The sequence below is a fragment of the Mastigoproctus giganteus genome, unplaced genomic scaffold, assembly GCF_048544385.1.
Source record: "Mastigoproctus giganteus isolate SK-2022 unplaced genomic scaffold, ASM4854438v1 scaffold_15, whole genome shotgun sequence".
Taxonomy (NCBI): Eukaryota; Metazoa; Arthropoda; class Arachnida; order Uropygi; family Thelyphonidae; genus Mastigoproctus; species Mastigoproctus giganteus.
Window position 1 is genome coordinate 5,919,631 of NW_028328292.1, and position 144,179 is coordinate 6,063,809.

At 36.5% G+C, this 144,179-nt stretch overlaps 2 protein-coding genes across 2 annotated transcripts; both read right to left on the bottom strand.

The window, feature by feature from the left end:
* Positions 1-6,753: 6,753 nt before the first annotated feature.
* On the bottom strand, positions 6,754-73,332 carry Ppt2 (palmitoyl-protein thioesterase 2). The gene is made up of 9 exons (XM_090389383.1): positions 73,285-73,332; positions 58,857-59,010; positions 47,608-47,703; positions 39,205-39,259; positions 38,267-38,319; positions 33,416-33,499; positions 26,025-26,109; positions 8,869-8,923; positions 6,754-6,897 (listed from the first exon to the last, which is right to left on the bottom strand). Exons 1-9 carry the CDS (start codon positions 73,330-73,332, stop codon positions 6,754-6,756), a joined length of 774 nt encoding a protein of 257 aa, XP_090245509.1.
* Positions 73,333-84,435: 11,103 nt separating this feature from the next.
* Positions 84,436-113,263, bottom strand: LOC150074921 (uncharacterized). The gene is made up of 9 exons (XM_090389336.1): positions 112,816-113,263; positions 110,351-110,482; positions 103,082-103,179; positions 96,903-96,964; positions 94,730-95,174; positions 91,546-91,770; positions 90,211-90,287; positions 88,044-88,137; positions 84,436-85,087 (listed from the first exon to the last, which is right to left on the bottom strand). The coding sequence occupies exons 1-9, from the start codon at positions 112,950-112,952 to the stop codon at positions 84,675-84,677; spliced, it is 1,683 nt and encodes a 560-aa protein (XP_090245462.1). The 5' UTR covers positions 112,953-113,263; the 3' UTR covers positions 84,436-84,674.
* Positions 113,264-144,179: the final 30,916 nt, after the last annotated feature.

The following is a 144,179-nucleotide window of genomic DNA, read 5'->3' on the forward strand; positions in this document are numbered from 1 at the left end:
AAAATATTACCAAAAACACAGCATCCAAGAAGCCATGCTAAATACAAATTAACAAATATATTTTAACAAACACAAAATCTCTCAAAGATTTTATAAAAAGATCAGTATTTCAATAATGAATTTGTTAAAAAGTAAAAGTAACATCATATAAAAAAAAAATAATACATATTTACAATATAACAAAATGCAATAATATATTATACAGTAAAAACAGTTCCAGAAAGGTAATGTTCATCTTATCAACTTTATTCTTATTAATGAGCAACCAAACATACACTAATCTAATAACTTCATATAATTTGATCTTTGGTTTCACTTTCCTATGGTATTTATTCTACATGGTTTTCTGGATAATAAAGACAATCCTAATCTAAGAAATCCAGTATAAAAACTCACAGAATTTCACAATCCAAACAATATACAATGCAAATTAAATTATACATGGCACCCTAATTCTGTTTCTATTGGTGCGATTGTGTAAATCGTGGAAACCATTTTAGCATAGATCAGCTGCTAATATTATTTTAGTGGGTAATCAGCATTATTGAAGAAGCATGATGGAACAGAACCATAATCTGGATTTCATAGTAAAGGCAGGTATCAAAATTTAGAAATGGAAATATGAAACCAAAAATGCTCTTACACAACCTGTCCAGGGTGTCATAATGTGTGTGAGCCAAATAAGACATCCAAAACTGACCAACTAGTACTTGTGTTCTCCATACAAACGTGTCAGCTCAGAAAACATATGTTCTCAATTGATGTTGAAGATAATCCAATCCTCACAGGAATGCATCTCAGTATTTATCAGTTGCACAACTAGAGAGAGAGAGAGAGAGAGAGAGAGTGTGTGTGTGTGTGTGTGTGTGTGTGTGTGTGTGTGTGTGTGTGTGTGTGTGTGTGTGTGTGTGAGAGAGAGAGAAGGAAAAAAAAAAAAAAAAAAAAGCAAATATCAGAACCTGAACAAGACTTTCAAAGTAATTCCAACTCTATTCCAGTAATTATATTCAAAATAGGCTAAAGCTGGAACAGGTACTAATTGCAAACTTGTACCCCTAGTATATATGCTGATGACAAAAGTCAGAAAAGCCTATATTTGGCTAAAAGCTGAAAAAAAGAATTAATACAATTTTCAAATAAAAATTATCAAATGCTATGTCCTGAATTTTTCATGGTTTATTTCAAGTAATCTATAATTGAAAGGAACCTTGAAAAGTTCCCTGATGCCATTTAAAAGGCAACTGTCTTTATGAAAAGAAATGTGTTTATTTTTCCAATAGTAATTATCATTCTAGTGTACTCCATAATCATGCAACATGGAAAGCCTTACTGCTCAAGGTGAGGGGAAAGGGACAAAAACAAATTTAACCCACACTAGTATTAGTATCAAAATGATAAAATTATGCAAGAAAGCAAAGCATATACAGCATCCTTCATTAAAAAAAAAGTTTGTCTTATATTTTATCCACAAAATATTTACTAATCCCTATCTAAAATCTACATAGGCTCGCTGTTTTCACAAAGCTAGTTGAACTTGCTTCAACAGCTGATCATCCTTTGACTAAAGGCAATACTCATATATCCAGTTGATATTTATCTTTCCTTGATTGATTTGATTCTGTGTACAATTCTTTGTGTCATCCTAGAAAGGGAAAATACCCTCATTATTAAGTATATTGAATCCTTTATAAGTCCATAAAAACCTCACTTAGATGCTTTGCAGATTCCAGGCTTCTAGACTTCGCAAATTGGAATATTTCTAGAAATATTAGTTTGCATCCGCAATTAATCTTATGTCATCCTTTGAATCTTTTCAAATAAGCTAATATCTTTCCTGAAATAAGGCTTCCTGACCTGTGCCATTATTTGAGATGTGATCTGACTACTGATTTATAAAGTGGAACAGTTATCTGTTTATCTCTACTGAAAAAATTCCAGTCAATAATTTAACTTGGAATTACTGTGATCCAGATGTAGAATCTTTAATTAAAACTATTACTGGTTTTAATGTAATGCATTACTGTATTACATTAAAACTTAAATACTACTTTTATTTGCAAAATTTATCTAAGCCTTGTTGTAGTAAAATACCCTCATTGTTGTTGTTAACAATCCCTGCCTGCCTTAATATAATCAGCAAAGTTTGATGTAAAACTTGTAATACCATCATCAATATTGCCTTCTACCAGTTAACCATTTTTCCTTTATCCACTGCAGATAATTATCCTCTTGCCCAATGATTATGCATCTCCAAACTTATGCACAAAACATCCATGTGAGATTATATCAAAAACATTTATAAAATCTAAGTAAATTATATTAAAGTTATTCCTTGGATCTGGTTCCTTTGTGACAACTTATATTTTAGCAGTTGGTCAAACAAGACCTTACCTTAACAAAATAACATTGCAATTCTCTTATAATAATATTACTATCAAAACGACCCTGCACTGCACTCTTAATCATTTATTCCACAATTCTTCCTCCAACAGAAATCAGATTTGTAAGTCTACAGATGTCTGAATCACTCTTAAAATCTTCTTTGTGTACGGTGAACAAATTTACACATTTCCAATTGCCTTAAACTTCACCAAAAAAAATATAGGATGTCTCCACTACAGTTAAGGGTTTAGTAACCTTCTTAGCCACATTTTTTCAGCGTAACCAGAAAGATACCATCAGCAAACATCTTTTGTTTGCTTCACTTTTAAACCTGATAATTTCTCCTATAGAGTTTTCACTTATTCTTAATTAATTTAATAATAATTGTTAACTGAACTAAGGCTTATTTCATTTAAAAATTTGTTATTTTGTGAATACAGATGCAAAGAACCTGTTCAACTCATCAGCTGTCTTTGTGGGGTCATCAATACTGATTCTGCTGCTTCCCTGTACCAGGCTAATATGGTTCATTCTTTTCCATTTAGTGTCTACACATGCAAAGAATTCTTAAATCTCTTTGCCAAATCCCTTTCATAATCTGCCTTAGCCTGTTTCATCCCCTTAAGTAACTCAATTACAAACCAATTTGTAATTACGCATTGAACAGGGTCTCTTGATAATTTTATAGATATTCTGAGCAGCCTTTCCTGATACTAATTTTATCAAATATTTGGTCATCCATTTTGGCTTACAACTTGAACAGTACCTTCATAAGGTATAAAAGGGTGTGCAGCACCTAGAATTATTTGGAACACTTCCCATTTATTGTGTATATCCCTTAGGCATTTCAGTTGCTTCCACTGATTTTGTCATATGTTAGGCTGAGGCTAACATAGTCCTTATTTAGAAATGAAAATCCTTCCTTAGAAGATTACTTATTTCCCTAGTGACATTCTTAACAGGTTACTGTAAAAAGCAGTCATCCTGATAGTTCAAAAAACTAACTGCTACTAGATAAATGTCCTGTCTGCAAATTTCAGTGTAGATTTTTTTTTTTTTTTTTTTTTTTTGTTAGTTGTTGGCGCATCGGCTTCTGTGGCCATAATGGACCTCCCAATATTTTTGCAGTACTTTGATTCAAGCCCAAGGCGGGATTCGAACCCGCGACCTTTGGGTTGCCAGGCAGGCACTTTACCCACCCGGCTAGCCCGGTCGGCTTCAGTGTAGTGTAGGTCTTGATCATTGATACCTCCTCTATAATATGACAGTCTGTTTTGTTGTTCCACTCTTTACATCACATCTGACTAATTCAAATTTATTCCAATGTTCTCTCCCCCCTCATCCAATAGATATATATTCTTCTTGAATCCACATATTTTCTGATTAGAGGCATGCCTCCTTACTCTCCCTTTCTGTCATATATATCTTTCCTACATATTGTATTTACCTCTTTCACAGATTTTTTTTGGTGTTTTATAACTGATATTTTGACAAACTGCCTTTCACACAGTTATAATATAGCAGTACAATGTAATCCTGTTACAATGAACTTTTCAGGGGTGTATTTAATCCAAGGCACATTTAATTTTGTTTCATTCTTTTAATCATTATCTATTCATAGTCATAACAATTTTTTGGAGGTGTAAGTATCTGATTTTCAAATTTGCTATCAAAATGCATTAAAAATATTGATTTGATTAAAGAAATGGTTATCATTTCTACTAATCAAAAAACTTAATTATATATGTTTACCTTATTAAGGCTTCTGTGGCAGTGTACTGTTAAACTACTCATCTTCTGCTCGGAAAGATGTAGGTTTGAATCTTGTTGATAATGCAAACAACTGACTTCAAGCAGAATTCAGTTAACTAATCCCAAGGAAGGATGCAGACCCCATGCCTCCTCCTTGGATTTTCTTATCCTAAAAACCGGAAACCAGTCAGAGCAGACAAAAGATGCTAAAGACACATGGGGCTTTAGTGCATTTCAAACTGTTACCAAGGCAACAATTCAATAGTTTAAAATTTTACATTAAATGTATTCAAATACAATTTTTTTAGCCATGATAAAACTACTTCACTGTTTCAAATGGAATTTTTTTTTTTTTTTTTGCATTTCAACATCAAGGGCAATATAATAAAAAAATAGATTTCTGTAAAGTGGGTTTTGCATTTGTAAGCTTTATTGCTCCTATTTCTAATTAATCATCAAATTCATTCTTTCTTTCATTTTTTTAGTGATAGTCAGAGAAATAAAAGAGGGCTAGCCACATAAGTATAGCAATTCCTTTTTCAAGGACAGATGCAAGGAACTGCTATGCCTTGAAAAGTGCTACAAAGTGAAAATGTTAAATAAATATAAAATTTCCCTGTATGTGTGTGTGTGTGTGTGAGAGAGAGAGAGAGAGAGAGAGAGAGAGAGAGAGAGAGAGAGAGAGAGAGAGAGAGAGAGAGAGAGAGAGAGAAGTGAGAACATAGTATGAATAGATATGATCCACATATTTAGGAACAATCAAAAAAAGTGAGATAGGGATACACTGCATACCCATTGATCACCAAAATGGAGAAGAAAATGAAGGTGTTCTAAAATTTGTAAGAAGGGGATCCCATAATAGAAAAAACTGGGTAATGATAAAAATATATGATTCAGAAAAGCACAATAAGCAAGGAGTTACCATGACTGCACAAAGGAGAATATAGAAAAATAGCCTAAGTATGAATGAGTTCATAATTAACTATGGAATAAGAAATTATAAATACTAATGATATTTATGTGATATGTAAATTTTTTTTTCTTTAATTATTGACACGTAACTTTTAAAATAAAAGCTCAAGTGAGCTGAACCAAATACCACAGTTATTCTCTTAATGATAAATAGAAGATCAGCCTTTCAGATTTTCAACAATTCATTTCATGTACAGAATTTCAGAGTTTTTGTGTACACACAAAAAAAAAAAAAAGAAAGTATTAAGGATTTATATATATAATAATTTTTATCACAGGAAAAATGATAACTATTATGCTAAAATATAAAATGCAACCAATTAACAATAATAATAATAATAATAAGTACTGCTTTTAATATATAATACAGTGGATTCCGGTTATTTGGGGCCATCGGTTAATCAGGGCAGCCGTTCATTTGGGGAAAATATTAAAAAACAGAACTCAATCGAGAAAATAGCCAGGGTTTACTTCGCTTAATTGGGACAACATGCTGTTTAATCAGGGCAGGAGACTGCAGCACTGGAGATTACCCTACGATTGTCTCCAACCGTACCACGTGGTTTGGTCAGATTTCTGGGGGTCAACAACCATAAAACAATAAAAACAATTAGCAGTCACCTGTTTATTGGGCTTTTCTGTTAGTGCAATCTATCATAAATGGATAGGAAGCTCGATCTTATTGAATTTCTGATAATATCGACAGCTGAAATGAAATCTTCAATCATATAAAAAATAAATTTTCAGAATCTTCTCTTCATTCCTATTTTTAAAGCTTCGTAACTCGTCACTTGTCACTTGTGCGTATCGTGTTACTTGCAATTTATATGTGCCATGTTCTTTGTTATTGATTGCTTATCTTTTTACTGTTTTAAATTTTAACTCCCACCCACAAAAGTCAGTGAACAGAAATGTCAACTAGTTAGTATGTACATATTACAGTATTAATTATTATTCCGATTATCACGTATCATTTCATTTTTTAATTGGTAAGGTAATAAAGGGTAAATTTGTGCTTAATATATCTTTACTTTTATAGCCTGTGGATAATATTCCTCCTATTTTCACTAATTAGAATCGCCATTTAATAGAATTAAAATTCAATTCACAAACGTGATCACAATGACCGGTGCTTACTACACATCATATAGTGACCAGTACTTTGCTATGGTGACTCCATCACAACGTGATTTGATTGTAAAGTGAATCGATTGTAAAGCGGGGTCCATTGTATTTTTAGCTTTTTTTTTTTACGCGAAACTTCGGATAATTGGGGCAGCCGCTTAATCGGGCCAAAATGTACTAGTCCTGATGTGTCCCAAATAACCAGAATCGACTGTATATTATAATCCACACTATTTATATCATTAAATGATGGCACAATTATATTATACACAATCTGACATATAGATTGAGATAAAAGAGTAAGACTGATATAGAGAGACAAAAGAGTAAAATATCTACATAAAATAACTAATACCCATTTCTATTCCTTTCCCATAAATAAATATAACATTACAGTGCACTATAACAATCTCCATGGGCAGAGAATAGAATAATAAAATTTAACAACACAAGTATCACAACAGTCATGATTGCGATATGTTGATACTGTAACCACGTGAATAACCAGATACTACACAGTTATCAGTCTAAAAATGGTAAGATAAACCTATCAATAACAGTTATATTTCTATGCCACTGGGTATGATGAACTCCTGCCATGGTGAACATGTGCACTAATCCTTGTTGGAATAATGTCTTTAGTCCAAATGCATCAGTCTTGTACACCTAATTAAAAAAATATGTTAACCAGCTGTGTAGAGACTACATTGAAAAACAGTGTGAAACTCATTGAAATTACATTCAGTGAATAATAAAATAATGTAAGCATATAAAGTTCATAGGAGTCTGAAGGGGCTGAGGATATCTAACCAGGAAGAAAATTCCTGACATTTCCAAAGCTAGATTTGGAAGGTTGGGGTAGCAAACAGGGTGCTAACCACTCTTTGTCTAATATAATGTTTGAACAGCACGTTGCACCAAGTTATTCTGATCAAAATATTTGAAATGAAAGCACTTCACCTATGTAAAGTTTAGAATCTATTTATAACAGAGTCTAAAAAATCTACACTCCATGGATGTTTTCTCCACTTATTAGTGATTGTAACCTTGCTGTTACCCCATCACAAAAACACCAAAATAAGAAACTGACAACATTGTCAGTTTAGTGTTTTTGTGAGAGTGTAATAGCAAGATTACAATCACTGAAGAAGCACAGGAGAAACATCTGTGAAATGTTCAATTTTTAGACTCTGTTAGTAATAAATAGATTTTAAATTCACACAGATGAAGTATTTCCATTCCTCACTGTCTCAAGGTGTAACCTACCAATAGAGAGCAACTAAAGTGGCTAATGAAGGAACAACAATAGGTTCACAATATGTTATTAAGACAACCAAACTGTATAAATTATTGATTGAAATATTTTCTCTCACAAGAAGAAACAATCCAGACACATACCAGCTGGGATGCTGCCTGGGGTCAACAAAATTCTCACAGTACTTGTCAGATAAACAAGACAAGGCTAAACATGATGCTAGAACAGCTATCAAGACAGGTACCAATCTGACTATCTTTAACAATGGCAAAGAAGTAGAATTAGCAGAAGAATTAGGATAGCAGGTATCACAGAAACAAGGTGACAAACACTGGATAGCTGCAGCTGAACAATAATTATACATTAATTTATCCTGGAAGCAAGATACAGCTCAAGGAAGTTATGGCAATAATTTTTCGCGCTAGTCTGGAAGAAGCATTATCTAGATAAGTTACAAGGAATATGGCACCAATTTTACTTCCATATATGAAAGCTTTTGCTAGATAATTCCGTAGGAAACTGCTGCAGCATTTATTATTTGATTAAGTATTAGGCATTTTTAGTGGCCTCCGTAGCCAAGTGGTCAGGAGCGGGAGTGCAACGGCACACACTCTTTGAGTAGACCGGGGTTCAAGCCCCTGACTGCTAAATACGGTCGATCTGCCAACCCGCACTGGACCAGCGTGGCAGATTATGGTCCATTTCCCTCAGCATGAATTGTTGAGGAGGCTTCCATCCTGCAGTGGGTTGATAATGGCTGCAATTTACTTTTTTTACTTTTAGGCATTTTTAGTAAAAGAAATAAACTGTGTCCATCTACTGAATTGAATGCTTTACTATGAAGTTGTTAATTACCAGGTTTTTATCAAGTGCGCCAATGAGTAATTTCAAATGATTTGCTCATTTGCTACTCTCTAAAGCCATTTGAAGAAAAGTCAAATCCCTTTAAACAGTTCTCAAGTAGTGTAGAAAATATTTCATCTGAAGACTGTAAACCATAACATGGATGGTAGGTGTTTGTTATTTGGTTTTTAGGAGCATTAGCAACTAAGGCCATATTGCTCTGGGATATGCGATGGTCATTCCCTGACCTTTCCGCATCCTCCGTATTTGGTGGTGACGGGCTCGAACCCCGGTCTAATCAAGAAGCGTGTGCTATGCACTGCTGCTCCTTCCCACCTGGCTACAGAGGTGCTTTGGATGGTAGTATATGAACAGTGAATTGCATTATCTCTGTTGTTCATTTTAGCTTGTACTAAGGAAGTTTATAATTCTAAATTACCATCAATGTGCATTTATTTTTTTCATTTTATTTTGTTATAGACAGTAATAACAATATTCCTATATAGTACAATTTAAATTAACAAAAAATTGTCGCTCACCCACTGCTGCTTCATATTCACCACCTGTTCATGGGAATCGAAGAATCCAAACTGACTATAAAAATAACAATAACAAATAAATATAGAGATGCAAATGTTAGTTGGTTATTTTAGAATGCAACAATAAATATTACACTCTTTTCAGTATGTAAAAGCCATGATATTGCCATGTGATTTGGCATTATTATTCACAGGATTCACATTCTGCTCATACAAATTTATAAAAATTAAAAAGTGATATTGCTGCTGCATTTGTGGCCACATAAATTGCATTAACCTCTTAAAGTTTAATATTTCTTTAATAACTACTTCTATGGGTAATTATGTCATCTCAAAACACTATTACATCATCCTGTAAAACTAGTGTGATGTTGCATCATCATTCTGTAATATTATAGTGGTATTGTATCACATTGTATATAAAAGCATCCATCTGCTGCTATCTGTCTTCAGTTCCTGTTCAACAGTGGTATGGCAAACACTCAGTTAATTCCAAGAAAAAAAAGTGCAATTATTGCTCTTGACAGGGAGGACTTCCAACATACAGCTACATAAGTTGGCTGTAACCAATCTATGTAGGTTACTTAAAAAAAAAAAGTGAGACTGGAGAGATCAAAATAAAAAGGGCTGAAACAGGAAAGTAGTGCAGAACAGGACAGAGTTTTGAAGTGTGTGTGCCTCTGTGACTGTCATGCACATTCCACAGACTAAAATTCACGTGGAAGGAGTATACTGGGTAAATTCAAGTAACAGAACTGTCCAACAAAGGATTGCGATGAGTGGCTAGAAAGCATATCAACCTTGTAAGATGCCCTTATTGAAAAATTTATAATTAAAAAAAAAAAAAAAAAGACTAAATTGGGCTAAAGAACATGCTAATTAGACAATTGAGAAATGGGAATCTGTAATATTTTCTGATGAATATAAACTTCGGTGATACTTTATGTGGCCGCCGCCACCACACACAGTCAAACTTGGTTATAATGAGCACGGAAATAACGATATCACGGCTATAACGAGTAAAAAGCCATAATGATTTTAATTTATGTGTATTCCCATACACATAAATTAAAATAACAAGCATAAATAACATAAATAACAAGCATACTACACAGATATACCGTACAAATTTTGATAACTATGCAGACATTCTTAATTGCTTTGGTAGTCAAAAAAACCCACTTCTTGGAATAGACAAAAATGAAAAGGACGACATAGCTTTTATGACCACCCGATTAGTAGCCAGTTTATGACCTTGTCCTTTTGGGGACAGGGGCTATACAGTAGTGCATTAGCATTCCGCTTGTCACATTACCCTATTTACAGATTGTCTTGTATTCACTAGATAGTGAACGGCTCCTTATCTTGGTGATTTAGCTTTCAAGTTAGCTCTTGTATAATCGTTTTTATAAGTGTGATTTTGGCCACTCCCAGTCTAAGAAATATGTACAAAAAGAACATGAAGTTGTGATGAGTCAGAAGATGCTATTTTTATAGCTGATAGAATTGTATCACTTCCATTCTTGAAGTGATACAATTTTCTGTTATTCACTTGGTTGTTTTGTATATACTTTTACATAATGGCTGCCATTACAGGTAGTTCCTGACTTTATGAATTAATTCATTCCTCGCGTGCACCTGTAAAGCAAAAACTCGCAAAACGGGAATTTTTTCCCATAGATCTAATGTTAAAATCAGGGGTTATGTTCTCAACAATGAAATTAGTTAGATAATCAGTTTATGCTTAAACAATGATTGATTTATTCAAAGAAATAAAAACATAGCTTGTAAAATCAAGCAAATTATAATAATAAAGAAATTATTTCTGACTTGCAAATGTTAAAGAATGTTTATTCTTCATCATCATCGACGAAATGCACATTCGTTGATCACTAATTGTTGGTCTGTTGTCTTGGCACTTGTTGGTGGCACAAGAAGTCATCTTCAGAAATGCATCAAGAGGTATTTGTTTCCAAGACAATCTTCTCTTTTCTTTATAAATTTCGCGATAGCATACATAAGCATTTTTTAAATCAGTAGCAACTTTCCTAGTATGCTCCAAATTTGAATCTTGTGAATTGAAAATCTCAATTGCTTTTTTCTATGTGTTGAAAAGCTTCGTCTAGCTCCTTGAGAGTGAAGGAATGAACAAGAGTTTCAGCTGTTAAATCTTCTTTCTCAGCTTCTTCACATTTTGCTATTTCAAAGAGGTCTTCATTTGTGAGCTCTCCATTGTGCTTGAAACAGATTAGTGACATCAGTTGAAGAAATGCAAGCTGCAATTGGTTAGCAATCTGCTTCTGTTTCATTTGTACAATCTCTGCTGGTTCTTAAAATCCTTCAAAATTATCAATAAACTGAGGACAATTTATTCCAAACACCCTTCAAGTTCTCTGTAATTTTGTTCCAGGTTGGTTGTATTATTTTAATTGCATCTAAAATATGGAATTCTTTCCAAAATTCTTTAACAGTTGGACCTCCCTCCTTATCAGTTGCATTAATTAGCATGTCAAATGTCTTTTGAAGATAATGCGCTTTAAACGTTTAAATAACGCTCTGGTCCACTGGCTGTAAAAGTGGTGTCACATTTTGTGGCAAAAAATTTATTTTGATATTAGGGTGGTGATGTTGCAGAAATGGTGGGTGGCCAGGTGCATTATCTAAAATCAGAATCACCCGAAAAGGAATATTTTTATCTTCACAATATTGTTTTACTTCAGGCACAAAGTGATGCGAAAACCAATCTTGGAATAAAGGAATGAAGAGAAAATTTATTTATGTTTTTTATATGATTGAAGATTTCAGTGAAGGGGAAACACATTTCACCATATTAACATCAAAACCCACACAATTCTAGCTATCAGTATTTTCGCAAATGCAATAACATTGAGTTTACTACCCGGTCATAACTGATTGCACTAACAGAAAAGCCAAATAAATCAGAAAGTGCAAATTGTTTTTATTGTTTTATGGTAGTGACCTCCAGAAATGTGTTTTAGAAAAATATCACAAAAGCGTTCAAAACTGATTCTTATGCCAGAACATATGATAATGATGAGTGTCATGCATTTAATGATTTGAATTGGTAACTAATAAAATTTTCATTACAAAAAAAATCACTTTTTAGAGAGATAAATAGTTTAGTTATATAGCAAAAATTTCAACTTCCGAGGTCTCGGAACAAATAACCAAAAAACAATGTGTTATTGGGTTTACATTACGATATATTCACAATACGATGGTGCCTCTGGAACAGATTAATATCATATGCGGAGGTACATTGTAATGTATTGTATAGCTATGAGCGTGGTTTGAAATGCAGTATTTATGAATGTTTAACATTCGTTTTTTTGCAATTAATGTTCATATTTTTGATTTTGTTGATACTTGATACTTGAGAAATAAAAACTCGTAAACCCAGGAACTCGTAAAGCGGGAACTGCCTGTATATGTTTTACTTGAAACTGTGACTCTATATTATTGATTGTGTTAGCTATCTACCCCAAATTCTGTGGGCTAGATACAAAATAATTGTATTTTTGGACACATGGGTGGCTGCACATCATCGATGGACACATTTTGCACATATTAACGACCTTGTTGTGCTGGCCTGGGAATTTTTTCTATAACATTAGCTTAATGCAGAATACAATGGTCTTAATGGTTAAGAGAGCCATATTGCCTTCTTCATCAGTTTCAACTGTAATGGCATAAACACGCATACTTTTGGTGCAATATTACTTACAGAAGGTTGCCATATTGTCATATTTTAATTGACAACTTGTTTGGCCAATAGTATTTCACAATAAATGTGAAATACTATTGGCCAAACTTGTATATTGTCTTAGCATATTTTGAGTTCTGCTTTTGCAAATATGGATACATATATTGTCATGGTATCTCTGAGCATTAATTCTGGTGGGTCTTACATTTAGGAGGCTGCCATTTGTGTGGAGGCCACTTGTAGTGTTGAACTGATATTTAGGTGAAATATATAGCGATAGAGAAAATACTGGCTTTGCATTATAGAATGTTTATTATGGATAAAAATGTATGTTATATTATGGTTATATGGCCTAGGTTAAGGCCCCTGGTTCTCATTCCTATGTAAAAATATCAATTTTTATTGATTTTTTGCAATTTTTCAAAATTGCCTTTTTGGAATTCTTTTGGGCCACTTTGGTGAGCCCCCGGTACGACTTTCTGCAGTGCTACTAATAGTTTTGGATAACGCACACAATTACTTATTTTTGTGAGTTTTTCGAGCATCCCTTATTCAATGGTTGGTGGGATAGAAAATTGCAAACTTTCAGATACAGTAGAACATCAGTAATACGGAAGTCAGTTATCTGGAATGTCAGTTAGCCGGAATAACCTGAAAGGCCAATCTTTCTTCTTTTTTCTATTAACGCAGTACAGTAAGCTCCAGCTATAGAGATCACATTTGAAAATTGAATTTTGATTATAATAAGTGAAAGATTGAGTTTACTACCTGTTTATAACAGGTTGTACAAACAAAAACTGCAAATTGTTTTTATTGTTTTATGGTTGTGATCTCTAGAATTCTACAACCTTCAGAAATGTGCTTTATAAAAATATCACGGAGACTACTGGGTTTTCTCAGAAACCATGATTGAATTTCAGATTAGTTCAGCTCCAGATTTGGTAAGAATAATTTCAACCCCAAACTGTGCGATCTATTATTTTTCTCAAAATTTTTACAGTAAAATGTGGACGAAAAGAAAATGCATAGTTTTAACATTGCAACAAAAAATGGAAATTATTAATAGAATTAGAAAACGTGAAAATTTAGGAAACCTCTTCAAAGAGTTTAATGTGGGGACTTCAACAATTCATGACATCAAAAAAAAAAAAAATTCCAATGCTATAACAGAATTTGTGTCAAATGCGGATAGGGAAGGAGGATCTAGCAGGAACAAAACGTTGAAACCTGAAAATGCTGCTTTAGAGAGTGCACTCAATTTATTTATTTATTTATTATTTTTTTGTTTTCTTCAGAGTGAAGTTTAGGTGAACCAGTGTTTGGCCCAATGTTGTGTAAGAAAGGATTGGATTTTAATTGCAAATTAATAGGTAATGAAGATTTTAAGGCAAGCACAGGTTGGCTGAAAAACTTTAAACTGAAACACGGTATGCACGAACTAGATATTCAAGGCGAGAAACTTTTTGCAGAAGAATCAGCAGTGGTGTCCTTTGAAAAGTAAGTTTGCTTCAGTTATAGCAAATTATGAGAAAGAAAACATTTATAATGTTGATGAGATGGGCTTATTATGGAAAGCATTACTGAGAAAAACCCTAGCCACTAAAAGAGAAATGCCTGCACCAAGTTTTAAGATGAGAAAAGAACGAGTTACAATTCCTATGTGTGTAAATGACACTGGGACACACAGATTGTCTGTGCTCGTTATCGGTAAGTCAAAAAAACTGAGAGCATTTAAAAATCTTTCTAATTTTCCTGTTTTGTATAAAAATCATAAAAATGCCTGGATGGATGTTTATGTTTTCCGAGATTGGTTTATAATTTTTTTATTTAATTAATCTTATTTATTAAATATTAAATCTAATATTATATAAATTATATAAAATATTATAAAATTTAATTTAATGTTAAATATTAAATTTATTTAACCTTTATTTTTAATCTTAAAAATTATCTGGAAAATTTGGCTATCCAGAAGAGGTCTGACATCAATTATTCCAGATAACTGATGTTCTACTGTATTTTCTGTTTTGTGTGGCTTTTCATCCAGGTTTTATCAATGTTTTCCTTTGGGAAGTATAGCGACATGCAATTTTATGTTGGCAAAACTTAATGGATATCTTGTAGTAATTCTTTATATTAAATTTACTTGCTAAACAACTTAACTAAGGGGGTTTTGAGGGCCACCCTGTTGTATAGTTGACTGGACATTGGTGTTAACTATACAGATTTGTTCTAGAGGATTTCCTGCTACTCAGTGTTTTGGTTATAGCTTGTACACCTAATTCTGTTTTTACACGATAGATACGTTCCTGAAAAATACGTGTAAAAAAAAATCGTGTAAAAAAAGACATTGTATTTATGGAAGGAAAGACGATTGGTTCCGGATCTAAAAAATCAGTAAAAATAATTAAAAAAAACACATAAAAATATTCGTTTTAAGCTTATTATTTTATTTCAACAAAATACATATGTAATAATATGTAATGAAAATGTTTTAAAGTAAATTTGTATGCATATTAAATGAAAAAAATTCTTCATGAACAAAAAAAATCTGTTTTACACATAACAAGATTTTATTTATTCTCACTTTCTGATAATAAACGGCGCATACATTTGCGTACGACTGGAATATCACTAGAAATGTTCTGGACATGGTCTTCTTCCTCTATTATGAAATTCTTTCTGTGATCTCTTGAGCAAAATCAGCACGAGTCTCCTCTGGTGCTGATGTTTCACCGGTTTTTACGAACGAATTCAGTTATTAATCGTTGTGTTCGTGTTTTGGTTAGGCCGTTATATAATTCTCTGTAAGAGGCTGTCAACAACTTCAGTTCACGTTGAAACTTCCCAGCGCGTTCTTCATTAGGGTCATGTTTGACAAAATGATTACCTAATTTTCTGGCCAGTTCCAGACCTTCTTTTATTAAATCTGCATTTAGAACAGGTTCATTTTCTTCATTATCACTACGTTCTGTGGGATAAGGGGTCCCAAGGACAACCTCTAATATTTCATCTTCGCTTAGGGCTTTGTCGGCTAACAATTCATCAATATCTTCAAACGATAGATCATCGAATCCTTCTCCACCAATTTTGTGTGCCATTGTAATGATGTTGGGAAATTCGGTCGTATTAGGGATGATGGGATCTTTGCTTTTTACACATTATGGCCAAACTGCTTTCCAACACGCATTTAAAGTTGCTGGTTTTAATTCAGTTAACGCTAATCCAACTTGATTGATACAATCCATAATTGAGAATTTCTTCCACACATTAATGACTGTTAGTGTTTCATCATTCAGTTTGTCCAAAACGTGTTGGAATGTTTGTTTTACGTAGTATGTTTTAATTGTCGCAATTATACCTTGGTCTAGCGGTTGTATCAAAGATGTAGTATTAGGTGGCAGAAATAAAATTTGTACGTTTGGGTGTTCCAAGACAGGATGGCCGGGTGCATTGTCAAGAAATCAGAAGAACTTTAAATTCGAGACCTTTCAAATTCATATAACATCTGACTTCTGGGGCGAAACATTTGTTGAACCATTCTGTAAAGAGAGCAGTGGTCACCCAGGCTTTCTTGTTTGACATCCAGTGAACAGGCAGTTTATTGATATCTACACCTTTCATTGAACGTGGGTTTAGGGCTCGATTTACCAGCAGTGGTTTCAACATACGATCTCCTGAAGCATTGGAGGAAAATAACAAGGTCACACGATCCTTAGCTACCTTAAAACCACCAGCAGTTTTTTGCGATTTGGCTACATACGTTCTGTTCGGCATTCGTTTCCAGAAGAAACCAGTTTCATCTGCATTCCACACTTGGTCAGGAGTGTATCCTCCATCTTCAATAATTTTTGCAAGTTCCTGCGGGAATACTTTAGTGGCCGATTCATCTGCAGATGCAGTTTCACCTTTAATTTTTATATTAGGAAGAGCATTCCTTTTAAGAAACCCTATCATCCAACCTGTACTCGCAGAAAATTCATACTTTCTGTTTAACTGAGATGAAGTGCTTGGCTCCTTTTCTTTAATCTGTCTGTAAATTCTTAGTGTTGTTTGCTTGATGGCATTTCCATCTACTGGTACTCTTTTTTGTGACTGATCTTCTATCCATATTACCAGAGCCTTTTCCATTTTTTCCTTGACAATATCTCTTGTATATGATGATGAATTAACACTTACTTTTGTTCCAGAACATACCGACTTCCTAATTGCAGCTTCATTTTTCTTAATAGTTCTTACGGTAGCTTCATGTACACCAAAATGCTTTCTTACAGACGTAGGCCATGTCCAGTTGCAAGATGATCTAAAATTTGAATTTTAAGTTCCAAAGAAATCGCTTTCCTTTTCATTTTGGTAATAGGCGAATTATTCGACATTATATAAGGGCTACCGAAAAATATCTCAGTTATAATTAATAAAAAAAGTATGAAAAATTTGTAAAGTTACAATTTATTGACTATCGGCAAAATTAATAAATTTATATGTGCACAAATTTCACTAAAGATTCTTTCACTTTGAAATAGAACTTACTACTAAATGTCTTTCGAAGATACAATGCACGAATACCATAGATGTGCACCAAAATTCAATAAAAACGTTGATGATTCATAGATACCTAGACGTACACATTGGTAAACAAAAGCCCCCATTTCAAAACGCACACACTAGCTAATCTATCACACTAATAAATAGCTGATAATCACACTAATCTATTGGTGCGTGTAATATAGAAATGATACTAATATGCCACAAATAAAAAAAAAAATTCTTAGAATTTAGGCAAAAAAAATTCATAGAAATCGTGTTAAATCAAAATGACTCGCGTAAAAAGAGAATGAAATATTTATTTTGAATTCGTGTTAAATCAAATTCGTGTAAAAAAAGTTCGTGCAAAAACAGAATTAGGTGTATATTAAAGATAACTCACAACTTGTTTAAGCTGTATATTGTGCACACTCCTACTATGTCAGATTTAAATTCTTCGGATTCATCTGCTTCAATGCCAGATGACCTTACTGTGGCCCCAGAAGTTCTGGAGGCAGGGCTGCATGATCTCCAACAGCCTTTCATCCAGCTTGATGATACTTTTGGCAAACAATTTCCGAGACTGGAACCAGCTCAGGGGCAGCTGGATAATTCAAATTTTGCAGACCAAGAGGGTTCTGCAGGTATGCTTCATACTTCAACCATAGATTGTTTTTGCTCTTAGACACAGTCTATTAGATACTTTGAAGGGTGACGTGAAAATCACTCCCGATATGATTATTGACGTTACAAAGATATTTAATGTAAGCTTACAAATGTAAGCTAGAAAAACAAATTGTGCCTAGTGCTCCTTCTGCTGCTACCTATGCCACTGTGGCTGTGAAAGGTATGGGTGAACAAACTTCAGTTGTGACAGCGCCAAAAGGGTATTCAGCAAAGGCATGTAATTATAGCGAAGGCAGGTAAAGATTCAGAATGTAAAACAAGTGAGGAAGTCAAAAAAGAGATAACTAAGTAATTCAAGACTGAGTTAAAGCAAATTAAGATAAAAGCGTTGCAGGAATTTAGAGATCGTTGTATCTTGACTGAGACTGCCAGCAACAAAGATCTGGAGTCTCTTAAAAAGTGTACAAAATTTAAAGAACTTAATTTTAATGATGATTTGTCCAAAAACTCTGTCCAACGATGATTGTGTATGATGTAGGGAAAGACACAACAGATCAGCAATTTATAGAAAACTTGCTGGATAAAAATTTTTCCAACTCTGGCTGTACTGAGAAGGACCAGAAAGAACGGGTCAAAATTCGCTTTAAAATTAAATCCAAAAATAAAAATTGTTTGCACTGGGTGACTGAGGTTCCTGGCACTATTAGGAAGATATTTTTAGAGTTAAATAATCAAGTAAATTTAAATTGGTCCGTTCATGGTATAAAAGATTTTACAATTGCCTCACGTTGTTTTTCCATTGTCTGGGATATGGGTATTCATCAAAGAACTGCTGCCAGATGGAAAGTACTCGCGGGCACTGCGGTGCTCGGGGACATCAGTTTTATGATTGCCCTAACAAAAACTCTCCAGTTGTATGCCCAAATTGTCAAGTCAGAAAACGAAGTTCTGATCACTCGTACTGGGAACCTAAGTGCCCCAAGGACCTCAGAGCCCAAAGCAGGTGAAAACTAGAACAAATTATGAATAAATTCCCTTCTTCACAAGATGATATCAATGGTGGCGTTAGGGTCCTCCAGCTTAATTGCCAGAGAGCCCTATTCATCATGAATGACATTTCAAAAATTATTTCTGATCAGAATATCAAAATTTTAGGACTTCAAGAGATGTAATCTTATAAAGCAGTTATTAAGGGCTTACCGAATAATTGTAAAATAATCCAGTCTAATACCGAAATTACTGGTGTGGGAGGAAACGCTGTAGCCAGTGTGGGCAGTCCTGATCGTGGCTGATCCTGGTATCACCGTTACCAAAATCAACAATCTTTGCACAAATTATACGGTTTGTGCTAGTTTCGAGGGTGCCTTCAGGCAGATATTTTTCGTGTCTTTGTACATGAGATGTAGCTAGGACACGCAACCCATTGAACCATTCTTAAATTGGAAAACTTGTTGATTAGACTTGCTGGAAAAAGAACTGTCATATCGACTGATGCCAATGCCACTTCCACTGCCTCTTTGTTCAACAACTTTCCTAACAAAACTTTAGCCTCTTTTTTACAATAGGCTTCTTTTGGAATTGCTGATATTTCTGTGTTGTGTTCTGAATAATTTCCTTAGTTGTTGAAAATCTATGATCTTTCAAGCAGGCTTTAAGTTTAGGAAAAAAATTAATAATAGTAACAGGCAGCTAAATCCAGTCAGATGGAGGACCACAGTGATGGAGTGCTTCACCAGAAATTCTTGAATAGAAAGTACCACATGTACAGTAGCATTGTCATAATGCAAGCACCAATTCTCTGGATCTCACTTTTCCAGCATTTTCTCTGAAACCACCATACAACTGCCACAGAACTTTTTTATAGTATTTTTTATTCGCTGTTTGACTATGCAGCATAAATTCATAATGAACAATGCCCTGCAAGCTAAAAAATGCGATAAGCATAATCATCAGATTTTATCAAAACTGTCTTGCTTTTTTGAGTCTTGCAGAAGACTGTCTTCATGGAGAGGACCACGATTTTGCTTCTGAATAGTCATAGCCATACACTCATGATTTGTCACCAGAATGATAGAAGAAACGAGTTAATAGCAGCAAGCTGATAAAGACTGTGATGTGCGAGAACTCGCTGCTCTGTGATTATCAGTGAGGATGCAAGGCATAAAATTAGCTGAAATGCATTGCATTCCGATATCTTGTATCAACATATCCTATAACAAATACTGATTTTGCTAACAACTTTGCGGACAGTTAAACATCAATTGCTCCTGATCATGAACCAGATCACAAAAAACTGAATTATTGGTTTTTGAAGTTAGTTAGTTAGTTATTTGGTTTTTAGGAGCATTAGCAACTAAGGCCATATTGCTCCAGGATATGTGGTGGTCATTCCCTGACCTTTCCGCATCCTCCGTATTTGGTGGTGACAGGCTCGAACCCCGGTCTAATCAAGAAGCGTGTGCAACGCACTGCTGCTCCTTCCCACCTGGCTACGGAGGGACCTGTTTTTAAAGTCAAAGGGCTAATGTGAGAATCACCTTCAATGGACAAGCAGCCATCTTTAAAGTCTGCAAACAACTGAAAAGTCTTCAAACAGCATTTAATGTGAGAATCACCTTCGATGGACAAGCAGCCATCTTTAAAGTCTGCAAACAACTGAAAAGTCTTCAACCAGCATCCAGTATCTTCTCCAAACAATGTTTTTAACATTTCATGGGTTTCTGTTACTCTTTCTCTAATTTGAAACAAAATTTTATTTCAACTCACTGCTCAGTAAAATCACTTATCTTTGCCCCACTGGAGAATTGCCTGGAGATCAGCATTCAGGGAATTGGTAGAGAATATTCAAGAAGTTGAAGCTGTTTTTGCAGGGCAAGTTTCTCAAACTGAAAGATGGAATGCAATGTGTTATCATCAGAAAAACTATGGACAGGATTTCTGGTCAAAGGAAAGGGGTCATTAATATACAAGAGGAAAAGAGTGGGAGAAAAAACTGAACCTTGGAGAACACCAGCGCATTAGTAGAAAAATTAGAAGACATAGTCTTCTATCATAGCTTAAAAAGATACTTGCCACCTGTACGAACTCCAGTTACTATGGCTACCACCATTCGAATTGTCTATTAAAATGCAAGGAGTATTTGTAACAAGCTAGACACTGTCAAACAGCTTCTCCTCTCTAAAACCTTTGATATTCTCTGCATTGCCGAAACTTGGCTTGGGAATGGGTGGGACTCCCTTGCCTGTGCTCCTCAGGCTGGGTAACAGATGCTCAGTTCCTCCAGAGAGGATCGTAGGGGGGGGAGTCGCAATATTCTATAATACCACTATCTTCTCATTGGCACATTCTGTGGTAACCAAATCCCTTGCATTTGAAGCTGCTATGGTATCCCTCAAGCTCAATGCCAACCTGATAGACAAAGCAACAGTATACATTCCACCAGGCCCAAACAGTGACATCATTGAAGATGTGATCCACTGGCTGGTAAATCACCTCCATGCCTCTGCCAAGCACATTATTTGTGGAGACTTCAATCTTCCACCTACTCTCACACATCTTAGTAGGAAACTCATTAGAATTATGAATTCATTGGGTATCGGCCTACTTAACTGCCACCCCACGAGAGGATCTAATCTCTTGGATCTGATATTCTCTTCAGCACCATGCGACTTCGAAGACAGTCCTCAAAACCTATTTCAATCCAATCACGAACCCATTGCCATACTCCTGCACTTAGCTGCACCTAACTTTGATATCCAAGGCCCAAAAAAGAAAAAAAGGCATCACAGCACCCAAATTCATTGATCCACCACGATGTCTCGAAGCTGCATCCTCGATACCTTGGGAGGCTCTCAATAATTGTGATCTTGAGCTAGCTGTGGACCTCATGACCAAATGGATTCGAACCATTGCAAGTTATGGTGCTACAAAGACTGTCTGCATCACTCACTGTTCGAGAGCTTGGTGGACACCAACACTGAACAACAGCTTTCAACAAAAACAAAATCTGCATAAGAGATAGAAAGAATCAGGCGCTATACAAGATCGTATTGCCTTCTCCAGAGCCCGGGCAGTTTTCAACCGTCAGAAAATATTTGCAATTAAAAAGCATTTAAATTCAACCCTACGAAAAGGCAAATTGTTTTATGACTCTCAGCACACAGGAATTCCTAAAACACTGGACCTTTAACTGTGGATGGACCACATTGCACGGTTCTCAAACACTGTGGCCCCGATGCACCTAGGCAACTTACCCATCAACAATGTCCCTACTGATATGCTTGCCACTGTTCTCATCACCAGGAAGCAGCTTATAACTGCTATAAATGGATTGCCACCCACTGCAACTGCAGGCCCCAATCTTGTGCCACAATTCATGATTAAATGTCTTAGCTCGTTTATCATCGATCCTCTACTATCAATTTTTAACTATGTCTTAATGCAGCACTACTTTCCCCCTCTCTGGAACAGATATGCTGTGAGGCCACACCCTAAATGCCAATCTGCAACCCTCATTAAACAGTTCAGGCCAATCTCTCATTCTTCCGGCCTCTCGAAGCTCATGGAGAAGACATTACTTTCCACCATCACCAATCAAATCATGCCTCACAAATCCCCACAGATTCACTATGGCATTCCAGGTAGATCCACAGTCACCAATTTAACATCGATAACCAACACCATTCTCAGTGCACTAGAAGCTAAAGCAGAGCTTTCTGTCACCTACATCGACTTGGAAGCTGCTTTCGACTCCATCAGTATCCCCTCACTTGCTCATCTCCTAGAAAACTACTTCTACATAAAAGGTGACATGTTGTGGTTTATCACAGCCCTGCTCTCTGACAGAACCATTCTTCTTAAAGCGGATCAACACACAATCTGGAGAAAGATACTGTGGGAGTTCCCCAAGGCGGAGTTCTCTCCAGAACATTATTCACCGTTATTCTTCCGTTTGTGCAACAGAGAGAAGACATACTCTGCTATGCCAATGATATTAAGATATATACTCAGATTAACCCCGGCGAACATCTCTCAAACATCGATAAAAAGATCTGTGAAAAGTTACACGACTTAGGATCCTATCTCCATCAATTTGGCCTCCTCATTAACCCTGCCAAATCAGCCCAAATTGTCTTTTCTCTGAAGCACCAACCCACTGAAATCCAAGCTTCTCTAGACGGCATTCCCTTCCCAGTGGTCAAGATGCATACAGACTTGGGAGTTGTCTTTGACTATAAACTGAGCTTCAACCCCCACACTGACAAGCTCACAGCAAAATTCTGTCAAATGCTCTGGACCACAAAACAACAACTGCTCCATATATTAGGGATCTAGATGTGACTCGTCGATACGTATACGCCTCGGTATACTCCGTCGTACTGTATGCCTCGGAAATTTGGGGGTCCGCAGCCCCTACTAACATCAAGCACATGTACTCCGCCGAATACTGGCTCCTTCGTTGGATCATGCAAAAACATCGTCGTCCACCCCAGCAAAGAACAACTGCGATGGCGATGTCACTTCATTTTGCCTGACTTCCAGATCTTGTATTTGAAAAACACCTCATTCTCACTGTCAAGATGACAACTAGAATGGTCTCGGAGCCATCTAGGAATTGTGTGGCTGGAGGATCCCTCTACCTGGACTGAGGTCAGCTCCCATGCTCACAGCTCACTATAACAGACTAGCACTCAGTGACCGCTTTCTCGCCAGGGAGATGCTCCCCACAATCCTTTCAATTGACGGTGACCTCTGTAGGTTTGTGAAGGATCAGAGGTACTGAAGACAGATTTTTAAGAACCTGACTTTGGCCAGGCAAAGTGCACATTGATAAGGGCAGCATAATAATGCCCAATATATTGTAAATAATGTTCAAAGCACAATGTCTTTATGAATGTGTTGTAAATAAAGTGAAGAATATCTTTATAAATATAAATATTAATATAACATAATGTAAATAGGAATATCTTTATTATTTCATTGTAAATACTGTCAAAAAAAAGCATATAGCTTGTAAATAATCTGACACTGATTCTATTTTATTGTTGGCTCTGGGGGATGAGCCCAAACTTCGATGTGGGCCCCGTCTCCCCAAGGCTATTGTCCACCAGCCAATGTAAAACCTCTGGCATTGCTGCTGTGAAGGGTCTATTGTATATACCACGTTTGTATACAATAAAGATTATATATATATATATAACCTGCAGTGAGAGTCCGAGAAGATACCCAATTACAAAAACCAGTTTGCAAACCATAAGATGGAAGCTTATTCAGAAGACCTTTAGGCCAAGCACGATCAATAGCCATTGAAACGTCAAGAGCAACTGCTTGAGTTCCATCAAACTTTTCCATTGAATTTGTCCATAGATGGGTAACTTAGGCCAGTACATCACCAGTGGAACAAAGGTAACAGAATCCATACTGGCAATCATTCATCAGATAGAAGGTTTCTAGATAGTTTAGGAACTGGCAGTTAATAGATTTCTCCATTATTTTAGAAAAAGTAGAAGTAAGTGCAACGGGATGCTAACTGGATAGGACGAATTTGTCACCCTTTTTAGGAACTGGTTGGATATGAGCAAATTTCCAAGCAAAAGAGAAAACACCTTTGGAATACGAAAGTGTAAAAAGGCAACACAGAACAGGAGTAAGTTCAGAAGCACAGGTTTTAAGAACAAATGGAGAAATACCATCAGGACCTGGAGCTTTCTTAGAATCAAGTTTGTTTAAAACTCCTCTAACATCCTTTTGATGGACGACCACAGGAGGCACTGAATGGAGTGTACTGGGAATAGTGGGAGGTGGTTTAACAAGATCATCAATACATGAGTTAGAAGAAAAGTAGGATGTTAGCAGGTCAGCTTTATCTTTAGCTGAGGCGGCAGTGGAACTGTGTGGTTTTTTTTTGACAGATATGGGCAAAAGTTGCAGCCAATAGCTTTGGCAAGAAACCAGAATGCTTGACTACCACTTAGAGAAGAAGAAAGTTTTCTATTGTTAGCCAGTTTAAAATCTAGTTTGGATTGATTAATAACTGCTTTACAACAGTTGCAAACTTTGGTGTAGGCAGAAAATGAAACTGGACATTTAGATGCAAGCCAATTCCGATATGCAACATTCTTAACTTGAACAGCTTTGTCATATTTATTAGAAAACCAAGGTTTAGATAGAGGATGAGATTTTAAGGTGGGGTATGGAATTAATGATTTCATCCTTACAACAATAATTTCACTGACATGACCTGAGCAAACATTGGCATTAGAAGACTTAAAACAATAATCCAACCAAGGAAAAGACAAAATATAAAATTGTGCATATAATTACATTTTGCATTCTTGTAATGTCAAACAACACCAGGTTGAGAACAGCAATAACAGAAAGGCTCCATTTCAGAAGAGACCATCACCAAAGCTGTGATCTGAGGTGCCTAGAGCAGGGCTGGCTTAAGGCACAATTGAGCGGTTCCCCTGAACAGGGCACCAAAATGTCTCGAAAATTCACTGATTTGGTGTAAATTTCAAGTTGGAGAGGACGCACCAAAAAATCTCACACAGGGTGCTGATAGACCTGGGGCTGCTAATGCTTCTGGCCTAGACCGTTCACCTCCACCGCATACTTGGAAGAGTTGTGTGTGAGAAAAAGATCACGAGTGTTGGCTGCTTGGTTAGGATTGTCTGCTATTCTGGTAGGTAAATGAACAATCTGTGTGAAGTTATTAGTAACTGCAAAAGCCTCAGCATCTCAACCATTTTCTAGTCACACGGAACCAGCTGGTTCCGTGTGACTAGAAAATGGAAGCCAACTGGAATTGTGAATATTAAAATCACCAAGGAAAATTACCTCACTGTTAGGAAAGTTGGACTGGAGAGAGTCAAGTCTGAAAGAGAGTAAGTTGAAGAGTTCTGAATGATTAGTGGAGTTGGGAGAATGCTAGAGGTAACAGATGAATTTGACAGAATGGGATAGAGAGATTTTAAGTCAGAGAAGATTCCAAATTACTAAGTCTCTGACAAAGAATATCATAGTAGACATGGGCACAAGTTCCACCTTTGAAGTAAAAGGAATTGTACAGTGAACACTTAAGACAACTGAGATGAGTAGTGGTAGAATCAACTGATAATTGGGATTCTGTTAGAAAAAGTATGTGGGGATTGGCAGACTGTAAGTGAAAATGGACATCAACAGTATTTCTGAATTAGTAAACTGATTAAAGAATTTTTTTTATTTCTCATATATTTAATCTTAATGGATACTATAATTATTGAATTTTTATTCAAATTACCTAGTTTGCCAAGGGCGAAGTACTCCATCATCTGGACCTCCTATTAAAACGACGTGTTTCAATTTCTTAAAGTTCTTCTTGTATTCTGAAATACAATTAACATTTCTTACATTGCTTTTAATGTATTCCATATAAGTACACGTGAATTATACTTTCTAACTAGTATATGAACCATTATAAAAACAGGAAAATTTAGTGTGTAAATCCACCATAAGACAGATCTTCATTAATTAGATTTTTATTTGTGTACAGATATGAGCAAATTCATATTCTAACGTTATGTGGCTCTCCTGGAATATAAACAAAATTTATTTTTAAACATTTGGGAGTAGGGTAAAATCCTTCATTATTTCTCATAGGCTCTCCTTATTTATAATACTCTTAAACACATAAACCATCATATCTACTCCAAAAGCAAATAATATAACACTCTTGTAAGATTTAATATTTTCTTTGAATTTCTACCTCTACCATTGTTAGCTGATTGGATTTTAATGCTAAAACAATGTTGTTTTATTCTTTGGCTCACCCTTTACTTTTTTTGGGGGAAAGAGGGATTTGTCACTGTTTTCAATGAATGTATTGAAATCATATTATCATATGAAATTGTATTGAAAAGAAAAAAAATACATAAACAAACTGTATAATTATGTTGATTTCAATATAATTCCAGAAGCTTTATAAATGCAACTATATATATATATATATATATATATATATATATATATATATATATATACAGTTGTAGTATGTATGCTGTACCTTTTTATTGCTGTAGTTGACGTATGCTGTACCTTTTTATTTTTATTATGAAAGATTCCGTTTCCAACTATTTTAAACGTTATTCAAATATATATATATATACACAGGGTGTCTCAAAAATATTGATACAAACGTTTAGAGGATATAGGTAACATCTAAAGGAATGTGAATCGCATAGGAACCTATAACCGGAAACATCACGGGAAAGTAGTAGCAGAGGCACAAGAAGCACAAATGACACAAGACAGTAATTAGTGGCAAACATTTATTTGATATAATATTAACAATGGAGTACGAGATGGATGCATTTCATGATGTTACAACAGATGCTCGAAGGTCACACCACGAGACGCGATGCATGCATGACACGGATTGGCGGACACGGTCGAACACACCTGGAATTTCTTTGACAGTAGCAGCAGTGCAGATGAGTCTCGCCACGAGATCCATTTCCGTCTCCACAGGCAATTCATACACGATAGATTTGAGGGCCCCCCCACAGAAAGAAATCAAGTCTCGATAAATCAGGTGAGTGTGGGGGGGCCAGGCAACGGGTCCACCACGGCCAATCCATCGACACCCAAAACGCGTGTTCAAACGGTCACGAAAAAAACCTTCCATAATGGGCAGGCCCCCCGTCATGTTGAAACCAAATGTTGCGTCTCACATTTGCTGGAACACCGTCAAGTAACCCTGGTAGAACTTGTTCAAGATAGATCCGATATTTAGCGGAGTTCATGCGGAATGGTAACAGGTATGGGCCTACTAAGCAGTCACCGACCATACCTCCCCACACATTTATTGCGAAGCGATGTTGTGCCACATGGGGACGCACACCGTGTGGGTTGTCGTGAGCCCACACATGAGCATTTGTGCTGATTGAATAAGCCTTCCCAAGTGAAATAAGCCTCATCCATGACCAAAACATAGGCTGGAAAATTCAAGTCTTGAACACTTTCTTGGAGAAACCACTGCGCAAAAGCCACACGTGCAGAATGATCTTGGGGGAGCAGTAACTGAACCCTTTGGAGATGAAAGGGGTGTACGGAATTGTCGTGCCAGACACACTGTACACTGCAACGAGACACTCCTAAGGCAGAGTCAATGCCATGTGTGCTGGAAGTAGGATTATTCTGGACGGCATTCAACACACTTTTTTCCATGGCGGGAGTTTGTGTCGAATATGGTCTGCCCGCACTACTCCTGTTACCTCTAAATGACCCATAATCGCACAAATTTTGATGCACACGCGCAAACAAATGGTGGTCCGTTACATGTCTGTCTGGGAAGCGTTCTCCATAAATTCATTGAGCGGCTCGTCTATTGCCCTCTGCTAATCCACACACTAGGTGCATGTCTGCCAGCTCACAGTTCGTATATGCCGATGCATGCTCTTCGTGCGGCGACTACCGCGCCATCTACCGACTTACGGTGACATTTCTGGTTATGGGTTCCTATGCGATTCACATTCCTTTAGATGTTACCTACCTGCCCTAAACGTTTGTACGAATATTTTTGAGACATCCTGTATCTTTACATTTATAAAGCTTTTGGAATTATATTGAAATCAATATAATTGACTATGACTGCACAGCATAAGCAAGTGCGTTACATATTTTTTAGTGTTACAGGCAAAAACGGCACTGGGGGTTTCCTCCAACTGTGCATTGTATGCTTTGTGTTATAAAACAAAAAAAAAAAAAAAAAAAAAAAAATTGTCATCATACCTTTGGAAAACCAAGGTCTCCCCATTGCCCATCCATGACCACAAGGAGGTGGGCCAGGAAGGGGGTGTAAGATCTTTGGCTGGTGAACCCTGATGTCACCTGGGCTTGCCAGGGAGGGCCCTAAAAACTAAAGTTTTTATTGGAAGAGAGTGTGGGAGTGATAGTATAAGCTATGGAGTACAGGTGAAGGCAAAGAAGGTGGATGATAGGAAGGCTTCCACCAAAAATTTGGAAGTTAGGAGAGAGGGGCACCCTCACTATTCCCTTAACAAACAGTTAACATACTGCCAACTTCACAGCATGATACATAGAATTATTTGGAGTTTTTAATGTATTAATAGTGACTTAAAGCACTTGAATGACACATGTTAACAAATTCAGTGCAGAAATAAAAATCAGTTACACAAAAATCACAACATACTGAACAGACAGAGAAACAAGCAAAGTTTAAAAACTAAGTTGTTCTTAATCTGGTCGTGGGAGATGTCATTTCTATCACTGCTTGGGCTTTACTGCTGCCTCTGTTGTACAAGCTTTTGAGAGAATCAATCAATGATATTACATCATCAATTTATTCACAAATGGATGCTTTCTTACAGAAGGTTCTTGGTGTTATAAAAGAATATTATACAGCATAATATGCACTCCTATATCATAATTATCGCTGGAAAGCAACTCTTCATGAAGATGAACATTGCCATCATACTTAACAGCAAAGTCTACATGGAACAATCAAGAAGTTAGAGAATAATGAAGTAATATCCAGATCAATGAACACCATCAAATGCTGCTCTTTTAAGTTGTTGTATTATCTAGATGACATACAGCCCTATTCACTCACTAATAAAAAAAAAAAAAAGTTTTTCGCTCGCTCTATAAGAGTGCCCTTTTGTATCCATAACTAATCTCAATACTCAATTATTGAGACTTATAATTAGATTCACATCCTTCCTGAAATGTGTTTTCTAAACTTATATACATTAGATAGTATGAATCAGAGCTGTACTACTCAATATGTTCTACGTTGATAATAATATTAGTAAAATAATAAGAGGAGTTTACCTCAATATAGTGCGTAGAACATTTCCGTATGATACCCTCCAGAAATTAAAACGGAAAAAACGAAAAAAATCAACAACTTACCGGTACATTAAATAATTAAATAATCAATTTAACACAATACAAATAAATTTAAAACAATTAAAAATAAAATTAACACAATTAAAAGAATCTAACGAAAATATTCAAAACGATTTTCCTTCCTGAAGCTGACAACGCTTTTCGACCGTATGTCGTGATCACAGGAATGAAAATTACCGAATCGGGTTAAACCTGATACTTAAATAGAGATTATTTGTCTTCGCGCATGCGCGTAAAGGTCCACGCATCGGAGATCAAATATGGCCGCCGAACATTAACAGAATTCTCGTGTAATTTAACTTCAACGGTTTCTGCAATTAATAGTCGCGTATAATTGCAGAAACCGTTGAAATTAAATTACACGAGAATTCTGTTAATGTTTGGTGGCCATATTTGATCTCCGATGCGTGGACCTTAATGCGCATGCGCGAAGACAAATAATCTCTATTTGAGTATCAGGTTTAACCAGATTCGGTAATTTTCATTCCTGTGATCACGACATACGGTAGAAAAGCGTTGTCAGCTTCAGGAAGGAAAATCGTTTTGAATATTTTCGTTAGATTCTTTTAATTGTGTTAATTTTATTTTTAATTGTTTTAAATTGATTTGTATTGTGTTAAATTGATTATTTAATTATTTATATTTTACTCTAATGTACCGGTAAGTTGTTGATTTTTTCGTTTTTTCCGTTTTAATTTCTGGAGGGTATCATACGGAAGTGTTCTACGCACTATATTGAGGTAAACTCCTCTTATTATTTTACTAAACTTATATACAGTACTTGAGATGTGACCAAACTGTTGCTCAAACAGGAATTTGCAACTTTTAAGAACTGAGATTCACTATGCAAATACTTTAGAGGCTAACAGCTGTACTATTAAGATACATTAGACAGATGGCCATGCCATTTGTAAGCTTCAACTTTGCATTTCTGTGTTGTCTCTCTTTTTTGGTGTTCACAAAATAGGTGATTCAATGCAATTTAAGCTCCAAAACTAGAACTGATATATATCAGTTCAAAAGTTTCAAAAACGTTTTGCCCCCATAATTTGTTTTCAGAAAAAATTTATTTTAGAAAACTCAAAACTTGTTTACATTAGTCAGTCATATTTCCTGAATGCTTTTTCTTTTAATTTTTTTGGCGAAGGTAAAGAAAGCCTGCACGAGAACGACGAGAAAAGTCAGATAACTTATGCAGAAAATTAGTTTCCCGATATGGCACTCTAGCACTGCTCACTCGGTAAACAGACGGTAGGTGTTATTGGTCTGGAGCAAGTCAAGAACGATATATTGATTGACAGGTAGGCATGACAAACGATGTGCTGATTGGTGCACGAACACAACACACAATAACATCGGTTTAGTATCAGTTTAGCAGCACTAATGGTAACTTGTCCTAATCGCACATGCCCTAACCTTTTTTCACCATTACAGCATTTTGTAACGGTGAAAAAAGGTCAGGTTATCTCAACTTAAATCCCATGGGAGCTTGAACCCCTCCCGAAGTGGAGAGAGTAACCTAACCTTTTTTCTTTAGAATCAGTCATATTTAGAAATACATTCATAAAAAAATAAATTTTTTTATGACTGTATTTTTATTTTCTTGTTCAATAATATGCCCTAATGGTGAAAAAAGGCTAGGTTACCTCCACTTGAATTCCATGGGAGCTTGAACCCCTCCCGAAATGGAGGGGGTAACCTAAACTTTTTTCTTTAGAATCATGGGTGGACTAGCACATAAATTGTTTATTAACAAAATATTAATTTTTTATTACTATACTTTTATTTTTAAAGACACTCGTGCAGATACACATGTATCATAATGTCAATCAGCACCTTAAAAGATTCATCACTACTATTACCTGTTCACTGTTCATTACAAAACTATTATGCACCGTTCTTTACTGGTAAATACACATCATAATGCCAACCAATGACTACACAGTAGTTTGTCATCTGTCACACCTACCACCAATCATTTCATCGTTTGCCACGCCTACCTGTCAATCAATATATCCATTTCAATTTCTGCTCCAAACCGATAACACCTACCACCTGTTTACCAAGCAAGCAGCGCTAGAGTCCGGTGTCGGGAAACTAATTTTCCGCATAAGTTATCCGACATTTCTCGTCGTTCTCATGCAGACTTTCTTTACATTAGCCTTTTTTTTTTATTGTTTGTTTAAATTCATATGAATTTTGTTAAGGGTTGATAACAATTTTATAAACTTCTCAAAGGATTGACAAATTCTTCAAGACTGGGAAACATACTAAACAAAAATGACATCTCTTTACTTGAGCAAAAACCTTAGTTTTAGTAAACATGGATATAAATACAGGAAAAAGGATAGAATCAAATCTACAAATTGAAAAAATAACCGAAATTTTACAAAACTGATACAAAACATATACAGCAACCAGCCAGCATTCATTTATGAATCAAATCTGCCCTCTCTGCATTTTAGTCAAGGCTTTATTTAAGCCTTATATAAGCTTTATTTAAGCCTTGACTAAAATGCAGAGAGGGCAGATTTGATTTATAAATGAATGCCAGCTGGTTGCTGTATACGTTTTGTATCAGTTTTGTAAAATTTCGGTTATTTTTTTCAATTTGTGGATTTGATTCTATCCTTTTTCCTGTATTTATATCCATGTTTACTAAAACTAAGATTACTGTACTATGTTATTATTATTATAACAGTCCCTAGATGTTACCCAAAATCAACACGTGCAGCAAGTTTGTAGACATGTGTGTGTTCATGGGCCAATTTCCATCTGGCGCAGGCAGGATAAAATCTCATGAGGGGCCCTATTCCCTCTGCCTGAGATCAGCTAACTAGCTTCAACTGAATAGGACTTTAGAAATTCCTCCAGTCATTGACAAGATTCAAACCCAGACTTCTCCAAATGAGTGACAAGTAGTGAAACCATTCTACTATCATGATGGATACTACAGTACTACACATTTCAATATTTTATGTTTTGGATTATCATTAAAAAAAAAAAAAAAAAATTAAATCCCTTTGTGCAATAAGTACCTTCTGTAAAATCAGCCTCAAACAACAATATAAAATATTCTACCAAAATGATGGTAGTGAAGGAGAAGAAAAATAACCAAAGGTTCAGGAAAATGTGGGAACTGGTGTAATTAAATACATACAATTTCATCCAATAATTCTGATCCACAGCTGAGCAAAGAAATCACCTTGATGTGAAAACTGTGGATTTTCTTTATTTTTTTTCAATTTAATTTGGCAGCAGGTAATGGTAATAAACGAGTAGCAAACAGTAAAAAAAAATCGCCTGATGTAAATAATCAAACCATTGCCCCCTTTCTTTGCTCTATAGTAGTCAATAGTCTACACTCATCTTTTAAGCCTAGTAATATTAAAAAGGGGCATCTATCTCAAAGAATGGCTCTATGACTATACTATTTTGTCTTTTTTCCTTGTATACTGTAGCTAAACTCTACATACTTTCGGGCCATTTCTACTTTTCGTTTCTTTTTTATTTTTTTTAATTTTAAATCTCCATCATATTTTATAAATATGCTGGTGACATACCAGAATATTCATCACCTTACCATATCCACATTTATTATCATTTAAATATAGTTACTTTCAATTTTTTTAAATTTTAACTTTAATTACTTTTTAAAGATAATTATTGGTAGTTCATGTGCATTCATTCATTTGCATTAAATTTGCACTGAACCTTAGATAACATATTCCAATAACTATTTAAATATATTTTACAGCTAACCTTTATTCTTTTCATGCTTGACCTGATTGTTGAGAAGAGGAAGAAATACACTGTTGTTCAGATAGATTTTTTCATGATGAGGATCTGAAAATATTATATACTATTACTAAAGATATTTTAACTAATGTACATGATCTGTTGGAAGACCATAAAATTTGAAAGAATTCTGTTGAAAGACTGTAAGGCATTAGTGAGAAGCTCATTAATGCCTAATGTGAGTAAAATTACGGCTAAAAAGCGATAAATATTCATTGTATGTTTTATCATGCTGATATCTGGGTATAATTTTTGGCAATAAAAGTGGAATTTAAACTGTATATTCATTTCTGAGTTTTTTCACACATCAGCATCTGTGCCAAGGGTAGCAAACCATGCAACATGGTTTGCCATCCTTGAAATATAGTCTGATCTAAAAAAAAAAAAAAAAAATCACTGCATGCAACTAGTATACACCAATAAGCCATTATGACCACCTATCTAATATGATGTTAGTCCTCCACCTGCAGCCAAAACAGCTCGTAACCAATGAGGCATGGATGCTACAATATTTCTAAATGTGTCTTGTGGTATCTGGTACCAACACGTAACCAGAAAATCCTTTAACTCCTGTAAGGTTGAGATGCTGCAGATCGGAGTTGATGTTCCAACACAAACCACAGATGCTCAATGGGATTGATGTCTGGGGAATTTGGAGGGCAGGACAATACCTGGAAGTCTTCCTCATGTTCTGTGAACCAGTCTCGAACAATCCGGGCAGTGTGGCATGGCACATTATCCTGCTGAAAGATGGCACTGCCAGAGGGGAAGATCATTGCCATGGAAGGGTGTACCTGGTCAGCAGTGATATTTAGATAGGTGGTAGACGTCTGAGTGGCCGGCACACGGATGACTGGACCCAGGGTATCCCAGCAGAATATCACCAAAAGTATGACACTGCCACCACCAGCTTGTTTTTGTCCCACGGTGCATCCAGGTACCATCACTTCCCCAGATAAATGACACACATATACCCGGCCGTCCACACGGTGCAACAGGAAACGTGATTTATTAGACCAGACGACCTTCTTCTAATCACTCAAGGTCCAGTTTTGATGTTTGCATGCCCATTGCAGGCACTGTCAGCGGTGAACCGTGGTTAGCATGGGCATTCGAAGTGGCCTGCGGCTACGCAGCCCCATTTTCAGCAGGGTTAGGTGTACTGTGTTTTGTGACACATTACCCCCGTCACGAGGGATAATTACTGGCGAGTTGCGCCACAGTCGCCCTTCTGTTGCCACGTACCATCCGGGAGAGCCTTTGCTCACCTCGAGCCTTGATGAGCCGTGGTCTTCCAACATCTCGCCAGCGGTTTGTGGGTTTCCCTCCTTTGATCACTTTTGGTAGGTACTAACCAAGGCTGACCGTAAGCATCCCACAGACGTGCCGTTTCGGATATGCTCTGACCCAGTCATCTGGCCATTACAATTTGGCCTTTGTCAAACTCGCTTAAGTCCACTACCTTTGCCATCTCAAGAACAAGAGTAACACTGATTAACGGAGCTCTGTGTCAGGTGTTTTTTATACAGTGTCCCAACCTGCACCCTAGTTCATCTGCAGTTGCTTCGATTTGCATAGCGACTTGCTGGTCATAATGTTTGGTTCATCGTTGTATAAAAAAAACCATATCAGGGAGAAAAGAGTTTTGTCTCAAATAGCTCTCTTTTGAATGGGGTTGCTCAATCTTAAGAAAACTGAGATAAACACCTTAATTATTCTTTTAACAAGAATGTAGCAATAGAAGAGCAGTAACCGCGGTTTTACTTTTCTTACAGCTGTCGTAATTTTAATACTGCTGATCCTGCTATATTCTAGATTGCTCGCATATTTGCATCCTGAAATTCGCCTCCAGTGTAAGTGAGATACCTCCTTCTGGCCTTGCACCAACAAAAAAGTAAGGAATTAATGGCAGGGAAATAAAAAAAAAAACAGAAAATTATTAGCTATTTAATGGTAAGAGTTTTCTACACAAAGAGTTTGGTCGATTTAATTATATCTTGCTTCAGTTATCATTGAAGTAGGGGGATTGCCAAAGTGCACAATAAATCCCATATTGACAATGGTTTGTGCTGGCTTACATAAACATTTCATGCTGGGGAACTCCGTTTCTTCTTATTTTTTTTTGGGCAGAACCTACAAACTAGCTTTTTGGATGTATGCAGTTTACAAACACAAGTCGCAGTAATCTGAGTTACCATACGCAAAATTAATCAATCAGTTGGGTTAAAGAATCTTTAAATTTCAGGGACCTAAAGTGAACAAATTTGTGTCTTCACTGTAAATTGTCTGCTGTTTTATAAAGATAGAAATCGTCCCCAAAGTACTCTGGCAAATCTATAGTGTGCTTGGTTGGCACATTTTGCAAGTAATTAAGAGTCACGCAAAAAATTTATTTTCCTGGAATATTTAGTTTTAGCACACCTCATCAATTCACTCGTCTGATCAATCTATGATTGATCAGTAAAAATCTATGGGTAGAAAGTTTGATAAAATAAGACTGAGTAAAGCCTTTGGATCCTGATTTATATTACTGAAACTTTTATTTTCAAATTAATATATATATTCAAATATATTCAAATTCATTATTCAAATATATATATATATATATTTGAATAATGTTTGAAATAAATAGTTTGAAGTATATAGTTTGATATATATATTTGAATAATGAAAGATTCAATTTTCAACTATTTTTTATTGAAAATCGAATCTTTCATAATAAAAAATAGTTGAAAACTGAATCTTTCATAATAAAAAAATAAAAAATAGTTGAAAACTGAATCTTTCATAATAAAAAAATAAAAAATAAAAAGCTAAAGCAAACATCAGAGGCAGAAAAAATCATATTCCTCTACATGATGCTTGAAATATAAAAAATTAGAATGACAATTAAATAAAAATAATGCCAGCAGCATGGCAAAACAGAAGAGCGAAAATAGTCAAAATTAAACATAACGATCAAACCAACAGGGAGGGAAGAGAAGGGTAACAAGGGTAAAAATATTGTAGCAGAAACTCTCCAATATAATTTAGAAAATCTAAATGAAAAAATAAAATAATAATCAATTAAATTTGGAATGCCAATTAAATAGAAGTTTAACAGCACCCCTTCTGATGGGCACCAAGTCCAAATTTATGTGGCATTCCAAATTTAATTGATTATTATTTTATTTTTGCATTTAGATTTTCTAAATTATATTGGAGTTTTTGCTACAATATTTTTACTCTTGTTACCCTTCTCTTCCCTCCCTGTTGGTTTGATCATTATATTTAATTTTGACTATTTTTGCTCTTCTGTCTTGTCATGCTGCTGGCATTAATTTTATTTAATTATCATTCTAATTTTATATATATACATACAGAGAGAGAATCGGATCTAACAGGCAGAAAATTGAGTAGGGGTGCCACAAAATAATATAAATTACTTAAGGGTACCGTTATTAAGAAAAAGGTCGAAAACCACTGCTTTAAAAGAAGCTGTCAAAACATTATGTTTAAGTGGCAGAGCATGTTTTAAAAGTGAACTATGAAGGCACATGATAGTGGTTAATTCACTTTCACAGTTAGGTTGCGCTCGAAAAAAAACAAAAAATTTACAAATTCATTGATGAGTCCTTCGATGAAACTTGTTGCTCAACAACAGTGGGTGATCATCTTCATCACCACAAATTTCAGGTTCTATTACATCTAAAATAACTTCCTCTTCATTTGTGCATATCCTGAAACATGCAATGTGTCCAGCCACTTTGGCATAGTCTTCAAGACATGTTTCCCTCTAGGTTTAAGTGATGATGCACATCCTGAAAAACTGTACTTTTCTTCATTATTATGTCGGACTGCTCTTTGTGATTAACAGAGGAAGAAGCATGTGAAGCTTTATTTGTTGGATCATTCAAGGTGACAAAATCCAGCATGTTTAAAGCAGTTAGTGATCCCATGCAGAAACACATAAATACATTGCCTGCAGCACATCAATTTTGCATTTTGTTTTGACTTTTGAGACAGCACAATTTTGTTTAATAGCGTTCTTCAACAGTTTTTCTTAAAGCATTGGCTTACACCTTGATCAAGTGGCTGGAGAAAAAACCTGTCATATTAGGTGGCAGGTGTCATATTAGGTTAGTATAACAAATATACAATAGCATAGGTTTATGGGAAATCGACCAGAATCTATCACACAGGTCATAGCATACTGGAATGTTAAAAAAAAGAGGGTTACTAAATTTAAAGAGCTTTGACCGTATTAAACCATATTTTCTCTTTTATTTTTAGAGAGCATATTATCTCACATGCTGTTCTCATTATATCGGTTGGTTTTTTTTATTATCATAGATTTTAAGCTTTAAAGCTCAATTTTTCCTGGTTGTGGGTGCCAGATTTCTCACATTTTCTCCCTGCCTTACACCCAACATATTTACAATATACTATACAAATTAAGTAAACTTTTTTGAACTCACTTTGTATTCTGTTAAAGTCAATAAACAAGGACAGAAAAGGACAAATTAAATGTGACTTACCTCAACGGACTCTGAAAACAAACTCAGTCAGTTTATTTTCCATTAAGATGGGTCACATTTAGTTTGCCTGTTTTTTTGTTAACTCGAAAACAGAATTCCAAAGTAGCTTTGCAAATGTTGTCAGTTAATATATTCAGTGTACAGGCATCCCTTATTTAGATCTCAATAAATTAACAATTTTGGCTCACACAAGAGTTAAGTATTTATTTCTCATTAATTAGTATTAATTAATGAGAAACAAATGCTGTCTTTCACTCAACATCTTTTAAAAATTATGCACTGACAAAAAATTACTTACCATTCCAGTAGTTACCAACAGAAATCAGTTGTCCTTCTACAGTGTAAAATATTCTGAAATGAATAATGAAATAATTTGGCAACTCTCACTAGTGCACCATGCATAATAATGCAACAAAAATAACACAAATTAATAACAGAAGCCCTCATCCTTTCAACAGAATGGGTGAGGAATTCAATTTCAAGAAGTGGAACTACGCTGGACTGGTATTTCTTCAGTTCTGTTAAGTGGAAAGATAACTATATGCTGTTGGATACAAATAAATTATTGAAAATATTTAGGATATTTACCTTGTAAGTCACTAATACATTCATCCCAATGAATGTATTAGTGAATGTCAATGGAAAAATACTGCAAAAGAAAGATACCAAACTGGATGACAACAGAGCTGAAATTTTTAATTGAGGTAAAGAAAAATAAGCTTGGGATAGTTACAGGCTATCACAAAACACATTTCATATGACAATTTTAAGCATATTTGTAAAAACTCAATAATGGGGTGACTGGTGAAATTAAGTAGAGTGAGTGCTCATTATCCATTAATTTCACTATCAGTCATTTCTCATATCTGTCATTCCCTATTCAACACCATAATTTCTCTTATTCTTCATTGCCATGGTACCACCTATCTCATGTGTTATTCGTAAATTCACATCTATGTTCACAGGCCAACTGGAATGTTGTGCAGGCTGAGAAAACTCCAGGATAATCTGCACGGGGAAGGACCTTACTCCTCTGCCTGAGGCTGGCAATCTCAGCCCACAATGAAGAGACTTTTAGAAATTTCTCCATTTTATGACAGGATGTAAACCCAGTCCTCTTCAAATGAGTAACACAAGTGACAAAACCAATGTATTCTCATGGAAGATTAGATAAAAATAGGAAATATGTATAGTTTGAAAACCTACACACAATGTGTTGATCCATTTTATACTTACTTGTAAGCATACTCTTTAATTAGTTTTGGAAATAGGTACTTCCAACCTCCACCATCTGAAAAAATAAATTTATATGTGATGTTATCTCATTTAAGTAACAAAAGTTGGATAACTGTTCACATTCTACAGCTTTGTTAATTTTAATGAAGCTGAATTTTAATGTATTATTTTAATTATCATTTTTTTTAAAACTCATGCCTTTTTGACTTCACAAGGGATATGCAATGACCTAATAGGGATGATTTAACATCAGAAATAGTTTCTGGGTACTTCTTCCTCTTATACACTAATGCAGCTGCTGCTAAGAAACATCTGCATAGTGTATAAGAGGTTGAAGTTCCCATAAAACTATTCCTGATATTAGGTCATCCTTTGTGAAGTCAAAAAGGAATGAGTTTTGAAAAACTGATAATTAAAATTAAATCTGCTGCTTTTATTGATCAATATCATCATACTTTCTTTATATTGGAATATAAAATAGAGATATTAATGTAGAATTGCCTAAATGGAAAGTGTGTTTGAGGATGATATCATGAAACTGAATTTCAAAGAGAGAGTATTTTTCTTTCATTTTCATCACACTCCTTATCTTTAATAAACTATTTATCTGTGCAGTTCTACAATAATAACTCTCTTTATGTTCTACAATTGAGAGATATGTTCCTATTGACAGTCAGAAAAAATAAAACTGTTTTTGGAATGTTGACAGATCTATAACTATGGATGTATCCTTTCAAGGTGAATGAAAAAGAGTCTGCACTTCACTGTAAGTTTAATATTATTTTCTTTATTACTTTTTTTCTTTCATTTATAGAGTCAAATGTCTTTGGCATCCAACTGGAGCATTCCTAACAATAGCAAATGTAATAATAATGAGAGAAAATTTGGAAAATTATAATAAAATGTATATAATTAAAAATTACATGGGAATAGGAAGAACTTTTGACAATATGAGATGTTTAACAATGATTATTTTTAGTGAATGACAGCCTCATCTTCCTTCTTTTGTTCACTCCCATCCTCCACATTGCATATCACACACAACATGAGTGATTTAAAAACAAGGAGGATGTGAACTCCCTGTCTCCTTTCATGATAAATCTCATGATGTAAAATGTGCAATGTCTAATTAACAATGACATTGTTAGTCGTCCTCATATCACTTGTCCTAATGATCTTCCATGTGTCACTTGTACTAGTTCAAGTGGTATCCATTCTTGTTTCATATCTCTCGCTATCATTCTATTTTCTCAGTGATATTCTTATGAATTACTGTATACATGTAGAGGAAGTTTTCTACCAAGCGATACCATAGTTCACTGGTAACTTTAAATTTTTTATTTCTCAGTAATTTTTTTTTTTTTTTTTTTTTTACATTCTCTGAAAATAGTTAAATTGCTTTAACAAATTATTCTACAGAATAACTGAATGTGTTCCACTAAAGAACAAAACACAAACAAGTGTTGGCAAAAAGACTTCAATCATCAGAAATCATAAAATCTACAAATTTTCTTTTTGCACAAATTGTGTCCTCCTAACAAAGGAGGACAACAAAGGATGCAAAATACTCATTCAGTTTATCAGCTACCTGTGCAGGATTATTAACAGTCAAACTATTGTTATCAAGTGGACCAATCTGATTCATCCCATTCCTTCTAGAGTTTATATAATTAAAGAAATATTTGCTGTTTTTCTTTGCGTCCTTTGCCAAAGATTTCTTGCAAACTGCCTTCAACTGCTAATCTCCTTTATGACTTGATTACAGACTAGTTTACACCTACCATAGGCTTCTGTGTCTCCTGATAATTTATATGCATCTCATGCATTTTTCTTCTATGCCTCGCTTCTCATCTAGTTCATCTGACAACCATTTAGGCCTAAACTTTGAACAGTATTTCTTAGATGGTATGAAAAGCCTAGTAGTTTACAAGATTAATTCCTTGAATGCTTTCTATTTAGAATTTGCTATAGGTAACATCATCAGCTGATCCCACTGTATTGAAATTAAAAACTGTCTGCGATCACTGTAGTCATCTTTACAAAAGCAAAAAAAGTAAATCTTTGAGTAAATTAGCATTAGCATTAGTAGAGGCATTTGATGCAACAAAGCAAGCTTATGCAGCATCAGCCAAAAAAAAAAAAAAAAAAAAACCCACTTCCACTTCACCCCTCTGTTCGTTCAAAATACCTGTCCAGCTGAGCCTTAAACTTATTTAGGCTATCAACCTCCACGACAAGGGATGGAAGTCTGTTCCACCAACCAACCACCCGCTGGCTAAAGACAAATTTCCGCACGTCTATCCTACATCTGTCTTTCCTCAATTTGAATTTATGCCCTCTCAGGTGATTATTCTGAGCTAGAGGAAGAATCCCATCAGCATTGAGCATGCTCAAACCATTCAAGGCTTTACACACCTCTATCAGATCACCTCGCTGGTGCCTAGTCTCCAGACACTGTAATTTGAAAAACTTAAGCCTTTCTTCGTAAGAGCATCCCTTTGTTCCATTCACTAATCTTGTTGCCCTTCAATGTACTCGTTCCAGCAGCTCTACATCCTTCTTGAAATGAGGCCTCCAGACCTGTATACAGTACTCTAGGTGTGGCCTGACCATTGCCTTATACAGTAAACCCCCGCTATTCGCGGGGGTTACGTTCCTGAGAAATTCCGCGAATACTGAAAACGCGAATACTGAGTTATGGCGCCCATGGTAATAAAAGGGTTCCGTTCCAAAGTATGAAATATATAACAAAAATTAGTCTAAAATTTTGTCTGTACGTATTATGTGTATTTACCTACATAATATGACTATGTACATAGACAAACGTAGAGTAAGTACATAAAAAAAAAAAAAGCATAAGGTATCGAAATGAAAATAAGAAACAATTTATTAAATGTAATACTGTACATATTTATTAGACATTTTAAAGAAACCTTTCAAAAACATATCAAGAACATGGGTTGCTGGGCGAAAAATAACCATATCGATTTTTAAATCTTTCAAACCAGCCTTTGCTGGCTAAAAAACTTATCCCGCGAGTGCTATCACCAGTTTCACTAAAGTGTAGTGTTGATAAAGGTGTTTTGCCTTTTCACGAATGATAAGTGAACTTAACGGAATTTTATTTTGAGTTCGGTCTTCTATCCACAGATTTAAAGCCTTTTCCATTTTTTCTAATTTCACATCACGAGTTATAGAGCAAATTTTTGATGCAATTAGCGCGTTTTCACGGACACTACGGCGGATTTTTTCTTCCGATTTCTTGATTGATCGTACCGTTGACTCATTGATTTTATAATGTTTTGCCACTGAGGAGACACTTTCACCATTAGAAATTTTGTCTAACAATTCAATTTTACTTGCTAATGTCATCACCTTCTTTGATCTTTTCACAGTTCCCTTTTTTATTCGCGGCCATATTTTTGTAGGATTAGAAAAGAACTTGTCTACAATAAAATCACTTTCTTTTAACTTTAACACGCTCGAAAAAGTCTGTTTACATCAACACACTGCAAAATGGTAGATTTTTCACTTTTGTAAACGTATCAATTAAAAGCAAGAGATGAAACCTTCTATGACAAGCGCATTACACATACTGAACAAGGATTAGCTTGAAACATCCGCGCTCGCGATTTTGTCACCCCCCACCCATTGAGCGCAGGACACTTCCTTTTTACACCTTTTAAGTTATTTTTACTCATTTTTAGAGAATAAAGCACAATTACAAAATGAGGAGGCACACTTGATACACATAAAGCTGTGAGCGTGTAGCAAAACGAATAAACAACACCATAAAGGCAGAGACAACTCTATTAACACCTCACTAGCTCACATTTTACATTTCTGGGGGTTACTACCATAAAACAATAAAAACAATTTCCAGTTGCGTTCCTGATAGTGGAATCTGTTATAAACTGGTAGTGAACTCTATCTGATTGCATTTGCGATAATACCGATAGCTGTAATTGTGTTGGTTTTTAAGTTATTATGGTGAAATGTGTTTCCCCTTCACTGCTATAAAAAAATAAATACATTTTCAGAATCTTCTCTTCATTTCTATCGTGTTGCGTTCAGTTGGGGTGATTCCGCGTTCGACTGCCATTTCTTGTAAACACAAAGGCGAATCGTGCATATGCGAATTCAGTTCGTGTTATATACAATATCGTTCCCCTAAATTGTGTAAGATTGAATTAGTGTAGTGTAAACACGTGTTATAAGACGACTGACTGTACTACTCTGTGGACTGGGCAAAATGATTTTAGCCACACCCATGTTTTTTTCATGGCGGAAAATGTTCCGGCGCTTTAAAATTCACATTTTTTTAGGTTTAAATCAGCGACCGCGAATACGCGAAACCGCGAATACAGATACCGCGAATAGCGGGGGTTTACTGTACAAGGGAATAATCACCTCCTTATCCCAGCTGGAAAAATTCCTGTATATCATTGACAATACTCCATGAGCTACTCTTGCAGCCCGTCTGCACTGTTCAGAGAACTTCATATCTGCCTGCACAACCACCCCCAGGTCCCTTTCATTCTCTACCACTGTCAGTGTAGTACCACAGAGTTGATACGTTGCTCTGGGGTTGCTGTTTCCCATGTGTAGTACTTTACATTTGTCAATGTTAAACTTCATTTGCCACCTTTCAGCCCATCTGCTCAACCTTTCCAGATCCTGTTGCAGCAGCATAGTGTCAGTAGTGTCCTTGACAACACTGCCAACCTTTGTATCGTCTGCAAACTTGGACATTAAGCTTGATATACCATCATCAATATCATTTATAAATACAGAAAACAATAATGGACCCAACACTGAGCCCTGAGGGACTCCACTAATAACATTAGTCCACGATGAGCAGTGTCCATTGATTACCACTCTCTGTCTTCTCCCCCTCAACCACCCCTTTATCCATAGCAGCAATTTGCCTCCAATGTCACACTGCTCCAATCTGTGTAGCAGTCTTCCATGTGCAACAGTATCAAAAGCCTTTCTAAGATCCAAGTATATAATATCAAAGCTATTCCCTGCATCCAGTTCTTTTGTGACTGCATCATAGTATCCAATCAAATTGGTCAGGCAAGACTTCCCCTTAATAAAACCATGCTGTGTCCGAGCTATAACTGAAGTCTTGTCTAAATGATCCTGCAGTGCTTCTTTAACCAGTGCCTTCATTAATTTTCCTGGAACAGAAGTTAAGCTCACAGGTCTATAATTACTTGTGTCAGCCTTTGTTCCTCCTTTGTGAATTGGGGTCACATTTGCACATTTCCAGTCTATGGGTACCTCCCCTGAGTCCAAGGAAGCTCTCATAATTATGGCTAAGGGTTTGCTTACTTCCTTTGCTGCCTCCTTTAATATAACTGGATAGATCCCATCCACCCCGGGTGCCTTTCTTGTGTTTATCTTCAACAATTTCTCCTCCACTTTACTCCCAGTTATTTCAAGATTCTGTAGCTTACTGCTAGAGTTGAATACACCTCTGGCATTCCCCTCGCTGAATAGGCTTCCTTGCACCATATAGCTAATAATAATATATATATATATATATATATATAGTTTAATTGCTTTGCATAGTTGAAAGGCTATTCAGTGTGAGATCAAGAAATCATCAGTGACCTAATCATCTTTTATTTGGCTATTACAATATATCAAAAGCATAACAATTTTGAGATTGATTTAATAACTAAAAGTTGCTTTCCCAAAAAACAGTGATTTCCATGCATTATATTAGGTCACTACATAACTCATAAATACTTTATTAAAACAATCTTTCTGATCACTGACATAAGTATATTCTTGTGTTCCACCACATTCTGCAGTATTCTTCAGGGACACTATGCAGTAATGGCCAATTTCGAAGTTCAGTAGCAGGACAACATGCAGGTAAGTCATGTGATGCAGGAGGTTACCATTAGGATTGGAAAAATAAACATCTGTGTCTGTAACTGAATTGGTAACTGAAGATATGGCTGGAAAGTGGGCCCTTCCAGATATTTAATATCTCTAACGTTACATGGCTTACCTACCTGTTAACCTACTACTGAACTTTGAAATAGACCTGTGACAACATAGTAACTACCAAATAAGACAACATAAAGTGGCTACAATGCAAGAATATGCCTATCAAGAAATGTAAATTAATATAGTGTTTTTATCTTAGGAGAGTTGTTTACCATTCATTTACAGTTTAATAGATGACATTTATAAAGAAAATTAACCAGTTTCCTAATGGAATTGGCTTAAGCCTTTGCAAGATCTTTTTAAAAATGTTCTTATCAGCAAATTCACTGGAAGATGGCTGGTACACATCTCAGTGAATGGATCCCATTAGCGATACTATATTCATTCCAATATGTCAATTTAAATATGTTCTGAACTATAACCTTGGAAATGTTGCACGGCTATACATTGCTAAGCATTGCATTCCACTGCATTGCATTGGCAAAGTTTGTACAACAAAAAAAAGTATTTATAATTAGAGTATTTTTCTTCAATAAAAATAGCAATAACACAGATTTTAACTCCCCTCCACTCAAAGTCCAAAGTTCCTTCATTGGGCAAGCTGTAGAAATGATTTTGAAAAAGTTAAAAGGTAAAAATTTATCTGAAAACAAGCACTACACAATCCATATATTCCAGCACACAGGTCAACCTTTTAAGGACAACTTATACACCAAGTATAAAATCTTAAACTTGAACTAAAGACACGTACTTAAGGTTAGAAATACACGAATTAATACCAATATATTTACGATTTGTTGAATATACACTCAGTGATCAATGAATTCGGTGACGCACTGCTAGCAGTAAAAAAGCTAAACAGCTTTTCACGCTAGAACAGTGGTAATTTCCATCTAGATGTGCAAGTCAAAGTGATAAAGCAACAGTTTTGGGAAGTAGTGAAGATATCACAGAGTTTCAAAAGGGCATGATCATGGGAGCTTGTACATTGGGTGCTTCCATATCGGAAATGGCACACCTTGTCGGTTGCTCTCAGCTACTGTGGTTAAGGTGTACAAAGAATGGTGTCGAATGGATAAAACCACCTCCACCCAACAGAACTGTAAAGGATTAATTATGCATGGTGTATGTTTGTGGTGAGCAATGGGTGCGACACACTCTACAGACTCAGTGGCAGGTCACTGTGTGGCAATTAATATCACGATATAATAAGGGAAAAATATGAGAACAATATCCCAAAAAGTGAAGTGTCACACACTCACACATATGGAGTTCCATAGTAGATGACCCAAGAGACACTCTCCCCTCACGCTGATCATCATCAATCGACAGTGAATGCTGTGGTGTCAACAACATGCTGGTTGGACACTAGAGGACTGGAAACAAGTGTACTGGCCAAATGAGTCCAAATACTTGGTGCAACATGCTTATATGCTGGAATATATGGTATACTTTCATTGATTTACTTTGAAAAGGTTTTTTTTTTTCAAATACATTTTTATACTGATAATATAAACAGAAAAATATACAAGCTTAATTATCTAGAATAATATTAAAATAATAATAGCATAATTTAAACTTTAAAAACTTTATATAATGAACAATTTTTATATATTAGACTTAAATTTGAGAGTAAGTCCATCAATCATCTATTAACTCTGCAGTGGGCATGATATTGTATGCCCGCTGCAGACTTGTTCCACAGAACAAGTCAGCCACAACAATTTAAATATTACAATATGTATTAAAATTATGACAGTGTGAATTTTAATATGCCACTAATAGCCTTCCTTCTTGATCTGCAACATTGGTTACTTTTTAATTTAAAAGTATACCTATAAAAAAAGCTGTAGTTGTAGAAAACATAGCATGCTCCTGCTCACATTATTTTTCAGTACAATTTTGACAGTCAGGAAATAAATATTTTTGAATAGCAAGACTGCTATTATTAAAGACACTTGTTTATTTTTATTATTCAGTATGATGTTAGAATAAGAACAGACTTATAAAACATGATATTTAAAACTATTTTTAGAATTTTTTTTTGCAAAAATATGGAATTACACTTGCTGCAATTACACTAAAAAGTCACTTAATTATGACTTTTTAACATTCTTGCTGTGGGGTTCATCATATTTGTATATGTAACCATCCTTCCTCAATTCAAATTGAGGAAGGATAGTTACAGGATAGATGCATTGAAATTTGCCTTTAACCAGCAGGCAGTTGATTGTTAGAAAAAAGTTCTAACAGTTCTAAAAGTTCTAAAGTGGGTAATTTGAATAAATTCAAGAAAGAACTAGACAACATATTAAAGGAGATATACAGGTATTATAGGAAGTGTTGTATTTTTTTTTTTTTTTTCAGTTGATGCTGTATAGGCTTGCTTTCTTGCACCAATTGTCACTACTAATACTAAATACTAATACTTCATCTTACCTCCATACTGCCCCATTTGAGGGGAACTTAGTGATATAAATGTATTAATGTTGTGATCATCAAGAGTTGTAACTAAAGCTCGAGCTATCAGGCCTCCTGAAATATAAAACACTTATCTAAACTTTCAAAGACAGCACTGTAGGAAAATTGAACTTCATATCAGAAAAAATTAAATGTGAAAATTTCTGATCACCAGAAATGAACATATCACAATTCAGTATTTTAATGCCAAAAATAACATGCTCAATACTTTATTAATCCAAAATTCTTGAATAAAAGTAAAAGGTAATTGCACTGGAATTTACAATGATTCAGTATTTTAATAACACAAGTACAGAAATTAGAACCTATGAAGGTATTCGCCATGATGATTTCTATCTATGTGAATACTGAGAATAAATAAGTCAAAAAAAGTGTAACATTACCTCACTCTACTTTCATTTGTAGAAAAAAATTGTTGAGACCATATCATGCCCATCACAAGCTAGGCACTCAGTGATAAGCATAGTAAGTTTACTAATCACAAATATGCTGTTTGCAGAACACAATTCAAATCAAAATAGCTATAGAAGAATACCTATACAAGTGCCATTTATTTTGCCATCAAATTATTTTATTTTCTATTAAAAATATATACAGTAGTACCCCGAAGTTACGCGATAGGTGGGTCCGACGAAAATCGCTTAAGTCGAATTCGCGTAAGTCGGGATACAACTTTGCATATAAATACATATAAATTTTGTTTAATTGGGACCAAGGACTAACAAAAACACTAGTTTAGAAGAAAAATATTAATAAAATTGCAGTTCTTTATACATATTAATACAAAATATGTATTAAAAAAATAAATGACTTACATAAAAAAGTTATTTCGCTGTCAAATTCGTCTGACAACACAGAGACTTCTTTTTTTCACGCAGAATTTCTTCTTCGTAGCAAGCTAATAATTTTTTTTTATTCCTTGCTTTGTAGCTATAACGCGTTCTTCGTTGTAGTCTATGTTTTCTAAAATTTTTAAGCCCTTTTCAACTGAGCTGAGCCCTTCTCTCAAGTTAGCAATTGTCATGTGCTTTTCGCCATTGCCTCATTTAGGCCTGTAGCACGTGCAATATCACATGGTCTTTCATTTCGCTCAAAGAGTTTCACAATTTCATATTTTTTCTCTATCGACAGAGGCGGACTGGCCATAAGCCTTACCGGGGGGGGGGGGGGGAACCCCAGTGGGCCTGTGTGATTTTGGCCATAAACCATAGTATGAGGCCACTATAAATTTTCCCGGGTAAGAAGTTTTGACCCAATCCGCCTCTGTTTATCGATAATTGCTTTTCTTTTTCTCTCTGAATCTGCAGTGTCTTCACCAGTACGCTTCCTTTTCGCACCTTTTAAGTATTTTACTCATTTTTAGGGAATAAAGCACAATTACAAAACGAGGAGGCACGCTTGATACACATAAACAAAGCTGCACGCATATAGCAACTGAATAAACAACACCATAAAAGCAAAAGCAGAGATACACTATTAACACCTCACATTTCTAGGGGTTACTACCATAAAACAATAAAAATCCAGTTGCGTTTCTGCTAGTAGAATCTGTTATAAACTGATAGTAAACTCGATCTAATTGCATGCTGATAGCTGGAATTGTGTTGGTTTTTACGTTATTATGGTGAAATGTGTTTCCCCTAAAACAAATACATTTTCAGAATCTTCTCTTCATTCCTATCGTGTTGCGTTTGGCTGGGGTGATTCTGCGTTCGACTGCCATTTCTTGTAAACACAAAGGCGAATCGTGCATAAGCCAATTCGGTTCGTGTTATATTATAAGATATCGTTACCGTATTTATAAATAATGTATGATCGAATTCGTGTAGTGTAAACACGTGTTATACGAGGACTGACTGTATACGGCTCGACCGATGCGATCCATTTCTCTCGTGAAAACGATGTAATTTCCGACAAACATTGAGCACGAATTCGAATGCACACATATAAATATGACAGTTGGAATACAAATTCTTGTATATGTGTGCAGCTCATGCACAGCAAAGTTGAATTTTGTTCATCTTTTGCTCTCACTCTCCGCCGTCACACCATATATCGATAACATATGAAAAACACCTTGAAAATAGTGGGCGGTAGTGTTGCCAAACGAAAAAATAAAGAACCGCGTAACTCCGAGTTCGCGTAAGTCGGGGTATTACTGTATATGATTAATATTTTATTAATTTCAATTTTATAGACTTTTACACATCCCAGAAAATTGCATCCTTAATAACTGAATGCACACTCTTGAGTAATGAACAAAAATTCAAACAACTGCTTATTAATAATTATAAACACTATTTAACCATTTTTCTAGAAAGTTCTCTTTAACTGAATTTCCTAGTGGTCCTTCATGAATTTGGGTATGCTAATTCCAAACATGACCATAGTTTTTGCATACCACCAATGGTTTCATAGGAATGAAAGAAAAGTAAATATGCAATAATACTATATCAAATGTATTAAAAATGTTTAACTTCTGTATAAAATCAAATATTAACCTTTGCCATAAGCAAATAACAAGCTAACAAAATAACAAAAATAAAAAAAAAAGTAGAAACTCATTGAGTTAATTGAAAAAAAAAATTTCCTTAAAAATAAACATTTTTAAGGAAATTTGTCTGGTGTGTTCAAGGGGTGGTGACGTGCATTCCATAACCTCTCCTACCCAAATGTCAACCTCACCTTCTCGGGGTGAACTGACCCGTTTCCACAGACGAGACTCTGGCGACTGAGTCACAGCGGTATAACTGTCCCATGACATACAGAGGAAATGCTGTATCTGAAGCCTGTCTAGAGGTTATAAGGTGGCAGCCCCAACACTAGACTTACCCCGCGAAAGGCTGGTAACCTATCCAGGGGGACATTCTAAATACTCGAAATAAGCTCAAGGGAAAAAACTGGACGGATCTCGAGGGTAACAACCTAGGCAATGGATATAGGACTACGATTAAGGAACTTGAAGTAGCAACTTGGAACGTTAGGGGAATAAATCACAAATTAGATGAATTGACCATGGAACTAGAAAATAGAAATATTGACAGAGCAGTCATTACTGAAACAAAAAAGAACAAAGGATCCAAAGAAATAGGTAACTTCATAATGATATACTCCGGCATACCAAGTGAAATGTGGGCATCATCAGGAGTTGCTGTTTTAATAAAGAAAGAATGGGAAAACAAAATATTAGACTACTCTTGGATATCACCCAGAATATTGAAATTAAAACTAAAAATTCTATCTTATACAATAACAATCATTGGCATCTATGCACCAGTAGAAGGCAACATTGATGAAATCGCAGAATTTTATGACGAATTACAACAGATCATAGACCAAACTAACAAAAACGAGTATCTCATACTAGCAGGAGATTTTAATGCAAGGGTTAGTACTCAATCAGTAGACAAATGTATAGGATCAGAAGGCAGACCCGTGGTCAACAATAATGAAAGATGTCTGATAGACTTCTGCATTTTTAATAAACTTAAAATTACAAATACTTTTTCAGACACAAGAATATCCATAAATTCACATGGGAAGCAAGAAACACAAAGTCTATAATAGATTATATTATCATTAATGAAATTTTAAATGACAAAATTAGAGACACTAGAGTATTCAAAGGCAGTGAAATTGACAGTGATCACTACCTAGTAGAAAGCACTTTCAAAATAAAAAGAAATTATCTTAATAAAATGAAGAAAATACCAACAAAAACTACTAAGAAATTAAAAATACATTTGTTGGAAGATGAAAGCACTAAATTCCTTTATGAAAGTCGATTGAAAGATAAACTCAAATCAGATTAAAATGATAATGTTGAGGAAATCTGGTCAAACATGAAAAAATCAATTCTGGGAGCTGCTGAAGAAAGTCTTGGATATAAACCTATAAAAAATAAAAACTGGCTAAGAACTTGGAATGAAGAATTGAAACAAACAATCAATGAGAAAAAAAAAGACCTATAAACTAACTGTTCCTAAACTAAAGACCTACATCTATACATAAAATATAAAAAGCTTAGAGCAGAAGTCAGAAAACTAACCAGAAGAATCCAACGAGATGACTGGGATAAATTTGTTAAATCTTTAGAACGTGATATCACAGGCCCACAGAGAAGAGGTTTTAAAATTTTTAAGAAATTACAACTAGACACATTTGTGTCTAGTTGTAATTCCAATCCCCTAGACCAGTGGTCTCAAACTCAAATTACATGCGGGCCGAATGCACGATCTGAAAGCAGCTGACGGGCCGTACGTTAGTTTGTCTCCATCTATATAGCAATATGAACTGCGCAGCTGTGCATCCAGCTAACCAACTAGTGACTGACTCAAGGAAAATATATATCAGAAATACCAACTCAATAGAAAAAATCGGAAACACCACAAATCTGAAGCGCCACCAACTGTCGGCTGGCAAACTAAATTTACTGATTGTATCGACATGGGAAGTTCTCCTACCTTAGCCCAGTCATGTGGCCTGGCATACAAGCAAACAGTGACAAAGACAAAGCCGCAACCTATTCATTCTATCTGTTTTTCCTTCAACAGCAGTCGCGCACATAAGCTCAGTCCATATCTCTATGTCTCTAAAATTATAAGCACCGTATTTACAACAAATACATAATTGAAATGTATTCGTGAGCCGTGTAAAATTGCTTCGGGGGCCAGATGCAGCCCGCGGGCCGCCAGTTTGAAACCACTGCCCTAGACACAAATGTGTCTAGAGGATTGGAAGATGAATTTGTGGTAACCAAAGATGAAGAAAATATAACAATGTTAATATTACAAAAATCAAAAAATCCAAAAAAGCCCAGGCATAGACAATTTGAATGTAGAATATCTATGAAAGGGCACCACTCTTCTGGATTGTGATTCAATAACAAATTTATTTATAAAAATCCAACCAAATCAAAACAGTAGCACAGGGATTCTGCAACAATGTAAAAATATGCATAAGTGACATGTCTTTTTCTGTATATGAAAGTCTTGCAGCTAGGATCCAGAAGATCCTGTTCTTTTAAAAGAAATGTAAGAAACTCTGCACTGAATTTGGTTAGATCCAATAACTTAACCAAATCATTCAATTCTTGCTGATTAGGGAAATGTGGCACTTTACTTGAACAGACTTCTCAGATGTAATCCCAATTATTTTGTTCGAATTAGTCATCCAATTCTGAAAGTTCTTCTCTGGAAAATGGAATGGGAATTGGTGTCTTCATTTATGACACCAGAGCAAGAAAGGATGACATGTTGGAATACAGTACAACTTTTTGATCCACAGCCTTTTTAAATGTTGAATTGTTGGTCATACAAAATTAGCAGTTATCATAATGGTTTGCAGGCCTTCTTCATAATCAAGGTACGTCAAAAGGCTTGCACTTTCAACTACCAAAAAAAACCAACCCTTTAATGCTGACTTGCAACTATCACAGCAGAAATGAGATGCCCACAACTTGTCTTGCTCACCCATAGGCATTTCAAAATCAGCTTCATATGAAGTGGAAAATTTAACGCCACCAACAATGTTATGTTTCACCTGCTTTAGACATAAATAATATTCAAAAACATAGGAGAATAAGTCTAGAGATAATTTACACCTTTGTTTGGTAGCCATAAAAAACTGCAAACAAAAAATAATAAAATTAAATATATATATGTGAATAACTACAGGCTCTCATATGTCATATTATTGGTACACACTTATGTAATACATATAATTAGATAGTATGAATCAGAGCTGTAATACTCAATATGTTCTACGTTGATAATAATATTAGTAAATTAATAAGAGGAGTATACCTGAATATAGTACGTGGAACACTTCCGTATGATACCCTCCAGAAATTAAAACGGAAAAAATCGACAACTTACCGGTACATTAAAGTAAAATATAAATAATTAAAGTAAAATATAAATAATCAATTTAACACAATTCAAAATCAATTCAAAACAATTAAAATTCAAATTAACACAATTAAAAGAATCTAACGAAAATATTCAAAACGATTTTCCTTCCTGAAGCTGACAATGCTTTTCGACCGACTGTCGTGATCACAGGAATGCCGAAAAGCATTGTCAGTCGGTCGAAAAGCATTGTCAGCTTCAGGAAGGAAAATCGTTTTGAATATTTTCGTTAGATTCTTTTAATTGCGTTAATTTGAATTTTAATTGTTTTGAATTGATTTTGAATTGTGTTAAATTGATTATTTATATTTTACTTTAATTATTTATATTTTACTTTAATGTACCGGTAAGTTGTCAATTTTTTCGTTTTTTCCGTTTTAATTTCTGGAGGGTATCATACGGAAGTGTTCCACATACTATATTGAGGTATACTCCTCTTATTAATTTACTAGTAATACATATAAATGTCGCAAAAACAAAATCTTCAACTGCTACCAAAATACTGACAATAGAGAAAAACCTAAACGTAAACAACTTTTTTTTTTGTTATATAGTGTAAAAAAACAACATAATATCAGTAAAAGCAGTCTTCTTATGATACAAATACATATCATAGTGTAATAAAATCAATTTACATAACTATCTTACATTCAAATAACAAAATACCAACTTTATTATAAGGACAATATGTAGTTGTCACTAAGATTATAAAAAAAAAAAAAAAAAAAGGAGCACAAAACCACACAGCATATTAATACTGCAATTAGCATTATGCCTTGCAAGATGTAATTCTGCTCCTACATGCCAAGCCAACCCAATATTAAAAATAAAATAAAATCAAAAATATATAAATACAGTCAGTCCTCATATAACACGTGTTTGCACTACATGAATTCGATCATACATGATTTATAAATAGGGGAACAATGTTACATATAACACAAATGTAATTCGCTTATGCACAATTCGCCTTTGTGTTTACAAGAAATGGTAGTTGAACGCGGTGGAATCACCCCAACTGAACACAACACAGTAGGAATGAAGAGAAGATTCTGAAAATTTGCTTTTATGATTTCGTGGAAGGGGAAACATATTTAACATAATAACGTAAAAATCCACAGAATTCCAGCTATCGGTATTATCGCAAATGTAATTAGATCGACTGTTACTATCCGTTTATAACAGACTCCACTAGCAGGAACCACCAATAAACCAGAAACTGCAAATTGTTTTTATTGTTTTATGGTAGTGACCTCCAGAAATGTGCTTTAATAAAATATAAGCATGTAAATATGTGAGAAGTGTGTTTCCGCCTTTACTGCATTGTTTATTCAGTTTCTACACGGGAGCTGCATCGTTTATTCAGTTGCTACTTGTTTGCTGTGCGTTTATGTATATCAAGCTTGCTTCCTCATTTTTGTTCATTTTATAATTGTGCTCTATTCTCAAACAAATGAGTAAAATACTTGAAAAAAGTGTGAAAAGGAAGTGTTCTGAAGAAAATACTTCAGAGAGAAAAAGAAAAGCAATATCGATAGAAGAAAAAAAAAGAAATTGTGAAACGCTTTGACCGGAATGAAAGAACATGCGATATTGTGCGTGCTACAGGCCTAAATGAGGGAATGCTGAGAACAATTAGAAAGAATGCAGAAAAAATAAAAGCAACTTTCATAGCAGGAACAACACAAAATGTAACAAAATTAGTTAGATCAAGACACAAAGAACTGGAAGAGATGGAACCTCTTTTATCTGTTTGGATAGAAGATCAAACAAAGAAGAGATCAGGAACAAGTTTGCTTAGGATAAAAGCAACGGCATAGGCAATATTTGAAGACCTCAGAAATAAAGCTGAAAACCCTCAAGAAGTGCTAGTAGGGGCTGCTTCAATAATTTCAGGAAATGTCACTTTCCATAATGTGAAATTATCAGGTGAAGCTGCGAGTGCAGATGAAGCAGCAGCAAAGGCATTTCCGCCAATACTGAAAAAACTAATTGAGGAAGAGGGCTATACACTGGACCAAATTTTCAACTTTGATGAAACCGGACTGTATTGGAAAAAAATGCCATCAATATATCTCAAGACAGGAAGCACGAGCTCGGGGCTTCAAGGCTGCTAAGGATAGGTTGACCGTTATATTAGAAGCAAAAAGTGTTTAGGGTGTAAGCCTCAAGCTATGGAAAAGTCTAGACTATGTATAAGTATAGTGCGAAAGCATCAATAATACATAACCAAATCTGAATGAACAGAATATTAGCGAAGCGGCATCGTTTTAAGTTATATCTCATATTGTGAATACCTTCACAACGAGTTGCCATGATATTGCACTACTTCAAATAAGTAACGCTTCACCTAAGGAGAAGACTAATGTTACTTATTCTCAGATGGATACCACCACCCAGACGGCACCGTTTCAGGGCTATTTGTATATGTGTGGGATAATAACTCGACTATCCACTTGTCCCTATTAGACTTAGAAAAGCAAAAAGGTAGAGGGAAAGTAACAGTACGAGTGAAAGAGGAAAAGAAACGGTGCAGAAGAATGAAAGGGACAGTAACTCCTTCAACTCACACCACTCAAAAACTCAAACTCCTCGAATAGGCAACACTTCCCCAGTGGAGAAGGCTGTTGTTACCTATTCTTGGAAACTCCGGACATCATCAGGCTCCCCCTGGTGCCATTTCTGGGCTATTTGGCCCTTCTTCAGTGGGTAGGTAGGTACCCGAGTGACGTAATGATGGAAAAACAGTTATCAAGTATAACTCCACAATATGAGAGATGCCTGATGGTGTATGATGTATTTAGACTATAAAGCATTTAGGGCATAAGCCTCAAGCTATGGAAAAGTCTAGACTATGTATAAGTATAGTGCGAAAGCATCAATAATACATAACAAAATCTGAATGAACAGAATATTAGCAAAGCGGCATCGTTTTAAGTTATATCTCATATTGTAAATACCTTCACAACGAGTTGCCATGATATTGCACTACTTCGAATAAGTAACGCTTCACCTGAGGAGAAGACTAACGTTACTTATTCTCAGAATAAGTAACATTAGTTATTAAGAAGATATTAAGGATAAGTATGGCGAACCCCAAGCCAAGTTAGTGGCAAGCATCGGGTGGTTTAATAGGTTCAAGCATTGCACTGGTTTCCAAAACATTAAAGTATGCGGTGAAGTCGCCAGTGCCGATTCTGCGGCTCCAGAGAAATTTTGTGATGTGTTGGAAAAAATTATTAATGAAGGCAACGCATCAAATTTTTAATATTGACAAGACTGCTCTGTATTGGAAAAATATGCCAAAGAGGAAAAGACAATGCCAGGTTTCAAGGCTTCAAAGATAGGGCCACACTCTTGCTTGGGGCTAATGCAGCGGGAGATTACAGATTAATACCACTGCTTGTGTACCATTCTGGAAAGCCTCGTGCATTTAAGGGCATCAATAAAGCCACCCTACCCATGCATTTACAATCAAACCAGAGAGCATGGATAACAATATCTCTCTTTGAGGATTGGTTTAAATGATGCTTCATTCCCAAGGTTGAAAAATATTGTGATGTGTTGGAAAAAATTATTTATAATGCTCCTGGACATCCTACACATCTAGATGATTTCAATTTGAACATGAGAGTTATATTTCTACTGCCAAACACACTTTCACTCATTCAACCTAAGGATCAGAGTGTTATTTCAAATTTAAAAGCATACTATTTATGCATAACATTTGCTCAGGCATTGTCTTCAGTAGACGATGAGAAAAATTTTACATTTAGAGACTTTTGGAAATCTTACAATATTTACCACGGCATCTTAAACATTAATAAGGCCTGGGCAGAAATTACTAAAAGTTGTTTAAATGGCACATGGAAGAAAATATGTCCATGGCACGTAAAAGGCTTTGAAGGAGTTGAAAAAGACGAATCATATGAAGAGGTTACAGATAAGATTGTAAGGTTGCAGAGCTACTTCAGTTGGAGGTTGTTGCCAAAGACGTGGAGGAGTTAACAGAGGAAGAAGAGAAGGAATTATCTAATGAAGAACTTATTGACTTGCAGGCAGCGATAGTGAAAGAAAGAAATGCTGACGAAGCTCAGGATGAACCAAACAAGGAGCCGAGACACTTTATCACCAGAGAGATGGCAACGGCATTTTGTGAAATTGCACTGGCAATGGTGGGGTTTGAGAAGATGGATCCTGACAGTGAACGATTCTTAAATGTTAACAGAGGGGTGAATGATATGCTTGCTTGCTACAAAGAAATCTACGATGAAAGAAAAAAAAGCCACCATCTGGTCATCCATTAAAATGTTCTTTCGTAAGGTTGAGCAGCTGACCCCTTCTAAATCTCCACAGCCCTCAACCTCCATAGCGGCATACTTATCAGCTGAAGATGTCACTTCTGGCAACGATGCTCGGGAAGTAAAACTTACTGACGCTATGCCTGTCTCCTCTCTTTTTCTGTAATTTATCATTTTTAAATTGCACGCTTTTGTAATTTTTCCTGCGCACGAGATAAAAAATTGAATAAATACAATAAATAATTCTATTCACGTGCTCGTCGAACATTTCTTTTTTGATTCAATCAATTCAGCAAGCACAGTTGCAAGCATGGGGGAAATTCCGACTTACGTAGAGTTCTACGGAACACAACCTTTACATTAATCGGGGAGTGGCTGTATTTGCATTTGACCAGAAAAAAATAAAGTTTATCTGTGTATACTGTTTTGAGAATGCATCGTAATATCCTCAATATAGCATTATTGGTACAAATGGATGTTCATATAGCTCAAGGATTGCCTGAATAGTATAATAACTTAAAAAATCCAAAAGATTTATATGGAAAAAAAATGCCTATTGTTATTTTTAAAAAATAAGTAAACACAACATAAATAAACATTTTTAAAGTGGATTTAGAAAACTGCATTTTAAAATTAAATTAAAAGACAGAAATACCTTTTTTGTTATGTCTTGTAACAATTACCTTATTGGGATAATTAAATGAAATCATCATGTGTCAAATGCTAACATATGGATACAGAATCATTGTATAGATACTATTGCTCTTTATTATTTATGAAAATGTAATAAATATCTAAAAATCATCATATCTACTACATTTTATTTTTGTTTAACCAAAGTCCATTTGGTTAATACAAGATTATATAATCAAGGCATGATGAATAACTGGAATCAGTAATAAAAAGGGTGCATTAAGTAATAAAAATTTTAAAAAAATGAAAGAATGAATGTAGACATATAACAATGAGAAAATAAATGCTATGTGATCATATTTACCCTGAGAATATCCAATCAGATGTATTCCTTTGGAATTATTCTTCATTAATTCAGAAAGCTTTTGGCCAAAATAGTGCGCTTGCACCCACATTGGAATTAAGCTTAACCAGTCATTAAACATATTTAGGCAAGTAACATTAGTACCTGGATGCATCTGGAATATAAAAATAAAAAGAGAATAAAAAGTTACAATAAGCTGCATTTATTTATTCATATGACATTAAATAAAATATCAATTTTAAAAAATCCTTTTTGTAAATTAACTTCATAAAACCGCAGATATGTCTATCTGCATGTATGTGTGCACACGCGTAAGCAAGCACGCACGCACGCACGCACACACAAGGTGTGGCAACAAAGTTACCGTACTGATGCTGTTGCCATCGGTTTTTTTTTTTTTTTTTGGATGGTGCAGCATAAGTCAGACTTCCTTGCATTATATGGCCATTACTAATACTAATGTTCAGCGAGTTTGAAAATAAAGTTATGGTGATTTGCTTTAGTTCAAACTTCCTCCAATAGATGGTGGTGCAGAGATTGTCCAGTAAGCTGACAGGTTGCAAGTAATAACCAGTTTTGTTAGTAGCATTAGCATTCCATGTCGTAATTTTGCAATGGAATAACAAACGGATATCAACTTTTGCTTAAAACTGGAAAAATCTGCAATAAAAACATATAAAACGTTAAAAACTGTTATGGTGATGAAACATTCTAAGTTGTACCAGTGTGTTTGAATGGTGTAAGCAGTTCAAAGACAGACATGAGCATGTTTGCAATGACCCAAAAAGTGAGAGTCTGTCAGCCTCTCTAAATGAGGATAGAGTTGCAAAAGTTTGGGAAATTGTACCAAGAGATCGCTGTTTGAATTCAGAATGAAGGTTAATGACTTAGATATGAATAAGGAGACAATTCATCAAATTCTGCATGAAGATTTAGGAAAAAGAAAGGTCTGTGCAAAATTTGTGCTGCACAACCTCACAGATGAGCAGAAGCAACAATGCATTCTCATGCAGCTGGCGCCAGTGGACTTCTTCCTCTTTCCCAGGGTGAAAATTTTTTTTCACCAAACTGCCCCAGAGGAAAGAGATTTTAGGATGTTGAGGGCATAAAGAAAAGCATAATCACTGAATTCAACATCATCTCTTTGGATGTCTTTGCTGATGCTTTTCAGTCAATAAATGTAACTGATATATACAAGTGAATATAAGTGATAGTAAGAGAGCAAAGAAATATAGAAAAATGAGTAATGACATATAAAGAAATAGAGAAAAGCGTAGTCAGAAGAGTAAAAAAATGAAAGAAAGAATTACAGTATATAAAAAAAAATTCAATTACCCACAAATGTACACAAAAATAAAATAGATAAATATATTGTCCTATTATTACACAATCCTGGTGTCATTATCAAGATTGAACTACAGAATTGCATAAAAAGGACAACAGTATAGATTGTTTGTTTTTGAATTTATTAGGCACATCAGCATCTGGGGCCACAATGCATCAAACAACATAGAGCCTCTGAATCTAACATAAAGCACATGCCAAAGTAAAGTACAATTAAAATATGCTGAAAGGAAGAAAATTTAAGAAAATTAAGGAATCTGAAATATAATAAAAGGAGGAATATAGGAAAGTAAGGGAAATATAGAAAAAGTGAGATGGCTCAAGCAGTTAGGGGATGCAAATCCTGTCCTATAGAATGGACCTTGAATGCAGTTCTGAGTATGAATCGAAAGGCAGTTATGATGAGAGAATAATAGTTCAGAATAAATAAATAAAAAATTTAAAAAAAAAAAAAAAAAAAAAACCACCAAAGTGGTCAAAGGGTGCAGTTCTCCTTTTGACCTTTACCTTTTTATATTTCAAATTTTTTAGTTTTATTTAATTCTCTCCATTTCATCCATTTTTTAATCATAATTTACTTTGGCATGTGCTTTACATTAGAAACAGTCTCCATATTGTTATCTTTTCATGAAATTCTCTGGTTCAATCTCAATAATGACACCAAAGTTGTGTGATATAAGACACATATATATATATCAATTTTTACTTTTATTTGAACATTTGTGTCTAATTTCATTTTTATATATATATATATATATATATATACAAAGGGTACTAGGAAAGTTTTGCAATAAGACGCAACAATGAATCACAGGAAGCTGCTTGTTGCTGCATGTTGAGACATGTTCATACGTGCATAGTAGCCGCCGCGCCAAGTCGATGGGCTCAGTTATTCATTAGTAGTGAGAGTGTAAAGTGCTTGCGATGGCATCATGGTCACGAAATGAGATAAGGACAGTTTTGCAGTATAATTTCGTGCGTGGTTTAACCATAGACCAGTGCTTAGAAGAAATGACTCTTGCACTAGATGATGACTGTCCACATCGTACAACGATATTCAGGTGGTATAGAGAATTCCAAAGGGCAAATTTCACTCTGGAGGATTCTGAGAGGCCGGGAAGGCCACGAACGTCAGTTACGGAGGAAAACGTTACTGCTGTGAGGAAAATGCTTGACGAAAACAGGCGAGTGACCTACCAACAGATAGAGGATACTTTGGGCCTAAATGCACCAGCAATTCAATCGATTCTGCAAGATCATTTGCACGTGAAGAAACTTTGTTCTCTCTGGGCGCCGCATCAACTGACTGAAGAGCAGATGACACAATGTGTGACTTGGTGCCGGGAGATGTTAAAAAAGTTTGATAAGGGACAATCTCGGTATGTGAACAACATCGTGACAGGTGACGAGACTTGGCTGTACTATTACGATCTGCCGACCAAGGCTGAAAACAAAGTTTGGGTCTTTGATGATGACGACACACCCGTAATTGTCAGAAAATCCAGATCTGTAAAGAAGAAAATGATAGCTGTATTTTTCAAATCGAGTGGAATTGTGGAACGTGTCGTTTTGGACACGCAGAAGACAGTCACAGCTAAGTGGTATACTGAACAATGCCTGCCTAAAGTCATTGGATCTATGAAGAACCTATGGCCAAAGTCAAGAATGGACACCTGGTACCTCCATCACGATAATGCTGCAGCTCACCGCGCCAAAGCCTGCACCGAATATTTGACCACGACAGGACTGAAACTTCTCGAGCACCCTCCCTACAGTCCAGACCTTGCTCCCTGCGACTTTGCACTGTTCCCGCATGTGAAAATGAAGCTAAAAGGGAGGCGGTTTTCCAGTGATGAGGACCTTCTACGGGCTTAGGACAACGAGTGTGCTTTACTCCCTAGTGAAACTTGGCAGAACTGGTTTAAAGATTGGTTTCGGAGGATGGAGAGGTGTATTGAATGTAGAGGAAATTACTTTGAAAAAATTAAATAAACAAAGCTGTATTGCAAAACTTTCCTAGTACCCTTTGTATATATATATACCATAATTTTTTTTTCTTTCTTTAATCTTCTTGCTCTTTTCTATATTTCTTTGCTCTTTTACGATGAGAGCCTTGTCAATCAATTCGGCCCTAGAAAGATTGTGCAAGGCTCAAGGGGTAGAATTTTTTTCAGCCTAGACTGTACTTGTTAACAGGAGAGACTGCTTCTACAGGGATGGGATACACTTAAATAGAAAGGGTGCAAGAATATTTGCTGATGCTATCGAGGCAGTGTTAGGCGGGTCGGAAAACTGCTAGCTTGGGGGGGAGACAAAGACTAATAGATTAACAGTAGCCACTGGCAGAGGTGAAAGAATTTTTTTTTTTTTTTGTTTTTTGGTTTTTTTTTAGGAGCATTAGCAACTAAGGCCATATTGCTCCGGGGTATGCGGTGGTCATTCCCTGACCTTTCCGCATCCTCCGTATTTGGTGGTGACGGGCTCGAACCCCGGTTTAATCAAGAAGCATGTGCTACGCACTGCTGCTCCTTCCCACCTGGCTACGGAGTCGCCTGCAGAGGTGAAAGAGATTCTTGCACTGCTACTATTGGAATGAGCAGAAGCCTGAAAAACAAGATGCAGGATATTTCAGAGACTGCTGAGAGTCATTGCGGTACAAGTAAACACATGGGTTGTGTTAGGGTAGCTAAAAATAGAAACAGGTGTATGTATACTTGCGTGTACATCAATGCTAGGAGTTTAGTAAATAAATTTGATGAATTTGAGGTATTGCTCAAAACATCAAAGGCAGATATTGTTGGGATTTCAGAGACGTGGTGTCACACAGATATAAGGAATGCAGAACTGGAATTTGGGGAGTACAACGTCTACAGAAAGGATAGACAGGATAGGAAGGAAGGAGGGGTTATGCTATTAGTTAAGAAACACATAAAATCAAAAGGAAGTGAAGCCAGTCGACATCGCTGGACAGTGCAGTGTCGAGTCAGTTTGGTGTGACATAAGCATTGGGAGATCAAAATTGAGAGTAGGAGTGTGCTATAGGCCTAATGACTCTGATGAGTATAATAAGGAACTGTACAGGGAAATAGAGTGGGCCAGTAAATCAGAGAGTCTTATAATGGGAGATTTTAATTTCCCAGATATTGACTGGAATTTGGGGGCTGGTTACTCACACACTAGCAGGGCTTTTGTGGATTTATTGGATGACTGTTTTCTACTTCAGCATGTTCGGGAGGCAACTAGAGGGAGTAATACTCTTGATTTGATTATCAGCAGTGATTCTTCATGCATTAAGAATCTGCAGATAAATGAACCACTAGGTGGCAGTGATCACAGTGTGCTGAAGTGGGATTTACTCAAAGAGGTAACTACCATTAGGGGTAAAGGGAAGGGTTATTGCTTCCATAAAGGCGACTACGATGGACTGAGACAGTATTTAAATTCTATACAGTGGGACCAACTGATGATGTTACCAACAGCAAATTCAAAATGGGAAGCATTCAAAGAACTTATCTTGGAAGCTACTAGGCTTTACATACCAACTAAGAAATATTGTTCAAGGTTTAGACCTAAATGGATATCAAATGAACTAATGAGACATATGGCAGAGAAGAAAAATGCATGGGATACATACAAATTAACACTTGACACAGAAGCCTATGATAGATACAAGTTGATCTGTAACCAAGTTACAGAGGTTAGGCAGGTGAAGGCAGATTACGAGAAATATTTGGCAAGGGATGCACAGAAAAACAGCGAAGAGTTCTTTACTTATGTAAACTCTAGAAGGAAGGGGATGAATCAGATTGGTCCACTTGATATCGATGGGTCAACTGTTGATGATCCTGCTCAGGTAGCTAACAAACTAAATGAATATTTTGCATCGACATTCACACATGAGGAGTTATTCAGCGAGGAGAATACCAGAGGTGTATTCAACTCTGGCAGTAAGCTAGAGAATCTTGTAATAACTGAGAGTAAAGTGGAGGAGAAATTGTTGAAGATAAACACAAGAAAGGCACCTGGGGTGGATGGGATCTCTCTAGTTATATTAAAGGAGGCAGCAAAGGAAGTAAGCAAACCCTTAGCCATAATTATTAGAGCTTCCTTGGACTCAGGGGAGGTACCCACAGACTGGAGATGTGCAAATGTGACCCCAATTCACAAAGGAGGATCAAAGGCTGAAACAAGTAATTATAGACCTGTGAGTTTAATTTCTGTTCCAGGAAAATTAATGGAGGCACTGGTTAAAGAAGCACTGTAGGATCATCTAGACAAGACTTCAGTTATAGCTCGGACACAGCATGGTTTTCTTAAGGGGAAGTCTTGCCTGACCAATTTGATTGGATACTATGATGCAGTCACAAAAGAACTGGATGCAGGGAATAACTTTGATATTATATACTTGGATCTTAGAAAGGCTTTTGATACTGTTGCACATGGAAGACTGCTGCACAAATTGGAGCAGTGTGGCATTGGAGGCAAATTGCTGCTATGGATAAAGGGGTGGTTGAGGGGGAGAAGACAGAGAGTGGTAATCAATGGACACTGCTCATCGTGGACTAATGTTATTAGTGGAGTCCCTCAGGGTTCAGTGTTGGGTCCATTATTGTTTTCTGTATTTATAAATGATATTGATGATGGTATATCAAGCTTAATGTCCAAGTTTGCAGACGATATGAAGGTTGGTAGGGTTGTCAAGGACACTACTGAGACTATACTGCTGCTGCAACAGGATCTGGAAAGGTTGAGCAGATGGGCTGAGAGGTGGCAAATGAAGTTTAACATTGACAAATGTAAAGTACTACATATGGGAAACAGCAACCCCAGAGCAACGTATCAACTCTGTGGTACTACACTGACAGTGGTAGAGAATGAAAGGGACCTGGGGGTGGTTGTGCAGGCAGATATGAAGTTCTCTGAGCAGTGCAGACGGGTTGCAAGAGTAGCTCATGGTGTATTGCCAATGATATATAGGAATTTTTCAAGCAGGGATAAGGAAGTGATTATTCCCTTGAATAAGGCAATGGTCAGGCCACACCTAGAGTACTGTATACAGTGGTAGAGAATGAAAGGGACCTGGGGGTGGTTGTGCAGGCAGATATGAAGTTCTCTGAGCAGTGCAGACGGGCTGCAAGAGTAGCTCATGGTGTACTGTCAATGATATATAGGAATTTTTCTAGCAGGGATAAGGAGGTGATTATTCCCTTGTATAAGGCAATGGTCAGGCCACACCTAGAGTACTGTATACAGTACTCTAGGTGTTTTGCAAATTACAGTGTCTGGAGGCCCCATTTCAAGAAGGATGTAGAGCTGCTGGAACGAGTACATTGAAGGGCAACAAGATTAGTGAATGGAACAAAGGGATGCTCTTACAAAGAAAGGCTTAAGTTTTTCAAATTACAGTGTCTGGAGACTAGGCACCAGCGAGGTGATCTGATAGAGGTGTATAAAGCCTTGAATGGTTTGAGCATGCTCAATGCTGATGGGATTCTTCCTCTTGCTCAGAATAATCACCTGAGAGGGCATAAATTCAAATTGAGGAAAGACAGATGTAGGACAGACATGCGGAAATTTGCCTTTAGCCAGCGGGTGGTTGGTTGGTGGAACAGACTTCCATCCCTTGTCGTGGAAGTTGATAGCCTAAATAAGTTTAAGGCTCAGCTGGACAGGTATTTCGAACAAACAGAGGGGTGAAGTGGAAGTGGTTTTTTTTTTTTTTTTGGCTGATGCTGCATAAGCTTGCTTTCTTGCATCAAATGCCTCTACTAATGCTAATACTAACTGGGACTGTAGTTGGCAATCAGGGGTGGAGGGAGTAGCCCTAAGTTATTCTAGGTTCTTCCCACACAACATACAAATTGGTTCATGAACAACACCATATACATACAGATATAAGCATATGCTTGAAAGCTACTAAAGTAATAATTTTTATATTTTTTATTAGTCTTTCTATTATGAAATGGTTTTAGTTAATTTCTGTGTGACGTGCTGTATGAAATTCAGAAAGACAAATATCCTTTCTGAAAATAAAGGTTAAAAACATGTTGTGGACATCTTTAAAAATGTAGGCTACATTGGGAAATATCAAAATTGCCATAGCCCCATAGTCACCATAAAAATATTGTGTGCTTAAAACTGTGCAACAATACTGGATGAGCTAATAAACACATCAATACTCATATAATATCTTAGTACTGCAATCCTCTCACCAATTCATCATCAGGTGTAGCACAAAGCATTAAATTGTTATATAGTGTACAAGGGCAAATCAAATAAAACTAATCCAAGAAAGCTATTATACAAAGGGTACTAGGAAAGTTTTGCAATACAGCTTTGTTTATTTAATTTTTTCAAAGTAATTTCCTCTACATTCAATACACCTCTCCATCCTCCGAAACCAATCTTTAAACCAGTTCTGCCAAGTTTCACTAGGGAGTAAAGCACACTCGTTGTCCCAAGCCCGTAGAAGGTCCTCATCACTGGAAAACCGCCTCCCTTTTAGCTTCATTTTCACATGCGGGAACAGTGCAAAGTCGCAGGGAGCAAGGTCTGGAACTGTAGGGAGGGTGCTCGAGAAGTTTCAGTCCTGTCGTGGTCAAATATTCGGTGCAGGCTTTGGCGCGGTGAGCTGGAGCAGATTCGTGATGGAGGTACCAGGTGTCCATTCTTGACTTTGGCCGCATGTTCTTCATAGATCCAATGACTTTAGGCAGGCACTGTTCAGTATACCACTTAGCTGTGACTGTCTTCTGCGTGTCCAAAATGACACGTTCCACAATTCCACTCGATTTGAAAAATACAGCTATCATTTTCTTCTTTACAGATCGGGATTTTCTGACAATTACGGGTGTGTCGTCATCATCAAAGACCCAAACTTTATTTTGAGCCTTGGTCGGCAGATCGTAATAGTACAGCCAAGTCTCGTCACCTGTCACGATGTTGTTCACATACCGAGATTGTCCCTTATCAAACTTTTTTAACATCTCCCGGCACCAAGTCACACATTGTGTCATCTGCTCTTCAGTCAGTTGATGCGGCGCCCAGAGAGAACAAAGTTTCTTCACGTGCAAATGATCTTGCAGAATCGATTGAATTGCTGGTGCATTTAGGCCCAAAGTATCCTCTATCTGTTGGTAGGTCACTCGCCTGTTTTCGTCAAGCATTTTCCTCACAGCAGTAACGTTTTCCTCCGTAACTGACGTTCGTGGCCTTCCCGGCCTCTCAGAATCCTCCAGAGTGAAATTTCCCCTTTGGAATTCTCTATACCACCTGAATATCGTTGTACGATGTGGACAATCATCATCTAGTGCAAGAGTCATTTCTTCTAAGCACTGGTCTATGGTTAAACCAAGCACGAAATTATACTGCAAAACTGTCCTTATCTCATTTCGTGACCACGATGCCATCGCAAGCACTTTACACTCTCACTACTAATGAATAACTGAGCCCATCGACTTGGCGCGGCGGCTACTATGCACGTATGAACATGTCTCAACATGCAGCAACAAGCAGCTTCCTGTGATTCATTGTTGCGTCATATTGCAAAACTTTCCTAGTACCCTTTGTATATGAACACTATTATATTTATTTAAAAATACTCTCAAGAAGGCATTAAAGCATTTATCTTATTGTAACACAAATCTATCCATGATCACTTACACATAATTACAAATCTTTCACCCCAACTAATCTTAATTTGAAAAAATTCTAAAGAAACACAATGCCCTTTAAAAAACAATTTTTTTTTTTTTTTCAAATTCTGATAATAAAATGACTTTACAGGTTTGTTTACATTCTGTAATGTTCCTGTAGACAAGACCCTTGAATTTGAATTTTTCAGAAATCTCATCCTTTCTACTTACAGTAGTGTGTAAACTATGTATATAAAGTGCTTAGCATCATAATACACAGCCATTTCTGAATAAACAGAAAATTTTTAAGGTGGCATCGTTTTAGGTTATATCTCATATTGTGAATGCCTTCACAACGAGTTGCCATGATATTGCACTACTTCGAATAAGTAACGCTTCACCTAAGGAGAAGACTAGTGTTACTTATTCTCAGATAGGTACCACCACCCAGACAGCACTGTTTCAGGGCTATTTGGCCCTTCGTCAGTGAGTGGGTAGGTACCCAAGTGATGCAATGATGGCAAAAACAGTTATGAAGTATAACTCCACAATATGAGAGATGCCTGATGGTGTATGATGTATTTAGACTAAGGCGCATTTAGGGCTAGAGCCTCAAGCTGCGAACAAATTTAGACTATGTATATAAAGTGCTTAGCATCATAATACACAGCCATTTCTGAATAAACAGAAAATTTTTAAGGTGGCATCGTTTTAGGTTATATCTCATATTGTGAATGCCTTCACAACGAGTTGCCATGATATTGCACTACTTCGAATAAGTAACGCTTCACCTAAGGAGAAGACTAGTGTTACTTATTCTCAGATAGGTACCACCACCCAGACAGCACTGTTTCAGGGCTATTTGGCCCTTCGTCAGTGAGTGGGTAGGTACCCAAGTGATGCAATGATGGCAAAAACAGTTATGAAGTATAACTCCACAATATGAGAGATGCCTGATGGTGTATGATGTATTTAGACTAAGGCGCATTTAGGGCTAGAGCCTCAAGCTGCGAACAAATTTAGACTATGTATATAAAGTGCTTAGCATCATAATACACAGCCATTTCTGAATAAACAGAAAATTTTTAAGGTGGCATCGTTTTAGGTTATATCTCATATTGTGAATGACTTCACAACGAGTTGCCATGATATTGCACTACTTCGAATAAGTAACGCTTCACCTAAGGAGAAGACTAGTGTTACTTATTCTCAGATAGGTACCACCACCCAGACAGCACTGTTTCAGGGCTATTTGGCCCTTCGAAGTAGTGCAATATCATGGCAACTCGTTGTGAAGGCATTCACAATATGAGATATAACCTAAAACGATGCCACCTTAAAAATTTTCTGTTTATTCAGAAATGGCTGTGTATTATGATGCTAAGCACTTTATATACATAGTCTAAATTTGTTCGCAGCTTGAGGCTCTAGCCCTAAATGCGCCTTAGTAGTGTGTAAATTAATGGAAACAAGCACTTGATGCAGAAAATTTTGGTTTTATGTGCTAAATGCTGTGGGAAGGAAATTATATTATCACTTCATAACAGATTATGTTATTTTAAACAGAGTAGCACAGTTTTAATTAATTTGCCATATAATTAGCTAATTTTAATAAAAGTTTTGCAGTGTATTTGCAGTGGGCTTGAAGTGTATTTGTGGTTCACTATTTTTTTATGTTTCAGTTATGGATATCACACCAAAGAAAAGATTTATATTCTTTTATGTAAACCCCTGGCTTGTAGCCATGAAGGGAGTTGTATTCAGCAATGCCTTTCTGTATATATAATAAAGAGTTCTTCTTCTTCTAAGAATAAAAATTGCAACATTATCTGATTACATACCAATAACTCAAAGAGAAATAGTAAAAACATGGAGTGAGTGTATGTGCTATAAATAAAATTCTACAATGCAAGAAAGAGACAGAGATGGTGTCTCCAAAGTGGAAAGGAACCTGTGGAAGAAAGCAAAAAAACCACAGCCAGAGATCTTTTGATTGACCAGGATATTCATGTGACATTAATCCCATAGAAAATCTGTGGGCAATCTGTAAACAAAAACTGAGAAAAATGGAGTACACGACAAAAGTTAAAATGATTCAATCCTTAATTCAAATTTGGTTTCATAATCCAGAAATGCCAAAAATTTGTCAAAACTAGTGGAATCTACATCAAATAGAGTGAAACAACTGATTTCAGCCAAAGGAGGCCATAATGCTTAGTAAGTTCCAGTTTTAAATTTTCTTATTCAAGAAATGCTTATATCCATAAATAAATGGCCTAATTCCATTAATTTGCACACTGTACAAACTCCTTTTAGCCAACAAACTTTTAGCCAAGTTTTGTAATCCTTCAGCTTTACTACTATACAGTTAATTGTGACATTCTTCTCTCTGTGTTTTTTTTTTTTTTTTAGAATTAGAAACCCAGACACTTGTGTGGTGTCTGGCAGATGCATTGTGAATGTCTATATTTTTGCTTACTATTCACATTTAGCCAGTGAAATCAAAGCTCTACAGCAAGATTAGACACCTGTCGCTGGGAATGGGAGCATCACCATCCCATTCCCATGTGGCATCAGCCATGTGGGAATGGGAGTTGCCTAGAAGAAATGTAGATGCTTTTGCTAACCTGGAATCTGTTAAACAGCAAACAGAAATTTAACATCTTGTAATTCATGGTATAACAAAATGAAAATAGAAAATACTGCATAGCCAGTTAGAGAATACTGCTGGGTAAAGATACATGGGAGGATTTTCACAAGCAATTATATTGATACACCAACCGTGTTGTATTAAAATAATAATTTACCTTTAATACTGCAAAATAAATGTACATAACATAGATATTTACAATTGAAACTATTTACAATAAAATATATAATACAAATAAAATAAATAAGATAAGAGCGATAAAAACATTATAAAACGTTAAAATATGTTAAAATACTTTAAAACACTTACAATACCGGATACTGAAGCTTTCAGAGGCATCCGCCTCCTTTCTCAACAGTACATTTTTAATTGCAACACATCCTTAAATAATAGGTTCACGGCTCATGTGGTTCCACAGGCGCATGTGGAACCACATGAGCTTCGGTATCCAGTATTTAAAGTATTTTAACATTTTATAATGTTTTTATCGCTCTTATCTTATTTATTTTATTTGTATTATATATTTTATTGTAAATAGTTTTAATTGTAAATATCTATGTTATGTACATTTATTTTGCAGTATTAAAGGTAAATTATTAATTTAATACAACACGGTTGGTGTATCAATATAATTGCTTGTGAATATGAATTCTCCCAACCTCATAAGCCTATTTGGGCATGGAAGGATTTGATTTCATTTACAAATTTCAAATAAAATAACAGAAAAAAAATCTTAAGAAATGGTGGAAGATTACTTAATTAGTGAAAAAAATAACAAAAAAAATGTATTTTTGCTTTTCCCAAAATTATATTTTTAAACTACTAAATAGAATATGTTGTGTACCCAATGGAGGAGTCTGAGAAGCAAACAAATGCCATACCTGTTTTTTTTTTTTTGTTTTTTTTTTTGGAGCCAGACAATAGATATAGCATTTGTATGTAAATGTGTAATCTTCAGTTTTAAAATTTCATACAAATACAGTTTAAAAAATATATAAACGCACTTTATAAAGACCAAACAAGAAATATTAAGAGCAGAAATGCATTAATCTAAAGTATTCCTTGAGCAGCATGGTGCATAGATAAACTGCATTGTTTTGAAGAAAAAAAAAAAAAAAACGCACTCAAAGCTAGGTTGCTATTAATTGCGTTTATTTCCAAATAGGAAATAAACATAATTATAACAAAATAGGTTTGAGTGCTTTAATATTTTCAAACAGAACTGTGTTAAGCTTCTTTTTTTTTCCCAATATATTTGGCATTAATAAATATTTATAAAAATATAAATTTTGCACAATATTTCACATTACAATATGAACAAAAATCCAGTAATCCCACAGTACAGTATCCCAAATTAAGAGAATGCTAAGTGGAACTGCTCCGACCTGCAACTGAACCTGTGATTGCTTTGGCCAGTTACTGTAACAAAAAACTGCTATTTGGAGCAGGCAAATCACCATGTGCCCCTCAACAGCAACCGTTGTAATGTTCAACATATAGACACACATGTGTATAGTGTATTTAGGCTCTAATGGCACCAGAGGTTCCCACATCTCCATGTTGCTTTCATTGTAGGTGTAACACAGTTCTCTGCAAAGGGCAGAGCTTTAAAGTGTGTGGGTTGGTTATGTGTAGTGTTATATTCTGTTGTTCATCTGGCCATTAAGCCATTGCCCACACTATGTCTGTGAAGGCAGACCAGGTACCCAGTACCTTTATTTTCCAACTATCATTTCTGGCAGGCCCTGCCACCTAGTTTCCTGAGATTTCAGTGAGTAGGACCTAAAAAAAAAAAGGGAAGGGACTCTAGAAGTAGGATTAGATGAGGTGATTAAAAACTATGTTAATTAAATTTTGAGTGTGGGGTACGATTACTAGGGGTTGGTTTGAATGCTAGTCATGAAAATTTGAAGAGAGAGCAGGGGAAGGGGGGGGAGACTGAAGGCTGAGGGGAAACAGACAAATATGGAAGTCAATAGAGAAGGTGACTTCAAGGAGTCAGTGGGGTAGGTCGTCTCCTCCCCCGGCAGGAAGGAGGGGTGGCGGGGAGGAGACGAAGGGACCATCATCTCCCCCCACTAGGGGGGAAATGGGAAGAAAGGACTATTTATATGTATGTGCGCATTGCCTTAAAATTACTGAGTACCTCCACGGGGGCCAAGTGTGGGCAACTTGGGCCTCAGCAAGGGTCCAGCAGCTAAATGGCCAGATGAACAACCGGTGCCAGGTTAAGGCACGGGCTAGCAGGGCCTTTGCTTGGGCCACCAAATTATACAAATCATGAAAAAATAATAATATATATCCTTAGTAATATATAAATATATATAAATATATATTACTAAGGGCACAAAAACACTTTGGTCCGCCACTGTGATATACACTTTTAAATCTCTGGCCTTCCTGGCGAACTGGTACACCTACAATGAGAGCAACGTTGATATGGGAGAAACCCTTGGTACCGTTTGACACTAAACACACTTTACCTTAAAATTATGGCAAAACTCTTAGGCCACAGGGTATCTCGGTTGCCATTCGGAAAGGCAGAGTAAACGACATGCCAGCTCCGAACAGCAGTTTTTTTTTTTTGTCACAGAGTTGGCACAGCAATCACAGGCTTGGTTACAAGGTCGGAGATGGCGTGCGTTAGACTGCTGGGATTTTGGGAATCCCAGCATTCTAACTATATGGTTACTCAGAATATTTCAATTACATTGTATTCATAATACATACGATTATGATAAACAACATATCACGGTGAGATGTTCTTTACCGTAATTTGAAATCGTTACTTTCATCTTACCTTTTGTATATATGATGATAAAAATTGCAAATTTCGAGCATCGCTCATTACACCGTGTATTAAAACAACTGGCTTATAAGATTTCAGTTCGACATTTTGAAGCCGTAAGGTAACACAAAACATAAGAATTAAGTTAACAGATGTCAGCTTGAATATCGACAACATTGCTTTTGTTTACATTTCTTGAAGAAACGTGATGTTGAAGAAAGATGTGACCGAGCGCAACGCCACCTTGAAACAGAAGTTAAAAGTTTGTTTTTGTTTTTTTTAAACAGTTTTGAAATTTGCATAATTGATCAATCGTCAATTATGCCTGTAGTTCATATACTGTACTGTACTTATTAGTTTAGTATCAGTAGTGGCAAAATGAGGCAAGAAAGCAATATCATAGAGCCCCATCAATTGAAAAATAAAAAAAATATCCACTTCATTTGCCTGACTAAGTGGATAATTTGTTAAATCTTTCTTTAAATTTATTCAAACTACCTATTTCTACAGACCCAAATGGAAATGTTTTCCAACGATCATTTCTAGCCAGATGCGTTGCACCTCGCGCTCACCTAGAGTCGAACTTCATCAAGAAACGACACACCTGTGGACAGCAGCAATAATATCAAAACTCGGAACATCCAGACATAAAAGAAAAGTTTGAGCCTGATTGCATAAATTCTACATGTGTATATGGGTAAATCGATTGAAAAATCCAGCGTACACATCGAATTCTGGACACATCACTGGAAGCGTCGATTCATTCAAATTCAAGGTGTAATACAGACTGTTCCCCCCCTCCTTTTTTTATAGATCAGTTGAGAGGAGAGATAGCAAGAAATAGGGTTTGAACATCATTTTCCTATCTCTTCTAACTGATTTGTTTGTTATCATTCAAAGGTAACAGAATGTGAAATTCCCCAACATTCTTCACAGTCAAACGTTTACGATCTACCGCATAAGTGGGGTATAAAATGCAGTATTCATTATCTAAGGAAAACATAAAACTCGCAACATACAAAATTAAAGTCAACAATGCATTGCGGAATCATTATAATCAAAAAGTATTCCATAATTTTGGTCTTTGTATTACAGCCTTCAATTAAAATTTATTATTTCCTTCTCTCACGGTTGGAAACACTGAGTTCGCTGATGGCGGGTTCGAACGTGAATCGCAACAGGGGTCCCGCATATAATCTATTATGAAGGAAGTTACGTTCCAGCACAACGTCTTGTTTCTCACAGATTGTATTGACTACTAACGTGTATTCATGTGACTAACGCGTCTTTGCAAAATTATGTATGTATATACGTTTTTACATTTATATGGGTTTGCACAATTGTGTTTATATACGTTTTTGTGCGTCAAATGTTCCCCGATTATGTTTTCCTGGTATAAAATGATTGTGCCATACCACATGATAGTTGATAAAGAACGCATCGCCTAGAAAGTTACTAATGTGTATTTTATTACAGGGTATGTCAAAATTATGTTAACACTTACACTGTGCTGCCACTTTATTAGGTACACCTACCTAGTAGCATGTTGAGCCTCCTTTAGCCTTCGAAACAGCCTGAATTCGTCTAGGCATGGATTGAACAAGATGCTGAAAACGTTGTGCAGGGATGGAGTATCATGCAGACATGAGTGTGCCACGCAGTTCCTTGAGATTCGACTGGGATGTAAACCCACAGCGAACAGCTCTTTCCAGCTCCTCCCAGAGATATTCCTTAGAATTGAAATCCGAGTAACTGAGAGGTCCACTGCAGCAAAGAAAAGTCATTGTCATGTTCCTGGAACCATTCCATAGTGATTCGGGCTTTGTGCACTGGCTCATTATCCTGCTGGAAGTAACCATCTGACTGAGGATAAATTGACAACATGAGCGGATGCACTTGGTCATCAACGAAGTTTAGGTACGATGCGGCATTCAGACGTTAATCTATGGGTATCAATGGACCAACGTGTGCCAAGAAAACATTCTCCACACCATAACACTGCCCCCACCACCTTGCACAGTAGTCGTCAGACATGACGGGTCCATGCATTCATGTTGTTTTCCCCAAATTCTGAGCCTTCCATCAACATAATGCACCAGGAACTTCGACTCGTCAGACCAAGCAACTGTTTTCCAATCCTGGATAGTCCAGTGCTGGTGTTGCTGTGCCCACAGGATGCGTGTTCTCTTGTTCTTCATTGATAACAAAGGTACGCGATGTGGCCGTCGGCAGTTGTAGCCCATTCGTGACAAACTGCTACTAGTGGTCCAGTGTGATATTTTGTTCTGCGCACCAAGGTTGTATTCTGACGTGATTTGCGACATTGTGGCTCGTCTGTTTGTTTTCACAAATCTAGCCATCCTCCTCTGACCTCTCTCATCAAGAAGCGATTTTCATCCACTGGAGTGCCGTTGAGAGGATGTTTTCCTGTTCGTTGCATCATTCTCGATACACCCTTGAAACTGTGGTGCGTGAAAAGTTCAGGAGAACTGCCGTTTCAGAGATGCTTTCTCCAGCACGTCTTGCACCTACTACCATGCCACGTTCGAAGTCCGTTAGATCACTCCTTTTCTCCATTCTTGCTACGGTTTGTGCGCATAACTGATACTAGAATGGTTGTTCTGCTGCATTTATATTCACAAATGTGGTTATGTGGTCACTGCAACGTTGTGGGACAAACCATTTGTGTGCACAGCAGGGGTGTACCTAATAAAGTGGCAGCACAGTGTATATGGAAAAACATTGTCAAAATTATGTTAACACTTATATGGAAAAAACATTTATCTACATTAATCAACATTTATTGTATTGTATATGTGGAATATTACGTATGTAAGGTCTCAACCTGTTGTCGATTGTTATCAACACACAATAGGAAATGATTGAAAGTAGTATTTAACGCCCTGACGCATAATTCTCTGGGAATAGATGTTACCACATTCGTAATTCTTTCTTTCAGTTCATTGGTATTCCAAACTTTCGTGCTGTACACTCCTCTTTCACCATACCCCACAACCAGAAGTCGCAGGGCTTCAGATCAGAGGAGTGGGGAGACCAACGCAAAGGCCCATATCTTCCTATCCATCTTCGTGGAAATGTGTTATCTAGGAAATCACGAACAATACGACCAAAATGCGCAGGTGACCCTCCTGTTGAAAATACCCCGCTGAGCGTATTATCAGTGAAAGTTCATCGATGACGTAGAATTGCAACATATGCAAGTAGGATTCTGAATTCACTGTTGGGGTATCAAAAAAGTAAGGTCCAATTACACTAGCAGCCGTAGCAGCACACCAGACATTCACCTTATTGGAGGCACGTTCGTGCTCACGAAGTACTCGTGGGTTTTCGGTACCCCAAAAGATTGTGTTTTATCGGTTCACATGACCGCTAATGTGAAAAGTGGCTTCATCACTGAACGTCATCTGTTACACAATGTTAACTTAGAAATGTTAACTTTGATCGTAAACTTAGAAATTAAACTTGATATTAAAGCCAAACTCTCCTTACTGGGCATTGCAGAGGACCCGACCTGTTCCTGTGGGAGGTTGGAGAGCTGGCAATACCTGATGTATGACTGTACATTATACGATGCATCTTCATTTCTAGGATAACATACCTACCAAGAAAACGAGAGAACCATCTGTTAGACTTCGAAGAGATTACAACGTCTTCACATGCGTCGCACAAGACGTCTTCACATGAAGAAACACCTAGCAATTGGCCAACAGAAGAAATAATATCAACGACAATCAATTGTGAAAAAAAAAGTACCTAAATTATACTCTTGTGTACATCTGATTGGACAAACAAGCCAACCCTGAACTTATACAGGATTTGTCCTACTTCTAAGAGGGCCTTGGCCTCATGGCAGCAAACTCGCTTCTCTGTTTTTTTTTTACCTCTTTTTTTTTTTTTTAACTTGGTCTCTGTCCAGGAAGCTTAGGTGACCCTGACAGCGACCAGCCAGAGAAGCAATCTATACTGTACTGCCTGGCTCACTTCCTAGCTGTGTGTACGGGTAACGTCTGGTCTCAACAGGGGCACCGCGTCCAAGAAGCCAGAAGAACAACAGAACCCGACATAAATCTACATAAACCCACACTCGACATATTTCTGGCATTTACAGAGTGCTGTTATTCTCAAAAGAGTACTAAAGGCGCAGTTGTGGGAAACCAACGGTGGCACCTTACCCCCAAATACTTTATCAATATCGGTAATAAATATCGAAAAAAAGAGGCCCAGCATTTGAGGTATTAGTCCAAGAAGAGTAGTGCCCATTTATAATCATTGCTTGTCTTCTGTCCCTCAACTATACCCTTATTCACAACAGTAATATCCCCCAAATGCCATACTGCTTCAATTTGTACAGCAGTCTCATGTGGAACAGTATCAAAATCTTTACCGAAATCTAAGTATGTAATGTCAATATTATTTTTTGTATCCAGTTCCGTTCCTTTGTTACTGCGTCAACTAATCAGATAGGTCAGAGAAGATTTCTGCCCTCGTGGGTAGCACAATCAGTATAATCACTGTCCTTCCTCAGACCAGGTGGAAAAGACCTGAGTTCGAATAGCCCTTTTGCACAACATGGCTAAATTGACGGTCTCAAACGAGGATGTCATGGTTTTTTCTCCCAGAAACTCGGGGTTTTCTTCCAGCAAACAGCAAATCGACCACAGAACACGTAAAATTTACAGATATAGTATATACGGTGCAATATGGCCTAAGTTGCTGATACTCCTGAAACTGTATAATAACAAAAAGATCTCCCGCTAACACGTCAGTGCTCTGATTGGGGTGTAAGTACATTCTTGTCAGGATGATCCTTTAGGATGATGCTTCTTTAACCATTGTCTCCATTATTTTACCGAAAACAGAAGTCAAACTTACAGATTTATGATTACCCACTTTGCCCATTGTGAATAGGAGAGACGTTTGCCAATCACCAATTTTTATGAACCCCCTCCACATAATGATTACTAAAGCTTTGCTCACCTCTTTTCCTGAGTACTGCATGCGGTCTGGTAGCCCCATTTTAGGAAGGATGTGGATCTGTTGGAACGGGTGCAGAGAAGAGAAAAGAGATTGGTAAGAGAAAGAAAAGGGTACCCTAAAAGGCTTGCTCTGCATATTGCAGATCTCCTGGCAGGTGTATAGACTAGACACCTGCGAGATCTGACTGAGGTGTTTAAGGCTTTGAAAGGATTGAGTAAGCTCAATGCGGATGGAATCCTCCCTCTTGCTCAGGGGCGGCTCGTTGGTAGGCACTGCGGAACTGCAACAACCGCAGCTTTTAAATCTAAATATACAATCAACGGAATTATATGAAATTTTGTGAAGACCAATGCAACGGAATGACTATTTTTATTAACAGGTCCTGCATATAGTATATTCATCCTCTATTTCCAATAATCATTTCAATAATAAACGAATAAAAACACGAAATCGTTTTCAGCTTTGAAGTTTAACCGTATGTGGAACTGTACACTACACAGTTCCACATTTTGGCCCCAGTGGTTGAGTTAATGCCTAGTTAGCAAGTTGCCAATACGCACTTTTTTTTTTGGAGGTGATAAAAAGAGTCAAAGGAACTGCCGAGCGAGCAGTGCCGATTTGAAAAGTGCACCAAATTTGAATGAAAAAGCTATTAATCTATTTTCAACAAATAAAAACCGAAGAATGGATTTTATTTTTTAAAAAAAATTTCTAGATTACCCAAGTCTGTTAATGGTTAAGTGTTCAGTCAATGTTTTGTAGTATTTTTGACTTGCTTATTATTATTATTATCAATGTCTACATGTCTTATAACCAAGGCAATTTAATGTAACTTGAAGAAGCGGCACCCCCGTACATCAGAGTCACGAGCCGCCACTGCTCTTGCTCAGAGTAAACACGAGGGAACATAGACTCAAATTGAGAAACGATGGTTGTATGATAGATGTATGGAAGTTTGCCTGCCAGCGGGTAGTTGATTGTTGGAATAAACTTCCACGTGTGTTTTGGAAATCGGTAGTTTTAATAAATTCAAGGAAGAACTAGACAATCTCTTAGAGGGGATGAACACGTGATGGGGGAAGTGTTTTCTCTTTTTTCTTTCTGCTGTTGTATAAGCTTGCTTTCTTGCATTGTCTTCCACCACCGATACTAATACTTTGAGTTTATTTTTAATATACTGCAATTGGATAGATTGCTTCAGCTGAGGTTCCACATTCACTTTTACCTCCAACAATTTCTCTTCGACTTTCCTCACAGCTACCACAAAATCATTTAACTCCCAGTTATAATTTGGTATACTTCTGGTATCCCTATTCTTAAAAACTTCTTCACTCGTGAATATGCAATATATTTATTCACTTCATCAGCCTAAACAGGATGATAAACAGTTATATTATTCATATCTAGAGGATCACTGTGGTTTATCCCTCTCTTTCTAGTGTTAACATAAACGAAGACTTCTTTTCGAAGAATATTTTTCTTTACACCCTTAGTGAAAGGTTCTCACTGTCTTTGGCTAATTTTCATTAGTAACTTGACTGCAGATTAGTTTGTGCTTACTATAGGTTTCTATGTCCCCTGATAATTTAAACCGTCTCATGCATTTTTCCTTCTGTTCTACTAGCTTTATCAATTCGTTTGACATCCATTTAAGTCTAAACTTTGAAAATAAGGAGACCAGATAAAAAATTAGTTACTTGTAGTATTTCTGACATATAACAGAGTGAATACATGTATTCTTCTCTGCATTGCGTACAGCACTGAAATCAAAGTATAAATTTACCCATTTTCTCTATTTACTGTTATATTATACCAGCTGTGAATAACGAAACGCCAAAGAAACTAAGGCTATGAGGCATTCAGTGTCCTCGCCGTAGTACAGTGGTTATAATCACTACCCTCCCCCACACATCGGAAGAAAAGGCCTGGGTTCGAATCCCACCAATGACGTGAAGAACTTTTAATTTTTTTTCACTTCGTGAGAGAGTTAGTTGGTCTCAGGAGCGTACAGCAAGGTTTTTCCTCCCGTAAATTCCGTCCAGAAAAACAGACAAGCCGACTAGCGAACACATGAAATTTATAGACATAATACACATGGGTTGATAAGGTTGTTCTCAGGAAACCCTAATATGAGATATTTTTCATGAGACATCGTATATTGTGTCTGTAAAACTGCGTGTATTCTATGGTTTGCCTGTTTCTATACAACCTTGAGCTTCTGGAGATAAAATTATACAACCTTCGCTTGAGACAATCCAGTTCAGAGGGCCTCTATTGTTTTAAACTAGCATGAGGAACACGATGGAACAGTGTTCCATCTACTAATAATAGTACATAGAATAATAGTTAATTGACCAGATTTAAATCCTATGGCGAACTGTGGTTATAACCATTGTGCTCCATACAAATATAATATACACTGAGTGATCACTGAATTATGACCACTCCTATGAAAACTGAATGCGACCCGTTGACCACGTTATGTATGAGAGTGCGGAGTTAGTCGACCTAAGTAGCATAGATAAAGTGTTGTTGTTGTTATTTGGTTTTTAGGAGCATTAGCAACTAAGGCCATATTGCTCCGGGAGATATGCGGTGGTCATTCCCTGACCTTTCCGCATCCTCTGTATTTGGTGGCTCACGGGCTCGAACCCCGGTCTAATCATGTGCTACGCACTGCTGCTCCTGCCCACCTGGCTACGGAGGCGCCAGATAAAGTGTCAGTGGTTCAGTAATAGGTAAAAATTCATTCTAGCGTAATGGGTAAAAGGAGGGATTTATCGAACTTTGATAAAGGACAGATTGTGGATGCTCGATCAGCTGGTGCCTTGATTTCCCAAACGGCTGAACTAGTGGGGTGTTCGAGAGCCGCCGTAGTTAAAGTGTACCAGGACTTGCGTCAAAATGATCAAACAATGACCCGACGGCAAAACTGCAAAGGTCAGCGAAAGGTTGTGTTAGAGGTGAACGCCAGGTTCGACGACTCGTACAGGCAAACAGGCGCAGAACTGTTGAAGAGTTGACTACCCAATAAAACATGGGTCAACCCGGAACAATATCTAGCATGACCATGCATCACACGCTCGCACGTATGGGCTACACCAGCAGAATACCCCTACAGCATCCTCTCCTAACCAAAGTTCATCGTCGTAGAAGACTCGCCTGGTGCAAAGAACATGCAAGTTGAACATTAGAAGACTGGAAGAAAATGTGCTGGTCGGATGAGTCACGTTATTTACTCCACACAGTGGATGGTCGTGTACGGATTTGGCGTAAACAACATGAGGCTCTTCATCCACCGTGCATGGTATCAAAAGTGCAGGCCGGTGGAGGCGGTTGTACAGTGTTGGGCATGTTTCGCTGGCAGGAACTCGGATCCCTAGCGCATGTGGAACAACGTATCAGTGGTCTCCGCTATCGTCAACTACTTACTGATTGTGTACACTCCGCTATGTTTCACGTTTTGCAAAATGGCGATGGTGTCTTCCAAGATGACAATGCGCCAAGCCATCGGGCACTCGTTGTGCAGGAATGGTTTGAGGAACACAGTTCTGACTTCCATCATATCGATTGCCCCCCCCCGAACTCCTCCGATATCAATCCCATAGAGCACTTGTGAGACAATATGGAAAAGCATAGTGTCTCACATTAGAAGTCATCTCACATTCAGGAGTCTGGATACACCAATCACCTCATATCTGCATTGCTGATCGCATTGCACACAGCTTAGTTGGCCATACCTCCCGAAAGCTTACATCTTGTTGAATCAATGCCACATCGGATAGCTGCTGTACTGAGGGCACAAGGAGGACCTACGAAGTGGCGCATTATAGCCTTAGTTGCTAATGCACCAATAAAATCCAACCAACCTATGAAGTATTAAGTAGGTGGTCATAATTCAGTGATCACTCAGTGTATGATATGCAGTTCATTGGGCTCTCTTGAACAAAGATTGAAAACACAACAGCAGCATCCCCAAAACCTGAATGAATTACTGGCTGAATTGTTTTTAGAATGGCCTAATTTTTATATAGTGTCCAATTGAATCATTACCAAGGAAAATTCATGAAGTGATTCTGGCTAAAGAAAGGTTTATACATAGGAATGTGCTGTCAATTAGTTAATAAGGAACTCGCAAGAGAAGAATTTCAGCTAAGGATTCTTTCTGGTTAAAAGAGACTTGGATCCCTGGTACACATTATTAATTAAAAAATTTACAAATGTGAACAGTTTTTTTGTTCGGTGATTAAATTTAAATTGGATGGGCGCAGAATAGATGTCTGAAAATTTGCATTTAGCCATAGCAACTGATCATTGGAACACACTTCTGGAGGCTGAGGGGAAAGTCTCCAGTACATTTTGTGTTATATTATACTGTCCTATTAGCATTAGTTGAGGCATATAAAAAAAAATAAAATGAAAAAAAAAACCCTTCCCATTTCACCCATCCGGTCACTTCAATGTTTATTCAGTTCAGCCTTAAATTTATTTTTTAAGCTTTCAACTTCCACAACAACAGGTGGAAGTCTGTTCTAGCAATCAACTACCCGCTGGCTAAAGGCAAACTTCCACACGTCTATTCTACAACCGTCTTTCCTCAATTTGAACCTGTACCCCATCAGGTTCTTAATCTGAGTAAGCGAAAGTATCCCATCAGCGTTGAGCCTGCTCATACCATTCAAGGCCTTATACATCTCAATCGGATCACCTCGCAGGCGCCTATTCTCCAGATGCTGCAACTTGTAGAATTTTAAGTCTCTCTTGGTAAGAGCACCCCTTTGTCCCTCTCACCAATTTTGTTGCCCTTCTCTGTACTCGTTCTAGCAACTCTACATCCTTCCTAAAATTAGGCCTCCAGACCTGTACGCAGTACTCAAGGCGTGGGCTGACCATTGCCTTATCCAAAGGGACAGTCGTGTAGCAAAATTCCTATATATCATTGACAAAACTCCATGACCTGCTGTGGCAGCCCGTCTGCACTGTCAGAGAACTTCATATCTGACTGCACAGTTACTCCCAGGTCTTTTTCATTCCCCACCTCCTTGAGTGTAGTACCACACAGTTGGTACGTTTCTCTTGGCATTTGTCAATATTAAATTTCAGTTGCCACTTCTCAGCCCATCTGCCTAACTTTTCTAGATCCTGTTGCAGTAGCATACTGTCTTCACTGTCATTAACAACCCTGCCAACCTTTGTATCATCTGCAAACTTGGACATTAAGCCTGAATACCTTCATCGATATCATTGATAAATACAAACTACAATACAGTCGCGAATGAGATATGTGATTTATTAGAAATGTTTCTATTATGTTGAATAAATAACTGGCTAAATATGTTGAATAAATAACTGGTCAATATTTCTTTACTTGAAGTACAGTAAATAAACAAATGTGATTATTTTTTCTCCGACTGAATACAAATTACAGTTTAGCCAAATAAAAATGGTAGTTATCAGGGTATATTCTGTTTGACTGTTCATACATGAGTTTGTTGAAGATCCAAACAACAAAACTGCATTAAATACCAGCTATTTAGAGAGATGAAAATTGTCTCACTTTAAAACTGCACAGAGTATTTATTATACTTGCACGTAGCAGTAGTTATAACCAGCGGGTTCGAATCCCGTTAATGACGAGAGGGATTTTTATGGGCTTTTGTCACTCGATGGCTAAGTTAATGGATCTTAGAAGAGTACAATAAGGTTTTTTCTCCCGGAAATTCGATTTTTCGGCCTGCAAAACAAGCAAACCGAGCAGAGAACACGCACAGAGAACACGCACAAAGGATATATGACGTTTTTTGAAAAACTAAACCAAACGTCTCCGAATTTGGAGGAGAGTATTGGCATTTTTGAGTCAACTGTAACAAGAATACTGGGGTCCCGAAATTTCACCTCGAATAAGGACTTTACTTACTCATCTGCATCATCGCAAACTCGTTAACTAATTACGTTATTTTAATCAATTTTGTTTTGATTATGGAACAATAAAAATTGATATCAGATGAGGGAAAATATAAACATCAATGTATTTATTGTAAGCAACTTGTTTATTGTATTTTATACAGGTGTGAATAATGTGGAAACCTGATTTCTCTTCGTTTCTCTGAGAGCAATAACAATGCATTTTCTAATACGCGCTACTTAAGCATCTTAAATTTTATAATTAATTTCTAATAAATTCCATTATATCTGATCTGCATAAGCAAGTCCTGAAAATGCACAATTACCTAGCAAGGCCTTTGAATGGTTAGTAAAAACATCCATAAGGACAAGACAAGACAATATTCTGTAAGCGTAACTTTACCCGGGTGCACTCCATATTCCTATTATCTATTTTTAAAATTCAAGGAACGATTTCCAGTGATTGTGGTATAAATGAGAATCCAAAGTATGTTATTATCTCATGTTCGACTTAAATTCGGCGGTAGATTTGAGTTTTCGTTGCTTTCCTTATGGCTGAGGCCAATACTGTTACGCTTCGCAGTATCTAGTACCTTACGATGTTCGTCATCCTGCGCGATAGGATTATCTTCACCTTTCTCCTTTGGTTCTTTCACCGACTGATCCCCTAATACATTGTCCCCAACAAGGTAACCTCTAGTACCAATGGGATGAATTCCTGTGATTACATCGCTCACTGCTTCTATACCGGTGTCAACATGTGGATGGTGAGGACTTCCAGGAACTAGAACATTGTGGATCGGGCTGCGTATCGCACCATCACTACCAATTGGATAACGCGGCACAGGAGTATTTACTTCGTCTCTTGCCCTGATTGGTTTCTCTTGGGCGAAGGATGGGCGCTCGTTCAGTTCTGTAAGAAGTAAAAAATAATTAAAACTCTTCAAACCTTCAAAGCACTAGCATTTCAAATTGCGATTAAATTTAATAAATTTCCAAGGAATTATAAAATGAGCTGCAACCAAAGCGAAATATATGAATTTATAAAGAATAAGACTTGTTGTATTCCTTCTACGTAGAATCTTTATTAAAATAAAGTTGTAATTTCGATGGCAAATCAATAGAATAGTAGAAATAGATACAAAAGGCAGCCTGAGCTGGGCTTATAATTCCTTCAGGTAGCTTAGAATTGGAGAAGTATATATATTTTCTAGCATCGAGGATCTATAACTTCTATCGCAACAAAAACTTTCGGGATAAATTTGAAAAAAATTGCAGAATTCCCGTACGTTTTCTGGGAATAATACATTCAAATATCTAAACTTTGAAAGTCTGCTTCTAAAAGGATTCTTATCTCTACTTGTTTGGTCACAAGACGGTATTTTTGACTCTGGGTGTATTATCTGTTGGGTAACAGTTGCAGCAATATGCTCAAATTTTAAGAGACGAAAATATACAAATTTGTACTTCCATGGTTAAATGCCAAGTGTGATAAAAAGAATCAATGTCGAAGTCGTGGGAAAGTTATTCAAATGAATTGCCACACTTTTCGTAAGAGGTGTGGCAATAGAGTTTCCGAAGTGGTACAATAAAAAGAACACAAAGCGAAAGAGCTCAAAAACGGTTTTATTTTTATTCCAATTAATCATCAGCTGATTGAATGCCCTTGTTACACCGTGCTAAGTTTCTGAAAAGGCATCCAAAGAGGTGAGGTTCAGTTCGGCGTTTACGTTTTTCTTTATGTCCTCAACTTCCTGAAATCTCTCTCCTTTGAGGGAAATTTTTACCTTGGGATGCTGCGCGGGTAGCACAATGGTATCGTCACCATCATCCCCACACCGGGTGGAAACGACCCGGGTTCGAATCCCGTCGATTACGCGAGGAACTTTAATGGGCTTTTTTCACTCCGTGGCTGAGTTAGTCGGTCTCAGGCGTACATAGCAAGGTTTCCCTTTCCCCAGAAATGGGGCTGTTTTTCGTCCAGCAAACAGGCAAATCGACCAGAGAACACAAGCAATTGACAGACAAATATATATATGGGTAGATGTAAGAAATTACGGGTGGCCCTAATATAATATACTTTTTTTTTTTTTTTTTCACCTTGGGAAAGAGAAAGAATTCCGCTGTTGCTAGATCGGGAGAGTAGGGTGGATAGTCGATCTGTACAATGTTCAATCAGGAATGTCTTCACAACAAGTGTGAAACGGGTGGAGGCATTGTCGTACAACAAGAACCAGCTGCCTTTCTCTCGAAATTGCAGCCACAGTTGGAAAATGCGCTTCAATCAGAGGGAGTGATTGAAGGGTGTGATTCAATCAGGGTGTGATTCAATCAGGGTGTGATTCGCAAGGAATTCACAAATTCCTTGCGAATCACACCCTGTCGAAAAACATGATCAGCATCGTCTTGATCCTGGACTTCTGTAAACGAAACTCTTTGGGCCTTGGTAATGATTTTTAAGTCCACTGCATGCTCTGACGTTTAGTCTCTGGGTCGTACTGAAACACCCAACATTCATCTCCAGTAATAATACAGTCGAATAAATTAGGATTATCGTGACAAGTCTTGATGAAGTCTTCGCATCATGACACTCTTCGTTGCTTCTGCCATGAGACTGTGCAGCACAAATTTTGCACTTTCGTTTTCTGTAAATCTTCATGCAGAATTCGATGAATAGTCTCCTTATTCATATCTAACTAATCTACCTCGTTCGTATCATTCATATCAACATCATTCTAAAGGTCAAACAACGATCTCCTGCTACCCCAATTTCCAGAACTTTTGCAACTCTGTCGTCATTTCGAAAGGTTGACAGTCGCCCACTTCTTGGGTCATCGTGAACATTCTCATGCCCGTCTTTGAACCGCTTATGCCATTCAAACATACGGGTTTTTAACTTCTCAGACGATTTAACATCTCGGAAAATCTGGTGTCATCCTATTGGCACCTGATTTTCCGAGTTTAAAGCAAAATTTGATATTCGTTCCTTGCTCCATTGTAAAATCGTGACACGAAAAATTAATGCTACTAACGAAACTGGTTGTTACTTGCAACTTGTCAGACTATATGTACCACCACATGTCGGAGTAAATTTGGACTACAACATTCGTTTATTTTCAATCTCATCGAACATGACCGCAACAGCACCTTTATTTCCACACCTCGTATACATATTTTTGGCATGCAAGAGGTGGAGATGTCCAGAATACAGCGCATGAAAGTATCGTTTGTTTTAAAGCCCTGTTAATGTCAAATAGGATTTTCAAACAAATCAATGATTTTTGCGTGTTTAATTAGCATTTCATTTTCCTGCAACAAAAAACTTTTGCCCGGTAAAGTTGTTGTTGTAGGGTTTTAGGAGCATCAGCGACTATGGCCATGTTGTTCCGCATACACTGTCTGTAAATTGCGTGTTCTGTGGTCGATTTTCTATTTGCTGGATGAAAAACCCAAGTCTCCGGAGAAAAATCAGTCTGATTGTTTATCAGAGTGATTTACAAATTGATCATATGCAACCAAGGTATTAAAGATCTCCAAATATTACTTAAATTTTCGACTGTTTACGTTAATAGTTATGATTTTATTTATTTATTTTTTTGTTTGTTTTTTAAAATGCTGTATTGATAATAGCCGTGTGCTTACAGTTTTCTTCGGTTTTCAATCAGCAGTTACATTGGACACAACACGCCCTTTATATAGAAACTATTACTACTACAATAACTGGAAAATAAATAAAAATATTTAAGTTATATTTACAGAAAACAAGATCTGTGAGAATGCTATTTGGAAATATAAGCACACAACATCCATTAGTTTTCCAATTCTAAATCAGTAATTTAGAAATATTCTTCCAAATATAAATTTCTCACCGAGTATTTTGGGTAACAATTCCTCCAAAAGTGATACTCGTTCTTCCAAAGTGTCTATCTCGTCCCTCATCTTCTGCATCATCTCCAAAAGAGCCTAAATATCAATAAAAAGTTAGTTACACTATGAAATGATAAATATAAATTAATAATTTATATTAACATAAAAGAAGTGGAGACGGTTTACTAAAAGAAAAGAAATCTGCTTGTCTGGGTCATATTGTTTTAAATACATGTAAATATTTATGATTTATAATTTTTTCAGCCCATTGGCTGTTTTAAGAATTGCACGAGGGCTGTTTGAAAAGTAAGGTAACATATATATTGATGAAAAAGACATTTAACTGAACGTCCAGTTGTGTACTGTTCGTCCTTTTCGACATAATCAGCAATCACATGAAGGGCAAGTATTCAACCTAGTCACGAGTGCAGTCATACTTGAGTGATAAAATTCAGGACATATTCTCGTCATCGCTAAATCAGTTACCAGCTAGATGTTTTTCAAAGTTCGGGACTGTTGGTGGCCGAGTAAGCACTTCCCATCCGTATCTCTGTAAACAGTGGGGGGGGGGGGGTTGCACACAACTGAATTCCCAGAAAACAAACTTGTTTCTTGTACATGTATAACTTCTTGTTGGACAAGACACGGATTAACTTGTTGTGTCACATCTACCGTAATGGTACACATGTACCATTCATCACATCTATCGTTGTGATGAATTTCTGTGGATCCAATTCCTTCAGCATACAGAAATCAGATAACTGCACGCACTTCTTCATTTGTCCACGTGGGACAACCATTTGGTTTACCGCATCCTCCGTATTTGGTGGTCACGGGCTCGAACCCCGGTCTGATCAAGAAGCGTGTGCTACGCACTGCTGCTCCTGCCCACCTGGCTACGGAGGCGCTAAGAGAAAGAGAGAGAAAATCCACACGTACTTGCAATTCGTTCACATCTGAGTCCACTGTTATAAAGACCATTTCATCGTAGTTTGATAAAGAGAATACGAAGAGAATTAAATAAAAACTGTCAGCTTCCAATAACTGCAAGAAACAAGTTGGTTAATGTACGCAATACGATACATTTAAGTCACATTAGCAAACAGTAATAATTCACGAGTATAACAAAAACAAAAGAAAATACGAGGGAAAAAACACGACTTTTACGCTCGAACCTAGTCCACCTCGTTTCTGCGCATCCGCCACATTGCCCATTCATTCCTCTAACCAGCGCATGACAACAAATACTGTATAATATCCCGCGCTTCAGCTACAAAAGGAGTGTCCAACCCGTAAGCAGCCTTGAAGTGTTATGCGTTCCCCAGAGCTTAAAACTAGCATGCCACAAAATATAGTTTCACATTGATGTATCTTCCTAATTTAGCAAGATTATTATATACCAACTGATGGATTTTCGTATATAATTATTAAATGTAAAAATAAAAAAACGGAGATCTCAAGAATTAAATTCTATTTCGAAAAAAATGCACAATTAGTGGCAAATTACGGTTTCTAGCCAAAAAACGTTGCCCCTCCCCGCGAGCTACAATATATGCTATATGGATAGCCTGTGTGATATGTATGAAAAAAAATAAATAACTGTACGATTTATATTGGTCCGATTTTAATGAAATTTGGAAAAGGGCGACAGATCGTTCTGAAAGAACGAAATATAAAATTTCATGAAAATCCATCCATTGGAAGTCGAGTTATTACATGCGGATGGACAGAGAGAAAAATAATAATGCCGGATTTCTATTGGTCCGATTTTAATGAAATTTGGGATGAGTCAACAAATATTTTTAAAAGGCCCAAAAATAAAATTGTACTAAAATCCATCTACTACGATCCAAGTCATTACATGTGAACGGACGGACGGTTGGACAGACGAACGTCTGTTCGTCTGTACTCTTTCATAAAATTTATGAAAGACTACAGTACTAAGTAAATCAGAGCGAGTTCTGATTTACTTAGTACTGTATATTGAAATACAATACATATTCAACAGAAATATGATACAAATCTGAAAACAAAGAATTACATAATTCATTTAAATATGTAACGAAAAGTTTGTAAACCAATCGTTTATACAATACTATGATAGGTGCAAAATAATATACGATTCTTCTAATATTCTTTCAACGTGCAAAATACATGAACTCTACTTACCACTGGTAGAGGCAGCTGTTCTGAAAGATCTGGGTCGTCAAGATCAGGTGGCAAATCTCCACTCCGGGGAATATAAGCTAAATGGTAAAAAATTGGATTGAAGAGGATAACAGGATTTCATCCTTATATCGCTTAAAAATCAATAATTTAGGAAATAATGCAAATAATTGAAATGTCACACCAAATATAAGTGTTTAAAGGCAAAAATTTATTTATGGAATACCGAAATACATTAGATCTCATCATTGCCTGTCTGTGCACACCGCATGATTATCTGAACGAAAATTAAATTTGCTTGTTATGAATTTATCAAACCAGAAAAGCAAAATTATAACGAAAAAAATGAAGAAAATATTCAAGCTAGTAAGTTTGAATATTTCGATCACAGGCACCTCACTGAGGTACAATGACGATTTTGGTTATAGTGCCCCAGTTCAGGTGTCTATTGTGTGAAGTCGTACAAAAACCCAAGATAAATCATGGGGATAGCGCCTTTTCCTGAGCCTGAAATCCTGAGTGACAATTCCTTTCAGAATTCTTTTAAGCCTTCGATGGGATTCGAACCCAAATATCTCCAAAAGAGTGACTAGTGAAGAAGTAACAAGGCTATGAGGATTCATTGTCTGTAACTGTGTGTTCATCGGTTGGTTTGCTGCAACAAAAATAATTACCAGGGGGAAAGCATCATGCGACTCTCACCTGAGGCCACATTGTGAAAAAAAGCCCACTTCAGTGACGGGATTCGAACCCAGATCTTTTCAATGTGAGAGGTCGGTGATTACAACCACGGTGCTCTCTGCGAGGGCATCGTGGTAGATTTATTGTGTATGTGCGTGCTAAGTTAATATATTAGATCAAAATGACCATATTTTGGGACCATACTAACGATCTGAATGGACCTTTTCTATTTCCACCATTTTCAGTTTAAACGAAAATGGTCTGTTTTTCTAACAGGTCCTGGAAACGTACTCCTCTTAACATCTTAAGCTTTAAGAAAGCAATAGATAACGGTATTCACTTTACCATTGTTTCTTAACTAGTACATTTGTAACTAGAATGGAATTTTATCAGCGTATTTTGAGCGCATCGAATGAACGTAAATTATATCTATTAATTGTTGGTTTCCGGTTTTTGTTTTCTTTCGTATTAGGTTTATGTGGAGCTTCGGAAGATGGAGGGTCTCCAGTTATTGAAATAATTCTGTATTTCAATGTTTTGCAGTTAAAATTTAAAAAGTTGATATTTCTTCAATGAAATAAGTAGTTAAAGCATTCAGGCAGAGATTTACAACTCTGCGCAAAGAGAGAAAGAGAAAGTGAGATATAGAGGACCTACCTCTATCAGTACTTCGGAATCCAATACCTGGCGATCCTGGTGGTCCTGGTGATCCTGGAGCACCGGGAAGACCAGTCAGCCCAGGCTCCCCTTGTCTTCCTGGTTCACCCTTCATTCCAGTTTCTCCTCTACTACCCAAAGGCCCAGGTGGACCAGGTAATCCAGGTGGACCTTGCGCACCTGGAAGTCCTCGTAGTCCAGAAATACCATCCCTGCCTGGAGAACCTACAGAATAATCCAGAAATATTTTAACAAAGATCATCAGAATTCCAGGATGTTTCGAAACCTCACTATTTATGGATTATTTACAGTGTTAAAATTAAAATAGTTAATATTATTATGGCCACCTGAAACCCTATACCTCAGTAAATACATTTAGGTCACTAAATACATCAAAATTATTGTTACTGTAATGATGAAATTTTTAGTCGGGTGTTCATTGTTACTGCATTATATGAAGGTGAAACCTGAGCAAACCAAACAGGATTCATATTCACATCATTTCATCTAGTAAATACCCACATTATACACTGAGTGATCACTGAATTATGACCACCCCTTCGCATTCAGGAAGACTGAATGCGACCCGTTGACCACGTGAAGTACGAGAGTGCGCAGTAAGTCGACCTACGTAGCATAGATAAGGTGTCAGTGGTTCAGTAGGTAGTAAAATTCCGAGCGTGATGGGTAAAAGGAAGCATTTATAGGACTTTGATAAAGGACAGATTGTGGATGCACGATCAGCTGGTGCCTCGATTTCCCAAACGGCTGAACTGGTGGGGTGTTCGAGAGCCGCCGTAGTTAAAGTGTACCAGGACTGGCGTCAAAATGGTCAAACAATGACCCGACGGCAAAACTGCAAAGGTCAGTGAAAGGTTGATGTTAGAGGTGAGTGCCGAGTCCGACGACTTGTTCAGGCGAACAGGCGCGCACTGTTGAAGAGTTGATTATCCAGTACAACATGGGCAAACCTGGAACAATATCTGGCATGACCATGCGTCGCACGCTCGCACGTATGGGCTATACCAACAGATGACCCCTACTGTATCCTCTCCTAACCAAGGTCCATCGGTGTAAAAGACTCGCCTGGTGCAAAGAGCATGCAAGTTGGACGTCAGAAGACTGGAAAAAGTTGTGCTCATCCGATGAGTCACGTTATTTACTCCGCACCGTGGATGGTCGTGTACGGATTTGGCAACAACATGAGGCTCTTCATCCATCATGCATGGTATCAAAAGTGCGGGCCGGTGGAGGCGGTTGAATGAGTTGGGACATGTTTTACTGGCAGAAACTTGGACCCCCTGGTACATGTGGAACAACGTATCAGTGGTCTCCGCTATCGTCAACTGCTTGCTGACTGTACACTCCGCTATGTTACTCTTTTTCCCGAATGGCGATGGTGTCTTCCAAGATGACAATGCGCCGAGTCATCGGGCACTTGTTGTGCAGGAATGGTTTGAGGAACACAGTTCTGACTTCCAGCATATCGATTGGCTTCCGAACTCCACCGATATCAATTCCATAGAGCACTTGTGGGACACTATGGCGTCTGGATATACCAATCAGCTCCATACCTGCATTGCTGATCGCATTACACACAGCTTGGTTGGTCATACCTCCCGAACACTTCCGACATCTTGTTGAATGAATGCCACGTCGGATAGCTGCTGTGCAGAGGGCAAAAGGAGGACCTACGAAGTATTAGGTAGGTGGTCATAATTCAGTGATCACTCAGTGTATAGTAAATACTGTTAAGTAAGACAACTTCTAAAGTACACTAATATAGAACCATACTAACAAAACTGTATATTTTGTTAGTAGAACTCTTAAAGAGATTACTTTTAAAGGTTCAAAATAATTTTTTCAAGAATATTTTGAAATCTTAAAAAATTCAAATAAAATTTAGTAATTTATTAGATTGTTTAAGGGTTCTAGCGATACATTTCTTAATTGACTAAATCATTTCCTGGGTAAATCACTCGTATAAACCTCGATAAGCCCAGGTTAGGTTAATTAAGCGAAATTAATATAACGATTAGATTGTCCAGAAAATTATCAGATCAGAATATATGTACAAATATTATACCTGGTACTGCTACTGCCAATATCCTGAGTCAACCAATGCAATATATATTGCATTCAGCTTGGTAATCTTTGCATATCTTTAAAACCTCACTTTACAAATGGATGAATTCACCTTCCGCCAGTTAATGCGAATATGATCAAGAATGGAGGAGAAAGGCTCATAAAAATGCTGCACTGAGTTCTCCGAGGGGCTACGAATTGTTATTTTCAAGCCGAGTCGGCCATCGCATATTAATAACCAGACACTCAAGCTTCTTAATCATTTTTCTTGAATTGTGACATGTTAGGAAGACCTCTCCAAACAGTTCTAGAGAGAAAAAAGCAGGCATATTCGTTGTCGAAGCGGATTATAATAGCATCTCAGCCGCATAATGATCACCAGGACACCTTTAGGAGCATGCAGATTCGAAATTATTCAGACATCTCAAGCCATATATCCTCATCATGATAAACTGCAACAGGTTATAAATTACAGCAGATCAGATACTACTATCATCCAAGTAGAATGAGGAAAAAAAATTCTTACTGTCTCCTTTCAGCACCGAGGACCCCCGCTTTTTGGACATTAGGCAACCTGAAGTTTCCATCGATGCCGAATAGAGCGGAATGCTTTAAAGCTTCCGTACAACCTTTGCTTGCATATATGCAAGCAGAAGGAGAGGGAAAAAATCTTCCTTGGTTACAACGCTCGTCCACATGTAGTTAATTCAATTAAAGCTGTGTGACGTGTAATGCGATGGTAGTATGAAACATCATTCCTTATAGCTGGGCTCTCACCACTGCGATTTTCATATCTTCAGATCTTCAAATTCAAAACGCTGAAAAAGTCAAGAGGATATCGATTCCAGGCAGACTTGAAATGCAGCAGACCATCTCTAACTGATTTCATATGCAGTCAAAGGTAGTCTAAACGGTGGATAACGTTCGCTTTTTGAAACAACGAATGCATATCTTAACGCTTCATTTGTATCTAGCTGTAAGAATCTTATTGTCAGGAAAAGTTAAGAAAAAGACTGTGTGTAATTATATTACGAACATGTATATAATACTTGTATACCCAAGCAACTTATTCAATAAAGTAATAGAAAAAGTAACTTACCCTGTTTTCCTTCCAAACCGGGAATCCCAGGTTCTCCAGGAGGCCCTTGCAGTCCCACCCTAGTTCTTTCTCCTTCTCCATTGTCCACACTTTCAACGAAGGATTCTCCTGGTGGACCTGGAGCACCTGGAAGTCCAGTGAGGCCCCTCGCGCCTTGGATTCCTGGAACACCTTGTTCTCCACGACTGCCTTTATCCCCTTTTTCTCCTCTTGGTCCTTCTTTTCCATAGCCACCAGATATGCCTGGAGGACCTGGTGGTCCTCGCGGACAAATGCATTCAGTTGATATCCCACTAGATTGAGGTTTCTCCTCCTTGATGGGTGTACGTCTCGCAGTGCTATGTGACCCATCCTTTACAAATTTAACATCAGGGACGGGCAGAGGGGTGAACGTCGCCGGTTGATCATGTGGGTTATCAGAAGCATGGTGGGGATTTTTATGCGCCTACAAATAATCAAAGTAGAGTACATGAGAGAAAGATGAATTACCAATATGATTGCCAAAAAAAAACACAAATATATATATATATATATATATATATTATTATTATTATTATTATTAGCCATATGGTGCAAGGAAGCCTGAGGCTTATGCTGCACCGGCCAAAAAAAAAAAAAAATTTCTGAATTACCCCAAGAGAGAGAAGAAGTAGAAGGGAATCACCAAGAAAAAGAAGAATGATGATATCCAGCATCCAGCTCAGGACCCTAGGTGTGCCCCAAGCCCATACTCACTAGATGTGAGCCCCTGGGTGATTCAAAGAGTAATCAAAAAATTCTGTTATAGAAATAAGGCAATAGGACACAAGACTTTCGGCTGTTGGTGAACTGAATATGCTGAAGATTTGCTTCTGATGTTTAGCAACCTGTTCTTCAAAAATTTGCGCTACCTTTGGCTGTTCACTTTGGACCTTTTTGCCTGGAAATCTGTTACCGTGACGTCTTTCACGGTAGCCTAGAAAACAGTCAACGTGGCCTTTCCAATTGTTATTGATGCCTAAATCATTTTGGACAGCACCATCTTACCTATGATTTCAAAAACACATTTCGATTAATTGCGGCCTAAGGCGCTGTGGGATTTTGTGGCTTCTCACTGCTGCAAAGTTTTGTGTATATATTTCAACTTTTGGGACTTCCAAATATTGATTATTTTAGGAATGCGCCCATGTGTAAACGCAGCACTCAATATGATCTGCAGGCAAACTCATATCACCGTAGCTGGGCTATAATCTCCAGTCACTGTTAGCTGGTTTATCACTTTCGATTATTGCTGTCATAATAACATACTCGATCTGGCCTTTACCAACCTAAATGTAGAGATGAACATCACGAACAGATTTTTTTCTCAACAATAAAACTACTTTCAAATTAAGCCATCACTATAAGTTAAATGGAACTCTATTTACGAAAATATACGCTTAAATGATAGGATAACTAAATTTTCTAACATTAATGGCAGGAATCGTAAATGCAAACTTACCTAATAAGATTTATCACAATAAAAAAAATTAAAAAAAAATTTTAGTTTAATCCAAATCCAAAATATGTCACTGAACAAAAAGAAAGGGTCCACAAGGACTATATGCTTTTAAAAACTACCCATACTAAAACTAAATTAATTTCCTTCCACCACAACGTATTGGAAAATATCCAAACGCTTTATAGTCTTACCTTTAAACCCATGGTTCCTGACCCATGATTATTTGGAATGTCTGCACATCTGTACAGTCAGTCAGCCTCTGGTGAACTTAAAATAATGTGTTGCGTACAACATTGTTGCATGTATGCGCCACAACGTTGTATACGCTGGCTTTATGCATAGGCACACAGGGCACTTTCCCAAGAACCCCTAATTAAAAGAGGACCCTTGTAGAGGAGCGAACAATAGAAATGGCTTTTTGACAAAACGGAGCCTCGCACTGTGTTCGGGACCAGGACACCTCCGCTGGATTAAAGACAGCCCTTCAAGTCGTATCTTGAATATTTTACCTTCCTTAAATGGCTACCAGAGAATATCGTGTAAGAATATGTGTTTGACATGTAGCACCATATTTGACTTTCTTGTAAATTTAAATTTAAATCTCTTTTCAATTTTCATATATATGTGAAAAAATTACATAAAAATATAAATATTTTTATATATATATTTTTTTTTATAAAAGAATAACCTCACCTTATTTTCCAATGAACGAACTCTCTCTTCCAGATTACGAAAGTTAGTGCAATTGAAGCATTCTGAAAATTAAAATGCACAATTTTAGTGAGAAGATGAAATATTCTCAACATTTAAACTGAAAATTCAAAAATAATTGCAATACATTCATAAAGAAATCAAGCTTTGGCTATCTGTTCTTCGTCTTCGTAATATTGACACTTTCTATTATAAACCCCAGGGGCTCACATCTGGTGAGTATGGGCTTGGCACACCCAGGGTCCTGAGCTGGATATCATCATTCTTCTCTTTCTTGGTGATTCCTCTCTCTCTCTCTCTCTCTCTCTCTCTCTCTCTCTCTCTCTCTCTCTCTCTCAGGGTAACTCAGAAATTTTTTTTGGCTGGTGCTGCATAAGCCTCGGGCTTCCTTGCACCATATGCTAACTTGCGGTGCTTTTTTTAGGAGAACTAAATTTTAATTTTGAGCCATTAGGTACTGCCAGGCTCTTTCAGATAACGAAACACGAGCGATAAACGATTACGCATTCTAAAAGTTCTCATCCAACTGAGTGGTCTTTAGTCTAATGTTTATTATTATTTTTTTTCTTACCTCTTCAAATTATAATGGTCTGTATATCTGATACATCTTCATAATAGTTCTGTATTAACATTAAGTATTACTATTAGCCATGGGATGTAAGTAAGTCGGGGTTTCGGAAAGAAATACTATGTTTCTCTCATTCCATAGGTACCCACAGCTGACCTTTGAATTTTGACAAGCCATCAGCTTCAACTATCCAGGAAGATACGTTATTCTAATGATTAAAAATTCGCTGTAAGGAAAAATTCTATAATCCAGTCCATAACTATTGCCCAATAGTTTAAATTTATGCCATCCCTACATATCGTGAACATTTCACTTTCATTCATTTTGCATCCCCTTTTTTTTTCTCATTTTACTGTCCTCTCCCTCTCTCAATAAACCTCAGTCCGAACCCTTCTGAGGGGTTAAATTTTCTATTAATGGAGTCCAATACCTGGCACGACCAGGAACAGTCTCAGTATTTTCTAAAGCGGTGTTCTGGGGATTCATTAAGCTTTAATAATTACACAGCAATAAAAAAAAAAAAAAAAAAAAAAATCCACACTATTTTGATCATGGGAAGGGCTATAGCCCCTTTAGTCCCCATGTGGGACCACTGCTGGATGTCATCGTATAGATAGAAGAGTTTAGAATTAGCCATTGGAGAAGAATGTTACCGTTTAACGTATTTTGTGGTTAGATTGATGCGAAATGAGGTCAACTGAAATGCGTGTACTGCTGTGCTTCCACTTGACTATGCCAGGCTTATGCTCTCTAGGTAATGTATAAAATTTAAACTAATAATACAACCAATATGTATAAATTTTTTTACCTGAAGTTTTTTTAACTCAAATTTTTCGGATTTATGGAATTAACACCTACTCACATCTCTCATAGCTTAAAAATATATCATCACTGTTATCAGGTCACACTGGCATGCAAAACGAATAAACAGCTTCGCCATGGGAGCAGTGCTGTTTTATCTATAGTGCGAAACTGGGGTGACTGATTTGCTTCATAAAATGAGATTAATGCATTTTGTATTAGTAGACAAAAAAAAAAAAATAAATAATAATAATAATAATAATAAAATAACATATTTTTCATATATTTAAGCTGTGAATAAGTATTTTGCAGATATTTTCATGACACAGAACTTTGTTTTCATGTATGTATATAAATAAATAAAGAGCAGATAGACAGGGCAAGCTGAAGTCGCATTAACAACGGTTATCAGAAAACTGAATCTTATTTAAAGTATGTAGGATAAACCGATATTTTGGGCTCCTGGGGATTCTGCTTATGTCTAAAATTTTAGTGATAGAAATAGTGTTATTATTAATAGTCATTAATATACTATAATTTATTTTTATGATAACTACCATACTCTTATACATCGATATAACCATTGTAATAATTCTGGAATTTTTTTTAATAACATGTGGTTACTACCCAACGTGTCACAAACTGAAGATATTTCAGGAATGTCAGGCAAGACAGTCAATGCTTAATTTCTATCTGAGGACAAAAAAGAAGAGGGAAAAAAACTTACTCTTCGTTGAGAGAAACCAGTGCTGTCAATGGATGTTTCATATTTCACTTAGTACAAACGACATAACGTTAGCTTCATGACCGATAGGAACGACACCAAGTTTGGAATGACCATGAAAGGAGAGGAGGAAAATAAATAAATAAATATATATATATATATATATATTTATTTATTTATTTATTTTCCTCGTCCTTACAAGTAAAAAATAATATTAGTCCTTAGGGACGATTTTTTTTTTTTTTTTTTCGTAATATGTAAGGACGAGTATTTCTATCTATTGGGCAGGTGTAAATTCCCCAGACAGTTGAAATCTTGTAAATATTTTGACGACGTCAATACCATATTCTTCTAAAATAAGAAACAACAACACTTCTCGTGGAAAGTGCAAACACAAGTAGTGATGTCAGAAATAAGGAAAGTTATAAGCAGAAGTTGGACGGTCATTATCAGAATGCAGAGAGTTTGACTTTCTCATTTCACTGCGAATTGTAACCACACCAGAAGCAGTCCCAGGATTTTGTAAAAGGGGTGGTAAAGCACTGATACGGATAATCATCACTGCAGAAGTAAAAAAAAAAAATCCTCATTGTTTGATCATAAAGGAAAGGGGTTATAACCCCTTTAGCCTTTATCTGAGAGTCGCCCTTCACCACAGCCATTCCAATATACACGCTTTCATAGATACCTTTCTAAAGATGTAAAGGAGGAATTTATGTACAATTAAACAGTATTCAAAGATCGTAAAAAGTTTAAAATCTAAAATCCTAAATAGGGACAAGAATTATTGACTTGGTTTACTTAAAAATACAAACGTAACGAAAAGGCTTGCTTCAGCTACGTGAATTAATTTTGACATTCCTATTCCAATAGGAAAGAATAAAGACTTGAAAATAAAAACGGATAAAGATGAAATAGTGAAATAAAAACACAGGTAAATGATGCAAAAATAGGTAAAAAACAAAACTTAAAAGATATAAAATGTAACTATAAAAAAAATAGGACAGCTAAAACCGCCTCTTCGTGGGTTCCTCAGGTAACGTCAAATGGTTCTGAAATTAGGGGATTTAACAACAGCATAGGGGAATTAGGGAGAATTAAGGAGAATTCAATTCAGTGAGTGGCATAGTAAAAACTGCTATTGTAAATAGCAGTTTTTACTATGCCACTATTGTAAATAGCAGTTTTTACTATGCCACCCACTGATAAAGGCTCTGGTTGAAATTCCTCTTAAGTCAATTACTTAAGAGGATATTTTACTATTTATTTAGCCTTCTTGGACCGCATAATGAAGGTGCCAATAAGCACCGAAACAGCTGTATGAGAAAGAGAGAATGGTTCCCTATGTTTGCTCAATAGTCACTTTTCTATAGCCAGGTTTGTTTGATGTTCCTGCACTGTGTACCTAATTAGTGGGTACTGAACTTGAGGCTTGGTCGAGCCAAAGATATGAATAGTGGCTGTGGATGAAACATGATTTGACACTTTGAAACTAGACAGCAAGGCACTCAGCATGCAATGGAAACATCAGTCATCATCACAGCCGAAGAAATTCAAGACTTTTGAAAGCGCTAGGAAGGTTTTACTTATGCGTGTGCATAATATAGTGCTACAAAATTGTATCCAGTCCTGGCTATGACAGTAAGTTCGGCAATGTTTCTCTCTCTCTCGTAACTTTTTAATCAATATTGCTATTCGGGTCTTTCACGAGCCGCTTAAAAAACATTTTATACGGTTTATTATTATTACCTATAACTTCAGTAATGACTATTGCGTTGAATTAAAAACTTCATATTCAATCAATTTAAACTTTATTGGTAAAATTCAATTATAGCAATAAAAATTACATCGTATGCCATTAATGGTATTTCAGAAGCAATTAGATCGATATATTTCAGACATATCGATTCAAAAATATTGATACTTTTACTATTTTTAAATAAAACTGAAGAAAAGTAACTTATTTTACACAATTTTAAAAATGCATGCATTTTGCATATTCGTCATTAGGTGAAAGTTCCACCTGCTTCCAACAACCTGCACCACATGCACCATAATTTTCTGATCTCTAGTACAGTGAGTTCGGCACTTATCAGTCATTTGGACAAGTTGGGATTCATTTTCCTCCAGAGAAGGCCTGAGAAATTCTAGTCCTTTTCAATAGTTGTGGAGCTATAGTTGTGAACTATCTTGTGAACTCCACTGATCTTATATGGTGATCCAAAATATAAGCAGAAAATTTATTTTATTTCACCTACTTGATCTCAGGTGGAGGAATAAGGTTGTTCATTATGAATTATCTAGGATTTCTAATCTTTTAATGTGCAAATTGACCAAACTACTCTATGAAGTAGCAATTTTCCCCAACGTCACGTTTTGTTTCTGGTTCTGTCTGGAAGGAGTTGTAGTGGTTGTGACAACCGCTACAACAGAACCAGGAACAAGAACCAGAAAACTTTACATCTCTGAATTGAGCACACTCCAGCAAATGGACAAGCAGTTCCAAAACCACGTACTTAAACTAATCAACCGACACAAAATTGGCGGGCACAAATTTGTCTGTAGCAGTGCCCACAGAATTCAAATCATCAGTCAGAAACAAAACAGCCAAAGCCCTCAAGAACAGTAAACTTCGCCAGAAAAGTGTCAACGTTATCTGAATCACCACTTCAGGCAATAAGACTGCAGATCTATATCTATATCCCTATCTAGAGATTCAAAACTTCGTAACAATCAGAAATAAATTTGATGGACGATTTCAAAACCACTGAACTGTAGCAAACTTTATCTTAACATACAACTAAATTCTGTGCATAAAACTTTGCCTTCAAATCAAACTATGGATTATATATTCACACATTGCCTCATTTGTATGTCTAATATCTATATATTAATACGGAAGCCGTTTTCTTGACACGGTCACTGTGAACGATAGGCCTAACCGATCAGGCTGAAAGTAGTATCAAATTGAAGCTATTTCTTCCTAGGTGTGCACAAAGATGTTAAAATTTAAAAATTCCGAATAGTTTTATTTTACGGAACGGGCCAGTTTTGTACTACAAACGAGAATAGTTCAACATTCACTTCATAGATGGAGCCACAGGACGATGTTAACTGGTAAACAACTAGTTGTCCAAGTTGTAAGACATTTTTTTCTGATTAAGATTCTGCACTTTACCAATTTAACTGATTAGAAATTTTTACGTTCACACAATCGTGTCCTTTGTTCCGAAAAAATAATAATAGGACAGCTAGAGAAAAATTCTGCTAGCAATTGCGATTTTTTTGCAACGGGTACAGCTAGTTGTAGCCATTGCGTACGATAGGCCTAACCGACTGGTCTCAAATTGAAGATATTTCTTCCTAGGTGTGCAGAAACATGGTAAAATATAAATTCCAAACAGAAAAAATTCCGAATAGTTTTATTTTACAGAACAGGCCAATTTTCTCTACTACCGCTGCCTACTTGAAAAGAAAGAACTGATCATTAGGATCCCTTGCACTGCTCACACCGCTCACTATATGTCCTCGCGTTGCGCACCGAGAGCTCATACACTCATTGCCATTTGTTACGTTTAATACGTTTAAAATTCATTTGGATTGAAGAGGATACTCCCTCCGCCTGAGATCCACAATTGACACCCTCTTCAATTGTGGATCTCGGGTGGAGTAGACAAGAGGGATTAGAGTTCCCCCATAAGTTATTCTGGGTTTTTCAGCCTGCACAGCATGAAAATAGACACTTCTACGAACATAATACACTTATACGAATATAAGTTACGCTTGAGAGCAGTTGACAAATTTCATTATTATTAATATTTTTTACTACGAGTACAGTATTAGTATTATATATTAGTATTTTTTTACTCGTATTATGGAGTACAACTTTCCATTTTGCTTTGATGGCAATTTGGAAACTTAAAAAAAGACGAACTGAAAGACTGGACCTCTTGAATTCTGACCAGTACATATTCTGATCAGATTAAAGGTTGAGTAAATATCGCTTGATAAAATTCTAGGGGAAAAAAATTAACCACAGTAAATTAGAAAATATTCAAGTATACTTACGTTGGTCACAGTTAGCTCCATGATAGCCACCACAGCATCTCCATAAGGTGTCGGAAACCGTTTTGTAGGCAGTGATATATTTTGGCCTTCTTAAAATGCTGAAGAAAATATAATTTTTTTAAAGTTCGTATTTACAAAAGTATTCATTTAGTTGTTTTAAAACTATTCCAAAATACCCGATATAATTTAGAATTCAAATATGTATCAAAATAAGCTATCGCGTTTTATTTTATTTATTTCTCTGTTATTTAAATGTGTTAATACCATTCTAAATGCCTTGTGGTTATGTTATGCATAATATAAAAGTAGGCAACGATTTTTAAAAGAACTCCATTAAACAGTGATCTAATGTAAAAATTATCTAATGTAAAATTTTCGTATAATGAGGCGAAGAAATTGCAATAACACGCAATTATCGGATGGCTAAATTCAGAACGTGGCTTAGTTAGTCCATCTGCGTGGACTAACTAAGGGCTGCGTGGCTTTTTCTCCCGGAAACTCAGTTTTTCGCCCAGCAAACAGAAAATCGACCACAGAACACACGCAATTTACAAACATATTATTTATGGTGCAATATGGCTTTGGTTGCTGATGCTCCTAAAACCCTACTGCAACAACATAAACTTCAGAATGGAAAGTTGGATGGAATAGTGTTCAATAGAGTCTTAGAAGGGAAAGCGAAAATAAAATAGAAAGAGTTTATTTGATAAACTCTCGACAATAAGTCTTTCTGACTCCAGTTATTATATAATATTAACGAAACAGGTTCGCACTTAACTAACAATTTGCTCTGAACTGGTTTTAGCACATAATGGGCTAAAACCAGGTTGGAGTTATTTAAAATAAGTACGAGGCAAGTAAGAAGATGAAGCATCAGTACATCATGTATTCAAACTGTAAATAGTGTACTTTATAAACAGACAAATCTAAAATCTGGTAACCTCCGGAAGCTTCCAGAACCCTTGCGGGAAGTTAGAATTTTTTGGATTTATAGTGGTCGTATTACCATGATACAAAAAAATATATAATAATAAATAAGGGAAGAATACTACATTTCTTTACTAAAAGTCATTGTACATAGTACTGTACAAATGTATCTTACATCGAAAAAAAAGTAACGTACAATTCATAGAAAATTATTAGATTTTACAATACTGACAAAAATAAAAATTAGTTGCTTCTACTTCCAAAATACACCTCATACAGTTGACAAAACAACGCCAAAATTTTTACATATTCACTTCCCCGAAATCTCACTGTCGATTTTCTTTTTGGGCGCCTCCGTAGCCAGGTGGAAAGGAGCAGCAGTGCGTAGCACACGCTTCTTGATTAGACCGGGATTCGAGCCCGTCACCACCAAATACGGAGGATGCGGAAAGGTCAGGGAATGACCACCGCATATCCCCGGAGCAATATGGCCTTAGTTGCTAATGCTCCTAAAAACCAAATAACTAACTAACTCGATTTTCTTTAAACTTCGTTTTCCTACAACAGATAAGACCCTTTTTTGCATTTAGAACTACCACAATCCTCTTTCCCCCTCCTTTTTTATTATTGGGCATTGAGAACATTTATGACCCCCTTATCAAAATAGTCTTAATGGTTCCCAGTGCCGGGAGCCTATTATCGGATAAGTCTACACAAACTCTGAGAGTGCCCTTTAACATCGAGAAAATATTTTACCAATAGGCAGAACAGATAAGTACCTACTGCAGATCGCTTATGTTTACAAATATCATAGGGAAGTATGAAAGAAGAAGTAGCCAGTAGTACACAAGGTCGCTGTGGGGTAATACACAGTCCTTCTCAAAACCAAAATCCTCTTACCCCTGGCACATTAACTACGGCTGCTAATCTCATCTTAACGGGAAAAACTTATGGGCTTTTTTCACGACGTCACCATACAACCTTCGTTCAAGTTAGCTGTGGGAGGATTGTATGGTTTTTATTCTCCTCGAAATATGCTTTTCATTCCGCATGACAAGTAATAGATCACAGAATACAGACAACTTAAAGACATGATGTACTGACTCTTTGTGGCCCTAGTACCTCGGCGCCATTCTAAACAACCCAACTTAACCAACAACCAAACTTCAAAGAGTAAAAAGAAAAAAAAGAAACTTCCCTAATGTCGAATCTCCTTTCCAACACATTCAATATTAACTCAAAAAAAAAGTTCTTTTACATAGTGAAGTGACATGTGGTTTTACTTTTTCATTTAATGTTACTTTAGTTAATGTATCCAGGCCTTATCACTAAACCAAAAAAACGTCCATTAAGTTTTTTTGCATACCCGCTTAAGTTTAAAGTGCAATATATCAATTGATGTATGGACAGCAATGTTAAATTCAACCTTTTTCGTGGAAGGAAGATGAGCTCTGGTAATCTTCAACTGATTTGCGCAAAGTACAATCTGTGGTGACCCTTATGCAGATGCCAAGGTCAAAAATATATTTGTAGCATGGCACACCCACTAAGATTTAAAATAATAATAATTCATTCATCCAGAAATGAATTTGGACCATATTTCTTATTCAAAACTACTCCACTTCGAATAACTTTTTAAAAACATTACATCAATTTTCAAGTATTAATAAAAGTTGCTGTATTTATAGGCTCTTAATAATACTTTATCTCGAAACAACTATACAGAAGGGCACTGGACATAGAAAACAAACTATAACGTCTTCAGAACAGAATTTACGCCTAAACGAATAAGACAATTGACCAGAGCCCGTGATAACTCCTGTTCCAGGTTCTGTTAGATTCGTTAAATCTCAGGGCTTTTAAGTTTTTTTTTTTTTTTTTTTTTTTCATTTTGACTACGGAATTCTTTTGAAAATCAAAATCTTCCGCAGAACCCGAATATCCCGAACACACTTTGAAAACCACTGCTCGTAGACACTTCCGAAACTTTTAACAATTGTATTAAAATATTGTTAGTAAATCTCAAAACCCTCATCTTTACATTATTTGTCTTCCCTTTCACTGAAAAAAAAAAAAAAAAAAAAAAAAAGAAAATTAGTAAGCAAACATGGCATCGTCAGATTTGTGAAGAGCCAGAGACTTGCCTGGTTTGGACATGAAATGAGAATGGATGATAGTAGAACAACTAAGAGGATAATGGAATGGAAACCTATCGATAGGAGGGTAAGAGGAAGACCGCGGAAAAGATGGATGGATGACGTAGAAGAGGATTTAAAGACCATGAGAATAAGAAGTTGGACTTCTGGAAGGGCTTACTGGTGGAACAACTTTGAGAAGGCTAAGACCTACCATGGGTTATAACGCCAGAAGAAGAAGAAGTAAGCAAACATCGTAAAATTATCTATGGGGCATCATTATTTGAAAGATTCTTCCCGGGCTTCAGCCAAAGGGACCCATAAAACGGATTAAACAACGTAACTTTAAACCATGACTACTCTTCTTTGTTTGAAGTGCTATCACAGTTACAGTATTCAAGTCGTATGTCATCATGGAGTGGTAAAACTTAACCAATTTTCTTCCATGGTAAAACTAAGCTATATCTGTACCATCGTGTAAATGATCAGGCTAAATAAAATTAAACAGTGAAACTGGATAATATAGAAACTACAGATTATATTTTAATTACAGAAGGAAAACAAAATGAAATTTCCAAGTCCAGGACCACCAAGATTTTTCAGCATCTGGATGAAAACAAGGAAATACTATTCGTCCTCCTAAACATGAATGGTTCTATTTATTTTGCAAAAGCTGAGGTCTGGCGGCTTGATGCGACAGCGTCTACGTCTTCATATTAACACGGCCTAAAGATTAGACTTCTTAAATATAATTATTTTGAAATAAAAACGAACGGAAATTAAGGTCTGCGCGGATAGCACAGTGGTATCGTCACCGTTCTACCCACACCGAGTGGAAAAGGCCCGGGTTCGAATCCAATCGATGACGAGAGGAACTTTAATGGGCTTTTTTTTACTCCATGGCTGAGTTAGTCGGTCTCAGGTGTAGATAGCAAGGTTTTTTCCCCAGAAACTGGGGTTTTTCGTCCAGTAAACAGACAAATCGACCATAGAACACACGCAATTAACAGTCATAAGACACAGCATGGCAGATGAATTTAATTATTCGGGTGGCCTAAATATAATAGTTTTAACGGGAATTAATAATTTCACTCTAAGCTACCTCTTTACTCTAACCAAGCACAGTGGGTATAATCACCGTTATTGTAATTTAGGAGAATCAGCGACTAGCCATATTGCTCCGTGTATACTGTCTGTAAACTGCGTGTGTTCTGAGGTTGATTTTCTGTTTGCTGGACGAAAAACCCGAGTGTCCGGGAGAAAAAACCTTTCTACCCCTCGCCTCAGACCGACTAACTCAGCCACGTTGTGAAAACGGCCCATACAAATTGCTTTCGTCATCGACGGGACGATATAATCACCGTAATCCCCATATCGGATGGAAGAGGACCGAATTCAAATTTCGTCAATGATGCGAGAAATTTTTATGGGCTTTTTTCACTCCGTGGCTGAGACTTAGTCGGTCTCGGGCAGAAGGTTTTTCTTGCCCCAGAAACTCGGGTTTTTATTTCAGCAAAACAATCAAAGCGACCAGAAAAACACACGCAATTTACGGACATAATTCACATGGTTGGATAAGGTTATTTTCGGATAACTCTAAACACACTCTCAACAACAGTTAAAAAATTACTGTAAAGTGTTTTGCTATTCATCCAGCACTTCGTTTCAATTATCAATTTATATAAGATAGATATTTATATATATAACATAGAGAGCAAATACAACTGAATTACGGTTTACTGTAAAACATTAATCACAGAAGCCTTGAATCGGTTTATACCATTAAAAAAAATTCCTCCGTGATGATGATTCCAAGTTGGATAAATAATGAAGTTGCCGAATTACTTGAGCAGAAGGCGCCTCAGTAGCCAGGTGGGAAGGAGCAGCAGTGCGTAGCACACGCTTCTTGATTAGACCGGGGTCAAGCCCATCACCACCAAATACGGAGGATGGGGAAAGGTCAGGGAATAACCACCGCATATCCCGGAGCAATATGGCCTTAGTTGCTAATGCTCCTAAAAACCAAATAACAACAACTTGAGCAGAAAAAGACGGCATAGAAAAGTTACAGAGCAATAAAAAGTACTGAAGCCTATAATAGCTACAAATTGATCTGTAACAGTGCCACAGAAAAGGTTAGTCTGGCAAAGGCAGATTATGAAAAATCACTGGCAAAGAGAGCAAAGTGTGGGAATAAGGAATTCTCCGCGTTATTATTATTATTATTTTTATATATAAATGCAAAAAACAGAAGGACAAATTAGATCGGACCCTTATGTAATGGACGTGGGACAGTATTAGATACCCCAGCTGATGATGCAGATGAACTCAACAGTTACTTTGCATCGATATTTACAGAAGAAAAACTCTTTTATGTCAAGCAGAAATTATTGGAGTGAAGTTGAAAAATATGTAATTAATGATATTGAAATTTCACATGATTATTTAATGAAAAAACTTTCTAGCCTACAGGCCAGAAAGGCTCCTGGAGTTGATGGCATATACCCTATAATTTTAAGGGAGGCGGCAAGCGAGTGCATGGAACCATTAAGGCTAATTATGAGAGCATAGCTGGACTCAGGAGAGATACCGTTGGATTGGAAAATGCCAAGGTATCACTAATACATAAAGACGGTTCTAAGAGTGCGGTGAGAAATTACCGATCGGTCAGTCTAATTTCAGTAACAGGGAAAATCATGGGGGCAATGATCAAGGGTAGAATTCAGGATCATTTAGACAGAAATGGAATTCTGAAGGATAAACTGCATGGTTTTGTAAAGTGAAAATCGTGTTTAACAAATCTGTTTAGCTATTTTCACAGGGTCACTCATGAGCTGGATTTAGGGAATAATATCGAAATTGTTTATTTAGATTTTAACAAAGCATTTGACTCAGTCCCACATGAATGGCTACTTTATAAGCTGGAACAGTTTGGAATCACAGGGAAAATATCCTTAGATGGACAGCAGGATGGGTTCAGGGCAGGAGGCAGAAGGTTGTGATATTTGGCTATTTTTCAGATTGGGTTAATGTAAGAAGTGGGGTTTCAAAGGATTAGTATTGGGACCACTGTTGTTTTTGTTTTTATTAAATGACGTCGATGAAGGGATAGAGAGCGTGATGTCTAAGTTTGCAGATGATGTAAAGCTCGATAGAGTAGTTAATGATCACCGCAAAGCAGAGCTTCTTCGGAGTGTCCTAGATAGACTTCAGGGATGGTCAGAAAAGTGGCAGCTATGCTTTAATTCAGCAAACCTGGGGAACAGAACCTCAAAATAACTTATACACTTTGTGGAGTTAAACAAAAATCAGTAGTGGAAGAAAGGGACTTGAGAGTTACGATACGGTCAGACATGAAGTTCTCCGGGCATTGCAGACAGATTGCAAAGACGGTCAATGGTGTCCTATCGATGATTTATCGAACATTTGCTAGTAGAGATAAGTACGTCGTAATCCTCCTATATAAGGCTATTGTTAGACCATACTTGGAATACTATGTTCAAGTATGGAGACCGCAACCAAAAAAAAAAAACATCAAACTTCTTGAAAGGGTCCAAAGAAGGGTAACTCGTCTGATGAGATCGGCAAATATGAGAAAAGAGAATATGGTAAATATGTCTATATGAGGTAAATATGGTAAATATGTCTATATGTCTATATAATGGACTTCGAATAAGTGGGATGCACAGCTTGGAAACTAGGCACCTTGGAGGAGACTTGATTAAGGTGTTTAAGACTTGATTGAGGTGTTCTAGGAAGCTTTCTAGGGCTTTCTAGGAGCTTTCTAGAAACAAATCAGTGTGATTTATTTCTGGAAAACCATGTGAAATAAGCAGTTGTGTGCAGAAAACAAACTATCTTTAATTGTCCCTAAAAAAGTTTATTTAGGTTTGCAATTTATCAGCTCAAATTACGACCCTCCGAATAGACAATTAATAACTTTAATGAAATAATTGCAAACATTAACAAGTGTGTGTGTGCGTGTGTGTGTGTGTGTGTGTGTGTGTGTGTGTGTGTGTGTGTGTGTGTGTGCACTTAAAAATCACAAAAACTCTATTTCTGATGAGCATTTTATGATAACAAGATTTTGTCATTTTCAGGACATTTTATTGGACTCCGATTCTTAATAAATTATGAATTATCAGCTCTTCAAGAAGATTTCCTTAACCTATATTTGCATTAGAAATTTAAGTAAAGTACACCTTACCGATAGGGACCTCTACAAGCTTCGCGGTAAGGCCATTGCCGACAACGCTGCAAACGTGGACTGAGGAAAGTTTCTGTTCCGTTGGATTCTTTACAAGTGATTGTTTTCGTAATTTGGTAGGAACACCAATTCCTGAAGTTTAAAAAAATAATAATAAATAAATAAATAAAATAACATTTTAAATGAATTAAACTATTTAAAAATAAAAGAAAAATAGCTTAAAATGTTCTTATAAAATAACAATCAGAAGCATAAGGTAAATCTCTAGACCAAGAGTGATGTGAGATCCAAGGGGGCTATGTTTCCCGAAAATCCCTGAAAGTGTTATAAATATAAAATAACTAATATTTTGCTTCGTCTGAATTCCTTCTGTTTTGAGCCCTACACTGTAGGACCTTGATAACGACTACCTCTGACCACGATGACAATAATTTATCTTAATAGAACATTGACTAAACCGATACTAAACAGGGGCATCGAGAGCCAGCACGGGCCTTAGGAGAAACAGCTTAACTGCGTAGGCTCGCCGTTCCCCACGTAAGGCTAGACTTCAGTGACGGATCCTCCATAATGTCCAAATCGGGGGAAAATTATCTGCTTACTCTCCCCCCCAACTAATGGTAAACACATAAATCTCATTTAACATTATACATAAATATATTATTCCTCGAAATAATCTCCAGAACTATTTAAGCACCCATCCCACCTAACGAAAAACCAACTTTGATTGTACATCTTTAAGACATTGGCAGTGTAATTGGACCATCCATGAACGTTGGACTATTATAAGACAACTTCCTTCAAGTCACTGTCCATGCAGAGCAGACACCTTACCAGAACATTTTCAATTTCCAGAAACCGTGGAGGTGGAAAAGTAGCATGTTCAAGCACTGACCAACGGAATAGCCTGAGGGTTGCTACAGCGTCTTGCTTCGTATTTGGACATGCATTGTCCTGTAACAAAATGACTCCTTTAGTCAATCGTCTAGGTCTCTTCTTTTTGACAGCAAGCCGCAAATCAGCTTGCAGTTTCGGTATCAAACCGACGTGGCTATTTCAAGTTGGCACACATTGAAACAGCATAACAATGGACGCTAAGAATCGTAGAAGAGCATGAAAATAATCTTGCAGTGTTTTCAAAATTCTTGAATACTTTCGGGTGGTGCCAGATGATTCCGCTGTAAACCCTGTCGCTTACATTCCAATCATAGCGAATTCATCCAGGGCCACCCCGAGATATGGACAACGTGAGCGAATGCCATGAGCAACTATAATTTTGGGACAGACCCTGGCCAATTTTATTGTTTTTAAACTATACTTTTTTTGCTTTTTCTCTATTGAATAAAGGAGAAGCAGTATCAGGCGTCTTCCTTACATTGAAAACACTTAGGCCGACTCTGTTCGTTTGATTGTAGGGTTTTAGGCACATCGGAAATTTAGGCCATATTGCCAGTAAATAAAATATTTGTAAATTGCGTGTTCTGTGGTCGATTTTCTGGTTTCTGGACGTAAAACTCCAGTTCCCGGGAGAAATAATCAAACTACCCTCACCTAAGACCGACTAACTCAGCTACGTTGTGAAAAAGCTCCATAAAAATTCCTCACATCATCGACGGGACTCGAACTCTGGTCTTTTCCAACGGGTGCGGGGAGGACAGCGATTCTACCAACTGTGCTACACACGAGGGATTTAAAATAATTAATAAATTCGATTTTAAAACCACGTGTTATAACATTTTCCTGTAATTCCTTATTACATAAATATTGTAGATAACTCACTACGTAATCGCATTCTTATTTTCATTACACGTATTCCCTATTTTTTTAACACAAGACATTTATAATCAGCATAAATATACTGTACATTGACATATATTCTGCATATAGTTTATTCTAGTTAAATTAAAAAAGAAGAAAATTCGATTAACACTTGGTAAAAAGTGTTAAATAATTTCAGTAAACAACCTTTACGTGGTTATCTTTTTACTAACATGAAATTCTCTGCTGGCACTTAATAGTGTTCACTTCAAATATTTAATGGATTTTCCTAAAAATTATCAACAAAATTTCAAAAGGTTCTTGAAACTTCACCTCTTAATTATGTTCCTTAGATATTGTCTATAAGCCAACAAATTTATAAACTAAATGTGTTCTTTCATTCATGAATTAAGAAGTGGGTTATGAAAACAGAACATCTCTCATCAGTTTAATCAATTCTCGTTTTGAGAGGCCACTGTAAATTGAGAATCCAAACAAGAACTGTCAAGGCTGACACGAAAAACAGACTAAAACAGGAAAGAAAATTATTTTTATTAAAGTACACAGTGTTACTTAAACACAGGAAAATAAACTTCCATTTCTAGATGGAAGGGAAAGAGAGTATGATGCGTGTAACTTAAAGGTATCATCACCTTCTGATATTAATTAGCATAAGAACACATAATGAATATTTAAACCTTACTTACCCTTTCTTTTCTGAATGGGTGCGTTCTACTAACAGGCATAGAGCCGCTATAAGCATTGAACTCAACAGAGCCATTTTGCTTCCTGTCAGCCAACTTATTCCACATGTTATACTGATAAGATGAATCCACGAAAGCATCAACAAACATTCCCCTCAAAGAGGAATGTTTGAGGGATGAGATACAAAATAGCCTCAACCATTAACCTCATTTCGAACATTCATGGCTACTTATCAAATTGAATGTTAAATTTCAAGCGGACTCGGAGACCCTTACATCTAGTAACTGTTTTAATGCCTCTCTTTTATCAAATTAAACGAGCCGTCATCTGTACGTCTGTAGCAGCTATCGACCAAACCACCCTTATGTGGGGGTGACCGGGATCAGTTTCTTTTCTTTGAACAATATTCGTGAAGAGATATTTTCTCCACTACTGAAACAAACTCCTACAATACATGTCAGTTTTAACAGGGAAAACCATAAAGCCATAATGCACACACACACACACACACATACATGCACCAGATACACAAAGTTCTAATTGTGTCTGCTTTCGAAAGAGGTCCCTAAATCTTGGCCTCGGTTCAGTGACTCTGTATACCGCCACTTCAAAGAAATCCAGTACTGGGGAGCTATCAGATTTCGACTGCATTCAGTGCCCGCCTTCATTCCCCGTTTCCACCACAGTCGACCTTCAATTCCTTGTGGTAGCTGGAAAAGCAATTTAACTTGTGTTATGTAATAGTTCAGACCCGTTTCTCAAGCAAAGCAATAAAATCAATGAAATCCACTCGCTAGAGGGCGTTAACAAGATAAATAGCTGCTTTATCAGCTTATGGTGGGATGATTTTTTTCATGCAAAAGCACACTACAATTACAAAAATTAAAAATAATGATAATCAGCAGGAAAAATGTTCATTCCGTCCTGCATATTTGCATACGTTAGGATTATTATTATTATTTTATTTATTTGGTTTTTTTTTTAGAGTGATACAGCACTGTCATCAGATAAAAATGATGTTCAATGGTTCTGGTGAAATGTATTTTTAACTAATGTAACTTTAATTTTTCTCTGTTCTTTTCACCATCTCCTCCTGAACTCAGGGTCTCGGTGCATCTGTATCACCTTCATCATAGGATGACATTTCATTGATTGTGGCTGTGAAGAATGCCCGGATCTACTGCGGTGTACTGCGTCCACGATGAATTTCGGAGTTGGTTTCACAATGTGGAGTTGATTTTCGTGTTTCGAATCTGGACTGTTGATTGCAATGCCTAAAACCATCAATGTACATATTTCCGAATTGGAAATATGTACATAATGCAGTCACACGTTTCGTGATATTTTCTTACCACTTCTTCAGTGGTAAGAAATACTTTCAATATTCCCGTCACAAAAGATCAAATAACTGTACAATCCTACACCAACCGTTATTAAATAAACCACCTCTGAAAGCTTCGGTATTTTATTGCTTTTATCCGGTGTTTTATCTACATTGTTTTATTTTATTTTAAAATTTTATATTTTATCAGTTTTATCCGGTGTAATTATATTATTCATTCTATTTATTTCGTTTCGTTTCGTTTTTATCATTATTATCTTAATACAACACAACTCTAATTTATTTAATAACGGTTGGTGTAAGATTGTACAGTTATTGTGATTTTTTTTTTTTTTTTTTGATTTGGTAGTTGTTGGCGCATCGGCTTCTGTGGCCATATTGCACCTCCCAAGGTTTTTGCAGTACTCAGTTATTGTGAATATGAATATTCCCAACCACAGAGGCCTATTTGAAGACAAAAGATCAATATCCCCGTCACAAAAGATCGCTTCGGTCACAAGAACTTCTCTCAAGGAATACCTTAGTTTATTCATTCTGCTGTTCACCCTAAAATCATTTGGCTCGAAAATATATCCACGAAAAATAAATGTTGACTTCCAGTTTTGTGTATGTAATGAATAGTGGGAGAATAAATACGTTTTTCTTTATAGATTGCAAAGGAAACGTTTGTGCATGATTTACAAAGAAATGGTACTGCGTCGAAGGAAGGTAACCTCAAAGGACACCACACATCTTCGTTAGCAGAGCCAATCTTTTCCTTTATATGGCTGGTGAAGTATCAGGAAATCTCTAAGGCGACCCTTAGACATAAAAGACTAAGCTCCATTGAGCTCGCTGATTTCTGATTTTGTCGGGAACCTAAAACGGTTCACAGCTAAAACAGAAATCAATTTTGCATTAGCGCGATGAACGCTGAAAGAAGACATTGGAGTTTCCTTTGCAAAATTTAGCTTTGACGAACACCTATAGACGATGATATGAATTTCGCAACCACTCCTCGAAAGTCAGAAGCCCATTTAAGCACTTTCAGGGTTGGGCATCATTCTGAGGCCCTAACATTATTATTATTAATTATTATTATTATTATTATTATTAATAGCCATATGGTGCAAGGAAGCCTGAGGCTTATGCTGCACTAGGAAAAAAAAAAGTTCCCGAGTTACCTTGAGAGAGAGAGTCAAAAGTAGAAGGGAATCATCAAGAAAGAGAATAATGATGATATCCAGCTGAGGACCCTGGGTGTGCCAAGCCCATACTCACCAGATGTGAGCCCCGGGGTTTATTTGGATTTTAATTTTGGAATTTATCATTCAGTAGGTAATCATAATATCTTATGTGGCATACCAGCAGTTTTTATTATATATACCGCCACTCTATTATTTTTCATTTATTTATTTTTTTTATCTTTTTAGTAATATAAATTATTTTTGCTCGAATATATTAGTAAAGTTTGGTGGCTCGTATCATAGGAAAGAGAAGCACAGACACCCCCCCCCCCCAACCAAATGGACTGTATCCAAGGCACTAAAAATAGGAACTGGATTACCTCTAGGTTTTGCACGACTGAGCCGGAATTATCTGAATCCACAGGAGCAAAAAAAACATTGTGCAATAAATTGGCTATTAGTATTCGAAGAATATTTTTTATAAACAAATAAAATTAAAATATCACATTTGGTTTCATTACAGGCACAAGAACATCAGACATAGTTATAAACATAGAGATTATATTTTCTTAAATTTTTACACTAATATGAGTATGTTATCTCCTTTAAGTACCGCCACTGCCATTATTTTCCTATAAAACCTGTAAATTCCTATAAATCCTCACTTGGTATTAAACTATGTTATTGTCGTCTTATCTTTGCAATTGAGTTATATGTTATTGTTTTGTACTCTCTTGCTGTAAATATTTTTGTTCATGTAAACATAGTTGAATTATTCGCTAATTTCTTATCAAATTATAAGTTATGCTTTAAAGGTAATAATATTAAGTGTTATGCACCAGTTAAATTAATTAATATACAACTGTATATGGTAGTTTATTGTATAATAGAACATGTATGCATATACACCACCCCTGGTTAATGGTCCTAACCGGGTGTGTCTCTTAGAACATAATAATAATAATATTATTATTATTACACCGAGAGTAGCGTAGGCTAAAGTCACTCGCGTTCACGCATTAGGCAGAAGAGTCAGTTCGAAAAGTCGGAGACCGTCTCTTCAGAAAGACATTGGTGCTGTCCACCATATAGTTACCATAAGGGAAGGGTAAGACCATCGAACCCAACAGACTGGAAGTGCTTCTTGTGCAAGTTATTACCTAGGAAGAAAGAAAGAGCCAACGCATGAAGTTGATCATCAAAATGGATACGTTCATCATGCGAGCATACTACTCAATAACGAATCTAGAGACTGACATGACAATGTACAGGTCGAAAGTACACACCAAGTGATTGGAACGGTTCCCAACTGTTTAGGTCACCGAACAACGAATAGCAGACCAGAGATGGACCATCGTCACGAAAAACATGACAGCGTCTGCAATCTTGGAAAAAATTAAGTAGGATGTGAGCAACCAACTACAAAGAACAACAACTTATACAGACACAACAGAACCAGAACTGGAGGAAGAACAGCAAGTATGTACAAGAACTACATACTTAGCGATTACGTAGAAGCGATTACGTTTTCCAGAATAGAAGAAGAGTGGAAGAAGGCTATAGTAGAATTCGATTCAAGGAATAAACCCCACACCATACGAGGCAGCGACCCCAACAGAATCATGTCGCAGGTTACAAATCATCTCAATCGGCGAATTGTATAATCACGACCCACCTCAGGGACCGCCAGCAACAGCACTCTCGATCGACCCCCCTGAGGTCTCCATGGTCGATGTTGAGCCTACAGTAGAAGAAGTGAAAGCAGCCATACAATCCCTGAAGAATGGCAGGGCACCAGGAGTGGACCAAGTCACCACAGAAGCGATCAAAGCCGGGGGAGATGTACTGCTTCGCCGACTACACTCACTCCTCAAAACCATCTGGTGCACTGAACAAATTCCGCTAACATGGAGGAAAGCCATTATCGTACCGATCCACAAGAAAGGTGATAACCGGGACTGCAAGAACTACCGTGGCATCAGCCTCCTTTCCATCATCGGAAAGGTCTTTATGAAGATCATCCAGTCAAGACTGCAAAAACATCGCGAGCAAACCTGTCGAGAAGAACAGGCAGGATTTAGACCCGGGCGAGGATGCTGTGATCAAATCTTTGCCATTCGTCAGTTGATGGAGGAGAGGATCCGGTGTGGACAGCGAACCGTCATTGTTTTCATTGACTTTAAGTCTGCTTTCGACTGTGTCCACCGGCCTGCCTTATGGAAACTACTAGAGGTTGAACATGTACCTCGAAAAGTCATCACACTCCTCCAAACTGCATACAACGGTTTAACCAGCCGGTGCGCATCCAGAACGATTTATCTGAGGAATTTACCATCCAAACTGGAGTCCGCCAAGGGGATGTAGCCTCCCCGTTGCTTTTCAACATCGTGGTCGACGCCATTATGAGGCAAGCATTCAGAAACAGACAGGGCATACAATATGACAAGGATCACTATGTGACTGACCTGATGTTTGCTGATGATAGTGCTATCCTTGCCGGTAACGACGCTGAAGCCACGGACATCCTCTACGACATTGCCCGCATTGCCCGGCCATACGGTTTGAAGATCAATGCTGGTAAGACAAAGGCCCTGACAACAGATGGGTCGCAAGCCACCATCTATCTCGAAGGCGTCCAGATCGAGCAAGTGCAGGACTTTAAATACCTTGAGTCGCTGGTCCAGGAGAAGAAAGTTGCATCCACCATGGAAATCCACAGCAGAATTGGACAGGCGGCCACTGCGTTCGCCTCGCTCAAATGGTGTCTGTGGAAGAGGACCAACATTTCCACAAAGACTAAAATCCGACTCTTCCGGACTTTGATCCTGCCCATTCTCCTTTACGGATCGGAAACATGGATTTGACTCAAGTTAGATTTGAACAAACTTGAGGTATTCCAAATGCGATGCCTGCGGCAGATCTTGGGCATCTCTCTTCGCGACCGCATCACTAATGATACCATCCGCGCCAGATGCCAACAGCAACCAACCATTGCCGACCAAATCCAGAAGCGAAGGCTTAGATGGTTTGGCCACGTATGTAGAATGGGCACGAACAGAATACCATCCACACTCCTTTGGAGACAACGACCCACCCAATGGAGCATCCAACGGACCGCGCCTAGGAAAACGTGGGCCAAGCAAGTGGAAAATGACTTGAAGAGCCGACGTCTCGACCTTAACCAGGCCAGGACTGACGCCATGGATCGTAAGGTATGGAAGAACATCACAGAGCAAGTCGGAAACCCTGCGGCACCTACAGCAGCATACTGGTTGCGTGGCCAACCGCCTCCCCCAGCTGCCAGCTAAGGACCAAAGAAGAAAGAAGAAGAATCGGCGAATAATACCGGATTACTTCAACAACAACAACAACAACGAAGTAACATCAGACACCATCCGCACAGATGTTTATTGTGCCACTGTAGCAGCCACCAGGATAAATGGAAGAGAAACCAGAGACCAACAAAAAACTAAACGCAAAGACAAGGAACCACCAGCCAGCTACAGCACAAGATAGAAGAGCTAAGAGTGAAGATAAGCCAACTAAGAGTGAAGATAAACCAACGTGGTAACAGAAGTAAGAAGCTGATCAGAAAAGTGAAGCTCATCTTCAACAAAGACATCCCCAGCAAACACAAGACCTATAATCAAAGATATCAGAAGATACCTATATATCAGAAGATTGAGGAAGATCCTGAAACAGAAACTCAATGGTGGGAATACCACCAAAGCCATTAACACCTAGGCGACACACTGTGGAATTATAGATTGAACTCTGGAAAAACTAGAAATCCTTGACTGAAAGACCCAGAAGATAAGAACTATATCAATTACGTTCTTTTCCTACATAGCTATGTGGATAGGGTGCGTATCTTCCATGCTGTGAAGGTGGACGAGGAATTTTGCAAGTTCGACAATCTGTAGAAGAGAAGCTATTATTAACAGAGTTCTACAGAAAAAGCCAGGAAGATGTCCTAAACGAAGTATTAGCATTAGCAGTGGCAAATGATACAAGAAGGCAAACTTATATAGTATCAGCCAAAAATAACAAAAAAAAAAAAAAAAAAACATACTTTACCCATCCTTATCCTCCAATAATTTGTTTAATTCTCACTCGAATTTTTTAAGCTATTAACTTCCGCAACAACAGATGGACGTTTGTTCCAGAAATCGACCACCCTCTGGTTAAAGGCAAACTTTCCCACATTTATTTTGCAATCGTCCTTCCTCAATTTCAATATTATGCCCACCTCACGTGTATAGTCTGAGCAAGAGGAAGATTCCAATCAGTAGTGAGTTTGTTCAATCCATTCAAAGCCTTAAACATCTCAATCAGATCACCTCACAGGTGCCTAGTTTCCAGATGCTGCAATTTGCAGAACCGAAGCCTTTCTTAGTAAAAGCACCAATTTTCCCCCCTCGCCAATCTCGTTTTGCTCTCTTCTCTGTACTCATTCCAGCACCTTTACCTCCTTTCTAAAATAAGGTCTCCAGACTTGTACGCAATCCTCAAGACATGGCCTGACCATTGCCTTATACAATGGGACAATCACCTCCTAATCACTGCCAGCAAAATTTCTGTATATCATTGACAAAATACTCCAGAGGCTTACATGTGGTGAGTATGGGCTTGGCATACCCAGGGTCCTGAGATGGACATCATCATTCTTCTCTTTCTTGGTGATTCTCTTCTACTTCTGATTCTTGTTTTTTCTCTCTCTCTCTCTCTCTCTCTCTCTCTCTCTCTCTCTCTCTCTCTCAGGATAACTCAGAAAATTTTTTTTTTTGGCTGGTGCAGCTTCATATCTGATTGCACAATTACCCCCATGGTCTTTTCAGGTCAGCAAAGAAGGCATACTGAAGGTAAATGTAACAAAGGAGGATTATAAAAAATAGCAACTGGTGACAGGAAAAGAAACATGGCATAACCAAACACTGCGTGGCCAATGTACACTGAGTGGACATTATCATTGATTACTGACCTAGTAACGGGTAGGCCCACCTTTAACCCTGATAAGGGCAGTCACACGGAGAGGAGGTCCAGTGAATGGGGCAGCATTCCATAGCAGTAAAATCTGCAGAATGCTCTTCAAACATTGTTCTAGTCACTACAGCTCTGTGGTGAGGCCCATTGTCCTGCTGGAAGAGTCCATTGCCCTGTAGGTGCACAATGACCATTAAGGGATGCAGATGGTCTACAGGATGAACACGTAACCTGAACCATTCAGAGATGCGTCTAGATGCACAAAGGGTCCCAACATGTGCCAGTTGAACATGCCCAGCCATTACTGACTGTTCATCTGCTTGAACAGTTCTTTGTTGACATGACAGGTGCATAGCTTCGTGCATTTTCTGCCAGATATGCACCCTCCCTTCAGCTCTAAATAACTTGAAACAGAACTCATTGGACAAGGAGACCCGCCTCCAATCATCCAAGGTCCAGTGCCGATGTTTTTTCGCCCAGTTGAGGTGTAAGGTCCTGTATCATGGGACTCTGGTGGGTCAGCGGCTCCCATAACCTATTGCTGCTAATGATTGCCTGGTTTTGGTGGAGACATTTCTGACATCACCCTCGTCGCAGTCAGCGGTGATTTGTGCCACTGTAGTTCTCCGGTTTGCCGAATCAATAACAGACAGACAGACATCGACAGCACGTTCTTCGACCACCTTTCCCCACCCACAGTGCTGTCCATTATGACGTTATTCCGGAAATAGCGTATTTCCGATACATCCTTGATACCATCGAACTGGGACAGCACAGTTTCTATACCACCTCTGTTATGTTATGTTATGTGGTTTTTAGGAGCATTAGCAACTAAGGCCATATTGCTCCGGGATATGCGGTGGTCATTCCCTGACCTTTCCGCATCCTCCGTATTTGGTGGTGACGGGCTCGAACCCCGGTCTAATCAAGAAGCGTGTGCTACGCACTGCTGCTCCTTCCCACCTGGCTACGGAGGCGCCTACCACCTCTGCGATAGAGGGACCCATGCATCGGGCACCCACTATCATTCCTCCTTCGAAGTTAGTTTAATCACGACGTTTATCCATACTGACATCAAAATACCGTCTACGTGGATGCAGTGTACCTATATACCTGCTAAGCAGTGGGTTCGTCCACTAGCGAGAGGGTTGACAGCGTAACGTTGCCCAGGAATTGTCCTTTCAGTGTACTAGTGCCATTGAGGAAAAGTCGATGGTGCGAAGACATGGCAGTGGCTGAAAAATGGGACATTAAATAAAGAATCTGAGTCTCATATTAGCAGTAAAAAACAAGTACAGGCAACCCCCGTATAACGCGGTTTCGCTCTAACACGTTTGATAAATTGCGGCAATCCTCGCACAACACGGTACTTATATAACACGGTTAGAGAATTTCGTCAAACCTCGCATAACAGGGTAATTTTGAGCTTTTGTGCGGGGAAAACCCTGCTGTTATGTTGGGTGTCATTTTTAAACATTTCCACTCTTTTTGAATTCCCGCTGTTGACTCTCTACTCAAAAAAAAAAAAATTTGAGAAATCCCTGTATTTTATTTTGTTGGGAAATCCCCGTGTTATGTTCTGTGTTATTGAACTTGTGGAAAAAATCTAGATTCCAGTTTTATTACTATCGGACAGCACGCCAGGCCATCCAAAAGATTTAAGTCATCCAATTCTACCACCACAGTTGTACTGAGTTAATATAACTTCTTTCATTCAGCCATTAGATCAAGGCATTATATTCACCTTTAAAACTCATTACAACAGAAAATCGTTACAATGGATTGTGGTTAAAATTCATTTCGAATCTATTGAATGGAGCCATGGAAACATTTCTCAATTGTAGACTGTATCAGAATCATAGCTTTATTGTCGAAAGAAATAAAACCGTTAACGTTAAATGCGTGTGGAAAAATGCATGGCCAGAATCAGTTCATTCAGGAAGAAAATGGAATCGGTGCGATAGTAGAACTTGCTAAGTTGGTAGGAGGTTTTGATTATGTGACTACTGAAGTCCTCATGGGTAGCACAGTTGATAGAATCGCCCTCCTCCCCACACCTGGTGGAAAAGACCTGGGTTCGAATCCTGTCGATGACGGGGGGGGGTGAGAAATTTTTATAGGTATTTTTCACAACGTGGCTGAGTTAATCGGGCTCGTGTAGCATGGATTTTTTCCTCCCGGAAACTCGGGTTTTTCGTCCATCAAAACAGAAAATCGACCTCACGACACAGGCTTTAGTCGCCGATTCTCTTAAAAAATAAAAAAAAGATATGATTAGTGAAGACGTTGAAAAATTACTGGTAGAAAAATACGCTGGCGAAGCGGATAAGCAAATAAGATTCTAATTGCTCAGCTAAATGTTAGCTAAGCAATTAGAATCTTATTTTTTGAATGCAGATTCTTGAATGAAGGGAGCCTAAAGTTGAAAAGGGAGTTTTAAAAATGCTTAGTTCCACACGACGAAATTCGAAGATTTATCAAGCAAAAGCAAACAAAACCACATTACTGATTTTTTAAAGAGAGCAGAAGATACACGAAATCTAGAATGATGTAGTTTTGTTAGGTTGTTAACATTTTGTTAGCTTTTGGAACGTCATCCCCATTGTACTTTTTCTTAGTCCCGTATAACACGGTTTCGCACAACACGACATTTTATGGGAACCTAACTACCGTGTTATACGAGGGTTATCTGTATTACGCACTAATGCAAATAAAGGCTAAAATTGACAAGACGCAGGACAGCTAGTACAGGCCCTGTAAGGAATCCGGTGAAATAGTTGAACATCGCGCCAAAGGGTTATTTCGAGAAGTATAACAGATCGCAAAAATGCTGGGGGGGGGGGGGGCGCAAAGTGTTATGGGATTTTCGAATACAAATACTTTGCCGATATTGCAATACCCGGAGACAGCAGAGTCGAAGAGAAACAACTGGAAAATATAACCTGCAGATCGAAATGAAACGACTTTGTGGGAATAAAATAACAGTAGCGCCCATGGTTGTTGGCCCCTTTGGGATATTACAAAAGGACTAGAACATCGCATGAACGCCATACACCAGGGGTGGCCAACTTAATTTGGGATGCGATCTACTTTTTTTCTTCAAAATGTGCCGCGATCTACTATCTCCAGAATTTCATTGCACATGGTTAAAAAAGTTAACAACACATATTGAAAAATGTTGTTTATAGATTTTAAAATTAAATACAATTCAGAATTGTTGTTTTAAATTCATACGTATTTAAAATTTTAATTTATGTGAAGTTTGTGTCTTAATGTCATCTGTCAAGCTTTCATAATCAGGGATATATTGTGATAAGGCCAACTGTAAAGAATCTTCCGTAAGAGTAGAACGATTCTTCGTCTTTGTTTGTTTCAAATACGAAAAGGCCGATTCACATAAATATGTGGAACCAAAATACCAATTTAAAAGTTCACTGCATTTTTTTTTACATTTGGGTACTTTTCTCGGCAAACATATTTCCAAAAGTATTTTTCTGATTATCTGGCTTTTAGGAAGATATCGTTTCGCGATGTAATAATTTCATTTTCAAGCAATATTTTCTCCATGTGAAAAATCTCGGCGATTTTTTCTGCAATTTCTGCATAAGAAATATATTGAACTTCAATTGTTTTAAAATCGCTGAATCTGGTTTCAAAATCATCCACAACTTTCTCAATTTCAGAAACATATTTTTCACTATTAAATTCAAAAACAGGATATTTTTGCAAATGACCTTGCATATTTGCAAAATGATCGAATTTTTTTTTTTTTTTTGGAACCTTAGCCATTGCCAAAAATTGATATTTATATGCAGAAATACTACTAATCATGTCACCAAATTTTTATTTTTTCCTTGTAATTTCAATTTCGGATCACTTAATTTACTGGTAAAATCTGCCAAAAGAGCCAGATCACACAACCACTCTGTATCTTGTAGCTGCTGATAATCATCTCCCCTTTGATCAACAATTTTTTTTAATTTCATTCTGCAACTTTCAAATTCTCTGTAAAAACTTACTCCGACTCAGCCACCTGACATCTGTCTGTAATATCATATCTGGTTCACTTTCATCGAGTTGCAGTTTGAAAAGTCTCCTTTGAAGAGATTGTCCTCTGATGGAATTCACGATTTTGAAAGCTATGTCTATAACACTTTTAGTATTCATTCTTTTTCTGGTTAACACTTGTTAGCAGATGATACAGTGGGAACTCTAAAAATCTGGGAATTCATCATCCTTTTGGCGCAATGCGATGAATCCGTTAAGATTCCCTGTCGTTTCTTTAGTTCCATCTGTTGTTATTGATATGAGCTGAAATAGTGGTAATTTATCCGTTATTGATATGAGCTTAAATAGTGGTAATTTAATTTTTTCAATAAAATTTTTGAATTTGTTAAATATATCAAGACCTCTAGTTCTTTCTTTTAACGAAACCATACCCAGCAGTTCTTCTCTAGTGGCAGAATCATCGCAAGCCATACGAATGAAAACGAGCAATTGAGCTGTATCATTGACATCTAGATTCATCCAGTTGTAAAGGAAAGGAACATACAATTAGCAATATCAGCACGCAAATGTTCGCTCTCATTTTTTCGATGCGTCTCATCACAGTATTTCGAGATAATTGCAGATCTTGAAGAGCATTTAATTTCATTTTTGTTCTTAAAATTTTCAAAAAGGGAATCTGTTATTTCTAAAAATGCGTCTTTGATGAATTGACCTTAAAAAATGGTTTGCATTTTTTTTTGCAAGATGACTCACTTGAAATGATGCTGCAGTTACTGCTTTAGATTGTAAATTAGGTGTCACGAATAAATTGTGTTGTGCGAATAATCTGGATTTAAGTTATTTTAATTCATTATTTCTAATTTATTATCTGAGCGCTTTGAAGTGCCTTTCTAAATTTCCTTTTTCGGGTATAGCCACGGAAGCATTGCAAATCAAACATGTTTCTTTTATCATAAAATACGTTTTACTCTTTGATGAAAATGATACTTTTTACTCCTTTTCGTAGTATTCATTTTAAATCAAAGGGTATTAAATTAACGTATAAATACTGTCCAGTTATTAATATTAAGTACACTATGCTGTCCACAAGTAACTGCGCGAATTTTCACTAGACAAGCCTAGCGGCTGCGCGGCGACTAGCGTAGTCATGTGGTTCAATGGATTTTAATAAGCGTATGCAGTGGGGGCATAATAATAACATTTAGATTTTAACTAATCTATTTTATATATAATGTATATTTAAAATTCGTGGTGATCGACCGAAATTAAAGGCGCAATTGACTTGTTGGCCACCCCTGCCGTACACGCATATAAAATTTCAATCCACCAGTTGCAAAAAGCAGCACTACTTGGAGGGGCACTCATTTTACGTCGATACCTTTGATTATTTTAGACCCGTGGGAAGGGTCCGATAGTTAAAGAGACAAATCCAATCAATAACATCTTAGACTATGTGAATTTAAGAAAATAATATATCACAATTAACATGTGAAAGCTGAAAATACCCTGGGGGAAAGCAACAAAGGCCATTTCATTTCTACTGATATTTCTACTGATACTCTGCCTGAATTTATAAAATACGACGAGAAGAATGTTAAAACCGAATGTTGGTGTGCTTTTGAAGTGCCATAACACCGATGCGTGAGATTTATCTGTAGTTTCGAAAATAGGAATGGGAATTTTTGTAAATGGTATCACATTATAAACACTGATTTGGAAACGAAAAATAAGACTTTCGGTTGTTATCTAGCAACTAATGTTGAAATGTCTTCGCATCGTGAAATGAAACTCCCCAACATTCCTGTGGTACGGTGGGCTGTCTCCTTATAGCTTTGTCTGAAGTGAGCCCTCTGGAGCCCAAGTATTTTCCTGCACGCAAAAAAATCAACCCATAGGTTAATGTTGTTCTCAATAGGAAGCCCGATCTTACTGCTGATATGCTCCTGAAGTTCGACCTGAAGGCATAATAGCAGGCCCAGTCCTCTAGACTGTATATCGTTTAAATTCTGGGCATTCTTTTAATGACCAAGGCGTGATGGATAATGAATGAATGTATGAATCCTTACTGAGGAAATACTCTACTGAAATCGAAAGTTATATTTACAGACAGTGGAAATGTGAATAGTTCACCTTTAATGTTATAGAGCATTCTTTAAAAAAATAATAATAATAACCCCAGGGGCTCACATCTGGTGAGTATGGACTTGGCACACCCACGGTCGTGAGCTGGATATCATCATTCTTCTTTCTTGGTGATTCCCCCTCTACTTCTCTCTCAGGGTAATTCAGAATTTTTTTTTTTTTTTTAGCTAGTACAGCCTCCGGCTTCCTTGCACCATATAGCTAACAATAATAATAAATGAACTTAAAAAAAAAAAACTTATTTGGATACAATTATGTTGAATAATCGGCAAAAGACAAAACTAAGAGCAATGCTAAAAACAATTTTCCCTTTTTTTTTTTTTGTTTTGCAAAAGTGAAAGAAGCTAAAAGATATAAAAACTCCTTTCACTTTAGGTAACCATCCCAAGACAAATAGAAAATTTATTTTCAGTCTGGAAATATGAGCTTGAAATGACTAAAAGATGTTTGATACAAAGTACTACTTCAATGCAAAGCAAATACAGTACTTTTATTATTTGAGATCATATCCAAATATCCAGACAATACCAGTATTTTGGATATTAGAGATATTCCCGGTATTTTGAATATTGGAGCCAATTCAGAATATCCCAAATCGGGACAATTCTGAACAATCGAGACCCATGTTCCAATTTTTCTGGATTGTCCCAATTTTGAGTTTTGGGGACGATTTTTTGTTCCAATTTTCTGTAAAGCCATTCCTCTTAACTAAATATAAGTGATTAAAATTAATATTAATTAATACATAATTTTGTTAATTTAGCAATTAACATTGCTAACATGAAAATTACTTACAAAAAGTAAAACTTACAAAAAAAGAAGCCAGAGCATGTAACCAGTTTCATCCGAAATTTTCTCCTGGTTTTGATTTCAGTTCCGATTCTCTCTCTCTATGGCAATATCGTTAGTAGCGAAGTAATCTGGAAATGTTAAGATATTAAGAACTGGTCAAAAACTGGCAGTTAGTTTTTACAATCTGGTACCCCTTCCAAAACATCCTCTGTAGCTAAGTGGTTAGGAGCAGGAGCGCAGTAGCACACTCTCTTTGGGTAGACCAGGGTTCAAGCCCCTGACTGCTAAATACAGTCAATCTGCCAAACTGCACTGGACCAGCGTGGCAGATTATAGTCCATTTCCCTCAGCATGAATTGTTGAGGAGCCTTCCATCCTGCAGTGGGTTGATAATGGCTGCAGTTTTTCACCCCTTCCAATTGATCATTACGAGTAGCAGTAATTGACATCCTGGCCAGCTTTGGTTAGTCTTAAGGTGTTCATCCCCACCTTGCCACTGTTTTTAAATCATAAATGAGTGGGGATAAACACCCTAACCATGGCAGGCTAGGCATGTCAATCACTGCTACTTGTAACAATCAATTTGAAGGGTTACCAGATTGTAAAGCTAACCAAAAACTGGGACAAAGTCAACCAAAGTGGCTTAATAGGACTTGAATCATTGTAAGCACTGAGTCCATTCTCATGCCATCCCAATGCAAGATGGCCATTATATGGCCCAAATTGCAAGGGAGCTTGGGCCAGATAATGAGAATTGACAGCAACTTGCTTAAGAGCTTGCTGGATTTACAGCAGGGCTTGTATTCAGGCATAGTCTACAGAGGCTTCACAAGAGTCCTTATGTTCAACAGTTACATATGTACTTTTGACCCTATACACAAAAGATTTCAATGAGAGTTAAAACATTAATGGATGATAGTCAAACACATTTTCATAGTTTAAAGCTTTATGCTCTGAATTTATTATATTACAAAAGTGATCCATATAAGTGCCAAAGCAACTAAAGCTATGAGGCATCAGTATATTATCTGCAATAGCATGTATTTTTTTTTTTTGTTTGGCTGTTTGCTTCTACAAGGAATTTTCTGGGAGATATATCCTCACCAGAGACCAATAACTCAGCTGTTTTTAAAAAAGCTAACAAAACCCAGCCCTTTTCCACATGGTATGGAATGATAGTGATCATACCCACTTTGATAACCATGAGGACTTGCAAAACTAGCAAATCTCAAAACTATACTGAACCCAAGAAGGGCTACAGTAGAACATCCAAAAGCTGGTAATACTGGACTTTACACTTTCCAGAATTTTCAATACTGTATTGCTTCACTTGTAAAATTAAGAGATCTTCAAGCACTGTAGAAGAATTATGCAATATATCAGAGTGACAAAGCAAAGTTGCCACTTTAGGAAATCTTTCCTAAGCATCACATATATAAAAAAAAAAAACCTACCATAATCTGAATTGCAAACTAAATATAACCTAAATTTGCACTAGCTTTCTATGAATTGTGATTGGAAATTATTGAAAAATCATTTCAATATTTGCAAATGATTGGACATTTCATTGATAATTAAACCTTGTGATGTTTTTACTTAAAGCTTAGATGCAGTGGTCATGAGAATTTGTGACTACCATTGCTTTGACAGAAATGTTTTCTTGTGACAGGCAATCAACTATACTGATGTTAAGTTTGCCGTCAAAAAGCACACAATGTTGATGAAGTAAATTTCCAGCATCATTTTATAAACCTTAAATTTAACAGGAAAATAAAAAAAAGTTTGGACCAGTGTTCCCAAAAATCATTTATAATTATAGCCATACTGTTTACAACAGATGCAGCAACAGAATGTGATGAAGTTTTTGATTTGCAGATTAATTTTGTGAATTAGTTAGATTAGATTATTTCTCCTAGGAGAAATTTCTTAGGTTTTTTTTTTAGTCCAATTTTTTATTGTTTTACTATATTTTGTGAGCAATATTTACAAAGTATCATACAATAAAAATTATTCCTTGTTATTACCAATCATAACCCTAGTGAACCAAAATCAAGCAGCTAGTATTAATTCTCAGAAAAGGCTTTGATGAAACGTCCCTTCCAAGTTGCATACTTTGCAACGCATTTCGACGAAGCTGATAGTCTGCCAAAGCAATAATTAGGGAACCAAAAATCTATATTACTTAAATTATGAACAGAGATTTCATTTTACAATATCAAATGCTGCTGCCACTGATGAGAAAGCTTAACAAAAAAACTGAACAAGTCAAACCTTAACTTCAATAAACAATTGCAGTTTTCATATTTTTCTAAAATAAAATTTATTATCCGTTTAATTTATATTACATTTATTGAGAAGCCAATATATATATACAGTTTTTACAAATGACCTAATACAAAATAAACATATAAATTGCTCCAAATAACAGGTAACTACATTTTGCACACATGCAAGGAAAATCACTTTTCGGGGGGGGGGGGTTGCATTCGTCCATGTAATATTGTTTCAAAACCTCTCGACCTTATAACCACAGTTCAATGCTTCTGTATTGCATTCCACGATCTGATGATTAATTTTTGTCAGAGAGAAGAGTTTTTTTTTTTTTTTTTTACATATAATGCCACCAGAAAGACATTTCGATGCTGATGACGTCAAACTATTCACATTACAAATGTAATATTGCACTTCTTTGGGAATGTTGCTGATTTGTAGTGCAGCACTAAAGCTAATCATTATGATAGCTTATAACTTGAGAGATCAATGCCATTTAAAGACTTGTGAAAAGAAGCATACAAATGCTTCTATTATGTTAGTAGATTTCTTGACACATGAGGTGTAATGTCCTAAATTTTGATATCTAAGTTTTAGTCAGAATAAAAACTTTCAACCAAATGTGCTGTTAAGTATTGTTATATCTCACTGCTAAAGTTCTTGTCTTGTGTGAAGATGTCAAATTATAAAAAACACATTGATGGTCAATAATTAACAAATATGATGCATAAAATTTAGATGAAAGTTTAAATTGAATTATAGCTAGTTTTTCAGAAAACTAGATCCTTCACTTGTGGTTAGTTGACTAGAAAATAGTGTTAATTTGAAAAATTAAAAATCACATTTTGACATACTGAAACTTTTTAAAAATTTTGTTTTTTGTTTTCCTTTGGACAGGAAGGTGATGTGGATGAAGACAGTGAAGATGTAACTACAGGCTCTCTATCATAATTCATTGTTCCATTTACACTGTTTGAAGGTATCCAGCAAGTCCTGCAAGGTTCACTTGGTAACACTGAATAACTTGATCTTTGTACTTGATGGTGAAAATAGCCAACAGAGGGTGTCATCTGAGCATAGTGTGAATATAGATAGTCGGGCCTCCAGGGCATATATGGATATTGCTGGAGTGCATAATTATATGGTAAAAAGGAAAGCAGTGGTTGATGAGAATAAGGAAGATATAAGTCTCTTCTGTACATATCAAGGCCTGGCTGGTGACTTGCTCTTTCAGCTGATTCAAGTGGATAATTTGCTCTTTCAGCAGGCAGTGATGGCATATCAGGCATTCTGGATGTAACATGACTAGCAGGAGAAAATGTCTGCTCGGGTAATTTTGTTTTGTTAACTTCTGGAGCTTCTTTATTTTCCATTTTTACAATATCAACATTTTGTGTATCAAATGCTCTTTGCTGATGACTATGATCTATGGGAGGATTATTAAAAGGTAAGGTTTTATCTCTTTCATCAAAAGAAATATTACTGAAATTTGCTTCACCAAAAGTTTCATTAGAAGTAAAACATTCATTCTTCTCTGCATTTGTTGGTTCACTAAGTTTCATGTCTGTTTTGTCATTTACACAAGTTACTGATGCACTGGTCTTAGAATCACCTCCAATAACAGAAATAACTGATGACGCACTACTATCTGATGATAAACTATTATCATTTAGCACAGAAAATGCACTTTGGTCAGGACATGCAGATGACATGCTTTGACTCATTTCACTTTCAGAGTTTAACAAATTGGCCAAGACACTGAAATTTAGTTTAGTTTTATCACATGTTTCACTACTATCAGAAACAGGAGAGGGTGTAAACAGTAAAGTCCTTTCTCTGTGCACATCAGTGATACCACATGTTGGTAATGCAGTTTTTTGTTCTCCAGCTGCTTCTCCTTCAGAATCAGCATCTTCAGAAGCTGAACTGCCATTTATACATTTAGGAGACACTCCTATTTAAAAAGAGTAAAAAAAAAAAAATTACATTTGCAAATTTAAATAACTGCTGGAATCTATTATACTAAATAAAACCCTGCTTTTAAAATGTGAGAAAAATGTAAAAATTATTTAATATCATAAACTAAACTGGAAATTAAATACATCAACAATAAATAATTAAATGAAACCTTTAATATACATACTGACCATTGTTTTCATTAAGATGAATGCAAACAGTGAGATTATGAAGAGGGGGAAGTTAGGATTCTGGCTCACAAGGTTTATGTATTTTGGCCAAATATGCATTGAAGAGAAATACAGATCTTCTAACTGTAGTTTGGACATTCATAATATATTTTTAAATTGATATTGTATTTTATTATTAGAGTAATGATTTTTAGCTTTAAAATGACAATTTGTATTTATTACTTTGTGTTATCATTTAATATGTTAAAACTGATTATGCTACAATCAATAAGTATTGTTTAAAATTTACATTTATCACTAATCATGAACATTTATGAAGGTAACTTTCTGTGGGACATACAGTTGAAGAGATAAAATATATTAAAACATTAATTTACAATACACAGAAAAATTATTCACACAATGTGTACATTCTATGGCAATGTTCATACACATTACGATCCACATAACTGGCATTTCTGTGATCAGCATATAAATGAATACTAAAAGTTAAGAACTCATGGAAAACAAGAATTAGATTCAGTGAATGATCAAGCAGCTGGTCCACAATGGGTAATTTCATAGTCGCAATTTTTTTGTGAATGAATGATCAAAAAAATTAGATGAAGCTATATTTATTAATGATATATTAATTTCCAATTAGTAGGCAACATTAAATAATATCATACGCAGAGCTAGAATCATTGTATTTCTTTAATTTACCGTGACCTGCCATGTTCAAGCCTTATATTAACCCCGGTGATGGCAGCTGGTCACCTGATAGCTAACCCTCGAAAACAAAACATCCCACTAACTGTTAATTAGTGATTGAAAATCATATTTTTTCCATCTTCCTAATATACAGTTTTACTGAGTGTGATAAGAGTTCTCACAATTGAGTGCTAAACCCTGCCAGGTGACCTGTCACAGTTTCAAATCATGCATATGTTTATGGTTTCAGGTTATTTGTTTTTACTCTTCCACTAGCTGAATAAACAGGTTTATTGAATTAGTGGAAAATCAATCAAATGCAAAGGTTGTATAATTAAAATTTTAAAACATGATTGAAAAAAAAAAAAAAAATTAAAAATAAAAACTGTCCAATTAAGTTTTGTATGTGTACTAAAAATATATTCAAGTATATAAAAAACATGAATAAAATACATAGTAGCTTTCAATACTTAATGTTATCTTTCTCAATTGATTATCTTATATGTAGCAGCCTGTTTATATATACTTTCATACTACATACTGTGGACCATGTGTTCCACATATCTATATGATTGACCTTTGCATTGTTGTCACGATCATATTCTGGTGTTGCACCTACTACCCTCTCCCTTTCCCCTCTTCTTTCAACCTTCAATCAGGTTATGCTATATTGCAATATTATCGATTCAAAAATCAGGTGAATGTGTTTGTCTCTGTTCCTCAAATGCTTTTTTCACATTGCATATAGTTTGCTTCTAACCAGCATCAGCATTACTAGTCATCCTTGTATCCAATGGTGGTTGTCATGTGGAGGTTTATATGATGTCCTCTTTGCCAGACATGCTCAGCTACTGCTGAACTGAAATCTACATTCCGCATAGCATCAGTATGGTTTCTCAATCAGTCCTTAAGTTGCCTCTCTGATATTGCATTCTAAACAGTTAATTTTATAATGTTTATGCAAAATATTTATTTGCTATTTTACATTGCTATGCATGAAACATGGGAATTAGGTGACAACAGTTTCCCTAGAGAAAAAAAAAAATTGCCACATTTCTTTAAATGTCATATTCCAGAGCACATGGCTCTAGTAATTTATAAAATTTCAGCAAATTACAACTAGCCGATTAAGATTAACCTTGAAGTGGCAACGTTTCTTTATAATCATCCCACACCTAGTTTACTTAATAAAAAACAAGAAAAGACACTCTCAGGAGATCAAAAAGCTTAGTATCTAGATCCTACGGCATCCGTCAGTCCCCACCACATTAAAAAAAAAAAAAAATGTCCCTGATAACAGCATAGTGCTGTTGCACATTTCCAGCCCACACTTAAATCAAAATCAACCAATCAGAACAACAGATGTTGTCACCTCAGCTTTGATTATCCTAAATGGATGTCACAAGTATGAATTAGCAATTAAGTGGATGCTAGCAAATTCTTTACTACTGTATGCAAAGTGATTGTTCTTTGTGTATAAATTTTTTCCCTTTGTTATATGGTAATATTATTATTTAATTGTGAATTATTGTTATCAATGAAAAGTTAGGCCAGAATTGTAATCCTGGTTTTAAATCTGGATTAAAATTCAAAGTAAAATCTCTGAATTTTGTTAATTTTATTATTATTGGTCTGTTGCCAACTGTTATAACATAAATATGAATTACCAATATCCTATGATTGTTAAATGATAGTTTTTTTATTACTGCCAGTGTAGTTATAGGCTAACTTTAAGGGGAAAAAATATTTTTCCCTTAAAGTTAAAACTACCTATGGTCGTTATCTACAAAGCTAATATTACTTATATTAGGTTAAATAAAAAAGTTACCTGCTTTTTCTTCTCTGGAATCATCTGAATCGGCATCAGTTCCTCCATCTGCAAATTGTCTATAAGAGAAAAGCAACAAAATATTAGAGGTGTACATACACATAAATATGCATGTAAAAATGCCAAAGTACATGTTTAAATTGTTTGTGTATTTGGAATAATGCCATTAGCCACTTTAACAGTTGGGATTTTTTTTTCAAGAAAACATCCAAAATTGTCAGGTGCTTTCTACTTTTCTCCATCCTAATAACATCTTTGTTTACAATCCAATTGAAACCAAATTTTCCACAAAAACAGGGATGTACTTGAAATTTTTAATCTGCCATCTAGAAACAAATTGGTTATCACTCAATATAAGCACCACCTATTTGGAACTTCGTATTTGCAGTCAACCAAAATTGCAACACTCTTGGGGGGTGGGGAGGCGGCATGTGAGTTTGGTACCATTAAACACTTGCCAGGTACTCCCTCACTGGAGTATTTTTATTTCAAAATGCCATCTTAAAATCTAACTCTTTTGTTTGCAGTCTGATTGAAACATGATTTGAAAAGGTTTTAGAAGATTAAAATCTTTATTGCCAGAATGGAACAAAGAAAACTTGGAAATACCTATTAATCCAGAACCATCGCTATATCCACTCAATATAGACACAATATGTTTGGAATTTGTGTGTTTATAGTCAACCAAAATTATAACACTTTGTGGGGAATGGATGCAAGTTTGGCATCATTAAAAACTTGCCAGGTACTCTCTCACTGAGGTATTTTTATTTCACACTGTCATCTTAAAACATCCACTTTATACATTGTTCTAACAAGACTTAATTTTTTGCTCACAAAATGCAAATACAACAATCTCTGACCAACATTGACAATAGTAGTAAAAAAGGCCTACGTGCTCTGGATTCATTACGAAAATTTATTTTGTTTCTCAGAGCAAACTAAACATAATTACAATTAATAAGCTTTCGGCTGGGAGGCAGCCTTCTTCAGATTGAATACATGAATGGCAGTTGGAATAGAGATGTGCACTGCCAGGATGGTGCGTGAGGCGCGTGGTTAATTGTTTGTTGATGTTTGTGGCTGTGACATATGGTGGTGACGTGGCCAGCGTTTGTCTATGGATAGAATTACTGCCTCTGTGATGGGGTTAACTTGGCAACCACTGTTCCTGTTCAAAGAGGCATCCGAGCATTTTATATTTAACGATTCCAACCAGGTGCACTTTAGGTAATGGTGGGACCTGTCCACAACCACGACATCGCGGTGTGGGTTGATGTCGTGGCGCACCATCCTGGCGGTGCACATCTCTATTCCAACTGCCATTCATGTATTCAATCTGAAGAAGGCTGCCTCCCAGCCGAAAGCTTATTAATTGTAATTATGTTTAGTTTGCTCTGAGAAACAAAATAAATTTTCGTAACATTGACAATGAAAGGCACTTCACTATTTGTGGTTCATTTTATCAATATTTGAAAAGAGCAACACTTATCTACCATATATGATTCACCAATGCAGCATCCTTCCACTTTAGTTGTTATGTAAATAAACAGAATATTATGGTATGTAGGACATTGAGAACATCCATGAAGTCAGAGAGAGACCGACTACCTTTGGCTCTTGACAAAATGCATGATATGGTGTGCAATTTCATCAGCTGAAATCATCAAATTAGTTTTCCTAGATGACAAACTTAATGTGATGCCTAAACACTGAGGTTTAGGCTTTCAAAATGTTTTCAAACTGGGTGCTACAAGATTTTTAGAAAGAGAGAGAGCAATGATTCTTCTTTAGGAAATAGAAGCAAATAATGTAGAAAAGTCTGGAAATTAGGTTTGTGAAATTATTGACAATATTTTAATACCGATTAAGAAATATCCAAGGCCAAGAACCATCTGGAATAGCAATTTTTCCAAAGTATAGTCCACAGGGTTCCAAATAAATACTAAGTTTTTCAAATGTTCTGTTAATTTGTTATCATTTTTATACAAGTATTACTGTTCTTAAAAAGGTATTATGGTTATGCAGAAGAATTTAAAAGCACTGACTTAAAGCAGCATGAGCACGAAGCAGATAAGAAATGCACCCAGTTCTAATGAACTTCCCAATTATTTTGTAATTGTTGAAAAGCTTTGCCTTTGCAGTTTTTTATTTATTTATTTTTATGTACTAGCATCATATCATCGAAAAAATATTATTTAATGTACCCACAACGGAAATGGAACAAAGGTAGCTTTTTTTTTTTTTTTTTTTTGAAAAGCCACCTGACTGTATTGTTTCTCCTCTTCAGCCAAACTAGACCACAGGGTTAAATTTAGACAAATTTTCATTTTTTTTTTTTTTTTTTTTTTTAGAAAAAATTGCAAATAAAATATGGTCCTATTGATGAATTATCAAACATCTACTTGTAGAGCTAGGGAGGGAGGTCATAATCTCACAATTGTAAGACTACAATTGGAATACTGCATTCAAGTATAGAGACTGTACCTAAAAAAAATATATATATATATTGAGGGTCTTGAAAGGGTTCAAAAAGAGCAATGCACCTGGTGAGATTGGCAAAGGTGTCCGTATGAGAAAAGGGACATTCAAATATGTGGAGCTCAATAACCTGGTATCTCAGAAAGGGACCTTACTGAGGTCTGGAATGCTCTGACAGGGAATAATAAAATTCTCACCATTATAAGACTCCAGAACCAGGAGCCATAGATTCAAATTATGAGGGGAGAGTGGATTGTGGGAAGTTTTCTTTCAGCTAGTGAGATGTTAATTATTGAAATAAAGTTGCCTCCATGGGTGGTTGAGGCTGACTGCATGAAGAAATTCTAATGTCAGCTGGACAGATACCTATATGAGGAGGAAGTAATATAGGTTGTTTATTTTATTATTTTTAATTAGATTAGATTTTTTTTCCCCCTTTTGGCCTGGTGCAGCAAAAACCTGGCACCATATGGCTAATACTAACATGTCACCAACAAACAGCCAATTAAAATACACTTAAATTTGAGAACAATCAACATAGTCTGGAAATTTTTTTAAATGATCAAAAAAAACAAGTTCTTAAAACTATCTTGAAATATACATTTTTGCATTTTGTATCGTTGTACCTAAGAATATATATTCATTAGATACAATGAATTTATTACATTGGCCATAATCATGATTTTATTTTAACTATTAAATAAATAATGTTTAAGAAAAAATATTTGACTTTTAAAAAAAATCTCCCCTAAACTTCCAGTAGCCTTCCTTGAAATTTGTATTTACCTACAGCCCAGCCCTCTCATGATGTCAGTCTTAACTCAATCCGAAACACTAGTCATATGCATAGATATATGTAAAATTTTCTTCGAAGTTACAATGTGTCCATAAAGTCACTATGCACCTTTATAAATGGCATATATGAGAGACAGTAGATGGAAATCTGCAATTCCATTCTTTATCTCCTTATCAGAAGGGTGAATAAACGTGCAGTTAACAATGCATATTTCCAGCAAGACAATGCCACTGTCCATACTGCTAATGTCTCCATGTGACTACTATATGACATGTTTAGATACAGACTAATTTCAAAGTACATTACCTGCCCATACCTCTGGACATTCTCTAGAGAACAATGTCCACTATTTACAAAGATAATCTTCAATTGGCAAGAGCTGAGAAAAGCCAATACAAACATAATTGCTAATATAAGGAATATGGACTTGGATTTTTGCATCTGCACAGACACCATTCTGAACAAACCTTTACATTCTGTAAAGATTTGTACACTAAATATTTTCTCATCTATTACATTTTAAATGAAAATTTTACAGGAAGATAGAGTGCAGACACTGACTTTATGGACATCTTGTATAACAAGTTTAAAAAAAGAAAAACTTATTCAATTTACCAAAGCAAAAATGATTATTTGTTATGAACTACTTCATACCTTTTCTGTTGTCTAAATCCTCTAGCAAATGGGTTGTACTGAACTTTTAGCCTGATCACCTGAAAATATATAAATAAAATTATATTCATCACTCACAAATTGAATGGTTTTTTACTATGCTTGCTATAGCAAGCATAGCAAAAAATAAAAATAAAATTGTGTATACACAATTGATTTTCCATGACATAGAAAAAACAAATGTTTCTCAATCATTATTTTATGATTATGAATGAGTAATTTAATAAATTTTGATGAAGCATATCATAAAAAAAAAAAAAAAAAAAAAACTGCTTTTACAAAAAATGAGGAAGGCAGTGCAATTTTTCTAGCAAAAATAACCTTATTAGAATAATGCAAAAGTGATGACAAGAAAAGAGTTTGTCATTATACAGGGTGTCTCAAAAATATTGGTACAAACGTTTAGGGGGAGATAGATAACATCTAAAGGAATGTGAATCTTATAGGAACCCACAACCGGAAACGTCACCGTAAGTCAATACACGGCGCTGTTCATCAGTTCGCGAGAGGGAAAATTTCTGGTTTACTCTTTCAAGCAGTAGCCGCCACACGAGGAGCATGCATTGATATACGAACTGTGAGCTGACAGACATGCACCTAGTGTATGGATTAGCAGAGGGCCCACACAGTGTGCACCCCCATGCGGCACAACATCGCTTCACAATAAATGTGTGGGCAGATATGGTCGGTGACTGCTTAGTCGGCCCATACTTGTTACCATCCTATCCTGCATGAACTCCGCTAAATATCAGATCTTTCTTGAACAAGTTCTACCAGGGTTACTTGACGATGTTCCAGCAAATGTGATACGCAACATTTGGTTTCAACATGATGGGGCGCCAGCCCATTATGGAAGGTGTGTTCGTGACCATTTGAAAGGTTTTTTGGGTGTCGATTGATTGGCCGTGGTGGGCCCGTCGCCTGGCCCCCATGCTCACCTGATTTTATCGAGCCTTGATTTCTTTTTGTGGGGACCCCTCAAATCTATTGTGTATGAATCGCCTGTGGAGACGGAAATGGATCTTGTGGCGAGACTCGTCTGCTCTGCTGCTATTGTCAAAGAAACTCCAGGTGTGTTCGACTGTGTCTGCCAAACCATCCTGCGTCGGTGTCACGCATGCATCGCATCTCGTGATGGAACCTTCGAGCATCTGTTGTAACATCATGAAATGCATCCATCTCATACTCCATTGTTAATATTATGTCAAATAAATGTTTGCCACTAATTACTGTCTTGTGTCATTTCTGCTTCTTGTGCCTCTGCTACTACTTTCCCGTTACGGGTTCCTATGCGATTCACATTCCTTTAAATGTTACCTATCTATCCTAAATGTTTGTACCAATATTTTTGAGACACCCTGTATAATTTTAAAAATTTACTTTTTAAAAAAATTTATTAATTATAAAATTTAATTAGGTGGAACAAAAAAGCAGCTGAACAGAGAAACAGAAATACCTCATTGTGTGACAGCTTACTGTATTGGTGTTTAGTTGCCATGTTTTGTGTAGAAAAAAAAAAAATTTTCTGCAGTGTTGAGTACAACATTCACTTTCATTTCTGTGTGCCACATTGATGCCAATTACCTTCATTTTTAATTTTTGACTGAATATTGAAACTGGCAGAATCTGTTGTAATTTTTTTAATAATGTAATGTTTTCAAAAATATGTTGGATTTTTAAGAATTCTGAATGTTTTGAATGTCATAGTCATGAAGTTTTGATGCACTGCAAAAGCAGCATGCAGTAAACAGTAATATGCTAGCACAAACTTAGAAATTTGTTTGAATTTATCTATTGTTACCTATTTGTTTATTGAGTTAATTATGTAAAGTTTTGCACAGTATAATCCTAATATGCTTCATTATCAGTGAATAAGCTTTACCATTTACTGATTTGTAGCTTAGGGCAGTTGCTATGGGTACTTGTAGTTTGCCTTTTATGGTTCAGGTGTTTGATCATTCACCAAATCTAAACTTTGGAAAATGATGGTTATATACATCCACAGGAAGTGTCTTTCCCATGTGATTATATTGGTTGGTTACTCCCCTAGTAATCAGTCAGTTTCATGCATAACTTTATTTTCTATCACATGTTTGCTGGAGCCATAGGACTGAATGGGTCCTCTTAAATATGTAAATTACTAAAACAGACTAAACATTATCTGTTGCTGGAGTTTTGTTTTACATATCATATAAAAATGTGTATGTGGTTGTACAACCTCTCCTGCTAACAGAAAATAGTTGCACAGCTTGCAAATTATACATACTAATAGTGTTTAGATTTCTTTATGTATTTAATTTTTATTCCTATATGCAGCACATCATCTTGGGCCATTGGTGAAAATTTGGAACAGTGTACGACTTTCCCACTATCAAGCAAGTGTCACGTTTAATTTTCTTTGCCAATGGAAATTTTTGGGTATATTTATACCACTTCCCCACAAATTTTGGCTCAGATAAGTTCTCGATTTCTACTCAGTGTATATCTGTCAGAATTGATAAGAAGTCACACACACACACACACACACACACACACACACACACACACACACACACACACACACACACACGTGTGTGTGTGTGTAAAATGTATTAATGCACTACTAAAATCTGTTTATACAAAAATATCTTTCAAGTAATTGGCATCAATTAGTATTAATAATATACTAAAGTCCCTCCACCAGCAAGCACCATGGATGCTTAATTTCACTGTTTGTAGATTTACTGCTTATTGACATCTTTGGAAGCAAAACCTGAATAGCCTGATGCTACTAGAAAATTATGTATACTTTGGAAAATGATGGTTATATACATTCACAGGAAGTGTCTTTCCCAGGTGATTATATTGGTTGGTTACTCATTAAAACAATGCAGCACATCACTGTATTTTATGAGTTGCTGTGGTTAGTCTGTATTTGAAAAACAAATTGTCTGAAATTTGCAAGAGGGCTAGCTTTCAGTAAAACTGTAATAGATAGATGTCTTTAAATTTTACAAATTGTAAAGTTGGCAAGTATCCACCTCTACTGACATGAAGATGAGTACAGTCACTGAAGCCTTTGGCAAGCATTTCAAAGTTCTGAAAATTGACTTTATCACAGAGCTTTTCCTATGACAAATCAACTAACTCATGCATAAAAAAAAAGACTTCTATCCACTGAAATGGGTTTAAAGTTGCTTCTGGAACCCAAGCACTGCACAACCAAACTTTCAATAAAAATGCACAACTTTTAAGAATAGTAGCATATTTTATAACCTGCTAAAACTTATTTTTTAAATATCAGCCATCATTGAAAGATTACTTCTTTTAATAAAATTATAATATGCAGTTACCTCAGGATTCTGATATGCTGTGACGGCTATAAATGCAGTTTCAGGAAAGTAAAAAGTTTTGAAAACACTCCATGGTAGGCGTACAACATCACTTCCAGCTGCTATATGTACCCTTGTCACATACTTATGCATTGAATTGAGGATAATCTAGAAAAATAAAAAAAGATTTTTTCCATATATTTTACACGTAAAGAATAAAATATTTAACTGAAGTGAAAAGAAAGATAAATACAAACAGTAAAACAACACTCCTCGTGATAAACATTATACTGCATCCAGCTAGCATGTATTTGATAATTAGATACCAAATAATAGACATTCTTAAGAATAAGTATTTAATCTATTCACATTTGAAGATTATATATGATTAATCAAATGACATCTACTTTTATTTTTTTAAGTGATATCTATAAATGATAGTATTGCTAATGATATAATTATAAAAAAGATTTGAAATTTGATTTGCCGAATTCAAAACTGCAACTGCATTATATTATTTGCCAATTATGATTAATAATGAAATGGGCTAGTGCAGTTGCATCATTTTTATATGAAATAAACTATGTATATAATGATCATCTACCAAGGTAGATAAAATGTTTTAATTATATCTCATATTGTGAATACCTTCAGAATGAATTGCCATGGTATTGCACTACCTTGAATAAGTAATTCTTCCCCAGTGGAGAAGACTATTGTTACTTATTCTCGGCAGGCAGATACCCAGATAGCACCATTTCAAGGCTTGTTGGTCTCTCTTCAGTGGGTGGGCAATAGTGACAGCCCAGTTATGAAGTATAACTCCACAATATTCATCTACCTTGGTAGATGAATTGGCATTGTCTTAATTATTTCTCATATTGTGAATACCTTCACAATGAGTTGCCATGGTATAGCACTACCTCAGATAAGTAATGCTTACCCATATGTCAGTAAACCCCTGCAGTCTAAGGCTCTAGCCAAAAATATCCTTTAGCCTAAATCAATGCACACCATCAGGCATCTTTCATATTGTGGAGTTATACTTCATAACTGGGCTGTCACTATTGCCCACCCACTGAAGAGAGGCCAACAAGCCTTGAAATGGTGCTATCTGGGTATCTGCCTGCCGAGAATAAGTAACAATAGTCTTCTCCACTGGGGAAGAATTACTTATTCAAGGTAGTGCAATACCATGGCAATTCATTGTGAAGGTATTCACAATATGAGATATAATTAAAACAATGCCATTTTATCTACCTTGGTAGATGATCATTGTATACGTAGTTTATTACTTACAAAAATGAAGCAATTGCAGTCTAAGGCTCTAGCCAAAAATATCCTTAATGATTATTAATAATAATAAAATACATCACCAAGGACTAGCAAGGACTAGAGAGTAACAGAGTACCGAGTAACCTTGCCCCAAAAACAATCCAGCACATCACTGCGGATGCAGGGTGATCACCCAGATGTAATACACTCATATTATTACAAAAAAATTACCAGTTGACCACAGAAAGTATACTGTATTACAAAAATGAACCTCGGGCCATACTAGACCCCTACCAGCAAGTTGTACTGGAACCATGCCATAAAAACAGACAAGATAATCCCACATGACAGACCAGATCAACCCTCACCGACAAGAAGGAAAAGACTACCTGATAACATAGCAGTACTCAATACCTGCAATCTCTAGAAAACCTATAAGAAAAAGATCAGGCATTCAAAGAGATGTGCCATATAGAACAAGCAACGACCAACCTGATCATTGTGCTGCCACAATCACTGATATGGTGCCAAAGAGCTTACATAAAAACCTACCAGAAAGCTGTGATCCTGGACACCTGTAGGAAAGTCAGAGCATTCCTCAACCAATAATAGTAACCAACATAATAACCACCTCCTGGACCAGTAACCCATCACAGGATGGAGGGGGAAGAAAAAAAAGTTTTTTATTAATACAAATCATATTTATTTAACCTACCATCACCCACACTCAATTTTAACAAGAATGCTTGTGTAACATCTGTGTGATCCCTTTTATGTTTAAATTATATAGAATTAATTTTTAGCTTTTTTATTGAATTGAAAATGATGATCAATTAATTATAATTTGCCATACCCAAATAAAAAAAAATGTCAAATGAAAATAAATGAGAGAAACAAATCAAAGTTTAAGTTTTTTTAGAATTGAAGGTCAGTGATTCCCAGATTAAAACCCAGATGCTCATGTGGCATCTGGCAGATGTAATGTGAACATTTGTGTTTCTGTCAGCTGTTCACATTTAGCAAATGAAATGAAAGCATTAGAATGCCTAGAAAGCTATTACTCACCTTGTGTCTGTTAAACATCAAACAAAAATTTAATATCTCATAATTTGTGGCATATTACTATGAAAACAGAAAATACTGGTACATGGGAGGATTTGATTTCATTTACAAACTTGAAAAAAAAAGAACAGAAAAATTTTACAAAGTGGCATCTGTCAGACACCATGTTCGTAATGAAGGTTAAAACTAAGCTAAGGGCCCCTTCTCCATCTTAAATTTAAATATTAGGAAAATGCCTGATATGAGTTTATAAATAATGCTTAAATTTTAAAAATGGCAGCATGTAAAAGAACTATATAAAAAAAGGGGAAAATGTAAATCTTCAATAATATGAATTAGGATCATACCTTTCCTTCCTTGCTTCCTGAATGATTATTTGTAAGCTTTAGTCTATGAAAAG

Bases quoted from the DNA above. Each gene is read 5' to 3' on its own strand.
- LOC150074921 (XM_090389336.1), bottom strand. From the start codon at position 112,952: ATGCTTTCGTGGATTCATCTTATCAGTATAACATGTGGAATAAGTTGG. The intron at 103,180-110,350 runs GTAAGGTGTACT...TATTTTCTTCAG, and splicing joins GCTTGTAGAGGTCCCTATCG to CATTTTAAGAAGGCCAAAAT. The intron at 96,965-103,081 runs GTAAGTATACTT...TTTAATTTTCAG, and splicing joins TGGAGCTAACTGTGACCAAC to AATGCTTCAATTGCACTAAC.
- Ppt2 (XM_090389383.1), bottom strand. From the start codon at position 73,332: ATGAGCGATGCTCGAAATTTGCAATTTTTATCATCATATATACAAAAG. The intron at 38,320-39,204 runs GTAAGTATAAAA...TATTCATTTCAG, and splicing joins ATTAAAGAGTATGCTTACAA to AATATTTTACACTGTAGAAG. The intron at 6,898-8,868 runs GTGAGCGACAAT...TTTTTTAATTAG, and splicing joins TGAATATGAAGCAGCAGTGG to GTGTACAAGACTGATGCATT.